Here is a 126,881-nt window from a genome sequence, read left to right as displayed (position 1 = left end):
GGATTCAGAACTATTACTGCCCAGAGGCTAGAATAGATGTCACAAAATCTCCCGCTGAGCAGCTGCAACAAAGACGCTCTGATAATAGGAGGTCTTGATTTTTTTTTAACGATGTCCATTAATCACACATACACTTTGAGTCAGGCTAATAATCTCTTGAGCTCATGAACTAACTTAAATTTTCTGAAGAAATTTCATAAAAAACAATTTTCAGAAAACTGTCCTGTACATACATATCGCCCAGAGCAGTGGTACATAAAAATAATGGTTGTGTCAGGGTTAGAGAAGGACATGGAAATGTCCCCCTGCCTAAAGGGGGAAGGGAGGAGATGAAATTCATATTGTCTAAATAAACAGACATTATATGTCACTTTTTAATTCAAATTCAAACGTGGGAAGAGGAACTCAATGATAGGCATGCTGAGCCTGATTTGGAGTGTGGTTGCCTTTTTGTAGGGCTGTGTGGTTCTGAGCAGCCTCTGAGCAACTGAGCAATGGACTGTGAACAGTCCAAATGGACAGGCGAAATAAATTAGGAATTGTTGTTTAAAAGTAATTGCATTTCTGTTACCAGATGAAAAAGTGGCCTGTTTAATTATTAGGAATGCTTTAGGCAACACTCAGACCTGATTGCTTCAGAGTTCTCTTTTTGTCTTTGTTTTTTCCCTTTAAAAAGCTTTAATTTGCCCTGGCTGGTGTGGTTCAGTGGATTGAGCACCAGACTTCAAAGCAAAGGGTTACTGGTTCGATTCCCAGTCAGGGCACATGCTTGGGTTGTGGGCCAGGTCCTTGGTAGTGGGCACATGAGAGGCAACCCCACACAGATGTTTCTCTCCCTTTCTTTCTTCCTCCCTTCCCTTTCTCTAAAAATAAACAAATAAAATTAAAAAAATAAAAAAGCTTTAACTTTGTTGAGTTAAGTTAAAGCTTTAACTTTGCTGAGGTATAATCAGCATAGAAGACACTGTACATATTTAAAATGTCCAATGTGGTAGGTTTGGGCACAAGTACACAGCTGTGAAACCATCACCACGATCAAGATGGAGAACTATGCACCACCAGCAAAAGTCTCCTTTCATACCCGCACAAAAGTAGCTTTTCGCAATCACAGCCCTCCCTCTCTATCCCTTGGCAACCACTGGTCTCTCTCTGATACTATTGAATAGTTTGCATTTTCTAGAATTTTCTTTTTTTTCCTAACCAATGAGTCATGAATTTAATTTTCAATAAAGTTATTCTTTCAATATTAGCATGCTCGTTTTGCTTAGAATGTTAAGAGTGCTTTTATTCTACTTAACATTTTCCAATAAGGTGAAACAAAAGATTCAAAATGATTTCATAATACATAGAAGATGAAATCTCATTTTTATGGCATAGAGTTTGATTCTTATGTATGCATGATTAATCAAAATTGTGTCTTTAAATGCCAACTTGATATTTTAAAAATTATACTCAGAAACACTATGTGTGTCATGTATTTTCAGATTGATATTTTTAAGAATAGATTTATTAACAATAGGACATGATCATGCATCCCTCAATTTTACACTAGTTTTAATACTCACAGTGTTTAAGTTCAATCAACAAATATTCAAGCCCCCATAGAAACAAATGAAATGAGATAACCTTTTTGTATAATTGGGTCAGCTCTTTTTAAGAGTAAAAAAAGTTAAATTGGGACTTAAAAATCTAAATTTTCAATGTTACTGTTAATTCAACCACATTATTTAGGTCACAGGACTTCCCACTAGCCTTTCTTGTCAGAGCAGTTCATCTTTTGAACCACTTTTTCTCAGCATCAGCTTTATCAATAAATAAATGTGGACGAGCCAGAGAATCGTCACCTTGGTACTCGATAGCAGTAGGGATGCTGCCAGGGTCTATTCCTCTCTCATTACTGGGTGCATCAGCAACTGCTGGTGCTGGTCCTGAGAGTGAGTTGTGTGCTTCTCCTCACTAGGTTCCACTGAGTCTTTGACTTCTTTACTTGATCTGAATGTCTGCTGAACAAAAGAATTACTTTCAATGGCTTCAATTTTTTACTTTTTTCACTTTTTCTACCAGGGTGGTTTGATCTTCCTCCTTTCTTCTCTTTGCTTCTTCTTTATTTATTTCTTTGGCTTTCAATGCTTCATCAGCTTTTGAAGCAGCTTCAAGAACTAGCTGTAGTTTAGCTTTGGCTTGTTCAGCTGGGGGCAGATGTTCTAATCCAGCTTTGCTGTTTCCAGATTCCTCGAGTTCAATGTTGTGTAATTCCTTGCCCTTGCCTTTCTCCTTCTCCCTTTCTCTTTTCTCCTTATCTCTGCCTTTACATTGTTCTCTGTCCCAAGATGAACTTTGTGTTCTTCTGTGATTGGACCTTCCACCTCTTCGACTATGGAAACATGGATGAGGTCTTGACCTGGACCTTCTTGTTCTGCTTTGTGACCTAGATCTCTGAACTCTGTAGGATTTCCCTCAACCCCTTGAATGACTTTGACTTTGTTTCCTTCTAGAGCCATAAAAAGAGTTACTGCTGATTATGCTACATCTTCGATCATAAGAATGTGAGTGAGGTTGAAAATTTCTGGACCAAGACTTGACTTTGACCTTAATGTCCCTCCACCTTTCCTTCAGCTATATGTTCTGCTATCTGAAGAACTACTTGAAGATGACTGTCTATGGTATTTCTTTTTTTTCCTCTTGCATCTGCTTTCTTCTTCAGCATCTGATGAACAGCATCACATTCCTGGCTCCCTGCCTTTGGGCTCTCACCTCTCCTTGACTTGAGAGCACCATAAACCTGCAAATATGTCTTCCAACTGAGGTGCTGCCAGCATCCTCTGAACTTAAGGGTACCACCTTTCTTCTAGAACTTTCTAAAAAATAGAATCCTACAGTAATGTGTGCTTTTTGTCTGGCTTCTTTCACTCAACAAATGTATTTCTTGTTGCTGAGTTGTTTATCCATTCACCTGTTGATGGACTTTTGGGTTGTTTCCAGTTTGGAGCCATTATGAATAAAGCTGCTATGAATACTTGCTTAGAAATATGTGTGTAGATATATGCTTTCATTTATCTTGGGTAAATACTTAAGACAGTAATGGCAGGGTCATATAGTAAATGCATGCTTTTATTTTTCAAGAAACTGTCAACTTTTCTAAAGTGGTTGTACCACTTATATGCTCATCAGCAGTATATGAGAGTTCTGATTCCCCCACACACTTGCCAAACCTGGTACAGCCAGTCTTTTTTAATTTTAGCCCTTCTAATAGAGGTGCAGTGGTATCTCCTTGTGTTTTAATTTGCATTTTTCTAATGACTTATGTTGAATATCTTTTCATGTGCTTATTTGTTCTCCATGCATTTTCTTTGGTGATAGGCTTGTTGAAATTTTTTGCCCACTTTTTAAATAGAGTGTTTTCTCATTTTTTAGTTTTCAGAGCTTTTTTTACATTCTGGATACAAGTTCTTCATCAGTCATGTGATTTGCAAATAGTTTCCCCCATCCATGGCTTTTCTTTTTATTTTCATGGCCTTTGTGAAGCTTATTGACAAGAGGGCTCAAACCCGCCAGTGGCCTGGGTGGCCCACGCCTGTGCTGCAGCACCAGCACGGATGGGCGCTTGTTCTCCAGGGCAAATGCAGAAATCCCAGGGTCTTCCCAAATGATAAAGACCACCCACTTTTTCAAGCCTAATTTAATTTACCGACATTTTTCTACGAAAAAAAATATGGTAGATAAAGTGTGTGAAAGATACCTATCTCAGTATATTTCTTCTACAATGACTGGGTTTTGTCTCTAGGGCGTAACAGTTTTGTGGAATTTCTTAAGCCTGCAGGGCTTATTTAAGACTATTTTTCCTTTATTCTGACTCTGAAGAACATTATGCTCATTAAAAGTCATAGGAAATTAAACACATCTAACCACCAGGTATTACAGTTTAAACAGGAAAAAGAAAGATTTGCAATTGATCCAATTTGAAGTGATTTGAAGGTGCAGACAGTATGGGGTGACTAATTCAAATGTATGATAATTACCTGCTTCTATTGAACAAACTACAGCCAAAGATTATGTGCTTCCAGGAGGCCAGCTTCCCAGTTGCCTTCATGGTGTCTAAAGAGTGTACATAAGACAGAAAAGATTTATTGATCCCTTTAAACAAGGTGCCTTTTCCCAATTACACACAATTTATAACATAATCGAGAAATGTTTATTCCCACTTTGAACTTTTTTCTCCCCGTCTTCTCTTTTGTTCTGAGTAATTTTTTTTTCTGAAAGGATGCTCTTCTTAGACTTCTACTGATCACCTTTGATATTTACTTACAGGTATAAGTGTACCTTGTGAAACAGTCATGTGTGAAAGACAGTCGTTTCACTTGCCCTGGATGTAGAAATTTTGTTCCCTAGGTAGGACAGTTCCTCTGAAGATGCAGCCAGATGTGGCCTACTGGGAAGCAGAGGCAGTCTGTGATAAGCCTGGATTTAGGTCCAGGGAGCTGCTCCCTTGTGGCAGTCAGGTGCTGGGAGAAGAGGCTTTGGTACATGGAGACCCCCAACCCCTTTATCCCTAAGTGTGCTGCTTCCAAGAAAAGCCCAGCATCGGGGGCAATGGGCCATGGCAGCAAATCCTGGCAGAGTCAGACAAAAGCAGGCCTCACTGGGAAGTCCAGGCTAAGGGAGGATATAAAGGAAGTCTGTTGAAAGACAGGGCTCAGGCTCAGGCTGTGAGGCCAGCCCACATGTGGGAAGGGAAAGAAAGCTCTGAACCAGGGCTGCCTGATGGGGCACATGCATGCAAAGGCTCCTTCTTGATTCTCATTTGTCTTATAATATGCACATGGCTAAACCTGACCTTTTGATCAAGAAATCCATTCATTCATCCATTTGCTCATTCATCCATCATTCATTTAGTCAATCATTCAGTTATGCAACAAACATTACTGAGTATGACGGATGTGCTAGCAACTTCGCTAAATGCCAGGGAACAAAACCTATCTATCCATAAACCACAGACTGTGTGCTAACAAATTTAAGATATGAAAATATCACTAAATGACAGTACTCTCTTCTGGAGAAGCCCAGTGAATAATATACATTCAGACTTTCTAAAGAAATAAATAAAGGCTAATTTAAAATGTGAGATAAAAGGAAACGTTCATTTATGATCCAACAGGAATCACATTTAATGTGGAATACAGTCATTGAACAGTTTTGGTCAAATGGGCCCATTGTTCCCCTTTTTGCTAAGTTGGTATTAAAAGTAAAGAAAGGGTAAAAGGAGGTGAAAATATAAGTTTTGACTTCAAATTCTTTTTTTATATTTTATTTTAATCATTGTTCAAATACAGCTTTCTCCCTTTTACTCCCAGTCCAGCCCACCCACCCAACCCTCCCCTCTTCCCTCCCATTACCACCCTCCCCCTTGTTTTTGTCCATGTGTCCTTTAAATTTGTTCCTGTGAACCCTTCCCATTGTCTCCTGAAATTCCTTCTTCTCTCCCCTGTGGTCACTGTCAGCCTGTCCTCTATTTCAGTGTCTTTGGTTATATTTTGCTTGTTTCTTTGTTTTGTTGTTTAGGTTCCTGTTAAAGGTGAGATCATATGGTATTTGTCTTTCACTGCCTGGCTTGTTTCGCTTAGCATAATGCTTTCCAGCTCCAGACTTCAAATTCTTTAAAAAGAAAACAAAAAACTAGAGATACTATTGACCATACATTTAAATGAAAAATCAACATCATCATTTACACAGGTGTTCTTTTATGATAAAGGATACACTAAATTTTGCTTCATTAGCAGAGAACAACTTTTTAATAAACAAGGTAAATATAATAGATAATTTCAGTCAAGGCATCAATTAAATAAATTGCATAAACTAGGGTTTACTTTAGATCAGTGGTTCTCAATATTTTGGTCTCAGGAGTCCTTCAGTTTTTAAAAATTATTGAAAACCCTAAAGAACTTTCTTTGTGTGGATTATATTTATCAATGTTTATCATATTAGAAACTAAAGCCAAGAATTTAAAAACATATATTTATTAATTGATTTAGAAATAACAATAAGCCCATTTCATATTCATATAAATAACATACATATACTCATCAAAAATGTATTTTCTAAAACAAAGAGATTTAGTGACAAGAGTGGCATTGTTCTATATTTTTGCCTTACTGTCTTGCTTAAAGATTCTCATATTCTGCATGTGATCTGCTTCAATATGCGGTTTGGTAGAAAAAAACCAAACTTCACAGAGGTATATAGTTGGAAAACAGAAGAGTATTTTAAGCTTTATTGAGGTATTAATTGACAAAATATTAAGATATTTTAAGTATACATGGTGATGATTTGATAGACATTGTGAAAGGATTCCTCCCACCTAGTTAGTTAACATACCATCACCTTACCTTTCCTCTATCCCTCTCTCCCTCCCTCCCTCCCCCTTCCCCCTTCCTTCCTTCCCTCCTTCCTTCCTTCCTTCCTTCCTTCCTTTCTTTCTTTCTTTCTTTCTTTCTTTCTTTCTTTCTTTCTTTCTTTCTTTCTTTCTTTCTTTCTTCTTTCTTTCTTTCTTCTCTTTCTCTCTCTTTCTTTCCTTTCTTTCTTTCTTTCTTTTCTTTCTTTCTTTCTTTCTTTCTTTCTTTCTTTCTTTCTTTCTTTCTTTCTTCTCTTCTCTTTCTCTCTTTCTTTCTTTTGGTGAGAACATACACATTGTAATCTCTTAGCAAATTTCAATTATACAATATGTCATAATAAACTACAGTCACCATGTTTTACATTAGATTCTTAGACCTTAAACATCTTACGGCTGAAAGTTTGTACCCACTTGCCAACCTCTCCCTATTTCCTTCCACCCCCATCCACTGGCAACTACTCTTCTACTTTCTGCATCTCTAAGTTGACTTTTTATTTAGATCCCACAGATAAATGATACATTGCAGTATTTATCTTTCTCTGTGTGGCTTTTTCTTTCTTACTTAGCATAATGTCCTCAAGGTCCATCCATATTTTCGCAAATGGCAGGATTCCCTTCTTTCTCATGACTGAATAATGACCATATACATATATGTGTATATACATACATAGATATGCACCCCCTTTATTTACATACACATTGGTGGACCCTGGATTGTTTCCATATCTTGGTTACTGTGAATAAAGCTGCAGTAAACACTGAGGAGTGCAGATACCTCTTTGAGCTCCTGTTTTCATTTCCTTTGTACATATACTCAGAAGTGGGTTGCTAGATAATAGGGTAGTTCTATTTTTAATTTTTTGAGAAACACGCTGTTTTCAACAGCAGCTGCACCAATTCACATGCCCACAAATAGGGCACAAGTGTTCCCTTTTCTTCACATGAGAGCAGCATTTACAGAGCCTTTCAGTAACTGTTGACTGCCTTCTTTAACACAATATGCAAATTCAACAGTGTTAGTTTCTTGAATTTGAAGAAATGTCAATGAACTTTTAATACTCCGTAACAGTGAAATCCACTGGTATATCTTGCACTTTAAATGGATCTTTTATTCATGCATGTTTTCACTAGATCACCTACTGGCAAATATTAGTTCACTAAGTTGTGCAGATTTTCCAAAAGGTGATATCAAAAGTTATGCAGTATCAAAAAAATCAAAATGATTAATATCTGCATTGATCTCATTAAAAATATCATTAGGTATTGAGAAGCTGCCAAACTCACAGTAGAAGATACAAGTTTTTCAAGATTTACTTTCTTCAATGTTGAAACTTAGCAAAAATGGTGAATTAAATAACACAAGATTAGCAAAATTAGAAAAAAATGTTAGACCTGGCTGTGACAGGTTACTTTGTTAATTTTCCAGAAAATGTCTGCAAAATAAACCTGTCTGAATAACCATAGTTTGTATGTCACTTGTTATTTGTATGTTGCTTATACGTGGTCTTCCAGAAATTAAGCAGCTAGCCTAGCTTGTAATTTAAAGTGTTTTTTCTTCAAACAACTGTTTTCCTTCAGTACACAATAGAAATGTTTTATGTATACTTACCATTTTCTCACACAAAATGTGTCTGCATTCTTAAGTGAAATTGGCTTTTTTTTTTTCTGGGCACATGTGATGTTGAAGAATACCATCGCTGGTGCAGGGCAGTTCCCTAGATCTGTATTAAGGCACCAGTGGTTCTACCCACTGTTGCTTTTGGATTTTCAGTAAAATGTCAACACACTTGTCACAAGGATAAACCATAAGATTCAAAAAAGCTTCTCTCTTTTTTTTTTTTTTAGAGAGGGAAGGGAGGGGAATAGAGAGAGAGACAGAAACATCAATGTGCGGTTGCTGGGGGTCATGGCCTGCAACCCAGGCATGTTCTCTGACTGGGAATTGAACCTGTGACACTTTGGTTTGCAGCCTGCGCTCAATCCACTGAGTTATGCCAGCCAGGGCTCAAAAAAGCTTTTCAACACTGAATACTTCAGTGCCACTGTGGTTGTTGCTGAACAGTCATGTAGAAGAACCTCTTCTTTGTGTTTATTGGTGCTGGGACCAGATGAATGTAGGCACAGAAGCAAGTCTAGCCACGTCTGCAGATGAATCTATTTGCAAGGCAGAAGTACAATGAGACGTTACCTCCATTTGCACTTCTGCCACTTGCTCGGCACGCACCGAGTTGCCACATTCTGGAAGCTGGTGCTGCCATGGCTTCCTCTGCTTATTTTTCCTCCCACCGGCATTCAGCAGTGCAGTGTCTGCCTGTCAAATTGTTAAAGGTGGTGTTTGTCACCCGGTTACTGTTTGTGCTCCTCTGGTCACAGGACTGAGTCCCAAAGATGCTTCACGTAGTCTTCATTTCTAGTTCCAAAAGTTGTAACACATAATTTTTGGTATATAAAGAGCTCTTGAAGTCAACACTTAAAATATTCAATTAAATTCTTCTTTTTTTAAAATTTATTTTTTAAAAATTACTTTATTGTTGTTCAATTACAGTTTTCTGAATTTCCCCCCACCCCAGTCAAACCCACCTCCCTCCCTTGCTTCCACCTTCCCCCTTGGTTTTGTCCAGTGTCCTTTATAGTAGTTCCTGAAAACCCTTCTCCTGGAGAGCATTATGTTAAGTGAAATAAGCCAGGCAGTGAGGGGCAAATACCACATGATCTCACCTTTAACTGGAACATAATCAACAAAAGAAAAAAGCAAACAAAATATAACCAGAGACATTGAAATTAAGAATAATCCAACAATTAAATTCTTTAAACTCTGAGTTATTGGCCTCAAAATTGGCTTGAAAGTGGTGATAGAGAGTGACAACTGAGTTGATTCTTCGTATTATCTGAAGTTCCTGTTAAGTAGAGCCCACCTGACAAATTACTAACACCTGTGAAGTGAGGGCAGCATAGCTTTGGTCATGTCTGTCTCATTTACAGTTTTGCACAGTCTCTTTGGGGAATCGGAATTCTCCATCATGTCCGTTTTTGTGTTTTCAGCCTTTTTAGACATGAATGGTACAACTCTGGGTTAAGAAGCAAATATTCTAATCTTTTTATGCCAATAATTCTTTTTTAAATATAAGATAAATATAATGTTTTATTTTTTGAGTGGTGGGATTTTAGCCATTTTTCTTTTTGTTTATACTATTCTATATTGCCTAAATTTTATTATGTATTACTTATAGGCTTTGAAAGCAGTTTTCCTTACTTGTTTAGGGGAGGGATCCCCATTCCTAACAGTCACTGTGCAAACCTCAGACGCCGCTTTGTGACGTGCTGAGGAAAGGATGAGTGGGCCTCGTCAGGTGATTTGATAAGTATGCTTGGAAGTGATTTGGGAGGGAAATTGTCCACAATAAACAGGGCCCACAAAGATGGACTTGAATACCCAAACATGACTATTTTAATTTACTAAATAAGCCTCCAAATCCATTGGAATATCATCTCATTATCTTTCAAATCACAGAGCTGAATTGACAAAACAAATTATAGACTCACAGAACACCAGAACTGGAAAAGAATTCAGAGATCACGTGGCCCAACCCTGTCCTGTAACAGACAAGAAAATTGGGCTCCAAGAGGCTGAAGCATGTCTTCCAGGCCACGGAGAAGCCTCACACAGAGTGCTTGTGTGCAAGGACAGTGCCATGTCAGAGGATGGCAGTCAGTCCTCCGTAGGGCCCTGGTTTGTCAGCCTCGGAGGAAATGTCCCATCTCTTCCTCTCCCTCCCTATTGCCATCACCAAAGCTTTCTCTCAGCTTCAAGATCTCTGCTTTTCCTGGTTTAATCACATTGCACTTCCAAACCTTCTGTTTCCTTCTGTGATGCCGCCTCATTCATACACACGTGTGCTATCTAAGTCTCCAGGCAGAACGAGCAGCAGTGTGGGCCACATTGATGCTCATTAGTACCAACTGCAGACCAACCTTATTCCCAGATTCCCGAGGCCAGTGTCTGCCGAACCCACCATTTCTACTCTTTTAATGTATTTGCTTTAGGGATCATCAGACAGGGGCGAAGTGACCTGGGGCAGTAAGCGATAGATAGGGAGTAAATAAGGGAAATAGTAAAAAATCCATGGAAGGTATATTCACTCCTCTAAAAAAATCACTTAAACTTGTAAAATGTAAAGCTAGATTGTATTGAATGTGGGTGCTTAGTCATCTGAAAATACCTTTGGAAACATTTGGGGTACATATTAGGGTTTTTCAGAGAAATAGAGCCAAGAGGAGATGTATAGATAGATAGATAGATAGATAGATAGATAGATAGATAGATAGATAGATAGATAGATAAAAATAGGTAAGTATATATTCATAAACACACACAGTCATACCTCGGTACACGTTGGCTTCAGAACTTGTCAAACCCTGTACTCACTGCATTTGACGAGAAGAAAATGTTTCAGTGCTCTGTGCTTGCTTGCAACTCATCACACTTGCTGAAACTTGTATGAGTCACGACACCTCCCCACAAGAGAAAACACTCCATCACTTGTCCCTTGCTCAGTACTTGTCAGTTTTGGCACTCATCATGAGTTCTGGAATGAATTAACAATGAGTACCAAGGTACCACTGTGTAAATGCATACTTGTTTCTCCATACCTCTACCTATCTATCTGTATTTGTACATGGAGAGAGAGCTTGCCAAGCCAAGCACTGTGTACCAGTTACCAGTCCCACGGGAGGACTCCAGATGCTTCTGTCCACAGCATCTTGGTAGTGGAGTGGCCAAGGAAAACACAACACAGCCCATCACTGGATGGAACAAGTCTTTGCTCACATAGAAAAGAGACAGAGCAAGATTAGCTCCAATAGTCTGCATCAGTTCCTCATGGCTAACAGATCCTCCCCCACCACAATTGATGCAGAACAATTGGCCTATAAGAACCTTCCTCCTGCCTCAGTAGAGGGACCCTGCCCCTCCCCTGTGCAGTCTGAAATACTGAAGGCAGGGCGCATGCCTGAGGGCCACGGACATACATGCTCATGCAGAACAAAGGACCACTCACTGAGCCTGAGACAGGGAAAGGTTTCCACACAAGATGGTAAACCAGGCATAGGCTATGTGGGCTCTTTATCTTATGTGGCCAAATTGGGGTTGAAAGGCTGTGTACACCAGACTGCCTTTGCCAACACTTATTTTAAGGAACTAGCTTACACAATTTGTGGGGCAGGCCAGCAGGCTAGAAATTCAAGCAAGGTTTCTATGTTGCAGTCTTGAGGCAGAATTCCTTCTCCTTTAGGAAACCTCAGTCTTTACTCTTAAGGTCTTCCACTTATTAGATGAGGCCCACCCACACCATGGAGGGCAATCTGCATTGCTACGATTGAAAATGTTAATCACATCTTAAAAATACCTTCACTGCAACATCTCATGTTTGACCAAACAGCTGGGCACTATAGCCTAGCAAAGTTGACACATCAAATTAGCCATTACCTGCTACAAATGATTCCAATGCATTGGTTACCTGCCTTATGTTCTAAATCACTGGATCTTCTCTGAAAGAGTATCACTGATCATGAATTATTTTCTCCTCATACCATTTCCCTTCTGGAAAACATCCAAAGTGCCTCTGCTGTCCTTGTGGTTACATCCAAACTCCTTATCCTGACACATTAAGACCCTCCATGACCTGGCTGCAGGCTTCACCTGCCATCACTCACCTTCACGCAGGCGGCAAACTGTACCCCCAGCCCTTCCTTGCTCTGAACTTGCTCTCAGCCTGTCCCCAGCCCTGCCCATCACATCCTACTGCCTAACAAAGGTCGGCTGAAATACCAGATCCATTCAAAAATCTTCAGTGCTCATCATCTAAGATTATCTCCCTCTTCTGTGTTTTCAAAAACAAAAAACAAGTACCTTAAAAGTTTTGTCAACATTCTGCCTTATACAGAGTCCTTTTAAATCCATTAATTCCCCTCTAAAGTAAGTGCCTTGAGGATAAGGACCATCTCTACCTCCTCACAGAACAGGCACTCACATATCCAGGTAATTTAAGAGCTAGAGATATAATGAAGTAAAATAGTTTTCTCAAGGTCACCAAGCAGCATGAGAATAAATGTTACATTGAGGTACAAAAAACAAAGTTCTGCTGTTACTATCTGCCCTCTCCCTAGTTCTGCATTCTGCCATTTGAGGCCACTTCATCCCCACCTGTGCATCCCACCTGCCCTGACTCTGATCTCAGATGAAGGAATACAAGGGCTACGAGCTCAGCTGATCAGTTTGGCCTTTGGCCTGAGCTCTTCTAACAGCCGATACTGCCCTCTCTCTGGACTCACACTAGGCTTCCCCTGACTTGCGCCCTACTCGGTATGACAGACTTTAAAGGACCAGACTTCCTGCCCCAATTCCATCCTCTCAGCTGAGGTGAAGCGAGGTTTGTGAGTTACCCAAGGCCACACACAGTTTGGGGTAGGGAAAGCAGCATGGGCTCAGGCATGGAAAGACCTGAGTGTGAGTTCTGAATGTCACACACAGGGGAACTTGGTTAGGTATGTAACCTCCCCCAGCATCTACTCCTCAATTGCAAAGTGTTGATGTAATGCAGTTCACAGTGTTTACTGAGCAATCAGTGAATGAGATGCTGTCTGTGAAAGTGCATTGCAGCCTCAGTTGTTCCTGTGATGGGGTTGCCTCAGGCTGCTGGGGGCAGCTTCCCTGCCCCAGAAACACTTTGGATTAGGAACTTGGTCCCCATTTACCAACCTTGCATCTGGGGCCAGATTATGATCTTTACATAAGCTGATTTTTTTAATAACTATTTTTTAAAGATTTTATTTATTTATTTTTAGAGAGAGAAGGGAGGGAGATAGAGAGAGAAACATCAATGTGTGGTTGTTGGGGGTCATGGCCTGCAACCCAGGCATGTACCCTGACTGGGAATTGAACCTGTAACAGTTTGGTTCGCAGCCCGCACTCAATCCACTGAGCTACGCCAGCCAGGGCCACATAAGCTGATGTTAATGTAAGAAATTCTAATACAATGTCCTCATATTTCTTACAGCAATAGCTTTGAAGTTTAGACCCTCTGCTATATCTAAAGCATGTGGTGGGGTCAGCCTGCTGGTAAACCAGTATGGATTTCATCCTCTCTTCATATCCTAAGGCCGGGCTTTTACAGCCCAAACCAGGGGGCCCCCAACCCCAACCATCCCGGTCTCACTTAGCTTATACATTTTTCTGGAAATAACTATGTAGGTCAGCAAATGGCATAGTCCAGAGAAAGAGAGAGAGAGAGAGAGAGAGAGAGAGAGAGAGAGATCTTATCTCTAAATAAAGTCATTTGAATGCTCAAGAAAGTGGCAAGCCAGTCAGGTTACATGGGAGCAGATGACTCTCCTTTGAGTGGCTCTTATGGTATCAGTGGCATTTTTCTCCATTTGGGTGACATCTGGGAGTTGGTCAGCCTCTTCGGTGCTAGAAGGCTCTACCAGTCATTCCAATTAAGAAAGGTATGCTCCACTGCTACCCCTCCCTCTTCTCCTGCCCTTCTCATTTCTGGAGTGCTTTGGTGAGAACAGAAGCTCTTTTGCGGGCCTGGCCTCACTGCCTCTGCACAGCCCACCAATCCCATCACCTGTCTGGAATTAACTCCTTACCCATCCACATCCATTTTGAAAGAGATTCCATCAGCTTGATCACCTAAACTTCAATTCTTCCTCCAGGAATGCTGTTATAACTCCTGAAGGCTGAATGAGGGGTTCTTTTTCTACTTCTAATCTCAGGGCAACCTTTGCCTATTTCTAATGTGGCATTTATTGGAATGCACCATAATTGTTGGTTGACTTGTTTGCACACATTAAACTAGGAACTCCTTGATTTAAAAATAAATTCCATTACATTGAGGGATGCAAGAATCAGCCCAATATCAGCTCAGAGGACATCAGAAATTGAATTACCAAAGGGACCATGTTGGTGAGTGACAATGCAGACATATATGAACCAACTCTTCCCAATACTTCCAGACCACTTGAGCACTTCCAGACCAATTTTGCAGAAAATTGAGGCAGGGAAATCCTGCCATTTGTGTGGGTGATGGGCTATGTGTGGGTAGGAGCTCATCAGCTAGGCAAAATGCTAGATACTAAAAGAGCTCAGCCCATGGATTATGAGTTAAAAATAAATTACATAGTCATTGCTTTCTTATTTTCTTCTTCCTTGACTGCCACGACATAATGCAGCATTATGAGCTCTGCAGTGAATCACACCATAAAATAAAAAAAGAAAATCCTTTTTCTTTGCCTCTAAGTTTCATAGAAATTCTTTATGCAACAAAAACATTAATAGTCTCTGAAGATGTTCTCCTCAACAAAACATACCTTCTAGGGTTTTGCAAAGAGCTCAGACAAAGAGTTTCAAAAGTTTTCCTCTAAAGAACAACTCAAGTCAAGCACTTGTCAAAGGAAGTGCCAGTCCCAATTTTTCTGGGCTTAATTTCATTTAAAAAATAGTACATTTTCTTCTTCCTCCTCTCAACCTTTGGTCCCTAGTCCCAGGAAGAAAAGGAGGCACAGCAAGCCACCACAGTTAGTAGATAATAGATGTAAGAATAAAAATAATGAGATTGGAAACAAAAATACACTGGAAAGGATGAGCAAATTAGAAATTCATTCTTTAAAAAAAACTAATAAAGTAGCTAAAGCTTTGAAAAGATTGATGAGAGAACTAGTAAGTAATAGGAATGAAAAAATGGCCTTACCTACAGATATAGAAGCAATACAAAAAACAAAATACTATGAGCAAATTTTTCCAGTAAATTAGAAAAGTTAAATAAACACAAATCCTATTCTAGTTAAATATATTGGTAAAACTGACTCAAAGGGGGGAAAAATCACAGAATCCCAGCCATAGTCTAAATTATGGGACCCTCATAACCCCCAAATCCATACAGTATATTGAAATCCTAACACTCAGAGGGAATGCTATTAGGTGAGGCTCTCGGGAGATGCTGAAGCAGTGAGAGTGGAGTCCTCACGAGTGGGATTCGTGCCATTACAAAAAAGGCCCAGAGACATCTCTGGCCCCTTCCACATGGAAGAGTCCCTTGACCAGAATGTGACCATGTCAGTGCCTTGATCTTGGACTTCCAGCTTCCAGAACTGGGGGAAATACATTTCTTTTGTTCATAAACTACCCAGATTGTGGTATTCTGGTACAGCAGACCAGACAGGCTAAGACAACCCCAGAAAGACTTAAAAATATTAAAGACAATCAATCAGGAATATAAAACTCTGCCCATGGGATCAGAGGAAGGGTGATAAACAGTTTTACAAATGACATCCACCAACTGTTGAAGGAAAAGATTTCTGCCATATAGGAAATTTAGCCTAAAATAGAAAAAGGTGAAGAATTACCCACTCCAAAATACACGTTATATGACTGGTATTACTCTGATAGCAAAACCAGGTACTACTTTGATTTAAAAATAAGAATAACATGCTAATCTCACTTAATGAATACTGATAAAAGCATCTTAAATATAACCAAAGAAAATTTAATTATTGAAAAACAATAATAATTTTGACCCACTGGGTTTAGTCCAAGAATATAAGTATGAATCAAGTTTAGAAAAATATATTGTTTTTTAACTATGTCTATTTTACCTATTATCACATTAGGTGATTAAAAGAAAAAACCAATAAAGTCATCTCAATATATGCAAAAAATATTTAAAAATTAATGATTTAAACAACATTGCATATTTCTTTGCAAAGTTGAATACATAGACATTTCCTCAACACAATAAGTTTTAACACAACAGTAAAATCACACTTAACACAGAAAATAGAATTAAAAACATTTGATAAAATCAACACCATTAAAAATTGTTTAAAATACTTTTTAAACTAAAAGTAAAAAAAAAAAACCCTCCCCTAACCAATTAAAATTTGTAAAATTAAAGCAAATATCCTATTTAATGGTGAAACATTAGAAGCATTCCTTTAGAATTAAGACTAAGATAATGACTTTCCACTGTTACTCTTTGCGGGGAGTTGAAAGGGGTTAACTTCCAATATAGGAAAAAAGAAAAGAGAAGTTACAGGTATAAGAATTTTAAAGGAAGAAACAAAATCAACATTATTCATAGACAGCATTCATGATTTAAATAGAAAATTCAAGAGAAAAATAGACCAATTATTAGCATTGGTAACTGAGGTCAAAATGTATACTAGACATAAGATAAATATATAAAAATCAGTTGTATTCCTATAAACCAAAATATACATATATGTATAATTTTTAAAGCATATCATATAAAATAGCAACAAAATACAAGGTACTAAAATAGATCTAATGAAAGTACACATTTTTATCAAGGAAATTATAAAACTATTAAAGGATATTAAAGAAATTCTATATAAGTAGAGGCATAATAAGTCCTTACTTAACTTCTTTGACAGGTTCTGGGACTTTAAGCAAAACAATGTATAGTAAAACAAAACCAATTTTACTATAGCTTAATTGAATTTTTAAAATATTTTATTTTATTTATTTTTTTAAAGATTTTCTTTATTTATTTTTAGAGAGGGGAAGGGAGGGAGAAAGAGAGTGAGAAACATCAATGTGCGGTTGCTGGGGGCCGTGGCCTGCAACCCAGGCATGTGCCCTGACTGGGAATCGAACCCAGGACCCTTCAGTTCACAAGCCCTTGCTGAATCCACTGAGCTACATTAGCCAGGGCTAGGGTAATTGATTTAAAAAGGAGTTAAGTTCCTGTGGCATTTCATCAATGTTATAACAAAATGACAACAAACAAAACAACGTAATTTAAAGACGTGCTGTATGTACCATGTTGGAGGATAAGAAGAATGAATATTGTAAAGCTGTTAATTTTCCCCAATAATCCAGTGTAAATCATTGGATTCCCCAAATAAAGCCAATGTAATTCAATCACAGCTTTGTCTTAAAACTTGTATAGAAAAGAACCAACTACAGACATGACAATTTTGAAGAACTTCAGGAGTAAATATCCTCAGCCTAGCAGCTATACAGACTTTCCTGTAGTTACAATTGCCATGTGTAATGCATTCTGGTATTTTCTACCCAGGCTCATTTTATTAAAAAGTAAAACCTACAAAACTGCTGCAGCCTACAAAATTGATTTCATCATCACCACACAGTTATGACCTTCAGTTTGAAAAACTTGAGTGTACAGGAAGGTTCTGGATAAAAGCTCTGTGTGGTGCCCTGCTAAGGTGTTAAACAACCAGTTCCCAGGGTCAGAGAGGGGGTTTGTTTGTAGCATTCACCCATTTCTATGGTGTAAACATTCTCACCATACTGACATAAGCTAGTAACATGTTTAACAACCAGCTAGCAAAATCCCTGAGAATTTAACAGTGGGCTCCCAGGAGCTGGTATGAGGCAGCTCCAGAGCAGCACTGATTCTGGATACCTGGTTTCCCATTTGAAAGAAAGAAACGGCCGTGTCTGTGCATCACACCATACGTGAACATTCATTTCAGGTCAGCTAAATACCTGACATAGAAAAAGCAAAGTTAGACGTGAATGTCAAATGTGAAAAGCAAAAGCTTAAAGAGTGAAAAAACAAAACAGCAGCGTATCTTTTTTATCCCTGGTAGGAAAAGATTCTTGAGTGATATGAAAAACACAAGCCACAGAGGAAAGCTTGATACCTCACCTAATTGCATTTAAATAAGCATGTCTGAGCATTAAAATGCATCAGTTAAAAAGTGAAAAGACAAGCCACTGACCAGGATAAAACATTTGCAACTCATATATATTCAAAAATTTTAAACAATTCCTACAAATCAATGAAAAAAGATAACCCAGTAGAAAAAAAATAGACAAAAACATGCACATTTAATTTACAGCAGAGAAATTCTAAACACAGCGAAAGAAAAAGGAAGGAAGGAGGGAAGGGAGGGAGGAAAGGAAGGAAGGATGGGGGGAAGGAGGGAGGAAGGGAGGGAGGGAGGGGAGGGAGAGAGGGAGGAAGGGGAGAGAGAACAAGAAAAGAAGCTGAATCTCATTTGCATTAAAAGTATCAGCTAGGGTTCAGACTGGAAAGGAATATTCATATCCAGTCTTCAATGCAGGCATTTAATACAGAGGCTTTGGAATCCCCAAAGGTAAGACAATCAAGAGACATAACTGTGAGATCCTCTGAGTTGGCAAGGAAAGAGAGGAGATGGTGCTTTCTTGAATCCAGGGCCTGGGGCCACCCAGCGAGCACTGGTTGGAGAGTTGTGGCCGTGACAGGGGCTCGACAATGGAGCTGAAACATGGAGGAGGGAAGCATTGCTGGAGGCTCCTCCAGAAACAGAGTGGCAGGGGAGAAAGACTCTGGCTTCTTTCCTTCAGCCACATTAGCTGACCGTAGGGTGCCAGTAGACAAGGGACCTGGGTGCTGTCCTTTCTGAGATGGGTTCCCTTCAGGATAGAAGAGGGGAAAGATCTGAGAGCAAACAGGTACATGCCCAACACATCAAGGGAATGCAAACTGAAGTTACATTGAGATCTTTTCATACCCTTTAGATGTGGAATATTTCTAAAGTCAAACAATAAAATGCAGTTTCAGGGTATGAATAAATGAGAACCCTAATTCACTGGCAGTCTAGCAGGTAAATTAACACAACCAATTTTGAAAATAGGTTTAGTTGGGTGCATGTGTGTCTTTTAAATTTCTAGTAATATTGAAGGTATACACATCTATGACTTAGAAATTCTATTCCTAGGTATAAATTCCAGAGAAAATTCTCTTGTGTATGCACAAGGTGACATGTACAAGAATATTAACCATTTAGGGATGGTAAAAATTGGAAACAATTTAAATGTCCATCAATAGAATTGATTTTTAAAAAATATTTATATATTCATATAATAATCCATTGCTATATCACAGTTAAAATGAATCAAAAAGTGCTACATGTATCAGCACGGGTTTATCCCCCAAACCATGCCATTATAACAAAGCAAAGAACAGCCAGACATAAACAGTATCATTCAGGTAAAGTTTAAAGACACGAAAGTCAATGCTGTATTTGCCTGGGGATACTGGAACTTTAGGACTTTATACTAAAGTATAAAGCACAGGAATGATAACACAAGGTTCAGGGTGCTGGTCACTGTGGGACTGATATGGAGGGAAATGGGATCATGGGAAGGGCCCAGGAGCCTTCAGTGACATTTAAATGCTTTGTTTCTCAACCTAGGTAGGCAATACTTGCCTGTTCATTGTATTTTTTCTTTGCCTTTGTGTAGGTTTGATATGCAATACTTGATTTATTTTGTTTTTATTTTTTTATCCTCATGCAAGGGTATTTTGTTTTCATTGCTTTTACAGAGAAAGGAATGGAGAGCAAAAGGGAGAAACATCAACTGGTTGCCTCCCGTACATACCCAGGACCCCACAGCCTAGGTATGTGCCCTGACTGGGCATCAAACCTGCAGCCTTTTGGTTAGGGAATGACACTCCAACCAACTGAACCACACACACCAGCCATGGCTGATATACTTGATTTTTATTAAAAGAATAAGGAAGCCCTGACATCAAATTACTTTATTACTCAACTAAAAATACTAATCCTAGTGTTTGTCAAAACTTTGAAAGGTGCGTATAAGAACCTGTAACACACAGTGGGTGTAGGAGAGGGCCGTGGTTCACAAACTGTCCATTAATTAATCATTCCCTATGTTTCTGGACTTAACAAAGAATGTGTAAGCTTTCCCTGAAAAGCGTAGCTTGTTGGTTTCATCAAATATATAAAAAGCTAGAACATTTTGAAACAGCATTAGTGGCTAACGTTTCTTAGGCACCTATTCTGGGCCAGGCGCCCATTGTCCCCACTGTACAGAGGAGGAAACCACAGCAGCCAGGGAGAAAGTCAGTGTCCCAAAGCCACCCAGCTAGTGAGGGGAGCTCTCTCTTCCGTCCTTCCCAGAGCAGCCAGTATTTTTCTGTCTCACCTGTCAGTAATTTTTTAGACAAGTATGGATAAAGTAAGAGTACTTCTGGACCGCACCATAATGCAGAGCTCTCTGATTTCAGACTGGAAAACAAAATACGAAGGGTTCCCCAGAGCAGTGAGACCCCACTATGCCAACAGAGGGCTCCACAGCCCTGCAATACGCCTTCCAAGTGTGCGGCCTTGGGCAAGTTCATCAGACCAAATCCGTTCTAGTCCTGGCTCTACCACTTTCTGACACTTTGCTTAGCTTCTTCATGCCTTTGCTGCAAAACAGAAACTTCATACTATCTCAATGAGTTTGTTAGTGGCTGGTCCACACTCTCCCTGAGGCTGTTACCCACCGGGCAGAGCCCATAGTTCTGTCTCTTCCCAACTCCACATTCGGCCACCTCACACTGAAATTGCCTATGCCTGCTGAGCTCCATAGTGGAAACTGGTGCTTAAACCTTTACGGCTAACCACTGCAGGATTGTTGGAAGCTGCTTTGGCAATTGAAAAGCACTATATAAATATTAGCTATTATCACTTAAGATTTCATGGCCAAGAGAACAGAAAGGAGAAAACTTTAGGGCTGAAGACACCACCCCACAAGAATGTTGCCCTCCACCCCTCAGGACACCTCCTGCAGGACAGAAGTCTAAGGCCTTCCTCCGCAGCCAAACAAGCCCGGTGGGGCTCCTGGCAACCAGTGTTTTTTCCAGGCTCATCCAGCACAACAGGGCACAGCCCCGGGGCTTTGTTACTGCACGAGCAGACAAGATCTTCTTTGGTCACTTTTCCTTTTTTTAGTTTATTTATTTATTTTTAGAGGGGAAGAGAGGGAGAAATAAAGTGAGAGAAACATTGATGTGGGACAGAAACATGAATTGGTTGCCTCTCATATGCCCCCAACTAGGGACCTGGCCCACAACCTAGACATGCACCCTGACTGGGAACCAAACTGGTGACCTTTCAGTTCACAGGCCAGCACTCGACTTACTGAGCCACACCAGCCAGGGCTTCTCTGGTTACTTTTGAATGTTCTGCTCCTCCTGAATCCCAGCGGGATACAGGGAATCCTGCCTTTGGGTGTTTGGTTCCTTTGCCTCATCCTAACTGGGTAAGGGGGTGTCCCTTCTTCTAATAGTCTATTGTGCAGAAGTCTGACCTCATTATAGGTTTATAATAATAAATTCAAGATTTAAAGATATAAGTATCTACATTAAAAAACACCATACTTAATATACGAATAGTAATGATGAATGATGTATGATGATTTTTGTGAATTTTTTTCCCAAACAGCACAAGAATGTGGCTAGTCTGAGAATTGCCTTGTGACAATTCTTACATAAATAAGACATTAACTTGCCCAGAAAGTGAGATATTTTCCACATAACAAATATTTGAATGTATTTCACTGAAAATGTCAGCAGTCTTTTCCTTCAGACATGTTTAAAGAGCTATTGCAGAGCACAAATAACTGCTTTTCTCAACATGCTCCAACTACAGGGAAATAGAATTGTAATGAAGTCTACGCAGGCTGCAGGCTGCCTCTGCAAACACTCCAATAAAAACACTCCCCTCACTGTTCTAATCACCACCAGCAGAGATGGCTAGTTAGGAAATCCTAAACCAGAACATAAGGCCTTTGAATTCAAAAGAGAAAGTTGCCAGTTCATTTTCAGGTTTACCTCTAAGTCTCCAGTGGCAACACAGCAATGGGCAGACCGCACGCCAACACGGAAATGATCCGATCCCATTTGCCTTCATGGCGACAGAGTCAGGACTTTCATTACCTAATGTGCTTCCCGTCATGGTCCTGCTTGCCATTAGCTGCCTGCCTCTTGGGCTGGCCCCCTCCAGGATGGCCTCTCCACTCTGCCACAAGCACACTTTTCCTGGGGTTTGCCATTCACATTCCAATGCCTCGTGTACTGTTTATTTTACATTTTTATTTTTGCTCAAATCTAAGTTGATTTGTGCCTCTAAGCTTGTTCATGTCCTACACATTAATAGCTATGAAAGCACACATATGATTTACTGTCACACTATAGAAAATATTCATGAAATGTACCTGATAAAGGACTTGCATAGGGAATATGTAAAGGATGCTGATAATTCAATAAGAAGAAAAAACAATCCAGTTTAAAAATAGTAAAAGGTTTAGATAGGCACCCTACAAAAGACAATATACCAATGGCCAATAAGCACATGAAGATGATGATGATATGTTCATTATGAGACATCACACAAATGCAAATTAAAACCCCAATCAGATACCACTACACATTAAAATTTAAAAGATTAATAGTTCAAAGTTGGTGAGGCTATGGAATAATTCAAAGTATTATACAATGTTGGCAGGAATGTAAAATTGTACAACAGTTTATAAAAACAAAACAAAACAAAAAACCCAGCATTTCCTTAAAAGTTTGAAATACGAGGTCTGTCCAAAAAAAGCCCAGCCATTGTTAATACAACAAGAACGATTTGCACAACATGGATGTAGCCTGGCAGCCTAAGAGCATGGACTGGAATGTGCATGTGTGAACAATAATTACTTCACTGTACTAGTCAGTGGGGACAGTAGATGCCACTGAGTGAGCCTATGTACTGTGGCCATCGCATTCAAAATGACTGAGCAAATAGAGCAATGAATCTGCATCAAATTTTGTGTTAAGCTTGAACATTCCCCCATATAAACTATTTGGATGATTCAGAAGGCTGCAGCTATGGGCAACTGGTGATTGGCAGCTTCATCATGACAACATGCCCACTCATGCATCATGACTCGTGCATAGGTTTTTGGCAAAACATCAAATCACCCAGGTGACTTTTTTGTCCTACAGTCCAGATTTGGTACCCTGAGATTTCTGGCTTTTCCCAAAACTAAAATCACCTTTGAAAGGGAGAGATTTCAGACTGAGATTTTTGACGAGATTCAGGAAAATATGGTGGGGCAGCTTATGGCTACTGGGAGAACTGTGTGAAGTCCCAAGGTGCCTACTTTGAAGGGGACTGAGGTGTCATTGTCCTATGTACAGTGTTTCTTGTATCTCATACCTTCTTCAATAAATGTCTCTATTTTTCACAGTACATGGTTGGATAACTTCTAGACAGACCTCATAGTATATTCGAAAGGCCTGATTCTACCTAGTATACATATATGCATTTGACCTAGAAATATACACAGAATAAATAGGGTTCAAAATAAAGTTAAAAATACAGTTACCACAGGACCCAGCAATTTCATTTCTGATTATTCATTCAAGAGAGATGAAAAAATATGTCCTCCCCCAAAGGCTTGGACATAAATGTTCTTAGGGATGCAGACAATAGCAAGCTTCTCTCTAAGTGACACGGCATTCTAAGAGCCAAGCACTTGCTGGAGGGGTGGGGGTGGGCAGCAGCTTCAGGTCTGCTCTCTTGCTTCCCCTGGTATGGAGCCACTGCCTCATTCTACAGCCCAGTACTGGTGTGCTGCACCCAACGCAGGGCTTCTGTTCCATGGTGGGGATCGGGAAGCAGAAGAGAACATTAACCAAGAAAGAAAACATGTTTTTGCATTTACATAGATCACTGGCATTGCTTTTGAGGTCTGCCACACTGCCAACCCCGGGTGAAGATAATTCACAATGAAACCAAAGCAGAAAGCTACCCACAGACTGGGGCAGGTTAAGGTTTTACTTTTCCTTTTTAACCTCTTAGCCCTAATTGTAAAGACTATAGCCCAAACAGAGTCTGCTTCATCTGCCCAAAGGTAGGGGTCTGTGGCTATCAACAGATGAAGCCTCAAACTAGTTTAGGTCAAATTCATGTGACCAGAGGGGGAGTTGCAGCCACATCTTTACCAGCACGATGATGCTGAATACAGGCATGCCTTGTTTTATTGCACTTAGCTTTATGGTGCTTCATGAGTGTTGAAATTTTTTACAAACTGAAGGCAAGACCCTCCACCAACAAAAAGATTGCAACTTGTTTTACTGCAACACTCACTTTATCAATGGTCTGGAAACGACCCCACTCTGTCTCTGAGGTATGCCTGTCTTCTGGAGCCCGAAAGCCCATCTCACGACTCCATTCCACTAAGGTAAACACTGAGGGCCCACAGTAGTATCTAGACAAAGCACAATTCTCACCTTGGACAAGTTTCTCTTGGTTCTTCACACACTGTGGTACACAGAATGGCTGCCCCAAGATGTCAACACCCTGATGTCTGAACCTTTGAAAATATGTTAAATGGCACAAGGGACTCTGCAGCTGCAAGGTTACTAAGACTAAAATCTGGAGATTATCCCGGATGAGTTGGGTGGGCCCAATCTCATCATGTGAGGCCTTAAAAGCAGTGAACTTTCTCCAGCTGGAGCAAGAAAGAAAGGAGCTTCAGAGAGAGTTGAAGCCTGAGAGGGATGCAGGCTGCTCTTACAAGCCAAGACTGGCCCCAGATGACAGCTAGCAAGGAAGTGGGCGACTCAGCCTACAGCTGCAAGGAACCAAGAACCTGAATGAGCCTGGAAATATGAGCATCCCCCCTGAGAAATGCCCAGGCCAGCTGGCAGCCTGATTTTAGCCTTGTGAGGCCCTCAGCAGAGGACCCAGCTGAGCTTGGCTGTGCCCACATTTCTAAGCTGCGTAAATGTTATATAATAAATGTGTGTTGTTTTAAAGCCCTAAGTTTGTGGTGATTTGTCCTGCCAGCAATAGAAAACTAATACTTAACACATTTTTAAACAAAGAACCAAGTACACAGAATTCTAAGCAAAAGTGACTTTGAGTATCATTTTTTCCTCACTGCAATGAGGTGATATAGGAGTCTTTGAGTTCTTTGCTCAAGCCCATAGTTACTTACAATCCATACTCCCCTCTGTGCCCCACTGTATGTGGCTGTGTTCCATAGAGACTACGGCTCTGTTCAGGGGATGTTCTCTTCAAGGCATTCGAGGACACACTGGGATGGAGAATGAGTGTCAGTGAGATCAGGACTGCCACAGGAAGACCAGTGGGGAGGAGGCTACCACTTGCCCAGTGGAGGGGTGAGGGGGCGTGGCTTATCTGGTACAGAGATCGGATTGGAGAGGGAGACGCTGGTACCTAATGGCTCTAGAAAGGCTGATCAGTGGGAAGCAGTCCCAGTAAATTAAAGACAGAACTCAAGAATTGGACTAGACACGGGGAAAGATGATCATAAAAGTTTAGTTTGGGACATGTTGAGTTCGAGGGGCTTGAGGAAGGAACATCCAGGTGGTATCCAGCAGGTAAGTGAATACTAGGAACAAACTCAGTTGATTCTTAATTTAAAAATTATTAACATATAAGTTGATAGAATCATGACTGAATGAGATAACCCAGAAGAGACTTATGCATTTTCTTTTGTTTTAAAATGTAAGAAAAGGGATGAAGAAGAGATATGTATAGAAAGTAACAGAAGATTTTGTTTGAGGTAATTAGAAAAGGATTAGAGGAGAAAGAAGAAAGAAAGAGCTTAGGAAAGATGAGAAAGTGTCCAGAAAGTACAAGATCCCTCTTAGAGGAGAAAAAGGAGGTAGTTGGGAGGCGTGAAGCTAGAGAATGGCCACCAGGGAGCAGTGCCAGCCCAGGACAGCTAGATGCTGCCTGGGTGGATGATGATGTGGCGGAACTGGCCACCCGTAGACACAGACACTACCAGAGGGAAAGGGGGTGAGGCAGGTAGAAGAGGGTAAAGGGTGGATAAGTGACAGTGGATGGAGACTCAACTTTGGGTGATAGATGCACAATACAATATACAGATGATGTATTATAGAAACTGCACACTGAAATCTAACAATTTTATTAACCAGTGTCACCCCAATAAATTCAATGAAAAAAATATATATAAAAGAGGGAGGCACAGGAAAAGATTACAGTGTTCAACCAGCCACTTGTCCACAGGGAGCTTGGTAAGCTGGCATTAGCAATTTGAGCAACCTTAACACTGTGTTCCTCTTGGGTGCATTCATTCAGTGAAGACGTAGCTATTACAAAATCATTTAGAGGGACACTGGAGACTCTCCCTACCCCCCTATTTCTGTGAAAGCACTGCTATCTTAAACAAGACTGAAAAATCCATGAGCTTACGCAGTAGCCACCTCTGCATCAACAGTTTGCTCACGAAAGCTCACACAGACTTTTCCTGATACCCTTTCTGAATCCCAGCCTGGGAAAGCACGCGCAGGCTGCACACTCAACAGGGAGGGAGACTAAGTGTCCCCCCACCCCCGCCCCCCACAGAGCACAGGAGGGCTCCCTGCTGCACTGCCAGCTGTAAGGAAGCATCCAGAGAGGGGAAGGATCACTCCGGACACAGTGTTCCTCATCTTCCCAGCTGTTCTGGACAGGCTCAAAAAGAATTAAAGTTTAACCCACTCCAAAGCATCAAATGATTACTTTGGGCCCTGGGACCAGATGCTACACTTTCATTATCTTTCCCAAAGCCTCTGGTTTTGGCTAAGAATAAACACAGCTTTCAAGGTTCTCTTAAACTCTCTAACACACCTGATTCAAGCTGCACGTGTGAGGCATCTCCAATATCTTTTACTGTTGCCTTTAAAAGTTTCCCTTAGACACAGACCCAGTGTTGTTGCATTCAAACACAGTTCTAGGACAAGGATTAAAAAGTACGTAAGTATATTTTTATCCTACTCTGTATCAATGCCAAACACACACACACACACACACACACACACACACACACACACACAGAAAATGTTTAGATCTCTTAATAAGTTATAACATTCCATGTTTTAATATTAACAAGAACATACATGATCATTTCCTGAGTTGACAGTGCAATGTAAAATTTAATCTGTATTGCTAAGACATTTTACAGCATAGAAACATGATCAAAATGACCATTTACTTCATCAAGTCATAAAACACAGGAGCTCATTGTGGAAGAGTGATACAATTTAAATGGCAAGGAGCTTTATGATTTGTAACAAACCACCTGTACGGGTTTGCTGTCATGACTGACTTTCCTGGCCAAAAATCAGTAGTAAAGTAAGTTATGGTATAAAGTAAAGCCAACAGTTACCTATACTGAAGGAGCATTTGATTTCATTTGAGAAACTGAAGCCTGGAGACCAGTTAACCTTTCAGTATATAAAAAAGTTGTCTTAAAAAACCCTAAGCAACCACAAATTCAGATAAAACAGCTCAGTAAAAGACAATGACGGCTCTTCATCATCCAGTAAAACTATGGATCTCATCTTTGGAAAAGTTAAGATCATGCAGCAACCTGAAAAACAAATACAAAGCAAACATCTCTTAGGGAAAATGTTTATAAATAAAGAAGTAAAATCAAAGTTTATAATCATAAATACAGTACTTAAAAAAACACAATTATTGCTTCTAAAAAGTTAACAATAATTCTTTAATATCATCAAATATCTAGTTAGTGTTCAAATTTTTCAATTGAAAATAAAGGTCATGATTTTTAAAAGTTTGTTTCAGTCAAGATCCAATTAAAGTCTACATCTTATGATTAGCTGATAAATCTTCCAGGTACCCTTTGATAAGATTCCCCTCCATCTCTGTCTTTGTCCTGCAATTCATTTGACCAAGTAAGACTTCTCCATGCCGAGTCACCCCCAGTCCTCATTTTGCCGAGTCCCTGCAGTATGTGTTAATGATATGTACTGTATTCTCTTACTGCCCATAATTTAATACTTGGATCTAGGGCATGGGTCAGACACAGGTTAAATTCTTTTTGACAAGACTGCTTCATAGGTAGTATTCTTTCATCAGGAGGCACGTAATACCTAGTTGTGGCTGCCTCTCTTTTTGAACGCTAACAACTGTCGATGATCTACATATAGATCCATCAACAGTTCATTAGGGACTAAAATTGGTGATATTCTACTTCTGTCACATTCTTTCCTCATTTATATGCTGAGAGACTCTATAAAGAAAAACTTCTCATTTATTATGTGGTTACCCTGTAGTATAGCTCATATAGAAAATGCAAAATAAATGCTAGAGTTCCCCAATCTCTATTCACCAGTTTTCAAAGTGAGTGGACACCCACAGCACTGCATCTTTACTCTCTCCACTGAACCAAAAAACAGAAACACTTGGACAACACTCTAAATGAAGACACATCTTACAAACGGCTCTGTTTAAAATGCTCCTGAACATAAGAAACATTTATCTAGTACTTACTCTATGTAGTCCCTGTACTAAGCACTTCACACATGTAAGTATTATTGATTTCCTTTCACAGGTGAGTGCAATAAAGCTTAGAAAGGTTAAGTAGCTGACCTAGGACACCCAGCTAATGACAATAAGATGATTCTAGGTGGTAGAGATGGAATTCAAACCCAAAATGGCAGCTTCCTGAGCACACATGCGTGTCCCGACCAAAGACCAGGATGTACGGCACGGAAACCTGGGGCAGCAGCATGCCTCTCCCTATCTGGACCCGTCCTGCCTTTCCAGCTGTACCTCCTGCCTCCCCGCGCAAGCGGCTTCACACCAGCTGCACCAGTCTAGTCTTTTGAACACCTGCATCTCTGTCGCATCTGCTGGTTCTCACCCTGCTTGCACCACTCTTCTCCGCCTCCTCTGACTAGCAGCGTTTTAGCCCTCATTCAAAGTACAGGCCTTTCTGACTGTAAGTGGAGTTATCTCCACCACACACACCCCAAGGTGAAAGTAACTAGTCTCTCCCTGCATTTCTGTAACACCTTGTGTTCATCTCTAGTGAGAGTATTTATGATACTCTGGTCACATGTCAGTTATCGGTCTGTGCGTCTGTTTCCATCACAAGGCAGCTGGGCCTTGAGAGCAGAGCCTGTCTCATTCATCTCTGTGATAAACAAGGTGGGCATTTAATGGATGAAAGAAACTTTATTGACCAGATAGTTTTGAGCTTTTATTTACATGAAAGAAATATGTTTCTGAGTTGTCATATCATATAAATTTGACAAATTTTCACCAAATATGGAGAGCATGTTTGGAGTGGTTATGCTTATACTACAACCTGTGCAGCAGACTAAAATTAACTTTGGGGGGCACTTAGGAGTGGGCAGAAAAAACTATGATATCATAAGAGACTCATGTACCTGCCAAGTAAGAAAGATATGTCACATCCATTAAGAGATGAGGACAGGAAATCAAAGAAATAAGAGTCCTGGGTTGAAGTTCAAAAGGGCTATGAACTGCAGGCACTGATTTGAATTAAGCTACATCTCACAGATAACTCTATGCAGCATGTTTAAGGGGGAGTGGCAGCAGGGATCCATGCATGCTGACTGACAACACTCCTGAGCAATCCCAGGCAAGTACAGGATAGAAAGGTTAACTCTGAGGTAAAGCTGAGAGAATAAAGCTGTAGAGATTACAGTCAATTTTAAAAATGCAGAAATACTGGAACCATAGCTACCTTCTACTCAATTACACGTGTACTGAGGCTCCAGTATGCGAGAGAGTGGGCTAAGCTTTGCATGGATCCAAAATGAAGAATCCCGAGAAGCCGATAATTCATGGGGGAAAACAACCCACTCCCACACTGTACAAGGGACTCCTCCTCCGTCAGCAGAAAGTAGACTAAGTGGCCTTAATGTCTGCCTCTTTCTTGAAGAAGAGTTTATGATTCCCATCATTTATAAGAATTATTATACTGCAATCTCTAAAGTAAACATTAAGATACTTCCAAAACAGAAGTGTCAATAAAGTAGAAGAATGTAGCTCTTAGTCTTTTTTCTGAAAAATTCTTTTACTTCAACCATATTAGCCTTCACTATAATTTTAATAGTTTTCTTTGAACTTTAAAAAAGTAAAAGTTTAATAGTAATTAAAATTATTTTTAATTTAAAAGAGCTTAAGTGGAAATACACTTTCCTGAAAGTATTAAAATCCAGAAGTACACTTAAATTTAATCAAAATAGCTTTTAAATTCAACATGGGACGGGAAGATGGCGGCTTTACTCTAGGCAGCATTTTTCTCGGCTTCTGTGAAGAGGAGGGAAACTCGTGGATCAGTGGAGAAACAGAGCAAGTGGACTAGGTTACCGAATCACTTTTGAAAGCAGGACATCAAAAATTATTGTGATCACGGAAAAACCAGACGAGTAGGGGGAAGCTGTGAACACCAGGATACACGAAGGAGATTGCACCACTGAATCTCACAAATATTCTACCACAGAAGTTCACACCATAAGTACAGGGAATCAGAACAGATCAAATTAACAAACAAGAAGAAACACAAGAACAGTGAGAAAACAAAGAAACGACCCCCAACTGAAGGGAAACGAGGAAGCCTCAGGAAAAATGCTAAGTGAAATAGAGGCAACTCAACTATCAGACAGTGAGTTCAAAACAATGATTACCAGGAAGTTCAATGAACTCACATTGAGTTTTCAGAAATTAGAGGAAAACTACGTCAATCTCACTGCAAACTATATAAACATGAAAAAGGAAATAGAAACTCTCAACAAAGGTCAAGAGGAAATGAAGAACACAATTTCTGAACTGAAGAACACAGTAGAAGGAATGAAAAGCAGGATCGATGAAGCAGAAGATCGGATTAGCGAGCTGGAGGACAAAGTAGAAAACAACATCCAGAAAGAGCAAGAAAAGGAAAAGAGGCTCAGAAAGTATGAAGAGGGATTAAGAGAAATGCAAGACAATATGAAACGTAATAATATCCGTATAATAGGGATACCAGAAGGAGAAGAAGAAGAGCAAGGGATCGAAAACCTAGTTGAACAAGTAATGAAGGAGAACTTCCCTAATTTGACGAGAGAAAAAGTCACACAAATCCAGGAAACACAGAGAGTCCCAATCAAGAGGAACCCAAAGAGACCTACCCCAAGGCACATCATAATTAAAATGACAAAATTTCAAGACAAAGAGAGAATCTTAAAGGCAGCAAGGGAGAAGAAGGAAGTAACATACAAGGGAGCCCCAATAAGGCTGACAGCAGACTTCTCAATGGAAACACTTCAAGCCAGAAGAGAATGGCAAGAAATACTCCAGGTGATGAGAACTAGAGGTCTGCAACCAAGGCTACTATATCCAGCAAGGCTCTCAATCAAGATAGAAGGCCAAATAAGAAGCTTCCCAGACAAAAGAAGTCTAAAAGAATACACCTCGACCAAACCAGCCCTGCAAGAGATTCTAAAAGGACTGCTTTAAGGAGGAGAGAAGAAAGAGAGAGAGAGAGAGAGAGAGGAACACACGTACATAAAAGACAATGAATAAGTACCTATCAATAATAACCTTAAATGTAAATGGATTAAATGCTCCAATCAAAAGACACAGAATAGCTGAATGGATAAGAAAAAAATGACCCACATATCTGCTGTCTACAAGAGACCCACCTCAGGATAAAAGACCTACACAGGCTGAAAGTGAAGGGCTGGAAACAAATCTTCCAAGCAAATGGACAGGAAAAAAAAGCTGGGGTAGTAATACTCATATCAGACAAAATAGACTTCCAAAAAAGGTCCATAAAGAGAGACCCAGAAGGTCACTTCATAATACTCAAGGGAAGAATCCATCAAGAAGACATAAATATTGTAAATATATATGCACCCAACATAGGAGCACTCGAAATACATAAAGAAAATCTTAGAGGACTTCAAGAAAGATATGGACAGCAACACAATTATAGTGGGAGATTTTAACACCCCACTATCAAAAATGGACAGATCTTCTAAACAAAATATCAACAAAGATATTGTGGCATTGAACAATACCCTTGAGGAAATGGACTTTACTGATATATACAGAGCCCTCCATCCAAAAGAAGCTAAATATACATTCTTTTCAAATGTACACAGAACATTCTCAAAGATAGGCCACATGATAGGACACAAAACAAGCCTCAAGAATTTCAAGAAAATTGAAATCATACCAAGCATTTTCTCAGACCACAAGGGACTGAAGCTAGAAACCAAACCAAAGGGAAAAAAACAAAAACACTCAAAATCATGGAGATTAAATAGCATGCTATTAAACAATGAATGGGTCAAGAATGACATTAGGGAAGAAATCAAAATGTTTCTGGAAACAAATGAAAACAAACTCACAACAACCCAAAACTTATGAGACACAGCCAAGGCAGTCCTGAGAGGGAAGTTCATAGCGATACAGGCCCACCTAAAAAGGTTAGAAACATTCCAAACAAACAACCTAACCCTACGTCTACAAGAACTTGAGGAACAACAACAAAGGCAGCCCAGAGCAAGCAGAAGGAAGGAAATAACCAAGATCAGAGCAGAATTAAATGACATAGAGACTAAAAGCACAATTCTAAGGATCAATGAATCCAAGAGCTGGTTCTTCGAAAAGATAAACAAAATCGACAAGCCTTTAAGCAGACTCATCAAGAAAAAAAAGAGAAGACCCAAATAAACACAATCAGAAATGAAAGAGGAGAGATTACAACAGATACCACAGAAATACAAAGGATTGTAAGAAATTACTACAAAGAACTGTATGCCAAGAAATTTGAAAACCTAGGTGAAATGGACAAATTTCTAGAAAAATATAATCTTCCAAAACTCAATGAAAAAGAAGCAGAAAGCCTGAACAGACCAATAACAACAAAAGAAATTGAAGCAGTAATCAAAAAACTCCCAACACACAAAGGCCCTGGACCAGATGGTTTCACAGGAGAATTCTACAAAGCATTTAAGGAAGAGCTAACACCTGTCCTTCACAGACTATTCCAAAAAATCCAAAAAGATGGGAGTCTCCCAAACTCTTTTTATGAGGCCAACATCATCCTAATTCCAAAACCAGATAAAGACACAACAAAGAAAGAAAACTTCAGGCCAATATCACTGATGAACAATGACGCTAAAATCCTCAACAAAATACTGGTAAACCGCATTCAACAATACATTAAAAAGATCATACACCATGACCAAGTGGGATTCATTCCAGGGATGCAAGGAGGGTTCAATATTCGCAAGTCAGTAAATGTAATACATCACATAAACAAAAGCAAAGACAAAAACCACATGATTATATCAACTGATGCAGAAAAAGCATTTGATAAGGTACAGCACCCATTCATGATAAAAACACTTGGCAAAGTGGGAATAGAGGGAACAATCCTCAACATAATAAAGGCCATATATGAGAGACCTACAGCCAGCACCATACTCAATGGGCAAAAATTAAAATCTTTTCCACTAAGATCAGGAACAAGGCAAGGCTGTCCACTTTCACCACTTCTATTCAATATAGTACTGGAAGTTTTAGCCACAGCAATCAGACAAGAAAAAGAAATAAAAGGCATCCAAATTGGAAAGGAGGAAACAAAACTGTCACTGTTTGCAGATGACATGATAGTGTACATAGAAAATCCTAGGACTCTACCAAAAAACTGCTTGACCTAATAAATGAATTTGGCAAAAACAGCGGGATACAAAGTCAATATCCAGAAATCAAAGGCATTTCTATACACCAACAATGAAACAGCAGAAGCAGAGATCAAGGAAAAAATCCCATTTGAAATAGCAAAAAGAAAAATAAAATATCTAGGCATAAACCTAACCAAAGAAGTAAAAGACCTGTATTCAGAAAACTATATATCACTCAGGAAAGAAATCAAGGAAGACACAAACAAATGGAAACATATACCGTGTTCATGGATTGGAAGAATTAATATCATCAAAATGTCCATACTACCCAAAGCAATTTACACATTCAATGCAATTCCTATTAAAGTACCAATGGCATATTTCACAGACATAGAACAAACACTTCAAAAAATTTATATGGAATTATAAATGACCCCGAATAGCTGCTGCAATTTTGAGAAAGAAGAGTAAAGTAGGAGGGATCACAATACCTGACACTAAACTATACTACAAGGCCACTGTAATCAAAATAGCCTGGTACTGGCATAAAAACAGGCACATAGACCAATGGAACAGAACAGAGAGCCCAGAAATAAACCCAAGTCTCTATGGTCAATTAATATTTGACAAAGGAGGCAGCAACATAAAATGGAGTAAAAATAGCCTCTTCAACAAATGGTGTTGGGAGAACTGGACAGCCACGTGCAAAAAAATGAAACTTGAGCACCAACTTACACCATATACAAAAATAAATTCAAGGTGGATAAAAGACTTAAATATAAAACATGACACCATTAAAGTCCTAGAGGAGAACATAGGTAGGAAAATCTCAGATTTCACGAAGGAACTTTTTTACTGACGTGTCCCCTAGAGCAAGGGACACAAAGCAAAGAATAAACAAATGGGACCTCATCAAAATTAAAAGCTTCTGCACAGCTAAAGAAAACAGTATCAAAATTAAAAGAGAACCAACTGTATGGGAAAACATATTTGCCAATGATACCTCAGACAAGGGTTTAATCTCCAAAATATATAAAGAACTTACACGACTTCACTCTAAGAAGACAAGGAATCCGATTAAAAAGTGGGCAAAGGACTTGAACAGACACTTCTCCAAGGAGGACATACAGAAAATCCAAAGACACATGAAATGATGTTCAATATCGCTAGCTATCAGAGAGATGCAAATTAAAACCACAATGAGATACCACTTCACACCAGACAGAATGGCCATCATAAACAAAGCAACAAACAACAAGTGTTGGAGAGGTTGTGGAGAAAAGGGGGACCCTAGTGCACTGCTGGTGGGACTGCAGACTGGTACAACCACTATGAAAAGCAGTATGGAACTTCCTCAGAAACCTAAAAATGGATCTGCCTTTTGACCCTGCAATTCCACTGCTGGGACTCTATCCTAAGAATACTAAAACACCAATTCAAAAGAACCTATGCATCCCAATGTTCATAGCAGCACAATTTACAATAGCTAGATGCTGGAAGCAACCAAGATGCCCATCAGTAAATGAATGGATCAAAAAACTATGGTACATTTACACAATGGAATTCTATGCAGCAGAAAGAAAGAAGGAGCTCCTACCCTATGCAACAGCGTGGATGGAGCTGAAAAACATTATGCTAAGCGAAACAAGCCAGGCAGTGAAAGACAAATACCATATGATCTCACCTTTAACAGGAACCCAAATAACAAAACAAAGAAACAAACAAAATGTAACCAAAGACAATGAAATAGAGGACAGGCTGACAGTGACCACAGGGGAGAGTAGAGGGAATTTAAGGGGACAGTGGGAAGGGTTCACAGGAACAAACTTAAAGGACACATGGTCATAGTCTAAGGGGAGGGTGGTAATGGGAGGGAAGTGGGGAGGGGTGGGAGGGGGGAATGGATTGGGAGTAAAAAGGAGAAAACTGCATTTGAACAATGATTAAAAAAAAATTAAAATCTAAGACCTCAAATTACAAAGCTTCTGCATGGCTAAAGAAAACATCAGCAAAATGAAAAGGGAACCAACCATATGAGAAACTATATTTGCCAATGATACTTCAGACAAGGGTTTATTCTCCAGAATACATAAAGAACTCACATAACTACACACTAGGAATATAAACAATCCATTTAAAAAATGGGCAAAGGACCTGAACAGACATTTCTCCAAGGAGGACATACAGAGGGCCCAGAGACATGTGAAAGGATGCTCAGCATCACTGGCCATCAGAGAGATGCAAATTAAAGCCACAATGAGATATCACTTCACACCAGTCAGAGTGGCTATCATAAGCAAATCAACAAACAAGTGCTGGTGAGGTTGTGGAGAAAAGGGAACCCAAGTATGCTGTTGGTGGTAATGCAGACTGGTACAGTCACTGTGGAAAACAGTATGGAATTTCCTAAAAAATCTACAAATGGAACTATCTTTGGACTTGGCAATTCCACTGCTGGGATTATACCGTAAGAATCCTCAAACACCAATTCAAAAGAACCTATGCATCCCAATATTCATAGCAGCACAATTTATAATAGCCAAGTGTTGGAAGCAGCCTATGTGCCCATCAGTAAATGAGCAGATAAAAAAACTGTGGTACATTTACACAATGGAATAGTATGCAGCAAATGGAAAGAAGGAAATCCTACCACTTGTGACAGCATGGATGAAACTGGAGAGTATTTTGCTAAGTGAAATAAGCCAGGTGGTGAAAGACAAATACCATATGGATTCACCTATAAGTAGAACCTAATCAACTAAACCAACAAGCAAGCCAAACAGAGCCAGAGACATAGAAATAAAGAATAAACAGACAGTAATCAGAGGGGAGGGGAGAGGGGGATAATGGGGAAAGAAGGGGAAGAGTTGTCAAGGAGCAGGTATAAAGGACCCATGGACAAAGACAAGGGGGGGAGGATTGAATGTGGGAGGTAGGGGTGGATAGCTGAGGGAGAGAGTAATGAGGGGAAAATGGGGACAACAGTAATTGAAAAATAATAAAAAAGAAAGAAAAGGGAGAAATGAAAAAAAATTTCAACATGGTAAAAAAACACTTTTTAATGTCTATGTAGTTTTGAGGTCAATCTTTTTCATAGTTAAAATTAAAAATAAAATAGTAATAGATGACATTATCTAGAAAATATTAGGTTTAGTCATACACCAAACAAAGAAAAACATGGCATTTAAGGCAGTCATATTTTAAGATCATCTAGAAATACAACAGTGACTATATTTAACCAAATATTTTAAAGTTTCATTTTTTGGCTTATTATGTCCTAGCACTGCCTTTTTGACTTGCTGCCTGGCTTTTAATCACTCACTAATTTTCACCCAGTCGCAAAGCATGTAGAAAGATCGAAAGCTACCATATTAACACTGCTTACTAACTACTGTATGTTATAAAGCTTTGGTGGAAGAAGAGGTTGAATCCAGTGTCCCAGATGAGATTGTGGCACCAACCCTGCGGATGTATCCACACTGCCAGTGATTAGCAGAGACACTGAGAGCTGGCTGCATCTGACTTTTGTGTCCACATCTAACTCTACACATAATCTTAGCTTCCAACCCTTCAACTGCATGAAGAGTAAAAACTGTCATTTTCTTAGGCTGTAACAGACTATTAAAAGTGCAGATTTGGCTCTGGCAGGGTGGCTCAGTTGGGTGGAGCATCATTCTGTCCACCAAAAAGATTGTGGGTTCAATCCCTGGTCAGGATGTGTGTGGGTGGTAACTGATCCTTGCTTCTCTCATTCTCTCTCTGCCACCTCCAATCAATAAAAATATCCTCAGGGGATTTTTTTTTTAAAAGTGCATGTATCTATGAATAGAAGGAACCAAGAGCCAAGTCAACCACTTCTTGCGGAAGATCTACATTTCAGTATCGAGGACTCTCTTTCTATCACATTGGTACTCACCTTATTCCCTGCTCTGTAAATGGCATTGGTCCACAAATGCAGATGAGAACTTTGGATTTGTCTGAACTTCTTTTCAAAAATTCAGAAAGAAGACCTGATGAAATGTATCCCGTTTTGCCATTCCATTCAGAAGTAGGTGCTGAGAGAACAAATTCAACATCAAATCTAGAGAAAAGAAACATATTTAGAAGGTCTATTATTTTAACATAGGATTAACATGTTCTAGTTTACTAAAATATCTTTTTTTGCCCTTGAAAGTGATATAATATGTAAAAATGGATACACTTGTTAGAAAAGCACTGGAATAGGTTATACTTAAAGATTTAATAAAAACATACAGGTAAATCCACATTTACTGAGGATTAGCTTTTGCTACAGATAAGAAGAGTAATTTGGCATTTTTTGAACTCATTAGAAAGAGCTCTAAGGGATCTCAGAGAACTATACTTTTCTATTAATAATCTTCCAGTATAAGTCACAGTAAATAGCAATTACCAGTGACATGCGCTTTTTAATCTCTGACTCAAACTTTTTGAGTTCTAGACCCTTATTTATAACCAACAGCCTATTTGACTTTTTACTATTTCTGTCTCAGCCTCATCTCATAACCTCCCTACCCCACACCTGACCTGCCCTTTGGGAATGGTACCACGGTCCCCTTGGTCGCATAAGCCAGGAACCTGGAATTTATCCTGGGACCTCTTCTGCCTCGCCCCCACATCCACATCCTCAGCAAGACCTTCACCGCCACAACACTTCCATTCTCCTCCTTTTTCCCGTATTGTTTTCGTCATGCCCCATTCTTCAGTTCTTAGCTAAGCACCACTTCCACTGTAGCCATGGGGTTCTTTGTTCTATGTGTTGTAGAAATAGTTTCCCTTTTCTTTTCCTCATAGATCTTACTTCAGGTTTCAAATACATGGTCTTTAAAATCTGAAGTAAACTTCCTAAGAGCAGGTTCCTAAGACCACTTTTGCTTTGGCTATGACTAAGTCCCTAGTGGCCACCACACTAGAGGCACTCAAGAACTATGGAGTGAAACATGTGAAAGAGAAAGAAAGTGTACAGAATAAAAATGAGGAAGAACATCAAACTAAGTTTCACAGTGTAACTATGGACCATTTTCCTTCCATAGTTTTGTAACCTGTTAAGTGAATGGCTGGTGAAGAGTCAAGGAAATGATTCAAAATTCTATGCTGTACCTGCTCCCTTTACTCCATTTTAGCAAAACACAATGAATTCTTACCATTTTCAATAGTATTAGACCAAATGCATTTCTACATTTTCCAGTGAGTAACAGATATTTTCTCATGAGTAGACGGAATGAATTATCCATTAATCTAGTAAGGAAAAGTTGCACGTTTCTCTTGTGAGGGGCCTGCGCAGTCAAACACAAGACCAGAAACAGGGTGCAGCTGGTGCTGCTGCCCTGATCACCGTGCCACCCTCTCACGTGGCTGTGCCACCCTTGGGTCACAACTCCCACTGGCTGATGAGCCCGGTTCAGGCACACAGACTGACTCTGGGATAGAGAAGCAGCCCCAGCTCCCACCTAGACCCCAGTCTCTAGGTCTTATTTGTGCATTTGTGGAACAAGGTGGGAAAACCACATCATCTCTTATAATTGTAATATTCTGGTTTTATGTTTTCTAAAAAACCCTACGGGTTTATGTCTTCTTTTTACCTTCAAGGTTCCCATTTAGTTCTAGCAGGTACACGAATCCACCTTATACAAAACGGCTTCCCCAAATACTTTCTTTCACTGACTTATTTTTCCTTCCTGGCATGTGAAATTAAGATAGTTTTAGGTAAATTTGGAATGTAATATTTGTTTAATGTACCATGAGGGTGAGATCCTTGTTAGTCTTGTTCAATGCTGTACCCCAGCCTGGCTCAAGGTAAGTGCATGAAAACACTTGTTGAATGAATAAAGGAATTTATTTACAAAGAAGCCACACTGACTAAAAATAAAAACTGTGAGTTGAAGAACAAAGCCGTGAGCTGGCATCTGTAACACCACACAGAAGAACGCCCGTGATTCCTATGTGCCTTTTTCTAGGAGGAAGGGCAGCCTTCGTCGGGTCAGCCATGGGGACCCAGAGCAGCTGCAGGGCCACTTCCTTAGGACACTTCCAATTATATACAGACAACTGGGTAAAAGGTAGCAATTGCCTTGTTAAACTTAAAAATTATCCTCTGGCTCTAGTTTCAACACATCTATCACTGGAATAAAACTGCTAAGATATAGAAATCTGTCCTTTGAAAATATTCATAATTTTCCCTTACTGAGATGCTTTAAAAAATAAAGAGCCTAGTCAGGGGTGGCATGCTGTCTGCAGGTGTCTGCTAAGTGCCTGAGACCCTTATAGAAAGGCCGTGACCGTCTCGCACATTTTGTATTTATTCACATAATGGTCCCTTGGCTATAACTTTTGGGCACTCAATAGAAGAAGTTACAAGGGGCATGAATGAACTCTTTAAGATTATTATTATTATTTTTAAATTTGTTATTTATTTTTAGAGAGAGGAGAAGGGAAGGCAAGAGGAAGAGAAACATCAGTGTGTGGTTGCCTCTCACACTCCCTCTACTGGGGACCTGGCCCACAACCCAGGCATGTGCCCTGACTGGGAATCAAACCAGTGACCCTTTGGTTTGCAAGCTGGTGCTCAATCCACTGAGCTGCGCCAGCCAGGGCTCTTTAAGATTATTGTACAGAGCCTGCTATCCTGCTTATCTCCTTCTTCACAGGACCAGGAAAGAGCTTCACTGGAGTAGAAGCAATCCCAAGTTAAGCCTCAAAACTATTTGAATGAAGGATTTCTTATGCCACACCAAGGCACCGATGGGAACCATGGAACCGACCTCTTCTGAAGTGTTCTGTGTGAAAGCCCACTCACTCTCTCAAGCAAGTACAGTGTTGAGGCGTGAGACAGCACAAACGCAGAGCTTGTGGTCATCCTACAAATAACTCTCCTCTAGCCGCTCAGCACCAAAACCAACCTCTGACCTATTTCTCACACACGCCCTCTACCTTCCATTTTCACTGCCACAACTCTAAATAAGGCCCTCACATCTCTTGTCTAAATACTGCTCTAAGAGCCTTGGCCGCAGTCCATCCGACATACCATTGCCAGCAGTTCTCCTAAATACCCAGATCCAATCATACTTTAAATATCGTTGGTTTTTAAGCATCAGTGATTTGTCACTGCCCACAGAGGATTATTTCATAGTATTTGGGGTCCCAGACTTTTCTGGTTTCTCTAGCTAAACAAAAATTACTACAAAAAAGGAGGAAAACTTGGTATTTGCTCACAGGAAAAAATAGCTCACAAAATAAACAGCTACAAGTTAAAATTATACAAAACCTATATACTATAAAAACATTTCTCAAAATGACGCTATGAAACACCAGTGTTCCTTCAGATGTAGTGGTATTCCATGAAAAAAGGCTAACTAACAAATAAATTTGAGACTACTGGGTTTAAAATAAGTTTAAGAGATTTCTTTAGAATTTCTCAAAGCCTTGAATATGCAAGTTAAGGATAAATCTTCAAGAGGGCGATATGGTACACACTGTTTCTCAAAGTTATATTATCACAGAGCCCTTTGACGGGACACACAAATATTGGGGTAACACATCCTACGAAATGCACCAGCTGAGGAGCATCTGGGAGGGACAGAAAGTGGTAGAAGGTGCAGGTTAGGGTCCCATGTATCTGTGGGTATCTCAGGCTGGGGAAGAAGAAAGGGGTTAAGACACACTGTTCAATTTACTTATGCTTCTGCAATCATGGGCTTCTGCCATCTTGAAGGGCATAACACACTGCTTGTCCCAACACTGACACCAGAGCAGGGAGACTAGTGGGCCGTTATCTCCGGAGCCCGTCAGTAGTAAAGGGAGACGAGCTGCCGAGTGTTGCTGGGCCTTCTCGAGTCCATCTAATACACATTTAGTTAGTATATGAATTACATTCAAGGTCTCCTATCACCTGACTTTAGCCTACAGGTTTCTTCAACTGTAAAACAAGAGGCTTAGAAGGGATCGCCAGTAAGATGCCTTCTAATATATGCATAAAAGTTTAATCATTTTATTTTTACAAAGTTATTTTACATTGTTCTCCTTCATGCACTGCATTTACTTCAACAAAACTGGACCCTTGCTCTTTTGCTAAAACACTCAAAACATCCTGGCCCTCATGTTGTTTGCTCATGAAGTCCTATGACCCAAATTTCTTTTCCTGTTCACGAAACTCTAATTGTTTCCCAAAGCCCAGCTCAGAAGCCTGATCTCCCCTCATAAAAATAGAATTACTTTCCCTAGACCTCTCTAACTTGTGATTTGTTACTCTAAAAGCATAGACTTTACAGCTACTGCTGTACCTCAGAACTTCTGCCCCACTAGGGTAGTCTCACCATTTCATGACTGTTTCCAACATTAAACACATTTTGCAAATAGCGAGCACACAAATGCTTTCAGTGAGGCATGGGGTCTGCTGGTGCATGAAACTGGGCACACTCTCCTTTATCGTTCATGCACCCACTCCCTTGCTGTTCGGAATCCTTTTTCTCTTTCCAGTATGTTCCAACCGTTACCCTCATCCTTTCCAGAGGGAAAATGAGGACGCTAACAATATAGTGTGTTGGGTACAATATTCTTTACCTTTCTAGAGGTTATTTGTCAAAATGCTTCAATAGCCTTAGTACACTTTGACTTAGTGACTCTTATGATGAATTTTTATCCTGCATAGTTACAGAGGTACAAAACAACTTCTATGCACTATGTCAAACAGTAGGGTATTGGTTAAATAAATTATTGTATGCTCACATGACTAAATAAAATGCAGCCATTAAAACTCCTAGTGTGGTGCAGGTTTTCCCAGCTGGCACTATGGCATTTCTGGTAAGGTATTTCTCTCTTGCAGGGGGCTGTCCTGTGCACTGCAGGAGGTTAGCGCCACTCCTGGCCTCTCCCAGCTGGGCACCCATAGGATTCCCACCATCAGCTGTTACCATCAAAAATGTCTCCAGACATAAATGTCCCCTGAGCCATAGTGCGGAGGGCAGGGTGAAGGGGCGGAGACAAAGTCATTCCAGGTTGAGAACCACTGATTCAAAGCATTCTATACACAGAATATATAAAATACACTAAGTAGAAAACGCAGTTATAAAAAGTATAGCCAGAATAACCATTTTGTTTTAAAATACAGAACAAAAAAGTATGTGTGTAGGTGTCAGTGTGTGTGTATGTGTGTATCAAGGAGCAAGGGCGCGGGGGGGGGGGCAGAGAACAGGAGAGAATGGAAAGAGACAGAGCACAAATGGTAATAATTGTTCTTTAAATGGTAGGATTATGGGTGATCTTCCTTACATTTTTTCTATATAAATATGTATTAATTTTGTAAACAGAGGGGGAAAATCAGCAAATCAACTTCTACTAATATAAAAGTATATGCTACCAGCTTTACTAAAATTAGGTTATTATCTCCAAAATCACTGCTTTGAAAGAGAGGAAAATGCTTGCTATATTATAAAGGGTGCCCAGAATTCAGCCTCATTGTCAAACTGTCCAGTTCCTTCAAACTAATTTGGAAAGGCCAATATCTCATAGAGTCAGTGTATTTTACTGAGGGGGGTGGACCAGTGCATGACACTGAGTCAACCAGGCTTCACAACACTGCTCAGTAGTTAAGAGATGTGTGTACTTAATTTGGATTTCAGTTTACACAGTAATTAGCTACATCTGCTACCATACATATTTGCTTTCTGTTAAGCAATGTGAAAAATGAAGATGCACATTCCTGGACTGCATAAGAAAATAAGCCAACACTGTATCTTGCTCACTGCTGCACTCCTGCGTATAGGCACACAGCAGATGCTCATATATATTTCATGAACGAACGAATGTTACAAATATGCTAATTCTGGGTTAGGACCTACATGTGCTATCTCATTGTCCCCCATCCAAACAATTCTGTAATGTAGGTATTGCTGTCCCTGTTCTACAGATGGAAAAACAGGCTCAGTCCAATTAAGTACTCGTACAAGGCCACAATTTAATAAGTTTCCATTATACAATGACATTTCTAAGAATTTTATTTGCTAGTAAATGATTTACCTAGATAAGCTCTGAGGACAACCATAGCATGCTTGCTGAAAAGAAAATATTACACCCTATACCACTCTCATTACCCACCCTTCCTATCCTTCCTGCTCCACAAAGCATTGAGCAGAAGCTGAGCCCTAATCCTACAGACAGCAGTAGAGTATTTCACTTGTTTTAGCTACAAATGTAAGAAAAAACAATTTTTATTTTCATAATCCAATAAAAATTTAACCAATGAGATATGTTCAGACATCCCATTTTGTCACTAGAACCTTTAGTACTAAAACTACAAGTGACATAAGCGTCAAGACGTAGAAAAGGATGATTTAATGTATAAAAATATAGATTTAAATGCTAACTAAAATAATAAATGCAACTAACTAAAATTACCTTCTAGTAAATATGAATGTTTACTTTCCTTCTATGTATGAAGCTTCAGTTATGTTTTTGAATAAAGAGTACCAAAAACCCATCAATAAGGCTCAGTTTCTCCTATACATGCACAATGCCTCAGAATATTGTAAAATTCTCTTTTTTTTTAAAGATTTTATTTATTTATTTTTAGAGAGGGAAGGGAGGGAGAAAGAGAGAGAGAGAGAAACATCAATGTGCGGTTGCTGGGGGGCTGGGGGCCGTGGCCTGCAACCCAGGTATGTGCCCTGACTGGGAATCGAACCTGCGATACTTTGGTTCGCAGCCCACACTCAATCCACTGAGCTATGCCAGCCAGGGCTCTCTCTCTCTCTCTTATTTTTTTTAAGAGATAGGATTTCTTTTTTTTTTTTTAAGATTTTATTTATTTATTTTTAGAGAGGGAAGGGAGGGAGATAGAGAGAGAGAGAGAAACATCAATGTGGGGTTGCTGGGGGTCATGGCCTGCAACCCAGGCATGTACCCTGGTTGGGAATCAAACCTGAGATACTTTGGTTTGCAGCCTGCGCTCAATCCCCTGAGCTACGCAAGCCAGGGCTAATATTGTAAAATTCTTGATAAGTGTTCCAAGGCTATGTAAACAGGCAAAGCTTTTTCCTGTCCAGTGAGGGCCTGCCTGAGTCTCCAGGGAGCATAAACTACCCAGTGCTGGGAGTCGGTACTGGTGCCGACAGAGTGCCTCAGCGAGGAGCCCTATCTCCAATAAGAGGACGAAGGTTAGGGAGCAGGCAAGTGAGAGCAAGAAGAGAAAGAGGAGGAGCAGAAAAGGGAGGAGGATGAAAGCAGGCCAGAGGTCAGAACACTATCACTTCTCCTTGCAAGCTGGGAAGTCTCACTCACCTGCTGTTAGAGCCAGCAGTGGGTGCTGTTAGAGCCAGCAGGTGAGTGCTGTTACAGCCAGTCATCCAGAAGTGGGAAAAAGGGGCCTTCCCTCATCCTCAACACTGCAGCCTACACCATTCCAACCCAAATTATGTAGACCAAACAAAACAAAAAACACAGCTGACTTTCTTAAAAGACACTTTATGTTCAGAAGCTCTCAATACGTTACATCTCAAATCAAGTTCAACTCCTACTAAGAGACTGAAAATACAACATCTGCTCATTATAAGGGAACTATCTTAAAGAATATAAAAACACTGCCAAAAATACTTTAAAAAAAACTAGCTAAAAAAGGCTTATCCATGTGTGTTTAAATTCATTTAAATGTTTAGGAAAACAAGAGCTCAAACAGTGAATACAGAAAGGAAACCCATGTATAGGTCCTCTATAACCACAATTCAAGTATCTGAGGTAGGGCTTCAGTTTCCAAGGCATTTATACTTTTCTAAGTAGGAAAATAGGAAAGATATTTTATTTTGAAGCTAACCAAACAGACCATCAGATTTAAATAATTTTCTAATTAAGTTTCAAGCTAGTGAACATAGAATAAAAACTAGAATTTTAGGTCTTTAGGCTTTTCGATAAATGCTACTTCCACTTCAAAAATTAGTGTGAAAGACTTGAAAACCTAGGACTTTGCATTTTGTTATAAATCATGCTCTAGATTGCCATACAACTACCTACACGTAGTAAATATTCTTAGTTTTATGTCTTAACTATGTAAGAAGAGTAAATACTTGAAGGATAAGTAAGTTCAGGTCATCATTAATTTGTGAAAGTCCTTTATTAAAAGAGAAAGAGGAGTATGGGAGACAACAGAAAGAAAAAAAAAAACTAGAAAAGACCACGGCATTACCTTATTAAGAATATTTGGAGAATATTCAGGAGGATCTGGAGCCACTGGAGAAACAGCTGAGTTTGTGGCATCTTTAACTTTTATAAAGCCTAGAACTATCTATACTATGCTATGAGATATTTACTTCAGATACTTATAAAGTCCTGAAATTTTTAGAAATAGCTTTTATTAATTACAGAAAGTACATTAGGTTATCCAATTCATTCTTTTTCTAAAAAATTTATTTGGAATTTCTCACTGCTTTCAAATTTCCTTAGGGGAAATGGGGACTGTACCCACTTAAAGGGTCTTGTTTCAGCTGCCTGTTTGCAAGGGCTTGTTTTTCAAGGAAACACATTTTCACTGTGCTGTCCTCGCTGCCTCCTTCTCTACCAACTGTGTTCAGACTAACTCGAACTTCTCCTGCTACCCACACCAGCATTTCCCGAAGTGTGTCCTGAGGACCACTAGTGATACAGCTTTAGTGCATCTTAATGTACACAAACAAAAATGATGAGAATCCTGCTAAACAATGCAAGAAACTTCCCCCTCTAACCCCCAGCCACTTTTTGGAAAGTCACTATGGACATTAGCATATTAAAGGCTCCAAGAAATCCTACAGTAAAGAAACATGCTTATGTTTGCTTAATCCATCTCACCAAATTTATCCCAGTTATAACAAGAAAATCTTGGCTACACTGAAACCCAACTCAGTATAAACAACATCACATAAACATCAAACCCAGTATGCACTGGCACGTACATAATGTCACACTGATATCATCAAACTATTTCTTCAGAGGAGGGTTTAACATCAATTACATTTAGAAAGTTGTTAATTAGTTCATTTTTCCTTTGAAGAAGCTTCCTGGTCAATTAAGAACTCCACCCAAAGGAAATAATGGCAAGACTGACTACATATGTATAATATTTAAATACAGAGCTAGTACCAGTTTAATACCTTTTATCTTTATATGCTAATTTCTCCAACTGGCTTCTCCAAATTATATCATCTTCTGTTTTATTGAAGAACATCAGCTTTGCTTTCCTTAAAAGAAAAAACAACTACTCAAAAAAAACCCCTATTTCGATTACATTTAAAATATGCATGAATAAAAGTGAACTAGTACAAATGTTTTTTAGTGCCAATAAAGTAACTGAAAAAATCAAAATAAAAGAACAAATTAGTTAAACTGCCAGGACTTGAGGAGGCAGAGTTAAGAAATGAATGCGGGAATGAGAACATGTCTATTAAGGCCCACTGAAATAATTAAATAATTTAAAATACCTTATACTAATCTAGCCACTTCAAAAGATAGTAGTTAAAGGTAAAATTACATACCTGAGGCTGGGTATATTATTCAAAGCATAATTCAATACTTTAACCATTGGTGTGAAGCCTGTTCCAGCTGCCAATAAAAAGAGGTCTTCCAATTCTTGGAACTGGGATATTTTAAAATTGCCCTCAGGATTGCTCATGGAAACAAAATCTCCTAAACAATGAAATATAAACTAAATCAGAAAAAAAAATCAGAGAAACTGAGAAGGCTATACCCACCTGAATGCAGAACACTGGTGAGGATGAAAGTTTAACTTTCAGACTACGTCTCAAAGACTTAGTTTATGTAAGGAGTACTCATTAGACCCCCAAATATATCTTGATCACATCATTATAATCAAAGTAATAATGGGGTTTTATTCACTCATTTCCCAACATTATTTTCCCAAACCATCTGGACTCTCTAATTTATAAACTATTGCTAAGTATTTAAATACAAATTATCAATAAGTAGGTGGCTAACTTAAATTATAAGCACCTCAAAAGCAGAGTTCCTGTCTACCTGTCTTACACAGCACAGAGTAGAGAACAGGTATTTGCTACCTACATACTGATTCTTACCCACAGTAATAAGACTAGTAGGAGAGAAAGTTGAAATAAAAATGTATTGTAAAATCTTATGTTGGTAAATGTGCTTACTTCACCCTCATCAAATCTTTGAACAGACTAATGGATTAAAACAACAAGAGCTATTCTGAATTCAATTCCTATAAAAACAAAGATCAGAAACTGTACTTGGAGCATGCTACTTCCCAATATAGAATCAAGATAGTTGAAAAGGCACTTTCTGAAATGCAGTGGTGTATAACCAATATACACCACTCATATAAGGGAATTGACTTTAGGATATTTCAGAAATTTTCAGTGTAATTAAATAAAAATAAAGCTGTCCATATTTTAAAAGCAATTTAAAAATTTTAAATGCTTGAATGCTCATAATTTTTCCTTTCTTTCCCATAGCAGAATAATTTTGCAGTAAATGATGAATTAAGCACTAGAAAGTAACAAAGCTTCTTGTTATAGTTTGAAAGTAACTGTAAGATCAGAATATCCCCAGGATATAATTGGGTTGGCCAAGAAGTCTGTTCAGTTTTTCCCTTACCGTGACTGTAGTAGTGAGTACTTAGTTGTCTTAACTTCATTTGAAACAATTATGTTAGACTGTATTGTGACAGCTGTCATATCAGTACACATTAAAAAAAAACTTATCAAAATTGAATTTTCAACACAGCCACTTTAATAATGAACATGGAAGAAACTACTCAACATTTTCTATATATTATGCTTTATTATTTCAATAAAGGTAAAAATGCAACTGAAACACAAAACAAGATTTGTGCAGTGTATGGAGAAGGTGCTGTGACTGATAGGACATGTCAAAAGTGGTTTGTGAAGTTTCTTGGTACTATTGACATTTTAGCCAAATAATTCTTTGCTGTGGGGTTGTCTTATGCTTTGAAAGACGTTCAGCAGAACTCCTGGCCTCTACTTAGTAGAAGCCAAAAGCAGGAGATAGCCAATGTACTCAAAATATCCAAATCAATAAAGTTATTGATGAAAATGAAGTGTGTCTTTTACTTTACAGAAAAAACATAATGGACGTTTTGGCCAGCCCAATAATAAAGAAGCTTCACAGAATGATATTAACTTGGCAACTTTTGTCTACAGTCTAGGCCTTCCAATATCATAAAACTGATTGGACAACGGCAAAGTACCTGATGCTAATCAAATTCCCAGGAGATTAAAATACGCATGCCAGGATGGCCACTGATTTACAGCCAGGCTCTCTCCATGTAGTCACCTGTCATCTGAATGTTACACACCCCATCTAGGGGGGTATCTTATTCATTTGACATGCGAAAGGCCAACATAATCATATAAAAGTTGCTTGGTGAACATGGGATTGAGACAGAGACCGCACCACCCAACTAGGTGATGATGAGGCTGCACAGCTCGCACTGCCATGCCAGTACAGCTCACTGTGGTGAGACAGGCATTTGTGCCATGCTTAGGTCCCTGTATAGAGTTGAGAACTATTGTTTTGAGCTTTATGCTTTATGTTTCCCAGTTTTAGGCTAACTCTTCACCTTGCTCTGTTCACTCAGTCTCTATAAATAGGTTATAAATACTGCTGGGTAAGTTTCCACTTGCTATATCACAGTCAGGTGTCAGTCCTTCCCAAGATGACAGTCACCTTCACTGGATTTGTGGGTATTCCAAAATTCTTCAGTTCACATTTATCATCAATATTTTGACTCTGTAACCAAAGATGACTAATTGTATCATTACATATAGATTTCTAAGCTTAACTGTCAGAAAACAACATAATTTTCTTTATTTCAAAATTTTAGTCATCGATTTCACTGTTACTCCAACATACAGCATGCCTTACAAAGGGGATGAACACATTTACTGTTAGGCGAAGGCACTGAAAAGCTGAAGACACAGAAGGGGTGGAATCAGAAAGAAGATTCTCTAAACCTTAGTAAATTTCATTAGAGTACTTTTATTTTTTTAAAGTATTTTCACTGAGAACCTATTATGTGCCAACTGCCATGCTAGGTACAGGAAATACAAAGATAAGTAAGACACTACCTTTAAATTCAAAGTCTTGTAAAGAAGAAATATTATTTATTCTTATCCTAGAGCTATGAACAACGTGTTAGGTATTTCAGGGGTTCAGGGGAAGAGGCAAGATGCATAAAAGAAGTGATATTTTGTTTGGTTCTTAAAAAAAAAGGGCACTTTATAGGTAGAGAAAGGGTCAATGGGCATCCTAGGTGAGGCAACTGTATTTCTCTATAAATAAAGATGACAAGCTTTTGGAACCTTGAGTAGCACAAGGATCTGTACTCAAGAGATGAAGCTGGAGAGATCATGAAAGTCTTTGTACATCATGCAGGGGATGTAATCAGGTGATGGAGACCCAGCAGAGGTTTCAGAGGACATGGTTCAATCCATCCTCAGGGCAGCTTGGAAAAAGAACTGATAAATAAAAAGAGAAAGACCCCAGTTAGAGGGAACTAAGAGAGGCCAGTTAGAGGCCAAGAGAGAAATGATGAAGGCTTGATCTAAGAGGGTGGTGGCAGAGAAAGAAAAATTAGAATGTCACTGGGAGGTTGGCTCAACAGAACACAGTGCCTGACTGGACTGGGAGAGAGAAAATGGGAAGACTCTAAGACGGCTCAAGTCTCTGGACTGGGTCAAGAATGAACAGTGAGTGAGGCTGCAGATTAGTATGATGAGTTGGGTGGGACGAAGGGAGCATGACTCTGTTTGCAGACATGCTAAGCTTCAGATATGTGACAGAGTCCCAGATGGAGATAACTAGAAGGCAGTGTAACATATGTTCCAACTGAGAACACAAATGAGGTAAAAAACAAAACAAAAAATTAACAAACAAAAAAACCACAAAATACTAACCAATCTGAAGATGATCAAGCTGTGGTGTGAAGAGTCCAGCAGGATAGATTTTGATCAGAAAGTAGATGTACTTATTGTTGGGAAGAACTGGGTCCTTGAACTCTGAGAGTAAGGAATCAGATACAGGCGTATATGGCTTCACTATTTCAGTTCCTAGAAAAAGTCATGAAAAAGAAATTCAATTATACAAATCTAAAAAGCTCTGAACAAAGATAAAACCTATACATTTTATAATGCAATCAGTATATATTTAAGCCTATATACCTGATGTTTACATAATTCTAACTATATGTATGTTTCATATGTATATAGTACAGATGTATATATACCCCAAGCCAATATGTGCTGAAATAATTTTAACAGATCAATATTTTATCAGTAATATAAACAATCTGTTTTTATTAAGTGTGGTATAAGACTGGGATTTATGTTCATAAACTCAGACAATCTTATATTCTACCAGCATACAAACTTTGTAATAGGTCACAACAAAAATGGCATAAAAAGTTTAGAGATTTGAGAAGGTAGTTATATAATAATTTTAATTATACATCAACACTTTAACAATGGTTACTGATCATTTATTTGGATGTGCGAAAGGGAAGAATCTCAAATTTTACTTTATCTATTTTAAATTGTTTTAATGTTTACTATAGTATAAATTACTTTGGTAACTGAATGAAAAGAATATAATCCAACTACTTTTGAACAATGGTCTGACATTAGATGATGCAGAGAAAAACCTCATAGTTCCATGATAACAGGCCACACCCACCAGATCCTGGCTGGTGGTCTGTTAGACCGATTACTGGGAACACCATGACGAACAGGAGAATGTTAACTTTGCAGCTTCAGAAGGCCAAGAAAACGTTAGACATTAGTAAGAAGGGTATTTGAAACAAATAAAGTAATTTAGGGTGAAAAGGAGGGAAAAAGAATTCACACAGTAAGGATTACATTTATAGATCTTATACTGGGGAAATGTATAAAGAAATAATTTATAATCATCCACTCATCTTAAAATTTGTAAATTCAGCTCTATACATGACAACAGTAAGTGGCTTCTAAGAGATACCGGTATGTGTTTCTAGGAGCTGTCTTCACAGAGAGGCATTTGTGCACGCCCTCACCTCTTTCCTCTGAGGCTTTGTTGGTAATAAACTACAGTGCCAGTGGGACCATGCCTGACCAGTGGCAAGTCCTTTGTTCCATATGGCACAGCTGTAGTTCCAACGTGTGGGAACACTGCATCCACAGACCTACAATCTGGCCATCCCTAAATCTAGCTGCCCAGAAACATTTCATAACAACTTAAAAGGGTGCTTTCTAAAGAGATCAGGAGTGATTTTGAACTGCTTATAAAAGGAAAAACTCTTCCCCCAAAGCTTCTATTTGCCTTACCTGTAATAGTTAGTTTGAGGTAAACATGTTGTCCAATTGGCACCTGAAGGTGAGTGCTTCGTGGCAGCATCAGACAGAAAAACTTCGTATCATGAGTAACATTTTCCTTGGAAATTAACTGGCACTTTCTGTAGTACAAACCTAAAAAGTGATTCATTTTCTGTTATTCATGAATATACTAAATAAGAATAATACTAGACCCACTACGTGAAAGCACAGACTCAGCTTTGCTCTTTGGTTGAGCTTGAATTTCACTAATAGACATACATGTTTTTTAAAATTCATCAGTATTTTGAAAACCTTATTGTGTTTAATTTATGTGTCAATTTTAAACCTTATGTGTTAATTTTTTCCATTTTATTTCCTGAGTATCTATTTTCTAAAGCCTCAAAAGTATAAAACCTTTTATAATTTAAAAATAAACTTTATAAAATGAGTATTATATTGCTCACGTCTGTTATTACAGCATGTTAAAAACATTACTTTCTAAGAAATTAAAACCTAATTTATTTCTTCCTAAATTCACTTATTTATAATTCCATCTTTTAAAACCTTATATTAACAGGTTATATAATAAATTATGGATGTGAAAAACATTTGACAAGCAACAAATCTACAGTCTAAATTCTTTACTTATAGAAAAGCTCTGTAACTCAAATATTGAAAGTTTAACGATATTAGCACCATTAAATAACTTTAGAAATATTTCTTTCATAAAGGCAGTGAAAATATACATTCTTATGTATATACATTTGTATACCAGGTCTGTCCAGAGGTATCCAGCCATATAATATTAAAAATAGAGACATTTATTGAAGAAGATACAAGATATAAGAAACACTGTACACAGGACAATGACACCTCAGTCCCCTTCAAAGTAGGCACCTTGGGACCTCACACAGTTCTCCCAACTGCCATCAGCTGCCCCATCGTATTTTCCTGAATCTCATCAATGGTATGAAATCTCTTCCCTTTCAAAGGTGATTTTAGTTTGGGAAAAGCCAGAAGTTTCAGGGCACCAAATGTGGGCTGTAAAGGGGCTGAGTCACTGAGTGATTTGATGTTTTGCCAAAAACGTCTGCATGAGACGTGATGCATGAGCAGGAGTGTTGTCCTGATGAAGCTGCCAATCACTAGTTGCCCATAGCTGCGGCCTTCTGAATCTTCCAAATAGTTTTCCATGGAAGAATGAATGATCAAGGTTAATGAAAAATTTGACATGAATCATGTGAGCAGGTTTGTTGCTCTACTGGCTCAGTCATTTTTAATGTGACAGCCACACAGTACACATGTTCACTCAACAATGTCTACTGCCTCCACTGACTAGTACAGTGAAGTCATCACTGTTCATGCATGTGCATTTCAGTCCACTCTCCTTGACTGCTAATTACAGCAATGCTGCTCAAACCGTTCTTGTTCTCATTATATTAACCTTGGCTGGACATTTTCCAGACAGACCTTGTATATGTATTCATATATATATGAAGTATAGAACATTTTAACTGTCAAAAATGATTAAAACAAAAAATATATTTAAGGGTGTAAGTCTTGATTACCTAAAACACTCAATTTAAGTGAAAACCTGAAGATGCCAGGTTTGTGGTACTAAAATACAAATAAACAAAAGAAATGAAGTAGTTCTATAAATACTAGAAATATTTTAAATTAGTATCCCAAGTTCAGAAAATATTATTTGTATACAGAGCAAAATTATACCACTTGGGTTAGAAAAACTTATTATAGACCATCTGAAAGCATTAATATTTTCACTTGTAAATTCTCTTTTGGATGTAAACAGCACACTAGAGTAGACGGATGATAGTGGTTTATTTCATTATTTCCTCTCTTATAAAAAAGATTTACAGAGATGTATCAGAAATCAATATTGAAAAAGCATTTCTTATCTTAATAGTCTTTTTCTATTAACCTAAAAAAATTTTGAGTATGTACCAAAAGATTTATTCAGATCACAGGACAGGAAGGCCTAATATCTAATAATCAATGGTTAGTAGGAGACTAAAATTCACAAACCTAAAACATTATTTAGGCCACAGTTTCATTCAATTTCTCTCTTCCCTTGTCCCTTTTGAGCCCCCAAAACCCCAGTCACTAAATCTTTCTACCTGCTAGCACAAAAGCTTGGTATGCATGTATGTTTAGAGTACATCACTATAGGCAAAAACCTGAGGCATCATTCAAGTCACTTCATTCTAGTGCAAAGGCATAGCTGGGACCAGACAACAGCTAAGGGAACCATCCTAATGTTATCCAGGAGGCCTAATCCAGTACTGGGCTGACAAAAGATCAAAAGATAGGCTCACCTACAAGGAGACATGAAGATTCAAATGCTCTCATCACTTCTTCCAGACCCTCTGGGACTCAGACCCAGAGTGAGAATAAAGAGATTCACATACTACATGCTTAAACATTTCACTTATAAATAATATGAATAACTTAAATAAAATACATTCTGTGCTATATCCTGAAATATACCCTCATAAATATCTTAGGAGGCTAGATTCAAATTCTAGATTCTTGAACCCCTCAGAGTTCCATGCAGGAAGATGGCAGAGAAATGAGAGCTGCACCCCCACTGACTATCTATGGCCTGCCACCTTCACTTCTCAGCCCCATCTCTGTCTGACATGGAATGACTTTTGGGCATGCCCTCCTATAGCTCTCCCTGTAAACAGCCTTGGGCAGTCCTTAGATGGAAGTGGATTTGGGGCCACTTGAGCAGGGAATTCTGGGGTTTCAATATCTGGAGTGTGGTTTTAAAGAAAGAGCGTGAACTCTGGATGAACTTTTGTTGGCCTTGAACACTCCTCATCCTCTGGGAGGGGTGCAGCTGGAGGGGAGCTACTGTGGAGTTCTCCAAGTATGAGTGCAGGGCAGGTGCCCCTCTAGCCCAAGTTTGAAGGCTGTAGTGCTTTCCTCTAATCAAATCTACTGCGTGCCCTTCTGATAGCTTTACTATGGGAGGAAAGCATTCACCTCCTGACTCGACCATTTCATGTCAACTCTAGCATTCGCCAGAAAAGATCTGCTACAGTAATTATGCATCTCTTCAAACATACTTAGAAAACAAGGAAACCGAGGGTGTTAGATCGATTTACTTGTTTCCCTTCTTAGAGATTTAACACAGTAAGAATTCTTGCTATTTAACACCACTGAGAAAATTTAAGAAAATTTTCATATGTCAGTTGGACCGAGGAAAGAGGGAGCTATAGCTGATGTATGAGGGACAAAGAGTATAGATCTGATGCACTGGCTACTGAAGTAGGGACAATGCCATTATTTAAGTTTAAGCATCAGATTTGGCCTTTGTAAGCATAGATAATTATACCACAAAATGAGAAGGTAAATTCTAGATCTGACATAAGAAGGCACTGCATTAAAAGTTTTCAACTTATGTTATTTTCAAACTAAAATTCCTTAGCTAACAAATTTCAGTAAGAGGAAGCCAGTATGCTAATCAGTAATTTTAGTAATCTATACTGAAGACCTACGAACCAGGTGATGGACTACACATTTAAAGATACTGACATCAATTTAATCATAATACTTTATGGTATAAGCATTCCGATTTGCTATGGTGAATAAAATAATTTATGGGTTTTGTCCCAGGTTAAGGAAGAAAAATGACAAATAAATTATTTTTGCTAATTTAGTCAAATAAATAAAAATACCCCCTAAACTCTGAGTCATTTTCCAAAGTAGAAAACCCAACTCACTGAAAAATACACCCGTGGCTCCAGTTTCAGACAAGAGAGCAGAAGCTAACTATGGGGGTTCCTGACTCGAGGAGAAAGGTACAGCTAGAATAAAGAGTTCATGGAAAGCCTCCAGAAATTACAGGGGACAGTGAGCAATGTTCATTCTATTTCCAAATGGAGGTTAGCCTTGGTTCTCAGTACCATTTGTTTCTTGGATTTGGTTTTTATTGGAGTAAGAGGTTTCACTTTAATAATATCTGTTTTCATTTTTATGTCTTTACCTAATCTTTTTGGATATGTTAGATCATTCTGTTATTACTTTATGTTCTCTCTCTCCACTTAATACCACAAAATTCAGACCTACTGCTCTGGTAAAATTAATCTATTTAACCTTTCCCACACATGGCTTACATTTTTCTTTCTCTACAACCTGCAAAATGCCTGGCACAATAAGTACCAGTAACAATTAGAGGCTCTTACCTGCAAAAGCATTCATAGCTTTTTGTAATTTTTTTGGAAAGCTACTTTCAAAACATTGTTTGAAATCCACCTCCTTCAGGGAGTTATTCAAGGTCAAATTCATCTACATCTGTTCAAGTGGGATAACCTCAGAATGTGCTCAATTTGTACAATATAACTTGCCCTTATTAGCCTGTTTCATTAATGTATTCTTCCATCTCATATTTATGTATGGTTTTTCCTCCACCTGGGAAAATAGTATCTAATGCCTGTTTCAGACCACAGTGCCTAAAACAAAATAGCCTTCTGCACACAATGTATACACAAAATATGGCTACCTGATGCTTTTCTGTAAAATGTTATCCACAGACATATTTTTGTAATTTTAAATATTCAAAGATGATAAAATGAATACACACAGTTCCTCTAACAACCCCAACCCTCAAATAAAAGCAAAGATGTTTTGCATATGCATTTGGTTGTTTTTTAAGGCATAAGGCTGCAAGGACAGAAGAACGGAAATGTTAAATAGCAGCAAAACTTTGGGACCTGAGAAGCCACAGAGATAACTGACAACTGACATGGTAGACTCAATGAAGCTGAGTCCGAAGCTAGAAGGACAGAAAGCCAAAAATCAAGGACCTATTTGTAATACAAGATCCATTTAAGGCTCAGAAATTGGCAGAACCAAAAACCTTTGGATCAAAGTGAAGGCAGAGCTAAAACCACCTTTCTGGACAGAAAATTCATTTAAGAAGCCTAGATGCCCTCCCACCCTCAGCTTTCCTGAAGTCCTCCCCCTACTTAGCACAGCCACATGACTGACCCTCTCTTATTCTAGCAAAATATTCAAAATTTGCTCCCCAGAGAGAGTAAAATGTAGGATCTTTGAATTTGGGTATATATTATAGGCTAAACTATCTCTCTCAATTTTAATATGCTAAAAACATAACCCAAGTACCTCAGAATGTCACTATATTTAGAGACAAAAAAAAAAAAAAAGAAAAGTACTTAAGTTTATAGGCACCTTAGCATTTCCCCTAAACATCACTTGTGAATTGCTGGGTGCAAGGTAGAAGAATGTTCACTCTGGAGACTCTGAAAAAATACTGGCATCAGACCTTCCCCCGAAAATGATCCAACTACACAGTGAGTACATTGTCGACAAGCTACAACCACATGCACAGTTTCTAATCAGCTTTTAGAGTTCCACCCTGAAATATGGGTAGATATAGTCAAGGATACACAGATTCAAAGAAAGCATCTACTACACAAGACAGACTGAAACAAACAAGCTTTGAGGATATGGAGGTTACGTACGGAGAAAAAAAACTAAAAAATAATATGGTAATTTTAAAAAACATAAGAAAAGTTAATAAGAATAGGATACTAAAAGAGACAAAAATCAAAGGAGTCCTTAGAAGCTAAAAATATGAAAATAGAAATAAGTAATTCAATAGAATAACTGGAAGACACAGATGAAGAAATCTCCCAAAAGGTAGAACAAAAGAACTACACTGAAAATGAAAGAGAAAGATAGTGGACGGGTTAAGGAGGTTTAAAATAAGAATATTTCTGGAAAGTAGCCCCGGCTGGTGTGGCTCAGTGGATTGAGCACTGACCAGTGAACTGAAGGGTTAACGGTTCGATTCCCAGTCAGGGCACATGCCTGTGTTGTGGGCCAGGTCCCCAACAGGGGCCATGTGAAAGGTAACCACACATTGATGTTTCTCTCCCTTTCTCTTTCCTTTCCCCTCTCTAAAAATAGATATATAAAATCTTAAAAAGAAAAAAGAATACTTCTGGAAAGCAAAAACAAACCATGAGCGGAAGAAAAAAATCAGTATTTCCCAAAACTGAGGGTCATAAATTTACATAATAAGATTAGCACAAAGGATGACCATCCAGCCCAAAGATGAGGAGAGACCCACACTAAGGCATATCAAATTGTGAAATTTCAGAACGTATTCCAAATATAGTGTGTTCACTCTGAAAAGTCAAATAGAACATTTACATTATGTACCCTTTTCTATAAATACGTTATGCTTAGGTAAAACACTTAAAAAATAAAGGAAGAAAGGAAGCAATGAAGAAATGAGATAAAGAAATGAATTACATCCTTTAGGAGTAAATTGAGAAACTATGTAAGGAGAAAAACAATAAACATGTTTTTCTTCTTTTTTTAATAGAAAAATATTAGATGTGCACATAAGACATGAACTGAAACCTGTCCTGGCATCTTTTATAAAATAGAACCTGAAGAAGCAAATGGTCAGACAACAGCCTAAGCACAGTGGGCTTCTGCACTGACGTATCATTACCTAATGACTTTGTTACGCCCTAACATTAGATCGTGGATCTGAAAATTTAATCTGTTAAAAAAAAAAAAGCTGAAACACATTTCAGCTTCTTAGTGGGACATAGGAGGGCTCTTTCACTCCTCCCAAAGTGGCCTTCCACACTCTGGAACAAATGTTTCACCAACAATTTCATAATCATGGAACTTAAAATAACAGCACAGCATACCTTTATCTTTCTTCGGAATAAGTGAATTGTGATTCTCCAGGGGACGGCCAAGACATTCCCATGAAGTACTCTCCTTTTTCTTTAGGACAATCTCTATCTTTCCCACATTCTCAACAACCCGCACTGAAAACAATATAAATTTCATTTATGTTCACTGATACTCAACACAAAATTTTACTTTAAAAACAATCTTTCTCAAATGATCTAAATGTTTTAATCTGTATGAATGACACAAATAATTAGTAAAATTAATAAGATTTTGTACATATATTCATCAAAATTGTTTATAGCTTATATGATGTTAAATCCAGCTTAATTTATTTTAGATTCAGATTAACCTCTTTCAAGCTAATTCATCAAGGACCAAACTAATATATATTATTAGTTTTCATACTAGCTCAAGTATAGCCATGGCATAACTAATTAACACATAGCTAAAAAAGGGGTAGGGGACTACCATATACAAATTAGCCATTGAATGGTCCCATAAAAGCAAATTTAATTTGCAACCTTTTAACATTTCTTAGTTTGGATCTGAGGGGTTCTTATGAATGAATTCAGTAGACCAAAACTGAGTCTAATAAACACAGAAACCGCCTCAGTGGAATGAGTCCCTATAAAACGCATGTGAATCTTTGATGATTAAAAGCCTCATACATTTATTTTTGAATGATTAAAATAGTTTAGACTACATTGGTAAATTAATAAACTATAGACATTTACATAATGATTAAATTTTATGAATTGAATGTGTGTTTAAAGACCTAAAGTATATTTCATTTTGTCCTTAGAAACAATCTTCCTGTTCTTCCTCACCATAAACACAAAATTTCATAGCGATTTAACAACTTACGACAGGCAAATGACTTCAATTCAATGATCACTAACTTGAAGCTTACCAAACATAAAATATAGTTTGTGACTTTAAGGAGCTAAATTTAAGGAATTTATAGAGTTACTATGGTACCCAGAGAAGGAGAACTGTGCAAAGTATTCTGACAGTATTTTAAAACAAGAGAAAAAAAGGAATATTATTCAGTCTTAAAAAAGAAGGAAATCCTGCCATGTAATGGCACAGATGAACCTGGAGGGTTTAAGCAAAAATAAGCCAGACAGAACAAACAAATACTACATGGTACACGTAGAATCTAGCAGGGGGAAAAGGTGACATAAAGAAAGAGAGGGCAGAACAGTGGCTGCTGGGGGCTGGAACTGGGAGGTGTATAAACTTCCAGTTATAAAAGGAATAATCTGAAAATCTAAAGTATAACATTGTGACTACAGGTGCTAATACTTCATTGTATAATTTAGATTGGCTAAGAGAGCAGTAGAACGTGCACTCTCACCAAAAAAAAAGGTAAATATGTGTGATGATGGATATGTTATATAATATTGTGAGAATCCTTTCACAATGTATTCCTGTATCAAATCATCATGTTATATATATTAAGTATACTTATTTTTTAAATTTTTATTTATTTATTTTTTTAGAGAGGGAAGGGAGGGAGATAGAGAGAGAGAGAGAGAGAGAAACATCAATGTGCGGTTGCTGGGGGCTGTGGCCTGTAACCCAGGCATGTACCCTGACTGGGAATCGAACCTGCGACACTTTGGTTTGTAGCCCGCGCTCAATCCACTGAGCTACGCCAGCCAGGGCTTAAATATACTTTTATTATATTTAAAATAAAGTTTAAAAAATCCCAAGAAATCACCATTCTATAATGAGTCTTTTATTGTTAAAAAACTGTGCAAAATCCACATTGTATATTTGTATGCAGCAATATTCATGATTTAATATGCTTTGTCAACATTAAACATTCAACTATATATACCTAAGAAAAATTTGTCTGGCGTAGTGTATTTCTACAAGCTGAATGTCAGGAGTAGGGCAGCAGTACAGAATAAAGGAAGAATAAAAGGGAAACAAATGGTAAAGGGTAAAGAGATGGAAGGAATAAGGGGAAAGAAAAAACTGAGTCAGAGGGAGATGAGTGTATTTAAAAATGTATTAGTTTACTAGAAAACATCACATTTTTGTTTTGCAAGGGGCATACATGTGGAAGATGAAACAAATGATTTCCACCTCCTTCACATGTGTGTACATATGTATGTGTGTATGTATGCATATACACAATTATTTTTTGTAAGGCTTACCAGAAAAATCTTGAATCTCATGGCTTAGTCCTAGCAAAGAAAAATATACATTTAGTTAAATCCAACTTTACTTCATACAGTTCATGAACATCAGAGATTGTTTAAATTGTTCTTTTATGTACTACTTCAAATCTCTCAAGATAAATAAAACATACTGAGAGACCAAAAGAAATTGTATAGAATTGAAATGTAGAGTCAAATTATTTAAACATACCACATACATTTCTTCATTTTTCCATTTCTCTCCCTATTAATTAGAGTTAATACCCAACTGCTCACAGGTGGGTAACCCGCACTATTCCACATAAGGTCCCAGACTGACTATCCTACAAACCAAGAGGAGAGCAGGCAGGGAGAGGCACACATGTTCCAGTGTGTGCGTGTGCACTTGTGAATAAGGCCACCCCAGAATCTAGCTCAGTTTCTCCTTTCCTACTGTTCTCTAAAGTTGAATGCTCATTCAGTTACTGAGAAAAGGTTACTGAGCATCTGTGTGTGCCATGCATTGTCTAGGTGTTACGGGTGCAGCAGTTGGTGAAAGAGAAAAATCCCTGCCCTTATGGAACTTAACATTCCAGAAGGAGAAGACACAAGAAATATTTTTACAGACATTTGCTCTAAATTTCACTATGTTAGTATGGTTATCTGAAACTAAAAGTTTTACATTATTTCTTCTAATCCATATTACCAACCAAGAGTTTCATACTTTTAAATGTTATTTTTGTTCATTTTTAATAATTATGCTCGATATGTCAGCTACATATAGCGTGAACAAATCAGCCATAGTATTTAAGACATAATAGATGCTGGGCACAGAGGTTTTACATAAAGAAAAATTATGACAGTGCTAATAAATAATGTATACTTTCCTAAAAATATGTGTTTTCTAGATATCTCCTATAAAAGGCAATTTATTAGGCTAACAAAAAATAGGATAAGACATATTTCTAGGAGGAAGGCTGTAGGTTTGAGGTTGATTAAATCAATCAAGGAGGAAAATATGAAAGAAAAAGACATTTATCACTCTGACCAAATTCAGAACTACAGGTACTTTACTAATGTAGCAAAGCACCAATCAGAATCCTGTCAGCAGAGACCTACAGAATTTCAGTCTGTTTTGAGACTGTGTTCAGTCTGTGTTGTGTTCAGTCTGTCTTATATAAATAAAGTGTTCTTTATGTAAGAACTCATGCTTAAAACAATAACAAAGATGATTTTCTTTTTCCTGTTGTTTTTATTTGTTTCATTTCTACCTTCTAATTATAATATAACCTTCATAGGAGAAAAGGGTAAAATCCTAGAGTCAAGTTATGGGTCACAACTGGATTCAGAATCTGGTATCTTTTATTCCATATTTCAGTCCTGATTTTCTTTCCTTTTTTAACTTTATTTTTATTGTTGACACTATTATAGATGTCTCCATTCCCTGCCACCCCTTTTGCCCCCTCCAATCAGGCCTTGCCCCCTTTCCCTCTGGCCATCACCACACTGCTGTCTGTGTCTGTGGGTTATGCATGCATGTTCTTTGGCTGATCTCTTTATCATCTTTCATCAAGTTCCTCCCTCCCTCCTCTAGGTCTGTAATCTCTCAAAACAAACTGTATGGTTGCTCTCTGACCATGGAGGTTACAATACAGCCTTGCAGCCCATGCTGCTTTGGTGCAGCCTCTGCCTGTCCTGTGACATAGCTGGCAAGAAACAGGCAATGAAACCAGCGCCTTGTGATGAGTGCTCAGTAGACGATGTAACAGACAAGCTACCAGAACTCTGTGTGTGGGAGTCGAGTGAGAGTCTTACAAAGCTGGGCCAACAAATATTTCATATTATTACTGACTTTTTACATCGAATTGTTTCAATTTTGGAAAGGTGAGATTATACTGCCATTTCCATCAATGTCATTAGTATAAAGAAATAACAAAGAAATTGATAAAAAATGACAAACCAAAATGATAACATATTAAATATTAAACCAAAACAACAGCAGATAAAATATTTAGCACCTAAACTTCAGACCAAGTTATTGCCACAATTAAAGGAAACTAGTTGTTCCCATTAATAAGAAATAAGATACTTACCAATATGTATAAGATATGAATAATCCTTGATAATTGTTTCTGCTCTAAAGGTGTCAAACTGATGATCAACTATTACTGAGTCTAAATTGATATCCTTAAACAGAAAGCAAAAGAAAAAGATTAAAAAGTAATTTTTCCCCAAACTTCAATAACTATACAATGAGGTCTGTCCAGAAAAAGTCAATTGTTAATATAACAAGAACAGTTTGCACTTCGATATAACCTGGCAGCCAAGGAGAGTGGACTGGAATGCACATGCATGAACCATGCTGACTTTACTAGAACAGTCAATATGGGCAGTAAATGCCAAGGAGTGAGCGTGTGTACTGTGTGGCTGTCACATTCAAAATGACTGAGTAAGTAGAGCAACGAATTTGCATCAAATTTTGTGTTAAGCTTGAACATTCTTCCATGGAAACTATCTGAATGATTCAGAAGACTGCAGCTATGGGCAACTAGTGACTGGCAGCTTCATCCGGATGTGCCCGCTCATGCATCATGTCTTGTGCAGAGTTTTTTGGTAAAGCATCCAATCACCCAAGTGACTCAGTCCCCCTATGGACCAGATTTGGCACCCTGAGACTTCTGGCTTTTCCCAAACTAAAATCGCCTTTGAAAGGGAAGAGATTTCATAACATTGATGAGATTCAGGAAAATACAATGGGGCGGCTGACAGCAACTAGGAGAACTGTGTGATGTCCCAAGGTGCCTACTTTGAAGGGGACTGAGTCATCATTGTCCTATGAACAAAGTTACTTATATTTTGTATCTTCTCCCATAAATGTCTCTACTTTTCATATTACATGACTGGATAGCGTCTGGACAGACCTCATACTTCTAAGATGATCAATTAGAACTTCACATGGCACTTCTTTACAGAACCCACAAGATAAACGTTACTCCTGTTTTTTCTGTCCTACAACCCAGTTCTCTTCAGACCACATACTGCAATCTGAATTATATACCTATCTATACTTACTATCTACCTTACTCACTTGTCTCTAAGCTCTAGACATAAGGAACTGTATAGAGAATTTTTTTAATCCTCATGCAAGGAGATGTTTCCATTGATTTTCAGAGAGAGAGGAAGTGGGGGGGCAGAAGAGAGAGAACATCCATGTGAGAGAGAGACATCAATTGGTTGCTTCCTGTATGCACCCCAACTGGGAATGAGACTTGCAACCAAGGTGTTGTGTGCCCTGACCAGGAACCAAACCAGCAACTCTTTGGTACATGGAGTGACACTCCAATTTAGCCACATGGCGAGGGCTGCATATAGAACACTGCTTGGCACCTAGTAGGTGTTTAATAAATATTTGTTGAATAAATAATTTGGCAACAACCATTATAATTAAACAAGGAGCCAAGATATGTGTGCTCATTTTATTCTTGCCATTATTGTGTGATGCCAGCAAATTACACAGCCTCTCAACCTCAGCTTATCACAAAAATAAATTCACTAACAAATTTTTAGTTGTGTCTAATTACCACATAGCCTGGGTGCAAGTTATTTTGGTACCTATCATTTATACCAATCATTTTCAACCAGTGTGCCACAAACAGTTTTAACACATGCAATACCTAACTACTCGGGGACTGTTCTTTTCCCTTAGATCATCAAATAAAAGAATGACAATGGCCAACACAACAATAACCATCTGGTGTGAATGAATCAAAATTATACTATTTTTTGTCAGATTGGCAAAAAATATATTCTTTGGTGTGTCACAGAATTTTAGTAATTAGTTTATGTGTGCCATGAGATGAAGAAGGTTGGAAATCACTGATTTATATCATATACTGAACACATCATAACACATAGAAGACTTCCTCCTTCCCTTAGTCACCCACCCTCTGTGCCTTACCAATACTACTAATGGCAGTAAACCCCAACTCCCCTAGGCCCTGTTCTCTTGGTTTCGGACTGTGCAATGAGGAGACAATAACAAGAGCAAGTAGAAGGCAGGACAAGCAGTGCCTCTGGCCCTCCTGGCTATATCAAGCAGAGGCTGGTCGCTCTTATGAAATGGTCAAATCATGCTGCAAGAGTCAGAGGAACTCACTGGCTCAGACATGGTTCTGCTACTATAGAAGCAGCATGAGTTCTCACAAACTCCTTGCTGCCAGAATTTGTCTTTAAATCCACATGGTCCCATGCTGCTTCTTTATTTATTTGATTTCTCAGCTGGACTACAAGCCCAATAAAAGCCAGATCTCAATGTGTCTAGTGTATTACTGGATTCCTGACATCTAAGAGAGTGCTGCAAATAAAGTAGGTGTTCAAGAAACAGTGAATGAATTATGTCCTGAATTTTAGTTTTAAGACGGCACGTGAACCCCATAAGTGGTTTAGGCACACTAAAGCCACAACAGTGCCATCTCTCCTGTCTCTCAAATCCCAATTTATGGCAAGAAATTAGGTCTCATGATGAAGTTAAATGGGATTCTCACTTTTTTCATCTCTGCTTAAAAAAAAAAAAATAGAAAGGCACATACACTTGCTAGTCTAGTTTTTTCTAAGAGGATACAATGTGGTTGTTAAGAACATACACAGCGGAACTAGCCTGGCTGGGTTCAAAATGCTAGATCTGTCACTGCGTGGCTTTGAGTAAATTACTTAACCTTTCATTGTTTCCTTGTCTGTGAAGCAGAGATAACAAAAGTATTTCCCTCATAGAGTTATTGTGAAGAGTAAGTCAATACAAGAAAAGTGTTTAGAGAAGTACCTGGCACTTAGCTAACATGGATCTTAAAGATGCACTTACCTTCTGTTTAGTATATATGACAATGGTGACTAAAGAGTCTGTTTGGAACCAGTCATAGCTGCAAAACATCAGGAGAAGAATAATTATATCGACGATCATGTACATCAACATATATTAAATCATTAAATATTTAACATCTATAATGAGAACTATATTTCTCTAGGTAAACTTTCCCCCCAAGTAATCAGTAGTTTTATCATCTGGCAGTTATTTCCAAATTTAAAATACCTATACTCCCAAGTGTTCCAACTTGGACACAGAAAAAGTTATCTTTGACAAGGCACTTTTTATAAAAATTACACATCTCCTTATAGAATCTTCTTTTATCAGAGCAATAAGAAAACACAATATATTTTCTTAAGGAACATGACAAAATCAACATGCTTTTATTCCTCCCTGTCACAAATACATTACTATTCAATAAATTAATTCAAGTTTGTTATTGGGTAAACAGTAAAACTTAAGGAAAAAACTAAGTCTTCTGTTTTGTAATAGCTATTAATTAAACTGATGCATTAGTCACACATAGGTAAATACTAAAGGAGGTATCCTTAGGCCCTTAACCTATATAAAATAATTTAATAGATTGTATATGAAATAACTCAACAAATTTAACAAATATAGCAGGGTGCTGCTGATAAAATATAGATTGATGATAGGGAGAAAGGCAAAAAGGAAAAAAAGCTACAAAGAACACACATAACCCTGAGGGCACTTGAAATGGCATTAACAAAAAATACATGAATTACTTAATTTACTAAGACAGCTGGCACGTAATAAATACATTTTGAAAGATTTCCATTAAAAATTATATAATCAATTAGTATACAAAAACAGAAGAGTTAAATTATAGTATGGTTATATAATGTAATACATACAAAAATGCTTTTATAGAATATTTAATGACATAGGAAATTAGTCATAGAGTGTATCATAGTACCAGTAATATATGTCAAAAGGGAATAATTTGGAAATAGGTATTATATGAATCAAACTGGTGGAATAAACCAAATATTAGAGCATGTACCTAGAGTTGATGGAATTACAATGCATTTTTATCACTTTCTTTTGTATTTCTCTGAATTTTCAAAGTTTTCTACCATGAATGTATATTTTATAATGAAAAATTTTTTGAAGTTTTTTTTAAGTTTTGATGTTGAAAACAAATCAAACTTCAGTATATTAAAAACTTATATTTACAGAACAGTTCATTCTCCAATACCGCCTGATAAAGCACTACAGTTCTGTTTTGTTTTGTTTTGTTTTTTTTAATAAGAGGGAAAGGAGGGAGACAGAGAGAGAAAGACACGTTGATGTGTGAAGAAACATCAGTCAGTTGCCTCTCACATGCCCCCAATTGAGGACCCAGCCTGCAACCCAGGCATGTGCCCTGACTGGGAATTGCACCATCAACCTTTCAGTTTGCCAGAGCTCAATCATGGAGCCACACCAGCCAGGGCCGCTCGACAGTTCTTAGGTCAAAGAAGTACAACTAATACAGTAAGCAATTGATAAACCCATGGCTGGTTTCTTTTTTTAATGAGTATGTTTTGATCTAGAACTAATTTAAAAAAGTAAAAGAAGAACACATACCTTGGAGAAATAGGGCTTTCTTTGGCAAATGTACCTGTCACTTGGCTCTTAGGAAGCATGCCTTCATAAAAAAAAAAAAAATAGCCACAGTTCATCAATGTAGCATTTTTCTTTCTTTTTTTTTAAGTATATATATATACATTTTTTAAAATAACTTTTTTAAAGATTTTATTTATTTATTTTTAGAGAGAGAAGGGAGGGAGAAAGAGAGAGAGAGAAACATCAATGTGTGGTTGCTGGGGGTTATGGCCTGCAACCCAGGCATGTGCCCTGACTGGGAATCAAACCTGCAATGCTTTGGTTCGCAGCCCACGCTCAATACACTGAGCTACGCCAGCCAGAACACATTTTTCTTTCTTTTAATCTTTTCAGCAAACTTATTGATATATTATAAAAAGGACACAAATTACAGATGTGCTACGGTAACATTCATAAACATGCATAATAAATGTTTATGAAGTATACATAACATTTGTAGCCAGCACCTTGTCTGTACCCCTCCCCTCCCAATCACCATCCCTGTTGTGACTTTTAACATCATGATTAGTTTATGCCTATAGGCGACCTTTCTAAAAATATAATCATATGATATATTCTCTTTTGGTCTGGCTTTTTTTGGTCCAGCATTATAGACATTACAGTTCTGGTGTCAAATAAGCATAATTGAGTAAGCAACAAATCACACCTGGAGCTTTCACCTGTGCCACTGAATGCATCAGTAGTTTGTCCCTTTTTTATTACTGAGTATAGTATTATGATGTATGACTGCACCAGAATTGATTCATTCTTCTGTTTGAGAGTTCTAGGTGCTCCTCGACCTCACTAACATGTTTTTCCCCCTCTACAGTCATTCTTGTGGGCATATGTCAACAAACATTTTAAAAGTGCGATAAAGCTTGGTTTTCAAATTGTATTAGAAAACTCTGAGACATGGAAGAATTCTGGAGATTATGTAAACATTAAATATTGGGTTGGTCAAAAAGTTCATATGTTTTTTTCCATAAAATAAAAGACATATGTTTCATTTTCACCAATAACTTCATTGATTTGGGTATCTTGAGTATGTCCACTATCTCCTGAGTGATATAATGTTCATTGTTTTCAATTACTGTCTTGATTTAATCACTATCAACTTAAACTGGTCTACCCAACAATGGGGCATCACCCAGAAAGAAATCTCCAGCATGAAACTTCACAAACCACTTTTGCCATGTCTGATCAGCCACAGCACCTTCTCCATACACTGCAAAAATCTTTTTATTTGCATTTCAGTTGCATTTTTACCTTTCTTGAAATAATAAAGCATAATACACCAAAAATATTGCTTATTTTCTTCCATCTTTGCCAATTTTGATTTTTTTAAAAAAATGCAGCCAATATGACAGCTGTCACAATACAATCTAACAAGACTGTTTCAAATGATGTAAAAGATAATTAAGTGCTCCTAGAGCCATCTTATGAAAAAAAAAAACAAAACACTTTTTAGCCAACCCAATATCCCTCCACCCCCCCACAACAGGAGTGCATTGTTGTATCTATAAGATCTGGTGTGGAAAAAGAGTACTGCTGCTGAGTTTTGAAAAGCATTGATTATATTATTATTTTTCAAACTGCATAGAAAAAATAGTTAATTTTTAGCCTCTGGTGAGTCTTGAAATTCTGAATCAGAAGTCACAGCCATTATATAACGTTAGAGTAGGGACGTACCTTTAAGACAAGCTAGTTTAGAGGTTTTCAAGATTCTTTTTAGTCACAGAAGCTTCTACTGAAACATAAGCTTAAGTGAAAGCACAGGTGTCAAACAGTCACTTTTTTTTATAAACCTATCTTTTTTTTAAAGATTTTATTTATTTATTTTTAGAGAGGGAAGGGAGGGAGAAAGAGAGAGAGGGAGACATCAATGTGCGGTTGCTGGGGGCCGTGGCCTGCAACCCAGGCATGTGCCCTGACTGGGAATCGAATCTGCAATGCTTTGATTCGCAGCCCGCCCTCAATCCACTGAGCTACGCCAGCCAGGGCAGATTTTTTTTTAGATGAGGCTGACTGTGAACCTGAGTTCAGGCCTTACTCTTCCCATGTAATTCTGCAGGACACACTTAATTTTCAGATAAACAAAGGAAGTCTTGGAGATAGGCCCAAAGATATGAAGCAATCAGCAGTGAGCCTAAGCAAGAATGCTCCATTACAAAACTATGGTGTAATAAAACAGGTAAGACTATAATATGTAATTAAAATGTATTCTTTCTACAATGACAAAAAAAGAGAAATCTTATTAAAATATTTGAAAAGCCCTAAAAGATATTTTATAAAGAGATATGAGGGGGTACCCCAAAAAACCTCAGAATTATCTTCTGGAAGGCGGGCCCCTTGTAGTACAGGTTTCTCCCACTAGGTGAGTGTTCCAGGAACCCATCTGTATCAGTGAACCAGCTGGTGTTGTTGTGAGAGGCCATGTTCAGCTTCAGTGAATTTTTTTGGAAGATGTTTTCAATGTGTTTGCCCATTTCATGAGGGGTGATTGTCAAGTGCACCTGCCCACACCATGCTCAGTGCTCTTCAGTTTTTGACCAAAAAGGGCATGACCCCCTGCCCCAACCTCCCTATTAACCCAATCTCACCCCAGTGACTCTTTTTTGGTTTCCTTGGATGAAAAAAGTCCTCAAAGGGAAATATCTTGCTGATGTGGAAGAGGTAAAACAAAAAATGGCAGAAGCATTAACAAACATCAAAATCAATGAGTTCAAAAGCTGTTTTGAGCAGTGGAAAAAATGTCTTAAAAGGTGTATTGCATCAAATGGAGGACAGTACTTTGAAGATGACTGCATTTTAAACATGTAAGAGTAAATATACACTTTTTTATAAATAAATCCCGGTGGTTTTGGGTGCCCCCTCATATATCATATATCATCTTTTGGAGGCCTCTTACATAAATAAAAGAAAACAAGCATATCACAATCTAAGAATTTTTATAAGAAAAAGCTATCAACAGAATTCATAAATTGTTACTCAATAATTTTGATCTTACATAATCTTATTAGGACCAGGAATCTGGACACTGTGATTTTATGAAAACCACTGTTGCCTCTTCCTCAAATTCAAACTAGCACAGAAATCTGTCCTACAATCTCATGAGAAAGCACATAAGGCAATGCCCAAACATTCTAAAAACTACACAGTACCATACAAATTTAAATTATTACAAGAGACCATAGGCCAATAATACCATAGGCCAAATAATACACAATACCTTACACATACTATCCTTGAGATAAGTTGAAGGAATCTGAGGTTAATGTGAGGTGGAATAAAATAATTAGGTAAAGTAAGCTAGACTGAATGAACATTCTCCCTCCCAAAAGTGCTGACCTGATGGACGGATAACACTTTAGAGGGATCAGGTATCTAATGGAACACTATAGTAGTCTATCCCACTCAGTATTTTAAACAATTGTATGAATAACAACTGACAGGGCAGACAGATCACATCTGCAAATACACAGACTTACCACATATACTTAAATGAACCAGATACGAGAAGCAACTAATATGGCAAAAGTAAATTTACAGTTGTAAGTATGCAAAAAAGTATACTCTTTTATTATTATTATTATTATTATTATTATTATTATTATTATTATAACCTTCATGTCTTCTCATACAACCTTAAACCTACTTTTGCTCATCCCTGTATGTATACGTGTGTGTGTGTGTGTGTGTGTGTAACAATCTCAGAAGATCTAAGGTCTTAAGAGGTAACAGTGCTGGCCAGACCACTGATATGCTATAGTTCATTTTTAGGGCCACCTTTAATGGAGATATTAGTTAAATGCAGTGCATTCAAAGCAGGGCAGTAAGAAAGTATAGATTCTAGAAGCCATATGTGACGGGAAATAAAATGCCCATTCTATCAATAATTAGTCTTTAAGTGAAGGTTGTTTGCATAGTGTCACAGAACAGCCAATCATCAGATGGAATTTAAAATCAGTGCCCCCTCTATGCAGCATTATACAGTGGACTAGCAACCTCAGTTGTTACATCACAAACTGCATAAATTAGTCTACAATACAGACTATTTTTTTTCTAGTTATAAAATGGTAACTCATCTGACAATGTAGCTTATTAGCTGAATTTCTAAAACTTCCTTTTAAGGAGAAAAACAACCCTATTTCTAAACACACAGGAATATAGTTCAGTTGTAATTCCAAGTCATACTGAGTGGGTTGAAGAAGCTACTGCTGCTGAGCCCAAGGAGGAGATTAACAGGCTACTGAGCATTTGCATGCAAACACGGGAGGTGAGCTTATCTGCCTAGGGAGGGGATTTACTCAGTCCTGCTTCCTAATGACTACAAGTCTTCAAGCTGAGGGCACATGGACGCATTCTCAGGGATGTCACAGAAGAGATTACTATAAGCATAATGGCTGGAATACATGATCTATAAAGTTCTGTCAAATCCTCTAGGTTTGGGAAAGTACAGACATCTTGAGTATAAAAATATATCTATATACCCCAAATAATTCTGTGAAGCAATATTATACATAATCATGTTAGTGATTTTTTTACTATAAATTTATGACTTACCATTTAAGACTTTCTTTTCCTCACGACAGTCTGTACAATGATTCAGAAAAAAATCAGATAAGAATATTATAATGCCAAAGTTAATATTATTAATTTAAAGCTATCAGCCCTTTTTTGTCAAAGGGCTTTCTTCTAAGGCTGGAGAGAGAAATGAGACTAATGAGTAGATGGCCCGTTTTTCAAATAAGTTTAATCTCTGAAGCTTGCCTGGCCATCTCCCCAGGTGTTTGTCTCCCATTTCTCTGGGCTTTTTCCCTTGGACATTTTTTTTCTAACATCTTGGTAAATTATTTTAGAAAGCATATAAAACCCATTTTTCCAAATTATCATATTCTAAATTAGTCAAAATTAACCAGAATTTATTAGATTACATTTTATAACTCATACATATTAAAAACCCCAAACTGATACCTTGTTGTTTAGTTTTATATAGGTCAGTATGTAATGGGGTACAGGGTGAGGGGTACCCAAGAAAATAACAGAACGCCCCCACAGCCCTTGGTTGGGGGATGTGGGGAGTGGAAGATACGGCTTAGAATACTTTCCATAATAAAGCCTAGTTTATAACTGTGCTACTGCCTCAGGGAAAAGTGGGCATGACTCTTAGACTGTATACATAGCCAGGAGAGGTGGAGGCCCCTGGATCACTGAGTCACATTTGCCCTGACAGGGGATGGCAGCTGAATGAATGTAACCATACAGAAAGTGCAGCTCATTGTGGGAAGAGTTGGAGATGAGGTCATGCAGCAGGCTCCGGGTCAGGATTTAAACTAAGGGTGGGCAGCCATGAGGGGATTCGACCATGTACCTTGAAAGGGAGTAGAAGAGCCATGAGAGAGCCATGATGCAGCTGGTACTGCAGGAAGACTCTGGCAGGCTACCAGTAGTGAGATAGGAGCCATGCAGATGAAGGAGTGAGGAGGGAGAGCCATGATGCAGCTGGTACTGCAGGTAGATCCCAGCAGGCTGTCGGTGGTGAGACAGGAGCCATGTGGGCAGTAGGAGCTGGTCTGCCATGGGCTAGTAAGAAAGCAGGCATGCTGCTTCAATCATGCCTGCTCTAGCTGACTCTGAAGCTCTGAAGGATCTCCCCTTGCAAGACACCTGCTGCCTTGCAAACCTGGGCTCTCTCTGTACTTTTGGAACTTTCCTGGACTTCACCATGATCCAGTTTAACATAGCACATGCTTTCCTGGACTATTACACAGAGGCTGATGACAATGTACCCCAAATTCTAAAGGAGAGAGCTGCTGTGCGACTGTGCAACTGGCTTAAGGTAAGGAAACAGGGACCTACTGGGCTTGGTTTTGGCTTATAGCTTCTTGGGGAACAAGGGAAGTGCTGGGTCTCATGGGAAAGAAGGGATCCGAGCATAAGTGGTCTAAGCCACCCCAACCCTGCCCCAAGGTTAGAACATTGTAAAAACAAACAAACAAACAAAAAAACCAAAAAACCCTGTTTCTCCCAATACTGATTGTTGGGTCATTCACCAAGGTGCCCCATGGATGGGCCCCTGTCTGCTAGGTCACAAGTACTTAAAATCACCACGGTTAATCCAAATTTAAATGGACAAAATGCTAAAAATATGAAGACTTTCACATGTATATACAATGCAATCATTAGTGTCACAACTCAGAAAAAATTTTAGCAGGTGTTTTCTTTCAGGATTGTAGCCAGCTCACAAATCTATACCTTCATCACAAGAGTTATACCAAACAGTCAAAATAAACCCTCAGCACACTGTCAGGTTAATAACAAAAATTGAGTGGCAAGCTAGTAAACAGAAAGACATCACTTGTTACTGTAGTAATACCTTGTTTCATAGAAAAAGAAACTTAAAGCTTTCAAATTTTTATGTTTTGATTTTCCATCAACCAGAGATCCCATAATTACCTCCATTTCACTCACCTGTCATAAAATAACCATGATTAAGGGGCCAGATGACCAGTCTTTTTATTTTCCAAAATAATTTCATAGTGAAAGGGATCTTAAGATACAGCAAATTATCAATGATCCCCTCATTTACAACTGAAAATCAGAGGTCAAGGACTTGAATGAAACCCACAGCTTCTGAGCAGCAAAACCAAGATTAGACTTCATCTCTTCCAAAATTAGCACCATACTTCTTACTATGCCATTGCTAGAGTTAATACTTACTGAAAACACAAAAGACCTAAAAATCATTTAAATTATACCTCAAAATGAGCTTTGTTTATCAAATGGCAGATAAAAACCTAGTAATTACAGTATGCAAGGGATTGCTGATGTCCCTGCTTAGCCGCTTCCTCTCATTCAGTCAGTTTCATCTGTCTTTGCAACTGCAGTTGTGATTGTTTTATCTTAGGACAAACAGCAAACTTGCAGCATCACAAGTAAATCTATTTTCAGTGTACTACAGAGCTGGCAGTTTGATGAATTTTATTTATCACACAAAACAATTTGGGTTTATCTAAGAGGTTCACAGATTTTGAAAAATTGCCCCAGGTAATTAGTTTCTAGTGAAAAATATGCATTTACTTCCTGCCTGATATGAATTGATTTGTATCTGTCAGAATTTTCTGGATCCTAATAAATTAGTAATTTTTCCCTGAGTCTTTTTCAATTTTATTTTTATTTTTTAAAGATTTTATTTATTTATTTTTAGAGAGGGAAAGGGAAGGAGAAAGAGAGGAGAGACACATCAATGTGTGGTTGCATCTTGCACGCACCCTACTGGGGACCTGGCCCACAACCCAGGCATGTGCCTTGACTGGCAATTGAACCAGTGACCCTTTTGTTCGCAGGCAGGCACTCAATCCACTGAGCCACACTAGCCAGGGCCCTGGGTCTTTTTTTGATACAAAAATTAACATCAAAAAGAGGACTTCTACTTCAGTGATCTAAATTACCTTTAAAAACTCTGCTAGTCTACTTTTACAGCTCTTTTCAAAAATTGAGCCATAAAAAATAAACGACTTTTTTTTTCACTATTAAGTATATTTATATCTGAATCATTTTAGTCACATGAGACACTTTCCTCTCTAACAAGAAATGTTATTCTGTCTTGACAATTAATATTATCATTTGGTTGGCTCCAAGGTTAAGAGAATTGATTCTTTTCTCATAATGTTGTGTGAACTGCATTACTCTGATTAGAGCCTCTGCTTTCTGGAGAGGTCAGCATCATTAGGATGGCTAGCTCTGTGATCTATTATCACTCTACTCTTCTTTGGTAAGAGGGCTGGGTAAGGAATTTTAATCGTGACCTGGTTCTAGTTACCCTCTGCTGAGTGGAGCCACAGCAGAACCCCAGGATAAAAAAATAAACAAAACTCCTGCTTTACCAGTATGCTCATTCTTAACAAATAATCTGTTAATCATTATTTTAACAGGGATACTGACATATTAAGAATCCATTTGGATAAGAAATTAGGAAAATATAAACAAACATTCAGATTGTTTATACATGCATAAAGAGATTTGGAAGGATTCACAATAATGTGCTGATGTGGTTACCTCTAGGTGTGCATGGCAGGGGAAGAGGATAGATGGGAGACAGGCACGAGAAGGGCACTTCTCAGTCTTGAATCATGTGAATGCATTACTTATTCGAAAATTGAGTAAATTTAATTAAAAGGAAAATGCCGATATGTTCTTTTTAATACCATGTGATAGATGCTGTAAAAGAGGTGTGTAGAAGATGGTATGGAAGCCTACAGAGGGGGGATCTGTGCTTACAAGGAATTTGAAAGGACTCCACTAAGGAACTAATATAATAGTTGTCTTTTAAAATTATAGAGGCATTTGTCAGAGAGACCCTGAAAAAAATATTTTAGGAAGACGAATACATTTACATCTAAATGTTTTACATTTGTCATGTAGCTACATTATCTCATCTTCCCATCTCACTCGAAAAGACTGACATCATGAAACCATCAGATACGACTTCAGTCTTGTTACCAAAACATTCCATTCTGTGTTCCCTTTACTGCTGAGCCTTGCCAGAAGACTCGATGGCTCTGCTCTCTACAATATGTTTAACAACTATTTTTCTCTAGAAAATTCTTCCATATCTCTAAATGGAACTCCTCATAACACAACTTAGGCCTAATTCTTGATTTTGTTTCAAAAGTTATACACTCATTTCTCCCATCTTGTAAAATTTTTGTATTTTTAAACTATCTTTACTCTATGCATCTTTGTAATCATCTTCTGAATCATCTTGAAATCTTAGGCATCTTTCAAACATTAAGGCCCAAACTACTCTTTATCCTAGAAGCAGTTTACCAGTAGAATTAAAATAAAGACTGAAGAGTTCAAATAGGTACTCAGATAAATCCCAGGTTTAAACTCAGATAAGAAACTGTAGCCACAAAAGCAAAGTAAGGCAACCTGGACGAGATAATAACTTGCTCATTCAATAAAGGCCATTTCATCACGACATCCTGCCCCTCTCCCTCCACTAGAAACTGTCTTGCCTCTCCCCTACCATTAACCTCAGAGCTTGTGTTTTGCTCACACACTTGAGCCCTGAATTGTCCTCATCTTCCCAATGAGGAAACTGACACTCCGGGAGAGAGAACTTTGACTCTTACAGAAGGTGAACTTCCAGTCCATCCAAATGCTGTCTTGTCTACATACCAGCTTCAACATGTACACTAACACCATCAATTTTTTTTAAGAAAAAACTAATTCATATATAAAGGTTTCTCTACTTCAGCACTACTAAAATCTGGAGCTAGATAATTCCTTATTGTGGGAGTCTATCCTGTGTGTTACAGGGTAGTGAGCAGAATCCTGGACCTCCCCTCCACTGGCTAGAACGTCAGGAGCATTTAGCTTAGGTACGGCAACCAAAATGTCTCCAAACATTGCCAAATACCCTCCAGGAACAAAATCAACCCCAGTTAAAAAACACTGGCATATGGCAAAGGAAAATTAATGATGCAAAAGTGGATAACTTTGATGAGGTTATTCTCTGCCTTACAAAAGAAAGCATCCATGATTTCTTTAAGTGATGGTATTAAACACCTATAGCTTTTAGTAAGGTACGTATACATGCATGCCTAAGTATCCTCACTTCTAAACTGAGAGAGAACAGCTTTAAATCTCTCTTCTCTCTAAGTATTCGATCGATCCATGGTTCTAAGTTACATATACTCATTAACTGATCAAGAGAGTGGGCATGAAAGCTAAAAACATAAAGTAATAGAAATCTTGATAAAGCAATGAGAAATTAACAAGAAGCATTCCTGAAACTGCACTATGTTATTGGAAAATATGACATTTAAAAAAATGTGACTTATGGTAAATTTGTTTAAAGTACATTTATGGTCTAGAACAGCACCCCCCAAAAGAAATACAATGCAAACCCCAAGTATAATTTCTAATTTTCTAATAACTACATTAGCAAGGTGAAAAATAAACAGGTTAAATTTTAATAATACATCTTTACTTAATACAATATATCCAGAATATTATTTTAACATGTAATCAATATAAAATTTATGAGATATTTTACATTCTTTGTTTCATACTTAGTCTCTAAATGTAGTGTGTATTTGATACTTGCCGCACATAACAATTTAGACTAGGCGCATTTTGAATGTTCAATAGCCACATGCAGCCAGTGGTTACCGTGACAGAAAATGACTAGGATAAGGGCAAAGAGAACATTTTTCATCTTTGTTAGAGAATGAGAATTTTACATAAATAAATTATTAGCAACTAAAACTTAACTTTTTGAAGTTTCTTTTTATTCATTATTGATATCTTTCTAAAGGTATCAATACAAACCATAATATTTCTCAAACAAAGGATTATAAAAATCACCCTGACTGCTTAACAAGGATCCATTAGTATTATTTCATATTCCGACTGTTGGCTTTTCTGTTTGCCTCCTAGATACCCAGGCATTTCACCACTGCCACACTAGAAACCACCAGATAAAGTGAACACTATACTGCCCAACTGTGGAGATGCCCTCAAAATGCCAATTCTGGATCCCCCTGCATTGGTGTCTGGCAGGTCACCCCACCTAAAAGATGGTGTCAGGGGTCTGACATTGAGAGAAGCCCACATATAACATTCCTCTTCAGTACATCCACTGTCCCCCCCACTTCTGCCCCACCTCCACAAATCATCTCAGCACAGTCTCTTTCCACCTACTGCTCCTACTTTCTTTCTGTTTTCATCCTCTGTTCTTATCTCACCCAGGAGCTGTAAATATAGAGTAAACGCATGCCCTGGTTGCCAGAGTCAGTGCACTCCCTCTTATCCCAGCATAATTACTAACAGAATCCTCTTCCATTGTCAAAACTGCCCCAGTTTGGACAATTACACAGTCATCCCATATAATAGTCTCTGACAGTAAGAAACAGGCACCAAAGCTAGCTTATCACTCTGGATTGCTGTTTCTAACTACGCTTTTTTTATGGATGTCTGGGGATTTCCATGTGAATTATGCTCATTTTAAGTGGTGTTTGTTATATCTGGTGAAGCATTTTGAGGATTGTCTTTCATTTCCAGGGAGGAAGGAAAGAAACCAGAAAAGTCTTTTCACTAGTTGGCAGAAGCCTAAAAAGCCTGGCATATGTTCTGATTGCCCTGAATGGGTAAGAACACATGGCTTTTGGTACCAGATTGTGCAAATAAGATACATAACATTCAGAATGAGGTAAAATTATTCATTCAGAAATTTTAGTTATGATCTTATCTCCTACAGGCAGTGAATCAGTAAACTTAGGAACCAATTAAAAGAAGAAAGGGATTGGTTTACAAGAGTAAATTGTTTGGAAGAATTTCTAAACACTCAAGTTCAAACTAGTTTGCTTTTGGTATATACATATATGGCTTATTTGCTTTTGTAGTAATAGGAACAAAAAGAAATAATCCTTTTGTTGAGCATCTGTTTACTCTCACTGTGCAAGGAACTTTACTCATATTAATTCTTAGCCCCATGAATCACTGTGCAGATTTAAAAATTGAGGCTCAGGGTTCAAAACTGGTTCAAAGATTGCATAGCCAATAGGTCTTAGAGCTAGGGTTCAGATCCACGTAAGCCTATGCTATTCCCATACTGCTGGTGCAGGCCTCTAGCAACAAGACCTGGAATTACAAAATTCACTGAACTAAATATAAATAGAAGACTCAGGCCAAACAAGCCAATTTTTTCTTATTTGTGTGTCAAAGTCAGGAGTTACTGAAAAAATAAATAAATAAAATAAACCAGATTCCTTCCACAGTAAAGGATTAAGCAAAGTATTCCTGCTATTCCTATTGCTTGTCCAAATTTTCAAACAGTACTCTTCTGAACAAAGCTTAGGAGAAAAAGAGATAAACTATAAAACCATGCATATTGTACAACCATAGGTTAGAAGGCAAGGGGAAAATGGATTGTAAATGGATTGTTCTGATTTTATAAGTAGCCTAAAATCAGAACATGGGTTTTCTATGGTAATGAATCAAGGACTTGAAAGGTTCAAGGCAAATGGGAGACAAAACCTGGAGGAAAAAAATTCACTGTATAACTCTTTGTATATTTCCTCATTTTTGAGTCATGTGAATATATTACATATTCAAAACATTAATTCTAAAAAACTAGTCAAAAAGTCAACTCTAACCAAGTGCTCTAGCAAATCTAACAGGAGAATAAAAGACTAGTGAAAACTAAATTAAGAGTAAGTTCTTCCACTTCCGTAATACTTAATACTCATACCATGAATGTTCTTTCAAAATGTCAAAAATTTAAGGTTAAAGTCTGTGTTTCATTCTAAAGAACTAAAGTAAAACCTTTACAGTGGCTAGACCAGGAAGCCAGTAAAAATGAGAACATAGTGATTTATTTAAATCCATTCGTTGAAATCCAAGTTCAAATAAAACACATGCATCAAATATCAATGCCAGCTTGGCACTGGAACCGCTTACCTTTAGGAACAGCAGGTTTAACTGCCATTCTGCCAACCAGGCATTCTCTCAGCATGGATTCATAGTTGACCCAACGATGAACCTGGTATGGGACACAAGTGACAGAAAAGCACCATGACTAACTCCATGAGATGCTCTGATTTTATTCTGAGCAAAAATACACATTTTTTATACTGCTCTGAAAAAATGAAGAGTCAGATTCAACTTGTCAACAGGGGAATGACAGGAAGGCAGCATATAGAGGGTAACGATGTTCTCAAAAAGTTATCTACAGACCTCTGGAGGTTCCTGATGCCTTTTCAGATATCCATGAGGTCTCGGTTAGTTTCAAAATACAGAGTCCATCAGAAATCATGCCTGCTTGAGTGTGGTTGGTAGGGTAATAATAGGGGTGTAATAATTTATAGTTTTCATTTGAACATTTCACATAAAATGTCATAGGGTATCCTTCAGTGTGATATTGTTGTTACAGAATTACACACTTATGATTTTGTAATAAAAGATTTTGTAATAAAGAGGGGCGTTATTTGTGCCAGACTCTGTACATTAAAATTTATTTGCCTTTTTCATTGTGTTGACATTTGCATCGATGTCAAAAAAGCAATGGCTGGTAAAACTGCTTTCATCTTAGCACAAATTAAGGCAGTGATTTCAATCATTATATTCTTCACCAGACGCAAGGGAGGTGGGGTGGATTTAGTTTCATTTAAGAACATCCTTCATGAAGTAGAAAATATATTAATTTTCTTTTTTTATTTTTTTAATTGAATTTATTGGGATGATATTGGTTAATAAAATTATATAGGTTTCAGGTGTACAACTCTATAATGCATCATCTGTATATTGTATTGTGGGTTCACCACCCCAAGTCTCCTTCATCACCATTTATTCCCTCCATCCCTTCTTCTACCTCCCCCTCACTGCCTCCATTCTCTGGGAATCACCATACTGCTGTCTGTGTCTGTGAGTTTCCTGTATTTATTGTTTTGCTTGATCTCTTCACCTTTTACACTCAGATCCCCAACTCTCCTCCCCTCTGACAGCTGTCAGTCTGTTTTCTGTATCTATGTTTCTGTTTCTATTTTGTTTGTTAAATTATATTGTTCATTAGATTCCACGTATAATTGAGATCATATGGTATTTATCTTACTTGGTCTCATTGGCTTATTTCACTTAGCCTAATAATCTTGAGATCAATTCATGCTGTCACAAATAAGATTTTTATAGCCCAGTAGTATTCCATTGTGTAAACGTACCATAGCTTTTTATCCACTCTTCTACTGATGTGCACATGGGCTGCTTCCAAAACTCAGCTATTGTTATTAAATCACAACCCTTGATTACAGGTCTTTTTTATATTCTGTGTGACAAAATGGGAAGTTCTCAAAAACACTTCTACTGCAGTGCAAAACAACAGCCCTGAGGAAAAACAGCAAAACAATTGTTGGATTTGCAAATTGATCTGAGTTTTTTCTTAAAAGCCTGTTCATGATTTCAAGGAAAAGAATGACCTATAAAACAAGTGGTTACTCAGACTTGAAGATCTGATAGGACATTTTCTTGAAAAGGAACAAAGTGAGATTGTCATTTCAAAAAAATAATTTAGGGTATTTGTTGCCAGTCTTAGGGTGGGAATTAAATTTAAACAAACTTTCTGAAGGACACCCTCTCAATAGACATTAAAAGCCTAAAAATATGCAGCTCCTTCATTAATTCAGAAATTCGCCTGAGAAAATATCTGCATGTGTGCAAAGATACAAGTACCAGGATACTCATCACAACACTATTTCTATCAACAAAATATTGGAAACAACCTAAATGTCCAATTGTAAAAGACCAGTATAGAAAAATCATAATATACCATAATATACCAATAAAATACTCTATAATCACTAATAATCAGGTCAAATTATTCTGATGTCAGAATTTCTATGCATGTTCTTATGTAAATATACACTAAAATAGAAAATGTATGAAATTATAGATGAACACTCATTTATTAACATTAGTTAAAATTTCACTTATCAAATATTTATGGTACATCCAATAATGTGTGAAGCACCATCTCTGGGGCTATGGGGTGGGGTAGAATTTTAACAGACAGATGAAGGAAAAAAATATTCAAGGAGGCAAAGGGTTGTGGTTTGTCAATCATGGAACCAGGGACTTGCTCAAAGCAAGATGAATGTTGAGAATATTTACCTTCATATAGTCTTTTCAGTGCCTCAAATAATGACTTTAAATTTATTCCACAGTCAGTGGTGAGCTCTCAGAGTCATAGAACAAGGTATTAATATGACTGTCTTTAAGAATGCAGTAGTCCTGCCCTGGCCAGGTGGCTCAGTTAGCTGGAGCATCACCCTGTACACCAAAAAAAGGTTGTGGGATCGGTTTCCAGTCAGGACACACAACTAGGCTGTGGGTTCAATCCCCAGTTGGAATGTGTACGGGAGGCAACTGATCAATGTTTCTGTCTCACATAGATATTTCTCTCCCTTCTCCCCCTTTTTTCTCCCTAAAAATCAATAAACATATCCTCAGGTGAGGATTTTAAAAAGAAAAAACAAAGAATACAGTAGTCCCCGCCCCCTTATCCACAGAGGATAAGTTCCAAGACTACCCCCCAAAGAGGATGCCTGAAACAGTGAAGAGTACTCAACTCTATATATTCTATGTATTGTTATACCTACATACCTCTGATAAAGTTAAACTTATAAATTAGGCACAGTAAGAATTACCAATAATTAAAAGTAAAATAGAAAAATTACAATAATATACTATAATAAAAGTTATGTGAATATGGTTTCTCTCTCAAAATATTTTATTGTGCTGTACTCACCTTTTCACTTCCAGAAAGTACCTGACAGCTTCTCTGTGGCAGGTAAGAACTGCCGGCACCACTACTCTCATGTTTTGGGGTCATTATTAAGTGAAACAAGGGTTACTTTAACACAGCATTGTGATACCAGGACAGCTGATCTGATGAGTCAGACCACTGCTAAGTGACTCACAGACAGGAGTGTATGCTGGGTGGATGTGTTGGATTACTCATGTTCTGGTTAGGAGATTCTTATTACTGATTTAAGGCAAATTCCCATTGTAATTTGTTATTTGTTACTGCCCCGAAATGCAAGCCAAATAGAAAAGTTTGGGAACACTTTTCATTTCCATGAAAACTTGTCTGCCATACCTTTATATCTGTCCTATAACATCTTGTACTCTTCCGCAAGAAGAATTTCCAGTATAATTTAGTTCTCTTTATATTCCTCAGTGTCATGAGGTTACACGGACCTTATTTAAGTAAGCTTGCCACAATGTCACAATGCTAAATCAGAGAGTACTCTTCATTGTAACTCTATGATTACTTTTAGCACCTTACCTGATCAAAAAGGTCCGTGCCATCTGACCCTGCTGCTCTCATTAGTTCATCTTCTCCACCAGGATGATACTCCATATACGGGCTGACATTATAAACAAGCCCTGTGTCAATGCAAGGAGAAATAATATCCTAAATGAACTTCCTGAAAACTGTACAAAAATGTTTCAATAAATCTTTCCAAATTCACCCTATTTATTATGTCAAAGATTTAAGAATATAAAGGGTCTCAGATTTCTTCATACTTGCAAGCTAATAAGTTAGCCTGCCACTTTCATGGGTCCTGTAGGAAAACACAAGACTCCTAAGTCAGAGACATAGGACAGTTTAGTACCCACATCAGTAGCAGCAGCTAGAATAACAGCAGGTGCATCAGTTCTCTGAACCCAAATTCCCACAGAGATATGTAAAGAGGGCTGGTTAATATCTGTATACCAATGTGCTGCATGACACGAGAAATGCTGAGTGAGCTTAGGAAACTCGAATCTTTCATAATGGACAGTTAAGTGTGTCTACCCTTTGTCCCAAAGGGAGACATTAATATACTGAGAAATAAGCAAGTCTGTCAGAGGAAGACACTAGCTCTCCTATCATCGAAAGTTGTTCACTGTGCAAACATCCCTGAAAAGATTGTCCAGAACAAAGACAGTGAGTATCTCTGCTTCCAAGATATCGCCATATCCTCACCTCTCCCTCTCTTTCTCTCGCTCTCGCTTTCTCTCTCATTTCCACTCCATCTTCTTCTACTGCCCTGTCGCAGAATCTGATGAAATAGAACTGAGCTCACATCGTGTGTCTGATCACCTCAGGAAAGGCAGAGCAATGGTGACCAGGCCTCGCAGGCATGCTTTGTGAAAGCAAGCACAATTCTTTTCTGCAGTTGCCCAAGGAACAAAGACTATTGTTTAGATCTTAATAATCACTTTATCTTCCAAAATATTCATTTAATCAGATCATACATTTAACTGTACTTTTATCTCTTCAGAAAAAAGAATAAGGAACAAATAGAGAATAGCCCAGTGCCTAGCCTTACCAAGGAAGTAAGCTGCTTTTTAACCCTTTACTTGTATCTAAATGGACAAATCCAGCCCTAAAGACATTCACAAGTGCAATGAGAACAACTGGCTTTCTCACATCCAGGACTATGCCCTCTTTAGATGATGACGTCCATGAATTCAAATAATCTCAGACGACTTAAAACATCCATCTCATGTAATAATCTTGGAAGGAAAGAAAAAATTAGATTTCAGATCCAGGAAATCTACTGCAGTTTTCCTCCAATTTAATTTTAGAAAATAACCAATCAGTCAGGATTTCTTCATAAAATTTCTGAAAGGCAACTTAGGCAACAAAAAGAATTCACAAAAATCTCTCTTTCAGCAGTCTTCAAAATAAGTATGAAAAAAAAGAAAAAGAATTTCTGGAGTCCTCTTCTTTCTCCTTTCCATACACCCTTCCCCACTAAATTTAGAAAGAACTTGTTGTTTAGTCTTCCAAAATCCACAGACTGCAAATGTCAGAGATAACAATTAGGGTTGAAATTATTCCCAATAGACTTTTTAAAAGAGAACCCCCTTCCAAACAAAAGAATTCCAATTTTTCTCCACCACCAAACTTTGACAAGAGTCCCAGTTTCTCAAGAACATGAAATCCATGACACATGATCACCCCACCTTCTGTGGTAGAGCTGCATGTGGTTGAGCAACCAGCGGGAAGATAAACAGGCAGCTTTAACATCTATCAATAATCAGCACAGAAAGCCTGAAATGTCCCACATGTGTTCTCTGCTTCCTCCAAACTCTTCAGATTGAGACTTATACTCTCATAATCTTCTTATCCTTTCTGATGGGCTGGGATCCAGAGCTAAAGAACTTCCCAGCTTCTTCAAAAGGACAAAACGAGGAATGCCTACAAAATCCCTCACTATAAGGAATTAAACTGTTAGATCCAACCACACTTGGCAGTCTCAGTGATTTGCTGATTATGATACTTAAACCTTGACCCCTACTAATGCAACTGGTGCACTTCCACTGGTCCAGAGGCTCTTTCTTCCCTTTTCTTCCTCCTTCTTACCTCCTTCTTTTTTTCTCTTTCAAAAGCATTTCCTAACAACTAAAATTGGACCCCTGCATGTGACAGCAGAAAACAAATTCAAAGAACTTAATTTTATGTTTTTCCTTCACACTTTATTGCATTCTATTTATACTATACACGGCTTTTAGACAGCAATCTCTCCCGTGCAGGCTTTTTGTTTCCTATGAGTTCTTACTACTTGGTTTATAGAAACTAATTTTGCAACTCTAAATTTTGCAGTAACACAAATTAACTTCTTCCCATAGCTCTCATGGCTCAGGGGTGGCAGATTTGCACAACTGATTGACAATAAATATAAACAAATACTATTCACGGACCCACAGACACAATCTCAATTTGATGCTAAGTTATTAATTCACCAAAACCTAATACTATTAAGAACAAATACAGGCAGAATCGGATTTATGAAACATCATCAATGCTGCTTTTAGATTATTTACATGAGTGACCTTCAGTGGCACAGGGAGAGTTAGGGAGTCTGTCTATCTACCTATCTATAGCTATCCTTTATGCTAATACTTTATTTTGTTTTGCACTTTGCTTTTCAAACTCTAACCAGAAGTAGATACAATAAAAGGAGTGACTGCTGCTAAGAAGAGCAACTTAATTTCATAATATATACATATGCTAAACAATAATGTTGTACACCCTAAATTTATACAATGTTATTTTTTATTATATCTCAATGAAACTGTGGGAAACATATTTTAAAAGGAGGAAGAAGGAAAAGGAGATAAGGAAAGGAGAGGGCAGCAGCAACTTATTAAAATTAAAATACAGCAGTTCTGTTAAAAACTGTATTTAAACATACATGTTATAGGTACATTCTAGATGTGTATGTTTAAGCATCTGTATCTAAACATATACACTAATGTTCAAATACATCATTTTTAAATGCCCCAGCAATACTCAGGGGGTACATTTTATAGCTAACTCATCCTAGCAGAGCTGCACTGCAATTGAAAACGCACATTTAGAACAATTATATTGAGTTCTTTAGGCAATGTACTGGTAATACCTGTTCTAATATTTTCACACTAAGTTGTCTCTTTTGTGTTACATGTCTGGGACATTGAGCTCTCAAGTTCTTAGAATAAGAATTACCCACTTTAAAATTACTAGTCAGTGCTTTGCATTGTCAGAAACTTATACTTCTAATTCAATCAAAGAATGATAATCTTAAGACTGAGAGAACTATAACGGCATTTTTTAAACTGATCTCTCATTCATACAGTATTAACCTCTACAGAATCTAGAGACAGACCACCACCCAGAATCTGCTTGAATAGTACGTACCTGAGTCTAGGAGCTTACTGCTTGTTTAAAAGCTTAAAGAGCTGTGTCTAGTTTAGTTCAGTGGATTGAGCGCGGGCCTTCGAACCAAATGGTTGCCGGTTTGCTTTCCAGTCAGGGCACATGCCTGAGTTGTGGGCCAAGTCCTCAGTGTGGGCCACATGAGAAGCAACCACACACTGGTGTTTCTCTCCCTCTCTTTCTCCTTCCCTTCCCCTCTCTCTAAAGCTAAATAAATAAAATCTTAAAAAAAAACTTAAAGAATCAACATTATTTTTATGCCTGAAAACTAAAATTGCCATTTTATATAGAACTCTTTCCCATCTTTGCAAACGTTGCCTCTAGTTTTTCTCATATACTTTGTATATTTGTTGCAATTTAAATCCTAACTGCTACTGATAGAGACCATGGGCATCTTACAATAAAATATGTAAGTTTGTGTGTAATAGTTTAAAGAACTCACACCGAAACATGTAACAGAAAAGAAAATACACTAGCTGCCTCATCTAGCTAACAATGTGACTACCACTGAGCATTAAACCTAGTCCTGAACTTCCTAGCAGCCAAAGCCAAAAGACACTAGTAACAGTGCTCTCATTATCTGAGCTTAAAAAGCATTACAAGGACACAAGCAAACAAACAACAAAAGAGAGATTTATTAATTAGCCAAAGTGGAGAAACTTCCTGTGAGTGTTTGCTGTTGACATTGTGGAGAATCGTTGAGTCCCCATGTGGGGGCCATTGACCACAGCAGATATTACAACCTAACCATACGCAGAAACATTCTTCAGGTAGCATTCCTCCCACCCTCCCCAGCCCTAGGCCACTGCTAATGTACTTTCTGCCTCTTCAGATTGCATATTTTGGACATTTCATATAAATGGAATCACACAATATATGTTTTTTTGTGTTTGCCTTCTTTCTCTCAGTATTTTCAAAGTCCATCTATGTTGTTGCCCATATCAGTAATTCATTTCTTTTCATGGCTGAGTAACATCCCACGCATGGATATGCCACACTTCGTTTATTCATTTATCAGTTCCTGAACATCTACGTTGTTTCCACTTTTTGGCTATTATAAATAATGCTGCTATGAACAGTCATGTCCAAGTTTTTGTGTGGGCATATATTTTTATTTCTTTTGAGTATGCACTTAGCAATGAATTTGTTAGGTCACATAACAATCAATATTGAACCTTTAGAGCAGGGGTGTCAAACTCATTTTCACCAGGGGCCATATCAGCCTCGCAGTTGCCTTCAAAGGGCCACACCAATTTTAGGACTGTATAAATGTAACTACTCCTCAACTGTTAAGGAGCTGAAATTGCATTCGGTCCTTTGAAGGCAACTTCGAGGCTGATGTGGCCCCCAGTGAAAATGACTTTGACAGCCCTGACGTAGAGGAACCGCCAGACCGTTTTCCATTCTTAGCAGCAATGTGCGAAGGTTCCAGCTTCCAAGGGCTCTTTTTCAGTCACTAGTCCAACTTCCCATAGGCAGGAAACACCTTTTCTCACCGATAGAACCTGAATCACACATTTCTCAGATAGCTGACCTCCGAACGGGACTGCAGCATGCAACAACTTATTCTCAACCACCAGCTCTATATGAGACAGTACAATGCTGGACTTAAGAGACATTTTTTACCTGCCTATTTATCTCCTGGATGGAGATAAATACAATTTTTCAGGTTAGGCAACCATACGTGGAACCCTAATTACCCTCCAGGAAGAAGTGACCTGTATCTCTATGGTTCAGGCCACACACTCACCAACTAGTAATTTTTCATTTTTTCCTTTTCCTATTTGTAAGCCAGAGTCTAGAGCATGGTCCAGGGACTTATGAAGGAGCTCAAGACTTTCTGGGTGGTCCAAGACTAACATTTTTTCTAGTAATACTAAAATGCTATCTGCCTTTTAAAAAACTCTCATTCTTTCATGAGTGTCTAAGATTTAATACAGAAGGTGACATGAGAATATAGCTGTCATCTATTAAGCCATACAATAAAAATATTTGCCAAAAAGTAAAATACCAATTTTCTCACTAATTTTTTGCTTTGTAAATTGTAGCTATTTTTCATGTATTATTTATAATACAGTGAGTTTATTTTTAACTTTTAAATTAATTTTAAAATATTCTTTAAATTTCTTAAGTTTAATTCCTGAAGGGTAAACATCGAGAGAGCCATCATAAACAAAGCCCTTTAGGGTCCTCAATCTTTTTTTAAATTTTATTCATTTATTTTTGGAGAGAGGAGAAAGGAGGGAGAAGGAGGGAAAGAAACATTGATTGATTGCCTTTCTCATGCCCCCACCTGGGGACCTGGCCCACAACCCAGGCATGTGCTCTGACCAGAAATCCAACAGGTAACCTTTCGATCCGCAGGCCAACAGTCAATCCACTGAGCCACATCAGCCAGGGAGGGGTCCTTGATCATTTTAAAAGAGTAAAGAGACCTTAAAACCAAAATGTTTTATTTCAAAAATAAAAGTGGTATTTTTGTAATTTGTTTTAAAAATATTTTTTGTTTTAAAATTTAATCAGATTTAACTTCAAAGTTCCATTTATATTCATTCAACAAAAAATTATTTTATGCCTATTATATATGCGCCAAGTATTATGGCACTATACTGCAGTATTCCTACTAATTTCATTAGTCATCAATGTTCATTTTGTTCGCTCTAAAATGAATGAAGGAAAAAGGTATGTTCACATGATAAAAGAATGGTATGCAGAGCCATTTTTTGCAAGCACTGTGACTACTTCGCCATCTTGTGTCCAGTAGAGAAATTGCAAATTAGTATTATTTTATGTCTGGTGATATTTGTCTAGTTCTACCAACTGCTATGAGAGGGTGTAAAAATATGCAGCAATGATTGTGGATTTTAATTGTCTTTCAATTCTAGTAATGTATGCTTCATACATTCTTTTGGAATGTAGAGCTACCATTTTATTAGTTTCCGTTCCCAGCCCCAAGTTTTCTTCCCCATTCCAACCTTATAATTTTCTGTGTTTCTGTTCCTCTATTTCCCTGACTTCTTTTGGGTTAGCCAAATTTTTTCCTAGAATTTCATTTTTTCCTAGAATTCCAATTTTATTATTTTTTTAACTATACCTTATTTTTGCATTATATTCTAAGTGGCTGTCCTAAAGATTACAATATATATCCTTAACTTGAACGAGTTTACTTGAGTTAATATTGTACATCCCTTCACATTTAATATAAGGACCATTTACCACTCTTCATCCCTTTCCTTTATATAATATCAACACAGTGTTACAATTTTTGCTTTAAATACTCATGTATTTTTTTCAAAGATTTTATTTATTTATTTTTAGAGAGAGGGAAAAGGAGGGAGAAATAGAGGGAGAGAATCATCAATGTGTGGTTGCCTCTTGCACACCCCCTACTGGGGACCTGGCCCACAACCCAGGCATCTGCCCTGACTGGGAATTGAACCAGCAACCTTTTGGTTCACAGGCCGGCACTCAATCCACTGAGCCACACCAGTCAGGACATGTATTTTTTTGAAGGAAAAAAAGTAATTTTATCTCTTTACTCACATATTTACCATTTCCTGAAGATCTGAATTTCCATCTGGTGGCATTACCTTTCAACCTAATGAACTTCCTTTAGAGCTCTTTGTGAAGTGGATCTGCTGGTACTAAATTCTCAGTTTTTGTTATCCAAAAGAGTCTTTATTTCATCTTCACCCTGAAAGCATTCTGTATCTTTAAGGATATAGAACTTGGGATTGATAGTGTTCTATTTTTTTCTCTCTCTCTTCAGCATTTTTATTGTTTTCGGGTGTGCTTTTCTCTGGCTGCTTTCAAGATCTTTATCTTTGGCTTTTGCAGTTTGAATATGATGTGCCTCTATATAATCTTTGTATTGATCATGCTTGGATTTACTAAGATACTGAATTGACAGTTTTATGTCCTTAGCCAAATTTGGAAAATTTTTGGTCAATATTTCTTCAAATATTTGTTCTATTCTCCCATTCTTTTCCTTCTGGAAGTACAACTACACACATACTATGTATTTTTATTTTGTCCTATATGTCCCTGAGCCTCTGTTCATTTTACTTCCAGTCATCTTCTCTCTATTATTCAGATTGGATTATTTCTATGAATCTGCCCTCATGCTCAGTAAGTCCTCCTTCCATTACCTCCAACTTGCTATTAGGCCCATTTGGTAAAAATTTTTACTTCCTATATTATATTTTTCAGTTCTAGATTCCCATTTTTTATGGTTTCTATTTCTTTGCTGAGATTTCCTATTAATGTATTCATTATATACATATATACACACCTTCACTTCCTTGAGTTATAATATGTGCTTTAAATCCCTGTGAACTAAATTCAACACCTGTATCAACTCACTGTCAGTCTCTAATAATTAAATGCCTTTTCCCTCAAGCATGTCTAGAAACTTTACATTATATTCTGGTCATTGCAAATAATATTTTGTAGAAACTCTGGAGTCTACTACATTCCTCCCAAAAAGTATTGACTACTTTAGTAGCAAATTAACTGGACTGGATTCAAACTCTCTTTCCCCTTTGAGAGAGTGAAAACTGAAACCTGTGGTCAACACTTTTAGCCTGAGTTGGGCTGTGTAGTCCATCCTTAAGCAAGAGCTAGACAATTTATCCCCACCGCTGGGTCTCTCTTTTTTTCCAGATTTTCTCCCTCATTTTCCAGTTGGTCCCAAATGCACCAAATCCTGTCATCTGAAAGTCTCCATCTGAGTTTCAGCCACCCTTCATGATACCAACCTGGGCATGATCTCAGGTTAAATACCATAGCAAATGGGAAAACCAGGTAGTGACATTTCCCTCTTCTAAATGTAGATGACCCTTACCCTCTAGTTTCTGCTTGTTTTTGGTTGCTCACCAGTGCCTCTAGGATATATTCTTTAATATCTTGTCCTGAGTTTATATAGTCAGTATTTGCTGGAATGTTATAACCAAAAGTAGAATTCTGCAGGTTATTTTAGAAAACTAGGTAATAATTCCTTGCTAATTTCAAAAGAGACTAATGGAAAAGAAACCAATGAAAGATAAATGGATTTTATAATGATTTAAAGTACTGCATTTTGCCACATATAATATGCTCCCGTGTATAATGCATACCCACGTTTTAATGTGCATTATACCCAGTATTACTATACCCATGGCATGTAATCATTATATCCACGTATAATACACACCCTTATTCTTCCCTCAAAAATGTGGGCAAGCTCACCCTTATTCTTCCCTCAAAAATGTGGGCAAAACAGTGCTCATCATACATGGCAAAATATGGTAATGTGGCCTTGGTAGGAATAGTAACTAGAACATAGGTGTCTGAGGTGTTTGGATAGTAGAGTATCTGAGTGCTTTGGGATTAAAAGCATTCATTTGTCTCTCACACTCCCCAAAAGTTTCTAAAATAACTGTAAAAAATAAATAAGGTGTAAAACCAATAGAGTCACAGAAGTCAAAAGTGAAGATGGCAGCAAGAAAGTTTTGAAGAATGAAAGCCAACTGGATGTGTGAGTAAATACCTAGCAGAATGAAAAAGGTGAAATAAGGCCTACGTGTGAGTCAGAGGAGTACCTATAAGAGAGGCAGTATGTGCAACAGAATCCCCCAAAGATGCAGGAATCAGAGATTCCAGGTAGTTCTGAAAGCCAGGGTGCAGGACAGCCTCAAATTCAATGTAAGCAGCAGTGTGACCCTTAACTCCCTCGTTCATCCCACACTAGCAAGTAACAAGCCCCTTCCCAACCCTGCAGGAATTGTAGGTTTACTCTCTAGAGAGTATGAACCACAGAGATGTTACATGCAGGGAAATAGACACACTCACTGGGTGAGGAGTTTAAACTAAAAACAGGAAGCAAAAGTCTGCATGTCAAAACATTAAGACCCACCTCCTACCACTCATCAGATCATCTCCTGCTCTCCAAATGACCCCCAGAACACTTACCTACTCAACTATTCCAGATGACTAGAAGATTTCAGCCCAAGAGAAAGACTTACATGTAGTATGTTGGAGAGCCCTATCAGTGCAACTAAGCGATTCATTAAAAAAAAGTTCCCACACATGGAACTTCCATTCAGTTTTCTGGGCCATCACTCTCACAATAAAAGGACAAACATTTGAGGAAAGCCTCTAACATTAAAATGAATGTTGAAACAAGTCACAAAATTGTCAAGCTTTAGTACATGATTTTTAAAATGGGAGAAGAAGTAGAAAAAAGAAGAAGAAAGAAGGAAGAAGAAGGAGGAGGAGGAAGGGGAGGAGAAGGGGGGAGGAGGAGGAGGAGAAAATGAGACCATCACTACCTCACAGAAATGAGAAAAAAGACAGGTAGTAACTGTGCTGAATAACTTAAGAGCTTCTAAATTGCACCCAACAACTCAATGATGGCCAGTTCAACTAATAAAAGAGCTAAAAGGATCTGATTCAAATGCCTTAGTTTGCACAGGGAAATTTAAACAGAATGTAGCACAAGCCTTTAAGCACTTCAAAAGGTGAAGTAGGCATAATTATCAAAGATCAACTTATGTGACATTAATAATTGGGGGAAACAGATCTGACAATAAACTAGAAGGAAACTGACCAGTAAAAGCATTAAAAATTACCCAACATTCTCAGTAATCAGTTATACTCTGAATATTTTTTAAAAAATTCAGACTTCTCCCAAGGAGACTAGTGACCAAACATCACTAGCAGCAGTCACATCCACTATCCCTAAACTGAGTGTGTAACTTACATCAACACTAAACAAGGTGCACTTTCTCTAAATGATCAGATTTCCTGCCTTTCCTCCACCTTTTTCCTATTTCATGGGACCATTTTCTATATGCCTGAGGTCTACCAGTGACAGCCACCAGCATTTAACTGCTCTGCTATTAGTTACTTGAGAAAAAAGTCAGATATGTCCTTGTGCTTTGGGTTATTTCCTATTTTCCAAAACAAGTCAGCTGCAAAGATTAATTAAGATGTAATGATCAACTTTAAGAAGTAGAAAAACACAAGAAAAAACTGCCCCAACTCTTAATTTAAAAAAGAAAGCCAGATAATCCACAAAAATCATGTTTTTGAACCCATCAGTGAGGAGAGGTCATAAGGATACCAATTATCTAAATTCCAAACAGTGTTAAGTCCCTCTGAGAAGAGACACATGATTTATTTCACTTATGACAAAGCACAGAAAAACGTGACATCACTAAAATATCTGAAATTTTAACAAACTCTTTAAGGACCAAGAGTACACTAGTGACAGGATAGAGCCCTGAGAGCCTCAGGAACAAGGAGATTCTGCACCTACTCAACAATTCCTTTTTCACAGTCTCCTACCTCTGGAGATGCTCATGGGAAATAGTGTGAGCAGGGCAGGCCTGAGGCTGGCCCACGGGTGGTACAGATGTGTAGTACCTGCTCCAGCATTTAAAGGTAGAGCAGCAGTACCAACAAAAGTCCATCTACACCTTGGTTAGCATGAATACAAGGTGCTTATCAGCTATATTGCTGGGATAGGAGCAAGAAATTCACCCATGCCCCAGATTGAACCATGACATGGCAAAAGGACAATAAAGACTTTTACCCTTGGGTACCTGCACTGATAGCAGGCAAAGATTAGTGGCTGCTGCAAAGGGTAGGAAACGCACCTCCTTCATTCTGTACTGACAACTAAGCAAATGCAATCTAAACACTGGGGGGCGGGGGGGCGTAAATCCACTCATGCCAGGCTCTGCACTGACATAAAACAGCTCTTTTAGCACTGGAAGAGAGGTAGGAAAATTGCTCACATTCGACACCCTCTGCCCTATCCTCTCCCTCCCTTACTGATATAAGACAAAGCTCAGCTGTTATGTGGGAGGACAAGGCAAAAAAGCTGCCTGAATTCTTGATCCTGCCCTGAGCAGAAGGCAGAGAATATCACCACTGGGGAAGTGACATAAGTATTGAGAAAGCTCAGTCCCTGGGGCTCAGGCACACAGGAGCTGCCTAAGACAGAAGCTAGAAGGGAAAAATTGCAAAACCCCATCATCCCTCCCCACAAATATTGTACCAAGTAATGAGCAACAGCAGTCTGCTACTGGGAGAGGAGGAGGAGCACAAAGAGACACCCTACACAGGTATGTAGAACAAGCTGTCAGCTAAGGGTAGGACAGGAACAATGAGAAAAATCCTCCAGTCCTGCTGGACCCACAAGAAAAACAGGCAGTAGTAACCCACTGTCGAGGGAATTTGAAGTCTGTGGGGCACTGATGGTATCAATAAAAACAATAAACAGTAAATTCAGCTCAAAAACTAACTAGACTAAGTCAACCTAATTGTCTGACAGAAAAAGTACACCTATTTCTGAGTATAAATTCTCTTCTTTATCTATATGCAATGTGTGACATTCAATCAAAAAGTATGACATATTTTTTCAAAAGATAAAACAATCCATGTCAAGAGAGAAAAACAGCAATACAAACAGACTTAGAGATGGTGCATGCATGGCAACCCTCAAACAGGAACAGTAAAATAACAATTAGTATCTTAAAATATCTGTCAGGATGGCATTTTACAGATGGGAAATTCCAGCCGAGATGAAAGCTATAAAAAAAGAGTCTAATGAAGATACTAAAAATAAAAAACATGATATCAGAATGCAGAATGCCTTTGATGGGCTTATCAGCAGACTTCACACACAAAAAGGAAAGAATTAGTAAACTTGAAGAAAGTTCAACAGAAATTATCAACTGAAAAACAAAGAGAAAAATGAGTAAAAAAGGAGAATGGTGCATCTAAGAGTTACATACGGATCACTACAGTCTAATGTATATGTGACTGGAATCCCAGAAGAAAAGAAGAAAAAGCAAAAGAAATACTTGAGGAGACAATGGGCAGAAATTTTCCAAAATTAATTTGTAAAACCCAAAGCAAAACAAATACAAGAAAACCAAATTATAGTCAAAGGGTTGAAACCAAAGATAAAATCTTACAAGCAGAGGTTAGAGAAGAAAGAAACGTTACCTACTTTGAGAAAAAAGTTAAGAGTGATAGCAGAGTTCTTAATCTATGCAACTAGAAGATTGAATGACATTTTTAAAGTGCTCAGGAGAGGAAAAAACCTGTCAATCTAGAATTTTATTTTATTTTTAAAAATGTTTTATTTATTTATTTTTAGAAAGAGGGGAAAGGAGAGAAGAAGAGAGGGACAGGAACATCAAAGTGTGAGAGAAACATCAACTGGCTGCCTCTCGCACACCCCCAAGCAGGGACCTGGCCCATAACCCAGGCATGCACCCTGACTGGGAATTGAACCAGTGACCTTTCAGTTCATAGGCCAGCACTCAACCCACTGAGCCACACCAGCCAGGGCTCAACCTAGAATTTTATATCCAACAATATATTTAAAATGAAGGCACAAGAAAGATGTCTTCAGATAAACAGAAGCTGAGGAAATTCACTGGCAGCTAACCTGCATTACAAGAAATGTTAAAACTAAGTTCTTCAAGGGAAATCTGGGCCAACACAAAGGAATACCAAGCACTGAAAATGGTAAAACTGTGGGTAAATATAAAAGATAAAGTTTTTAGTACCTTAATCTCTTTAAAAGACAAGTTGCTGTCTAAAGCAAAAATAGCAACATATTGTGGGATTTATAGCATATGTAGAAGTAAAATGAAAACCAATAATAGTACAAAGCACAGGAGAGTGAAACAGAAGCACATGATAAGGTTCTTACACTACATGTGAAATGGTATAATATTATTTGCAAATAGACTGATAAGTAAAATGTATATCATAAATGTAGAACAACTACTAAAATGAAGACAAAGAAGTATAAAGAATTAATAATGTAGATAAAATGGATTCATTAAAATATTACATCAACAATGAATAAATCCAGGCAGGTAAAGGGTTTATGGAGTTGACTCCATCACTCTTGTAACATTTTTTTAAGTCTGAAGTTTTTTTCAAAAGAAAAAGTTAAGTTAAAAATATGTAGTGACCAATGGCCCTTAAGAAATTTTCAATATTTAAACAACCCCACAGTGCACAATTCCCAAAAAGGAAATGAAGCTATATAAAGGAAAGAGAACAAATTATCCCTTCAGGCTATAGCTCACATTCTAAAATGAGGCTCAAAAATGAAAAAAGATCATTAATATATATTCAAAAATCATCCAGAAATAACAGTTTCTGATTAAGGAACTTCTATATACCCTAACTCCAACAGCCAACAATCTGGAAACAGCAAAAAGTGAAAATCCCTCAACTGTTTACTATTTTGTGAAATCATTAAGATATCTCTACCATAGTGTGGTTTTGAAGTCTTATACATGATTCAAAGAACATTTATTGACACTGTGGGTCATGCCCTGTGATAGGTGCTAGGGCTAGGGAGAGAAGCAGCGTATTAATATCCTAAAACTCAATTTAAATGGAAAGATATCATTGAAGATGGTAGAGGAGATGGTGGAAGCTACACTAACCTCCTCCCAGGACCAATCTGGAATTACAACTGAATTGTAGAGAAATCATTCTGAACAACCAACAGACCACTAGTTGGAGAGAAGGCTCATAAACATGTACAGACAGAAGAAACACTTCACCACACAACACTGGAGGGCAGTGCAGAGGAGATCTGAAATGGCTGGATGGGCTCTCAAGGCAGCAGCTGAAGTTCTGGAGGAATATTTCAGTGGCTAGAAGGTTCCCCCTGAGAAGTGCGGGGTCTGAACCCCAAGCTGTGCTCCCAAGCCTACAGCACCAGAGTGAAAAAGGAACACAGATAACATCCAGCTGCAAAAAGTAGCAGCGTTTTGGTTGGCCAGGGAGAGATGGCTGGAGACACAAAGAGCCTCTTAAAGGGCCAACACACAAAATTTTGTTTGCAGCCACTTACCTTGGGTTCCAACAGAGGAGAGGGCAAAGTGAACTAGAGACACTTAAGGAGAGTCTGGAGCTGGTGGATTTGGGGAGAGAACTGGAGGAGGAGCTACTAGAGTTCCTGTGCTGAGTCATTCCTCATACTGCAGGAATATCTTTCCCAGTCAGAGCACTCCTCTCCAAATGGCATCAGCCTGAAGGAAAACAATAACCCCGCCCACAGGAATTACTCTGCCCCACCTCGCTGTGCTTAAACCAGACTGCTGGTTGCAGCTTGATTACATTCAATGGCTGATTAGTTTAATATATAAAATGGTAAATACAAAGAAGCAGCCAAAATGCAAAGACAAAGAAACAGACCCCAAATGAAAGAATAAGAGAATTCTCCAGAAGAACTAGATGAAATGGCGGCAAGCAATTTATCAGAGAGTTTAGAGTAACGATTATAAGGATACTCAACAGCATGAAAAAAGACATGGAAGCTATTAAAAAAGGACCAATCAGAAATAAAGAATACCATACCTGAAATAAACAATGTACTGGAAGGAATAAACGGTAGGTTAGATGAAGCAAAGAACAGAATCAGTGTTTTGAAAGACAATGTAGAAAAAAAACACCCAGGCAGAGAAACAAAAAGAAAAAAGAATTAAAAAAAAAATGAAGAGAGTTTAAGAAACGTTTTGGACAACATGAAGAATAACAACATCCACATCATGGGAACACCAGAAGGAGAAGACAGTGAGCAAGGGATCAAGAACCTATTTGAGGAAATAATGACCAAAAACTTCCCTAATCTGGTAAAGGAAAAAGTCACACAAGTCCAGGAAGCTCAGAGAGTCCCAAACGAGTTGGACCCAAAAAGGCCTACACCAAGATACATCCTAATTAAAATGACATAGTTTAAAGACAGGGAGAGAATCTGGAAAGCTACAAGAGAAAAGTGGGCAGTTTCCTATGAGGGAACACCAATTAGACTGGCATCTGATTACTCAACAAAAACATTTCAGGCCAGAAGGAAGTGATGTGAAATATTCAAGGCGATGCAAAGCAAGGACATTCAACCAAGGCTATTTTACCCAGCAAGGCCATCATTTGAAATTGAAGGAGAAATAGGGAGCTTCCCACGTAAGAAAAAGCTAAAGGAGTGTGTTAACACCAAACCAGTATTGCAGCAAATGTTAAAGGGCTAACTTTAAGAAGAAGAAAAAGAGAAAGAAAGAAAAAGAAGGAAAACAGTCTAACAATAAAATGGCACTACGTAAGTATCTATCAACAATCACCTTAACTGTAAATGGCTTAAATGTTCCAATGAAAAGACAGAGGGTAGCTGAATAGATAAGGAGACAAGACCCATATATATGCTCCCTTCAAGAGACCTGTCTCAGATCAAAAGATACACAAAGACTAAAAGTAAAGGGTTGGAAAAAGATATTTCATGCAAATGAGAAAGAAAAAATGCTGGGATAGCAGTACTTATATCTCACAAAATAGACTTTAAAACCAAGGCTACAGTAAGAGACAAAGAACACTACATAATGATAAAGGGAACAAACCAACATGAGGTTATAACCCTAGTAAACATTTACACACCCAACATAGGAGCACCTAAATAGGTCAAGCAAATCTTGAGGGATGTAAAAGGAAAGACTGACAGAAATATAGTCATGGTGTGGGGATTTTAACACACCATTGACTTCAATGGATAGATCTTCCAGGCAGAAAATCAACAACCTTATACAGCAAGCAGCCTTATATGACACACTAGATCAAATGAATTTAAATTTGATATCTTCAGAGGATTTCACCCCAAAGCAGCAAACTATGCATACTTTTTAAGTGCACATGGAACATTTTCTAGGATAGACCACCTATTGGAACACAAAACAATTCTCAATAAATTTAAGAAGATTGAAATCGTATCTAGCATCTTCTCTGACCACAATGCTATGAAACAAGAACTTGAGCACAAGAATACTGGAAAAACACTCAAGGACATGGAAGCTAAATAACATGTTATTAAGCAATGAAGGGTCAACAATGAGATCAAGGAAGAAATCAACAGACACTTTGAAACAAATGTAAATGAGGACACAACAATCCAAAACCTGTGGGATACTGGGAAAGCAATCCTAAGAGGGAAATTCATAGCATTACATGCCTATCCCCCCAAAAAACAAGAAAAAAGCTCAAATAAACCATCTAACTTCACACTTAAAAGAACTTGAAAGAACAACAAACAAAGCCCAAAGTGAGTATAAGGAAGGAACTAATGAAGATCAGAATGAAAATAAATGAAATAGAGTCTAAAAAAACCATACAAAAGATCAATGAATCCAAGAGTTTTTTTTTGAAAAGATAAACAAGATTGACAAACCTTTAGCCAGACTCATCAAGAAAAAAAGAGAAAGGATTCAAATAAATAAAATCAGAAGTGAAAGAGGAGAAATAACTGACACCAAAGAAATATAAAGAATTGTAAGAAAATATTATGAATAATTATATGCCAACAAACTGGACAACGTGAAGAAAATGGATATTCCTAGAAACATAAAATCTTCCAAAAATAAACTAGGAAGAATCAGAGAATCTGAATAAACAGATTACAACTAGTGAACCTGAACAAGTAATCAAAAATTCCCAACAAACAAAAGCCCTGGACCAGATGGCTCACAGGTGAAGTTTACCAAACATTCCAGGAAGAACTAATACCTCTACTTCTCAAACTATTTCATAAAATTTAAGAGGATGCAAGGCTCGAAACCTTATTGTATAAGGCTAGCATTATCCTAATTCCAAACCCAGATAAAGACACAACCAAAAAAAAAAAAAAGAATATTACAGGCCAATATCTGTGATGAACATAGATACTAAAATCCTCAACAAAATATTAGCAAAGCAAATACATCAATGCATCAAAAAGATCATACACCATGACCACATAGGATTTATTTGGTGAATGAAAAGTTGGTACAACATTCACAAATCAATAAATGTGATTCACCACATAAACAAAATGAAGGATAAAAAACATGATCATATTCATAGATGCAGAAAAAGCTTTCAATAAAATCCAGCACCCATTTGTGATCAAAACTCTCAGCAAAGTGGGAATACAAGGAACATACCTAAACATAATAAAAGTCATATATGATAAACACATTGCCAGCATCATACTTAATGGACAAAAAATACAAGCATTCCCCTTAAGAGCAGGAACAAGACAGGGATGTCCACTTTCACCTCACTTATTCAACATGGTACTAGAAGTCCTAGCCACAGCAATCAGATACGAAGAACTAAGACATCCAAATTGGAAAGGAAGAAGTAAAACTGTCTTTATTTGTAAAGTAGTAGATGACATACTACTTTACATAGAGAACCCCAAAAATTCTACCAAGAAACTACTAGAACTGATAAATGGATTCAGCAAAGTAACAGGATACAAAATTAATGTCCAGAAATCAGTTACATTTTTATATGCCAGTAATGAACTAACAGAAAGGGAAATTAAGAAAACAATCCCATTCACAATTGCTTCAAAAAGAAGAAAATACCTAGGAATAAACCTAACCAAGGATGTAGAAGACTTGTATGTGGAAAATTACAGGATAATGAAGAAAGACACTGAAGAAAGAATCTGAAGAAGATACAAGTAAGTGGAAACACATACCCTGTTCATGGTTAGGGAGAATTATCACCACTAAAATGTCCACACTACCCAAAGCAATCTACAGATTCAATGTCATTCCTATCAAGATTCCAATGATGTATCTCACAGAACTAAAACAAGTATTTCAAAAATGTATACAGAACCACAAAAAGCCCCTCATGGCAACAGCGATCCTGATAAAGAACAAAGTTGGAGGAATCATGCTACCTAATATCAAACTATACTACAAGACCATAGTTTTCATCAAAACAGCATGGTACTGGCACAAAAATAGACACATACATCAATGGAACAGAATAGAGAGCCCAGAAATAAACATTTATAGTCAAATAATATTTGACAGAGGAAGCAAACACACACAATGGACTAAAGATAGCTTATTCAATACATAGTGTTGGGAAAATTGGACAGTTTCATGCAGAAAAATGAAACCAGACCATCCTCCTACACCACACACAAGAATAAATTCAAAATGGATCAAAGACTTAAATGTTAGACTTGAAACCATAAAAATTCTAGAAAAAAACTTAGGAAGAAAATCTTGGCTATGGCTTGTAGAAATTTTTTATCAGATATATCCCCCCAGGCAAGGGAAATAAAAGAAAAAATAAACAAATGGGACTATATCAAACTAAAAATGTTTTGCACAGCAATAGAAATCATCAACAAAATAAAAAGACAACTCACAGAATAGGAGAGCATATTTGCCAATACATTTGATAAGGGGTTAATATTCAAAATTTACATAGTACTTAAAAAACTCAACACCAAATAAACAACCCAATTAAAAAATGGGCAAAGGTCCTGAATAGGCACTTTTCCTAAGAGAACATACAGATGGTCAATACACATATGAATAGATGTTCAATATCACTAATCATCAGAGAGATGCAAATGAATCCATGAGATACCATCTCACACCTGTCAGAATAGCTATCATCAATAAATCAACCAACAAGTGCTGGCGAGGATGTGGAAAAAGGGGAACTCTTTTGCACTGTTGAGGGGAATGCAGACTGGTGTAGCCACTGTGGAAAGCAGTATGGAGATACCTCAAAAAATTAAAAATGGATCTGCCTTTTGACCTAGCAATCCCACTTCTGGGAATATATCTAAAAGAATCCAAAAGAATATAAGCATCCTTATGTTCATGGCAGTGTTATTTACAATCACCAGGATATGGAGGCAGCCCAAGTGTCCATCAGTAGAGGAGTGGATAAAACAATTATGGGACATTTACACAATGGACTATTACTCAGCCATAAAAAGAAGAAAATTTAACCCTTTGAGACAGTACGGATGGACCTGGAGAATGTTAAGTGAAAGAAGCCAGTCAGAGAAAGACAAATGCAATATGATTTCACTCATATGTGGAGTTTAATGAACAAACTGAACTAACAAGCAAAACAGAGACAGACTCATAGATGGAGAACAGATGACAGCTAGTAGGGGTGCGGGTTAAGGGGTGGAGGGATTGAGCAAAAATGAAAAAGGTCTCATGGATATGGACAATAGTGTGGTGATTGCTCGGGAAAGAGGGTATAAGGGGACTAAATGGTAATGGAAAAAATACAATAAAGATTAAAAAAGAGAAAAAGAAAGAAGAAAGGGAGGGAGGGAGGGAGAGGAGGAGGGAAGAAGGGAGGAAGGCCCAAAAATGTTATAGTTATTCTAACAGAGGTCCTATGCTAAGTGCTGAGGATGAAAGCAAAGTCAGAGAGGGCCAGAGTCAGGTCTTCAAAGATGAGGAGACTGAAAGGAAGAAGCTTTTGGCAGAAATAGAGGAAAGAACTAAAGTTGCCAAACAATGTAGGATGAGCAACTAACTGCCCAACATCACAGAGGAGGCTGGAGAGAATAAGAGCACATAGAGGGACTACCCTTAGAAAAGGGAGTGTCTTAGAAGGAATGGTGTCTTTGAAGGGAGGATGTCCTGATGCAAGAGAAAGGGAAGAATACAGACATCTTTAGCTTTATGTTCCTTATATTCACAATGTGTGTGTGTGTGTGTGTGTGTTGTCTTCCCCTCTCTCTCACACAGTCATGCCACCCAATCTTTGCACAGGCTTTTGCTGGAGCCTGGAATATTGTTTCCATTGCTCTTTGCCTAGTTAATTACCATTTATCCTTCACATCTAGGCTCAATCTTCTGCAGTCTTCACCAGCACAGCATCTCTCCCACCACAATATCCAGCAGACTTGAATAATACTCATGTTCCCCTCCAGATTGGAAATTACATAAGAGCAGGGGCCACCTCTGTTTTAAATTTCCATGTTACCCCCCAGAACCTGGTACAGTACATGACACATAGAAGACCCCTTAGAAATAGATTAAATAAATGAACCAAGATAGAGAAAAAGTTAAAATCTCTTTTCTACTTTTTATAAATGACAACTACACACAAAGTTACAAAAAAGTAAAGCTACATTTCATTAAATTACTAAAATTAAAAACCGTCTCAGAAGGATATCTTGTATGACTGTTAATTAGCAATGTTAATCAGCACAAGGGAAGAACTACAAGTAATAGACATCCCATGCTAATAATCTCTTAATGAATGAGTTTACACATGGAACTCAAAGTAAGTAATACACAAATGCTAAACTAGGATTAAATCTAGAATTGAATATGGCAAAACAGAAGGGTATACAATTTAAGCATAACAGCTGAGACTCAGGCTGCCTAGGTTAAAACAGAGGCTCCATACTCATTAGTTATGTCTTTGGCAAATCACTTTACTCTCATTAATGTTTTCTCTACCAGCACCCATTCCCCTTCCAGCAATAAGGTCAATTTGTTTTTCCAGGAGCCATGCCCTCCCCAGCTCTCAGTCATGTGTGCCCCAGTTTGGCCCCAACGAGGCTATAGGATGAAGCTTGTGACCTCGGTTTAAGGGATTAAGTTCATCATTTCCCCCTAAATAGAACTATTGTCATAGCAATGTGAACATGATCAAAACTGTGGGAAGCAGAGCCTTGACATGGCTCAAATCCAAGACTTGATTTTTAGCTATTAGGTAAATAAAACAGAACCTGACAATAACGAGTGGGAAAGTTGCTGTGATCATCTTTCTGTTGCCATAAAGAGTTCTAAAATGAAGCAATCCCAGAAGAGAAGCAAAGATAGCGTGAGAGCAGGTCCTGGGGACACTATCTGAACTCTGCACCAACCTTCACCTCAAGTCAGTTCCACCTGTGACTCTGTAGTCAGTTTTTGTTTTCTACCAAATCAGGTTAGACTGGAGCGTCTGCCAGTTCTATCCATGAGTTCCCACTGAAATACTTTCTTAGCTTCAATTTCCTCCCTTGGAGAATAAGAATTCTCCTAGCTTCAGGACCCTCATCTGTGAAGTAGAATACCTATCTACTTCATAGATTTGTTATGAAAATCAAACAGTACACAGCACAGGTCTGACACATTATCAATCTGCTAAGATATTTAAAAACAGAGAACATTCCTTATAAAGAGTACTGAGCTATGTATGTGGTTTCAGCTTAAAACAATGAAAATTATATGACCGGGTACTAAGTTCAAGTAAGCAAAGGGATAATGGCAACAGCTATGACCTAAGTTGGGATAAACATCACAACACTGAATTTGCCATTCTCAAGCAATTCACACATTCACTAGGAATATAATGAGAGCTATTCCAAATTATCTCTATAAATATATTGATGCCAAAGCTGAAGGAAGAAACTCTTAAAATAGCCACCTCCCTGATAACAATAAGACTGGTCAATAGACATATGAGAAAATGATCACTGTCACTCCTCAACAGAGAAATGCCAATTAAAACTACAATGGGATATTGCCCCATGCCTGTGAGAATGGCTATCACCAATACATCAACAAACAAATGCTGGAGAGGATGTGGAGAAAAGGGAACCGTTGGTGGGAATGCAGATTGGTATAGCCACTGTAGAAAGCAGTATGGAGTTTCCTCAAAAAATTAAAAATAGAACTGCTTTATGACCCAGCAATTCCATTTCTGGGAATATATCCAAAGAAACCTGAAACACTAATTCAAAAGAATATATGCACCCCTACGTGCACCCTTATATTGAAACATTATTTGCAACAGCCAAGATCTGGAAACAGCCCAAGTGCCCATTAGTAGATGAGTGGATAAAAAAACTGTGGTACATTTACACAATGGAATACTACTTGGCCATAAAAAGAAGGAAATCTTACCTTTTGTGACGGCATGGATGGACCTGGAGGTTATTATTCTCAGTGAAATAAGCCAGTCAGAGAAAGACAAATACCATATGATCTCATTGATCTGTGAAATCTAATGAAAAAAATAAACTAACAAAATAGAAAGAGAAGCATGGACACATGGAACAGACTGACAGCTGTCAGAAGGGAGGAGAATTGGGGGGCTAGATGAAAGAAGGTGAAGGGATTAAGTAAATATATATATATTATATTACTTATATATATAGATATAGATATATAACATATATAACTGTAATATTATATCTATTATATCTATATGTATGTATCATACATATTACATATAATATGCATAACATTATATCTATAATATCTATATATACATAACATATATACATACATGCACAGGCACAGACAACAGTGTGGGGATAACCAGAAGGAAAGGTGGTGGGGGTAAGCGGGGATGGGCAAAGGGGGCATAAATGGGGATGGAGAGAGACTTTGCTTTGTGCAATGGGCACACAGTGTAGTGTACCGATGATGTTTTGTTGAGTTGTACACTTGAAACCTGCACAGTTTTGTGACCCAATGTTACCCCAATAATTTTTTTTTAAAAGACTAGAAATAAATGAAACAGAAAATGGACAAGCAATGGAGAAAATCAAAACCAAAAGTTAGACAAATTTGTAAACTTCTAGTAAGACTGATTAAGGAAAAAAAAGAGAAACCAAAAATTAGCACTATCAAGAATAAAAGTGGGCATACCATAATAGGACCTACATACAATAAAGATATAAATAAGGGAATACTGCAAATAATTTTTTGCCAATATGATCAATAACTGGGATGAAATGAACAAATTCACTAAAAAATAACATAAAAACTGACATAAGAACAGCAGAAAATTTGAATAATCCTATATCTTTGTTTAAAATTGAATTTGTAATCCAAAATTGTCCCATGAAGAACATTTCAAAATGTTGGCTGAAGTCTGTTCAAACACCTGAGGGTCAGATGAGGCACTGAGACCACAATATTTTTCCTCTATTCAGTTTTTAGTGACTGAAAGGGAGGTAGGGAGAGAGGAAGAGTTATAAAGAAAAAAAAAGGAAGGGACTGAATGACAGTTAAGCAGATCAAGAGAAAGTAAAATAAAGCAAAGAGTTTTGGATGTTAGTAGGACAGAACTAACAAAATCAGCAAAGACTGGATTATCTGCATTAATGGGCAATCTGAAAAATCTATGGATTGGATTAGAAATGGATGAAATGAATAAAGGGAATGGTGCCTGTAGAAATGTTGATTTGTATCCTAAACAAGCAAGTGATAGTGGAACAGAGTTGTTCACATTTCCGCTGTCAAAAAAAGAAGTAATGAGAATACACGAAGCAGACGAACCACAGAATAACTGAGCTGTGAGAGTCATGCGTTATTGTTTCCATATGCTCTCTATTACTATGATAATACATCCTACTAGAAATTAGAACATTAGTTCCAAATTTGAAAAGCTGTTCCTAGAAGAAAATTTTCAGATAGAAAAAGTTTCTCTGCTAGAAAAAAATAATAATGCAGATTCTCAAAACAGAATTAAAGCAGGGAGCTAAGGAAAACTATAAAAAGGAACTTGTTTGAAAAAGCAGCTCTATTCTTGGTGGGTTTGGATCTAACCTAAAAGGTATAAACTTACTTTACTTTATTATTACTGCAGTATAAATGCAAAAGCCTAAAGACATAGTCAATTCTCTTTATGCACAACAGTTAAGTTCTACAGACGCATTGTGAATACTGAGCTAGTGAATACTGAACTGTTGCTCTTTGGGGAAAATACAAGGTTAGGTTACTGAGAGCATCTGGTCACAACATTTTTTTGTGAAAAAATTAATACTTAACCTTGTCTAATGTATGTTTCTGTTTAAAGAAACCTTATTTGATATGTAATGTTGATTCCCGAACACTGAACTCACAGCCAACAGCACTGCATTTCATGCCTGAACAAGGCTTGCCTAACAGGTGTTTTCTCCATAAGGCATATTACAGCCTTCTTAGACAGCACTTCAGTATTATCCTCGGGCTACTTTAAACAGCAAAGTTACCAATAAAAAGCACAAAATGTGAAAACCATGGCAGCAGACTGCAAAAGAGACCTGTGCTTACAGTATGAACACGGAAACAAGAAGTCAGAGCATCGCCTTGTTTGTCCTCAGACACAGAAAACGTGTATTTTTGTTGCACTGTGCAGGACTGTGAATGACTGAAAGCACTGTGAGTTATGGATCTGGGGTTACACACAGATTTTAGCGAGTAGGCAAGATTGGAATCCACAAGTAATGAGCATCAACTGTATTCACAACTTACACTAACACTGAGTCAATCTTAAAAAGGTTTCCTATCAGTGAACCTAGAAATCTAGGAAGCTATGATAAAAATAATAGGGCTATACACTACTTCTTAGAATAAATTTTCTATCATTTTAAAATATGAAACAAGAAAAACACCAACTCATTAAAAGTCAGTTTTTCAGGGGTGACAAGCAGACCTCTTTAATATACTAGTATATGCCAATCAGCTTTAGAAGAAATCAAAGCTAGTTCATTTCTAAGTTATAAATTAAATCCCATTTAGAAAACTTGACCCACTAAATTTTTTAAAACAGGGCCACCAGTCTATTGACTGTATTAACTATTTCTCAATACCATTTATTCAAATGGCTGGTCAGGCCACACTTGCCCTCACCCTCATGAAGATCAAAGGCTGCACCACGCTGCCAAATGATGATTTCAAAACTCAACACATCATTACCCACACTGACTACATACTATAGCAAAATACATCACAGAAAAACAAAGTCTGAACTCTCACTGATGAGCAATTTAGACGTTTGCTCAAAGCTTTACATGTTTGTAAATCACCATTAGTTCTTAGAGAGGGAGAAATAGCAGTAGGCAGAAAATCACAAAAGCATGATGAATTAATGGTAAATTCAACAAAGCTTTTGAAAAAGCATTATTTCCCCCATCCATTCCCTCAATGTTCCAATGAACTGTCATTGCGCTAAAGGTTAAGTATATAAAGACTATTATATACTTTAGAGAGAATGGTGAGAATTAAGTGAACAAATTAGGAGCTCCATTATTACCTGCCTTACAGAATGCCCACCTTTCATAGTTCACACATTTCAGTCTGCTGCCAGCCCAGCCCTCTTTTTACAACATCATTTCTAGGAACATGACCTGACTCAGTACATGTGAACATCAAGAAGAAACACTCCTATATCCACCACTGCCCCCGCCAAAGAAAACAGTCTCCAAAATATTACTGATAAAAACCCAAACCAAAGTGTGTGTTTTCTAAGATTTCTTGAAGAGAAAAATGTGTCTCCCACAGCCACCCAATCAGCTGAATTTTGACCTGATCTAAAAAAGGGGCAATAGTTAAATGTTAATTTATTAAAGTAAATGAAGAATTTAATACTTAAAAGAATGATACCATGATACTATGCTTCTCTGTGCTACAGCTTTGACTCAAATGTAGGTTCAAACATTATCTCTGACCTGCAAAGCTAATTCTGGCATGCATTCCCCCCTTTAAGAAGGTATTGTCAGTATTTTAAATTAGAACAGCTAAGAAGAAAAAGTCAATTACATTTACTCATATGCTTTCTTTTACTTTCATTTAGGAGCACGTTAGAAATTAACAGTAATCTGTTTGACTCATATTCATCCTAACTTTCCAGTGCCTTTGTCAACATCCTGGTTGACCTATTGCCACTTGAACTTCTGCAGTGAGCTAAATGCCTTCCTAGACCTGTCTCAATTCACTACACCCACCTCCAGACTAATCATTCCAAGGCACACTCGAATCACTGCCCTCACATTCAAATACCTCCCATAACTCACACTGTCATCTAAATTAAGAACATGAAGTCCTTCTCAGCCTGGCTTTCAAGGCCCTCTACAATCTGATCTAACATACCTTCCTCCAACAGTTAACCCAAGCTCCAGAACATACCTCAAACTTTTCTGGGTCTCTACACTTGTTTAGACCTTTCCCTCTACTGGATGTACCTACTCCTCATTTCTGTTGAAATCCTGTCCACTTCACAGCTTATCTCTACCACAAAGCATCTCCGATTTTCCTAACCCACATATCTCCCTCTTTTCAATCTGCTACTACTTTCTGTATAGCCCTCTATGGTACTTCACTCAGACTTGCCTAACAGTCACTTATCCTCTTCTATGAGAGTTGAAACTCCAAGGTCAGGGCCTGTACTGAATGTGTTTCTGGATAAAATACAAAAACAAACTCATCAAAAAGGTAAAAAAAGAAAAAGAGAAAAAGATATCTTACTTTGACAAAGCGGAAAAAGGCCTTATTATTAATAGAGTTGGAAAAACTCTCCAACAGACACTTGTAAAAAATGTATCTTTAAATCAACACTTTACCAGAAGACGTGCAATGCATTCACATCAGTACAGGAGATATGTAACTGGGATCACTGTGTATTTCAAACACAGCAAACCAGTCCCTTATCCCATTAATACACTAAGTGAATAATAAAGTATGACTATATTATAATAGTGCCTCATTTATCTCATATCACTAGGATATGAGGAGCTTACATAAGTGAGTTTTCTGGAGAAGAGGCTTCCTACTGAAGAAACAGATCAGACACGCCTGTAGCCTGGGCCAGCTGAGAGATGCTCCTGGGAAACCGACCCCCCAGTGCACCCAGTCAAGCAGAAAACACACAAGCAGAATGGGAAGGTCATTTTGTGCCAGTTACTTGTACCTGGTAAACAGATAGGCAGCAGGGAGGAAGGGCAGGGAGGGTATTAAAACCCTATCAAATGACAAAAGGAATGTTTGCATGGCAGAATCCTCATTCCAAGGTGTTGGTCCTATCCATGGTTGCACCTCCCTGAGAAATCAAGGGGAGTTAAGCAGCTGTTCTTCTGTCTGGGAACAAGTTACATCACCACCAACTGAAAGATTCCATGCTTTTTGCCACTGAAAAAAATTCACACTCTGATTATTTCTGTTATGGGTTGAATTGTGCACCCCAAAATTCGTATGTTGAAGTCCTAACCACCAGCACTACTCAACATGACATTATTTGGATATAGGGTCAGTGCAGATGTAACTAGATGAGGTCAAACTGGAATAGGGTAATGAAATAAGACTGGACTTCTTATAAAAACAGAAAATCTGGGCACAACTACACAAGGAGAATGCCACGTGAAGATGAAGGCAGAAATTGGGCTGGTGCTTCTACAAGCCAAGAAACTCCAAAGATTGGCAGCAGACCACCAGAAGCTAGGCAACAGGCATGAACAGATTCTCCTCCACAGCCCTCAAAAGGAACCAACCCTGCCAGCACCTGAACTCAGACTTTTAGCCTCCAGAGTGGTGAGACAAAAAATTGCTGTTGTTTAAGCCACCCAGTCTATGGCACTTTGTTTGGGCATCCCTACCAAACAAATTGGGATCTACTGGTGTTTTCCATTATCATATCACACTGTGATAATCACACACCTCTTTAAGAAACCAAAGTTCTTAAATGTGAACAGTGTTGCATTCAATCAACAAACAAACATGGATGACTTGTACGTGCCAGGCACCAAGGACAGAGCAGTAAACTACATGGTCTCTGCCTTCATATATGTTACTGCAATTAGGAAAACTGACAACAAGGCTAAGATATGTGATGAAAAGTTACAATTGTGGTAACAGCAATAATTGGCACACTTCCAACAGAGCACAGTGGGCATGTAAACCACATCTGAAGGACTCAAGGAAATCACAATGTAAAATTATTCTGTAACACCCAGTTTATGTAGAATAATGTTCTACTTTAGTGCCTTAAAACAGAATATAACATCACAATGGAGGCACACTGTACCGTTCTGTACCCTTTGAATGGTTTGCTCCCAGGTAGATGCTGGGTTGTTGGATACTGTTAGGTCTGCTTTTATTAGCTAACCTCTTATTTCTCTGCTCACTTTCTCCAATCAGCCCATTTCTACTCTGGAGCTTTTAATTTTCCATGGGACAGAAAAATCAGGTAACTAATACAGCTAATAAATATACATTAAATAGTAAAGGTGGCTATAAGTAAGAACTGAAGATTTAGCTTTAATGTGGGTTTTCTAATTAACTTTAGATTCTGAGAGACATTTTTTCTGACAAAATTCTGTTATAAGGCACTAAAGTAGAACAGTATTCTATATAAACTGGGTCTTACAGAATAATTTTACTACTTCCATATAAATTGCTTGGCAAACACTGGTTTTCTTTCAAAGGGAAGAAAACAGTTACGGAAGAAATAATGTAAAAAGTTATGAAGGGAAGAAATACTGTCCAAAGTCGGAATTATATAACTTATTGCCCAGCATAAGGCACATTTCTATTATCTAACTGTGAATCATACCACCAAATAACAGGAAGCATTACGACAGAAAGCATTACAACTTATCACCAAATAACAGGAAGCATGACAATAGGAAGACACAGCCCAAACTTTTTGCAGTACTTCATAAACACCACCTACCTCTTATGCATATCCAACAATCATCTTTTGTGTTGTGTTTTTTAAGCTCTTCTTCAGTTACTTCAATTAACCTGCCTTTTAATCCTGTTAGATCCTTCCCACTTTTGGTCAGTCGAATCCAATCCATAAGACTTCTGCCCTGTTTTAGAGGTACCTAAGAAAGGAAAAGGGAAGAATTAAATGTGGCTTCTTCAAGTTAATTGATTTTCCTTTCTCTCCTGCTGCTTGTCTTCAGGCTACTTCATTACAATTAAAAAAAAAAGATTTTATTTATTTATTTTTGGAGGGAGAAGGGAAGAAGAAAGAAGCAGAGAGAAATGTCGACATGTGAGAGAGACATCAACTGGCTGGCTTTTGCACATGCCCCGATTTTGGACAGGCCAAGAACCCAGTCATGTGACCTGACCAGAATCGAACCAGTGACCTTTCTCTTCGAATCGAACCAGTGACTCAACCAACTGAGCCACACTGGTCAGGGCTACTTCATTACTCTTATTCCCATTGAAAAGAATAAAAAAAAAGGCAAATCTAACAATTTCACAAATACTCTTTATAGCTTGAGGAGGTCATACAAAATCATTTTTTTACAACAGAACAGAAATGTCCACCTTAATGGTAACAAGAATAGTATTAAACTTGGAATCAGAAAACAACTTTTGGTCCTGGCACTATCACTAATACATGATAGTTGCTTACCAATTTGGGCCAACATTTCTTTGCCTTAAATATCGAGAGATTTGATAGAAGAAATTATAAACAACTGGCTAAAGTTGACTTTCTGGATTGTTAATATACACAGGACACTGGAAATCATGAGGCAGCAATTAATTTTCTAAGAATCCACTGAGAAACCAAGGTTATCAAATAACAGAAAATAATAAAACTAACACTCTAGGCAAGGGGGTAAACTGGCTCATACCTGTTTCTTCATAGCCCTTCAGCTAAGAATGGCTTTCACATGTAATAGTGGTGGTGGTGGTAAAATGACTAAATGTTTACGTGACCTTTGAAGTCTAACATATTTATTATCTGGCCCTTTGCAGAAAAGTTTGCCTATCCTTGTCTAGCAGATTTAATAACAAAATGTTTGGTTTCTTGTGTCTTTTTTCCCCAAAATACCTATTCAGGACATTTAGGTACTTATTAATGCTTTAACCAGTTAAAACAATCTGGTAGAAATTTTCAAGACATCCCTGTAAGATAGGACTACTGTCTAAACTTGTATAACTAGTTTGTAACACAGGGCAAGAGGAATGTTTAATGTAAATGCAGGCACATTCAAGGAAGTTTACTGCTACAGATTGAAATCCTAAACCCTAATGTGACATTAATTAGGAATTGGGGCGTTTGGTAGGTGAGTCAGTCATAAGGGCAGTCTTCATGAATGGTTTCCATATCTAGATAAAAGTGGCCTGAGAGAGATCCCTCACCCCTTCCTGTCCTTTGAGGACCCGGAAAAAGTCGGTAATCGTCGAAATCACCAGCGGTGACCGCGGAACACTGTGGATGGCTCATCAACACACGAGAAAAACACACACAGAGACAACCAGGTCCTGTGGGGAAGTAGGAACGAAATGGCCACTCTCTCTGGTGGGGAGAGCACCCGTTCCCCCTCCAGAGAGGCTTTTTATTGGTTTCATTTGCGTAAGAATTCAGGTAAAGCTCATTACTCATTGCTAGGAAGTAAGGATCAAACAATAGATAACAAGGAAGTCTGAGGGCCTATTTTGAGTCAGGATCAAAGAGCTGTAAAACTTTAAGAAACAAACTTACTTTTTTCTTGGACCCTTATCACTCAACTGAGAGCACTGTAAACAAAGCAAGTTTCACAGGATTTTACATATTCTTTCTTAGGCCTGATCACCCAGGGAACCCGCCCTTTTCAGCACAGAGCTGTGCCACCCTATCATTGTTCCAGGCTTAGGTGGAGCAAGGGAAGTAAGGCAGCCTAGGGATAAGGAGATCTTCTCCCAGACAATGAGGACTCAGGCTATATCACAGCTGAGGAGCGAGGGTCTATCACCCCCTTTTGCTGTAGCCTCCAAAGTCCTTCCTTGGGGGCCTCCCACGTGATCGTGCCTGTCTTAAGTTGTTCCCCCCTTGGGGAATCTTACCCGTCATTGGCTAACCGACCAAGCATTGGGGTTTAGTTACGAATGAAGCAGCAGAAGCAGTGCTCCTGCCAGGGAGATAAGCTTTTGTCTTCTGGGTGCCTTAAGGTCCAAGGCCACTCCCTCAGCCTTAGCCTTGGCGGGGGTTACAGCTTCTGATACCAGGCAGGGCGCCCAACGGGCAATGAACAAGGAATCAGGCCTTTACAACACACAGAATTGGTCATTGGCTAATGCACTGATCTTGAACTTCCAACCTGCAGAACTGTGAGAAATAAATTCTTGTTGTTTATCAGCCACCTGGCCTGCAGTGTTCTGTTATAGCAGCCTGAACCAACTAAGACCTTTATATACCTCACTTACCTGAATCATACCAATTTTAGGCATTTGTTTACCCTCCAAATAATCAAGTGAACAGGTCTATTGTGCCTTTCCTATTTTACATTTCTTCCTACCAATCTACATCATCTCATTCTCATCATCACTGAAACTTTCTAGGTCTCTTGGTCCCAATAAAGTTCTGATACACTAAATGTGAGAATATGATCTTTCCCATTCCAAACCAAAATCACTTGTCTCTCTTGTCTATGTGGATTCCACAATCCACACAGTAGTTAAAAGTAATCTTTTGAAAATGCAAATCTAATCATAGACCCTCCCTCTTTCAGTGGCTCCTCACACTACCTTATAATAACATCTCTATATTCCCTACAGTGGTCTAGTATGCCCTTCAGAACTGGTCATAGTTTACCTCACCATGTTTTAACTTGCTCCTTCCCATTTTATATGCCTCAGCTAAATGGGAACAGGTTCCTGATTGCTATGAAATACTTGCTCCATGCCTGAATCTAGCCCACTCCCTACTCCAGCCCTCCAGACATCATTTACTCCAGAAGCCTTCTCTGACCCCAACTCCTTCATAGGCATATTACAGTATTATGGCATTTATAATTGCCTGTTTACTAGTCCATGCAGCCTATTAGACTCAACTCCTTGAAACCAGAGACCGTATCTCTAGAATAAGGTAGGTTCTCAAAAAATATTTATTGACTAGTAGAAATAACAATGGCTATCATATATTGTGTGCACACTTTAGCCAGGCACTGTGCCAGGGGGTTTACAAAACAAACATGATATTTAAGTAAAAGACGAGAGGTATTTAGTTACATTTAGTGAGTACTTCCCAAATATAAAGACTGTGCTAAGAGAAACATGATCGCATTTAATCCTATAAACAATCCTATAAAATGGGTACTGTTATTCCCATTTACACCTGAGGAAACTGACAGTCAAAAAGGTTAAGTGATAGAGTTGGGAAAAGAATCTGGGTCTTTCTCATTCAAAACTCTGAGCTTTTTAACAATTATGATATACAACCTCCCCAACTATTCTATTTCTCAATCCACCCATATCATACAAACCAGACTCAGCTTCTAACATGATCAAGAGAAGCTTGTTTCACAAAGGGGGAAAAAAACAGTCTTAGCTTCCCTTCAAACTGCACAATAATTTTATTGTGTTCCCTTTTTGGACTCAAGACTCACCTTTGCTATCACCACCTCAATCTTTTGTCTTTGCCTCAAAATTTTTCCTTTAAATGGGTGCTGAGAATATGATTGGTCATTTTAATGGAGAAGGGTAGAAACATATTCTAACTCATAGCTTCTTTCTCTGGAAAGAAAATACTATTCAGCCAAATATTTAGCTGAACAAACAGGTCAAATATCAAGGAGGAGGGGACAAATGATTAGATGGCTGGACAATGTATAGAGCAATAAGTAAAATGTCACAGCCAGAGTCCCATCACATCAAGCCTGTAAGATCTAGGGCAATATTCCTTCCCAGTTTCCTTGTCTGTGAAACAGAGATAACAAATGCATTCACTTCACAGGATCATTATAAAGACTGAATCAGTGAATACATCTAAAGTAATAAAAAAAAATCTCTCTTAGAACATACCCGGCCATCAGTAAGCACTGAATACAGCACAGAGATTTATTTCTCAGCTGTATTATTCTTATAGGTGAGGTACAGACTTACAAAAAGCTAATGAAAGCTACAGATCTCTGAACCCCTAATTATAACTGAGAGTTAAAATCCAGATCTAAGTGGAGGAAAACAAAAAAGAAATTCAGTGAAGGTCCCAAATGATGCTAAGACCCAAGAGTCCAGAAGTGAAAACAGTAGTCCAAGCAGGTGGTAAACATGATGCAGTTACAGAATGAGGAACCAACAAATAACAGGGGCAAGCAATTCACGCTGCAATGAACAAAGGAGACATTTTTATTAAATTTTGCAAATGTAAAATACATTTGTATTCCACTTGTTGCACCGTAACCGTAACTATGTTCAACAAAAAGAGTAAAGTGCACATGAGCTTCAAAGTCATCGAGTGATATCAGAAAAGGCCGTGACAAAACACTGAAGTACCAGAGGAACAAAGGCAGTATGATTTGGAGAAGTCTCCCTAATCCGAACGAGAGGTTGCAGACATTTGTTCTCCCTCCTCCGATCTCCCCTAAATCAAGGAGTCCCCATCCATGCCAAATGTCAAATGTCACTGTCACCACTGCCCAACCTTTCCCTCCTGCTAAGGAATCCACATTACTCAGAACTCCTTCGGAAAGTGAGGAACAAAAGACCTTAGAGGAGGATAGTTTGAGGGAAGGAAGCTAATACTCAGTAGCTATAATCCAGCAAGCACAGTACCTGGCTCTGTCATTTACATCTGACTTCAGTTCGCGGGGAAAGCATTAGAGGGAGGTAATAGACAGGGATCAAGGGCTGCGAAAGAAAAGCCACTAGTAGGTGTGAGGGAGGTTAGGAGAGTTCGAGGACTGGAGAGTGCACGGGATCAGAAAGACGTCACCAGCTAGGGCAGGAGATACCGAAGGTTAGAGAGGGTAACTGGAGGTGGGAGAGTACGTGCGGGAACACGAAACGCTGGCGGGAGGCAAGTGCTGAACCAGACCATCCGTGTCATCCGCTTACCTTGCTACGCCCCCCGGAGGCCGCGCGCTGCTGGGAGCTGGGGGCCGGAAAAGACTGGGAAGGGACGTTCAGCATCCTGGACCTCTGGCTCGGGCTCTGCCCGGGGTCCGCCACCGGAGGGCGACGTTCGGCAGGACCACTCTTCAGTTACACCTCCCGCTCCGGCTTGGAGGCCGGGGAGAGGCCAAGCCCCCGGCTCACTTCCGGGGTCGCCCGGGATGAGGCGCGCCTTGACGCAGCACGTCAAGCCGGCGGAGGGCGGGGCCTGGGGGGGAGAAGAGGCGGAACCAGGGGGAAGTACGCATGCTCCGTAAATTCTGCTCCAAGAACTTCAGCACTGCAAGGAGGTGACAGCTATTCCGCGGAGAGATTAAAGAGAGAGTGAAGCTGTTCCTTAGCCTTGGTGCTGACCTAATCTGAGAATAAACTCTTGTACAGTCCTGTTAACCCACAAGTGTCTGTACTACCATTACACAACTAAAAATATGGAATAAAAAATACTATTAGGGAAGTTTGATTTCTCTGAAACTCTCTCAAGACACCAGGCTGTACGAGAAAGAGAAACTTGAAAAGCCATAGTGTCGAATGCAAACAGCCACTTGCGTGGGGTAAAGAGAAAACTTCATCATTAAGAACCCTCACTAATGACTGACATTATGAGTCAAAGTCTTTTTCTGCTCCATTCATCTGCTCAAGTTCCTCCTCACCTAACTTTCTATTTTCCCTGAAAGATACAGGATATTGTATACTGATGCAGCCCACCATCAACTGCGGTAATTAAGAGTACTTTAGTATCACAAAGCCCCATTTTTTTCATCTAAATAGTTAATTTAGGTTTTAGAAAGAATTATATGTCATATATAAACTACATAGTCCACTGCCTAGTTAATGGCAGGCATGCAATAAATGGCAGTGGTTCTTCGGACTATTCCAACATATCAATGAGAAGCACAAATACTGTGCAGGTAAACAACAGTCTCTAATGCTCAAGGTTCAGACTGGGGACCTGGCGAGTTTTTCCATGGGGAATGCACACATCCTGAGAATAGAAGGCAGTGAAAGAAGAAAGGTTTCAGCAGAAATATAGTTCTAAATAACTCTTCCCCAGCCTCATTCCATTACTAATTTTTCCTGAGTCTGAAACATGGTTTGAACTTGCCCTATTTCAATTGCCTTTTCCTTAAAGTGTCTGTAAATTAATGTCTGTTGTATCTTTTCAATTAGAAGGAAAAGTGTGGGAATACAAATAGACATTCAAATACGAGGCATTTCTTAGATAGGTAACCATCAATGACTTTCACCTATGCCCATTATCATTCTAGAATATTATAGGAACATTCTTTATTTGCAATTGAAATTCTTACTGTGAAAAAATGTATTTCAGCTGAACGAATTTCACTACCATAATTTACTATGTTACCTTTACCTTGCAAAGTGCTCTTATTTTCTCTCCCATTAAAAGATGTAGTTTTCTATAAATCTACTTTAAAAAACTAATCGCTGAGAATTTGTTATTCCACTTCCCATAAGAAAATGTTTACATTAGAATATCAGGAGCAGGGAACCAGAGCAAAGGAGGGTGATGTTGTTGAATGTTTTATATCTGGAAAATTTCTTAGCTCCCCCTTGGACAGAAAGTGGAAAAAATTCTGGCCTTTTGGCTGCCCCTTTTTACACTCAGTTTAAATCATATCCATTTAAACATTTTGTTTTAATTTTAGAGATTCCTTAATGTACTTCCACAAATATTGAACACTCATGTTATTTTACTACTGGACTTACAGACAGCAAAAGAGTATTAAAGAGAGAATTACTTGACTCATCATTCATTAAAAATGCCTAAAATTTAATAGCCCTAATAATGATTCCCATCCTCAATTATAGACAATGATTTAAAGTGCTTTTCACCATCTGCTAGCAAAGACATAACAAGGTGTGATAGTTACATAATGTAATTTTCTTCCTTATCTAATAATATTCATCTGTAACTATACTATCCAATGGAAATCTATAGGAAATAGTAGATGTTGCAAGACTCAGTTTGAAAATATTGTCATTCTGTGCAAAGTTATAACTAAATATTTGCAAAATTGTACCTAAAGATAAACTTGTAATTTGATTAAGGGATTAAAATTATTTTTTGTAAGCTCCAAATGCTTATGGTACAATCAAGACATTTGTAAATATTACCTACTTTTAAATTCCAACATTGACTAATAGTGGAGGGATAAAAAAGGCCCAACTACCATAATAATGACAAAATATTCATTTTATTAATAATTTATATACAAATAAATAAGTTTAAAGAATTATGATATATTTGCACACTAAATTCAAATCCTACAAGCTTTTAACGTCATTGAAAACAACTAATCAGATTAATTTTCACAGATCAGTTCCTCAATTTCATCTTCACTATCAGAATCTTCATAAAACGAAATTGTGGCTTGAATTGGAAAATTTTTCAGAAGAGCTTCTGCTTCCTGATACAAGTAATCATAGCACTTTGATTTTGGCCAAAATAGTCTGAAAAAAGCAGACAAAATAATACACTTTATCTTTTTCATATTTAGAATACTTATACTCATTAAATGTGCAAATTCCAAGAGCTCTATGTATCCAACAATTGATTTATGCATTTAGACATAGCCTTAAGGTATAGTTTTAAAATGGTACTATTACAGCTTTCAAGGAATCTACTTGCCAAAGTATCAATAATTGGTCAATTATTTTAAATCTTTATCCAAGCTGTAAGCCTAAGATAAATATTTAGCTTACTTGGGTTGTTATACAATAAATACATTTATTCTTTAAAAAAATAGCCCTGGCTGGCGTAGCTCAGTGGATTGAGCATGGGCTGCGAACCAAAGTGTCACAGGTTCGATTCCCAGTCAGGCCACATACCTGGGTTGCAGGCCTTGACCCCCAGCAACCGCACATTGATCTCTCTCTCTCTCTCTCTCTCTCTCATCTCCCTCCCTTCTCTCTCTAAAAATAAAAATAAAATAAAATCTTTAAAAAAAATCAATAAACATTACTTATAAATAAATAAATAAATAAACAGAAGGCTTGTCTTCCAATTTCCAAATTTCATAGGGAGAAAATGAGTCCTACCACTACATTAAAAATTCTGATGATAGCCAACTTCATTAAAACATCAAAATATCATGCCCTTACATGAAGGCAGAAATCACCTAGTATCCTACTTAAAATTCACACATTTAACTCTTAGTTGCAGATGTAGCCAGTATAGGTTTAGGAAAGTACAAAAAGCAACATTTTAAAAAGTTTGTCTGTGCACTCACAGCCTGAGGTTCAGAAAGGCACCTCTGAGCCCAACCTCGACCCCATCTCCCTCTCCTCTCCCCACCCAGCTTCATTTGGGGACACCATATTGAGATATGGAGAATGACACTGGTTTCATAAAAATAATTCACATGTAAACATGTTTACCTCAGAATTTCAAATTTCTGAAAAATATTGAACTTGCCATCTGGTCTTCTATTATTTTTCATCCGAGGAGAAGAAAAAGGATAAGGCCGAATCCCCAACTACAGTGTAGTCATTTCCGTGTAAATAGCCCCATGTACAAAGAGATGGGGCATTATCTTCAGCAGGCTTCATTTTAAAAGGCAATGTAATTTATAATATTTTAGCAAAGTGGTAAAAATAGTTTATAATTTTGGTGTGAAAATGTTAAACATCAATAACTCAGTCAATCAATAAATACCTTAGTGCTTTATTGTGCTAGGCATAATTCATAATTCAAAGATGAATAAACCATGGTCCCTACCCTCAAGAAGTTGAAAGTTGAGTAAAAAATATCAGAAACACATAATACTACTCAAGACAGAAATTAAGAAAAGTAACTTAAGAGAAGTAAAAACAAAATGCTACAGTAGTTCAGAAAAGGAAAAAATTGCTGATATGTAAAACAATTGACTTTTTAATGTGTTACTGGAACTGCCAAATCCAAAGAATGTTGTTTAATTGCTAGCATATTCTCCCCGGAATTTCTCACTATTTTTCTTCCAGGGACTCGGTCTGTTCCTGAATTTGGCCTGTTCTGAGTGATTCTGCTGTCTCCTTTGGGGACCTTCTTTCTCTGAATACTGGTTAGAGGTTGGCCTTCCCCCATGGTTTTATCACAAGCGGTCATCTCTCCTCTCTGACTCCACAGGATGACCTGCCCCATTGCCATGATTTCCCCAAGTGTTCATTTATCAAAAGCCCCCAAGTCTGTATTTCTGCTTTATAACCTGATGACGAGCCCCTGGTTCATATGTGCAGTTCTCTGATGATCATTGCTACTTGGATGCCTCACAAGCACATCAAATACCATAGATGGAAAATTGGACTCATTATCTTGCTCCCACATCTGTTTTAGCCCTAATTTCCAACCTGTTAGTACAGCACTCAACCTGCAACAGTCATAAACTTGGAAACCATTCTGTCTTTTTACCTCTACTTCACCTATCCTATCCAATATGTTAATAAACCTAATCTATTTTGTCACCTACATATTTTCCAAATTCACCCAATCCCATCCCCACGCCCAGTGACTTAGAATGGCTCTTTATCATTCTGGCCTGAACAATTGCAATAACTTCCAATTTCACTTTTGGTGTTTTAACTATAATTATATACCATTTCCTTAGTGATTTTTCTGAAACATAAATCTGACCATAGCACTCTCTGGTTGAAATCCTTTGAGTAATCCCCAATACTACCTACAGGATCAGGACAAAACTCTGTACCGAGGTATACAAAATCTGGGCTCTGGCTTCTCTGCTGGAATGATGTCCACAGCTTCACACACTCTAATTCCAGCAACTTGATGCTCCCAGAGGATCCATGTCGTTCCATGACCCTGTTCATTCTTTCCCTGTGCTATTTCTTTTGCCCCTGCCTCCCCATCTACCATCCATTCAGCTAACTTCAAGACCACAGCCTATAATACACAATTTCCTTAGACCTCACTCCCTCTGACAGTTAGGTACTTCATGCCCTGGAGTCTAAAACTGACCAAATTAAACTCTATTACAACACTTCCCACAGGGCTGGGATTACTTCTTTTTTCCTGTGTCCTTCACTAGTGCTAGCTCATGTAGGAAATTAAACAAAATGCTATTTGGAAACACACACACATTTTACAAACATCAGCTCTTCACCTAACAGCTCTCTCAAGCAGGCAAACTACAACGTTATCCTTTTGCCTAAATGAAAGCTACCAAGAATCCTACAAGAAAGGCGAACTTCCTTGACTAGAACTGGAAACTAGCTCCTCATTGATATGCCAAACAACTTGTGTTCATTTTTATAATCCTTAGTAACTTTAGAATTTTCATGGCCTTTCCATTTTCTCTTACATGGCAAGCTCAATTTGCTCTAAAATTGCAACTGTGAACACCAATCTTCCTTCTGGTTTGCAAAGGAGCAATGTGTGAAGTCAATTTCATCCAGACTTTCTAGCATTTAAAAAAATTGTTTTGCAGGCACAAGATGTCAACGTTCAACTTTTACTGTATCATCCACTTTCCTTCTTTTTACTGTATTCCTTAAACTTTTGCTGAGTATACACTAATTAACAATTTTTCTAGGTAAGAGCTTGAGCTCCTACATTTATCAATTCGATGAATAAAGGACCTCTGGGACTGGGAAGATATAGTAACCTTGAAGATAGATTTTCCAATGCAAAAACTGGAGGACCTGCTGCTGAACTGGGCTGTGCTAAGTCCCCAGCTCTTCCCAGGGACTGAAGAAGCAAGAGACCTTCGGTTTGGCCTGTCACTCACCTGACTGGGTGCCTGTATCCGGAAGGCTTTCCGGAGGCTTCGGTCATTCCGGGACCATTGGGCATCTGAGGATGTAAGGAAATGAATTACAGTTAATACGCACCTTTTCCTAGAAACTGGAAACCCGCGAGACCCAGCGTTCCTCGCGCCCGCAGGGAATGTGACCCTAGTGTTCGCAGCCTCGCTCTGGGTCCGATCCTTGTGTCGCAATTGTTCAAGAGAGCACCCTCGCCTCTTCAGCACCCGACAGGACGACCGGCAGGCGTGATCGTAAGAAAGGGGCAGGCCGGGCGCGAGTCTCCCTCCGGCCGGGTGTTCCCAGTTCTGGTGAACCACCTGCATCCCTCGGAGGCGCGGCCAGCCGCACGCCGCTCACTCACCCCTTTTTCTGCTTGGTGAGGGGCCTCCTCCTGCTCGCCTCGGGCATCAACCCAAGGTCTCCAGAAGCCTGCGGATCTGCGGGGTGGGAAGCAAAAGTGTCCAGAAGAGACGTGAGCCCAGACTCGGCAGAACCGATTGCAGCAGAGTGTGGGCCCGAGGGAGTTTGGGGCGGGGGTGGAGGGTGGAGAGCTGCGAGGAGGAGCTGGGGAAACGCGGGCGAGAGGGATGGGGTAGGAGAGGTGCAGGGCGGTGCTGGGACGCAGTACCGGGAGTCTGCGCCTGCGAGCTGCGTCGGGCAGTCGGGGGCCCCGGGCAGCTGGCGGCCGCGGCGCGCGCACTCGCCCACTCTGGGATCTGGACGCTCTGCAGTCTCCATGGCGCCCGGGACTCCGCAGACGGCCGCTGACAGCTCGCCCGCAAACCTACCCGTTTCACAAACTAGGCCCGAGCCCTGAGTTTATATAGCCTCAGCAGCCTGCCGCACTTAGAGAGGTTGGCTAGCTCTCCGCCCCTCTCTGCCCTGCTAGCCGCATAAACAAAAAGGCTGCGCGTGAAGGCGCAGTGGACCGAACCCAGTGTGAACGCGTGCAGCTCCCAAATGGCCCTGGAAGGGGTTTGTCAAGCAAGTGTTAATCGATCTTCACACTTGGCTGCGGGGGGAAAAAACAACATTCGCCCGAGCAACCAATTTCCAAGTGAAGAGGTTAGGAGGGGACAAAATTAAGCGATTCTACACGTTTTGTGTATTTCTGCAAAAAGACCAAGTAGCTGGTAATTGCTTGACTCCCCCCAAGTCTCACAGCTTTTTGGCCTATGGGAAATGAAACTGGTTCTGCTCCCCATATTCTAAAAGATGGGATGCTGAATAAATTAAAAGGAGTGGCCTTAATTCCTCTTTCTGGCACAGTACAAGATGGGTGAATGAATGGATTCCTTATGAAAGGAACATGGGTTATTCTTTTAAATGCATTAACAGGCTAGGTTCATATATTTGCCTATTATTATTTGAAGGTAATAAAAGAATTCAGAAGACATCAACTGTAAAACCTTGAATGTTCCAGCCCAGAGGGCCAGAGACTAGAGTCATGTGATTTATTATCTTTTCATAATATAATGTGATTTCCCTCAGCATCTTATTAGTCCCCTGAAGATAAGTCTTGAGTTTCATCTATACAATTCTGTCACTAGCTGGCATTTTGTCACTCAATGATAATTAGAGAATTGTCTTTGGGGGGTGTAGTATGTGTAGAATGATAATGAAACCTTGGAAAGTTATGCTATGGGACATGTTAGTCAGCTTCTCTGCCCAGTTTCTCTTGTTTAAATTAATCCTCACTACGTATTCACGTCTTCCATTTGAATATTGCACGTGCCCACTTCTCATATAGTTCTAGTAATTGTGCTCTATGTATTTTGAGGTTTTATAAATTTAAAAGTGTATTTTACATTTGTATTGAGTTCTGAAAATTTTGAATTACTAAAACTTCCTGCTGAAATAAACTTGTTATCATTAAAAAAAGAAAACTACCCCTCACTTATTACAGAGGTCCATTAAACATGATAAAAAAGTGTTATGCTTCAAAAGAAAGATGATGTATAAATGCCATATTTTTCAAAATGTTTTAAATAATAGTGCTGAATTCCTCTGAAAAGTTGTAGATTAAAAAAACTTGAATGTAAGCTATAATGTTTCTGCTACTCATTCAGTTACTGCATAGGAAAATATTTCATTGAATTAATACCTAAGGGTCTATAAGAACAGCCCATCAGGAAAGTGAGACAGGTTTGCTTCATATAATGTAATCAGTAACAATGGGTACTTAATGTGTGGCTCAGTGCCCTAGAACAGTGATTTTCAACCCTTTTCATCTCATGGCACATATCAGTAGTTACTAAAACTCTGCAGCACACCAAAAAATATATTTTTTGCTGATTTGACAAAAATAGGTATAACTTTGATTCATTCACACAGGACAGCTATTGGTGTGTTGACTGTTGTCATTTTTTAATTTGACAGTCCAAAGGGAAAGAGGTCAGTGTCCCTGACTGCAGGTACTGCAGGTTTTAAAAATTCTGGTACATCAATGTGCCTCTTGCAGCCAACAGTGTGCCATGGCACACTGTCCTAGAATTATTGTTAGGCAAAATAAAATAACACTTATAGAATGCTTGCTACAGTGCCTAACTTATAGTAAGTCCTCAACAAATTTTAAACTAGGGGGAGCAGTGCCTGGGAGTACGAGGGAGAAGGGGGTGGATTGGAGATATCTTCAATGGTGCCACATACACACTCACGCACACACATGCCTTTAACAGATGTTGAGCTATCTGATCAAATGGCCTATCACTTCAGTCTGTAAACATCTTTTGAGGTACCTGTAATATACTAAGTACTGTGCTTTCTAGATAAAATGGAAAGCACATTTTACTCAGAGAAGTGGTGTGAGGGAAGAAATAGATATGTCTGTCTGGGACAACTATGAAAGCCTTCTTAGAGTAAATGAGACCTAAGTTAGAATTTCTAGAAGAATCAGTCAAGAAATAGTACAGTGTATGTGAGGGGTGGGGGATGGAAATGAGGGGAGAAAGAACAATGCTTCTAGGGTTAGGTATTGCTAAAGCAGAGTTGTGGCTGAAGAGGTAGAAAGGACAGGCTATTAAGAGCCTAGTATTCCACAACAAAGCATTTCAGCTTTATTCTGTAAGTGATGATAAAAAATTGGAAGCAGGAGAGTGTAATGGTCAACATTTGCATTTGAAAATTACTCTGGAAGCCATATGGAAGATGGATTTAGGGAATACTGGTAATAGAGACAAGAACATTCACAAAATCACTGCAATAGCTGAGGCAACAGATAATGAGATGTATATTAAGGGCATACATGAAAGAATGTATTTGAGGGATATTTAGGGAATACAATCTACAGAACTAGACAAATCATAAAATGCAGATGGACATGAAAGTGGAGGCCAGACATGCTCCTAGGTTTTCTAGCCTGGTTAAGTGGGTAGAGATGGTGATGGCTCAAAGACAAACAAAACTGGGATACAGGAGGAAAGGCAGGTCAGATGCTTTAATGCTGTTTTATCTGTTAATAAAGTACAGGGGAAAATTGATGAATTTGTTTTTGGATCCTGAATCAGGTCGGGCTGGGCTCTATGGCAACTCCAAAATCTCATAAGCTTGACTAACTTAATAGAGGTTTATTTCTCATTCATGTTGTACGTCCATTTTTGGTTGGTGGGAGATCTGCTTCCCATCACCTTCACATAAAGATAGAAGCTGATGGAGCCTCTTTCCTCTGCAGTGTTGCCACTTGTCATAACAGGAGGAAGGGAATAAAATTATGTGTGTGCCAGTTTTGAAGGTTTCTGCCTAAAAGTGACACACATCACCTCCAATGTGTTTCACTGGCCACATAAAGTCATATGGTGCACCTAATTTCAAAGAAGCAAGTATACAATTCCACCATGGATCCAGAAAGAGGAGAGAGAGAAATAAGCAGCATTATAAGAATACCATAATCTGCCCTTCTGACTACCAAATATTCAGTTAACTTTCCACTTGCATGTAAAATGCAGTCACTGCAAAGAAAGGAACCCAGAAGTGATCTAATAGATTTTAGAAGGCTTAGTAACACATAGGTGGAGAAGCTACCCAGGGGACAGGCATAGAAATAAGATCTAGAGTTCAGCAGATAGTTTATGGCTAAGGGTTTACATGTGGGCATCATCATAGAAGGGGTAGTGACCAAAACCATAGGAATTGATTGGTGTTCCT

At 38.3% G+C, this 126,881-nt stretch overlaps 2 protein-coding genes and 1 pseudogene across 3 annotated transcripts; all 3 read right to left on the bottom strand.

The window, feature by feature from the left end:
* Window positions 1-1,727: 1,727 nt before the first annotated feature.
* Window positions 1,728-2,726, bottom strand: LOC123821813 (annotated as a pseudogene).
* Window positions 2,727-27,090: 24,364 nt separating this feature from the next.
* On the bottom strand, window positions 27,091-117,153 carry LOC123821595 (cytochrome b5 reductase 4). 2 transcript variants are annotated; one of them, XM_045843137.1, is made up of 16 exons: window positions 116,925-117,153; window positions 111,823-111,976; window positions 83,167-83,267; window positions 79,788-79,869; window positions 71,883-71,912; window positions 67,302-67,362; window positions 65,709-65,766; window positions 62,944-63,037; window positions 60,869-60,898; window positions 58,715-58,837; window positions 52,014-52,154; window positions 50,613-50,765; window positions 47,193-47,343; window positions 46,812-46,898; window positions 37,598-37,762; window positions 27,091-27,605 (listed from the first exon to the last, which is right to left on the bottom strand). In XM_045843137.1, exons 1-16 carry the CDS (start codon window positions 116,997-116,999, stop codon window positions 27,551-27,553), a joined length of 1,560 nt encoding a protein of 519 aa, XP_045699093.1. In that variant the 5' UTR covers window positions 117,000-117,153; the 3' UTR covers window positions 27,091-27,550. The 2 variants fall into 2 exon arrangements, with proteins under 2 accessions (XP_045699093.1, XP_045699094.1); XM_045843138.1 differs by lacking the exon at window positions 71,883-71,912.
* A 2,095-nt stretch (window positions 117,154-119,248) lies between these two features.
* Window positions 119,249-123,554, bottom strand: RIPPLY2 (ripply transcriptional repressor 2). The gene is made up of 4 exons (XM_045842913.1): window positions 123,367-123,554; window positions 123,100-123,175; window positions 122,720-122,784; window positions 119,249-119,450 (listed from the first exon to the last, which is right to left on the bottom strand). The coding sequence occupies exons 1-4, from the start codon at window positions 123,474-123,476 to the stop codon at window positions 119,303-119,305; spliced, it is 399 nt and encodes a 132-aa protein (XP_045698869.1). The 5' UTR covers window positions 123,477-123,554; the 3' UTR covers window positions 119,249-119,302.
* Between the last annotated feature and the right edge of the window lie 3,327 nt (window positions 123,555-126,881).

Source organism: Phyllostomus hastatus, unplaced genomic scaffold, assembly GCF_019186645.2.
Source record: "Phyllostomus hastatus isolate PE091 unplaced genomic scaffold, TTU_PhHast_1.1 phas_contig_40, whole genome shotgun sequence".
NCBI lineage: Eukaryota > Metazoa > Chordata > Mammalia > Chiroptera > Phyllostomidae > Phyllostomus > Phyllostomus hastatus.
Note: the sequence above shows the minus strand (reverse complement) of the source record. Positions and strands in the feature narration are given on the sequence as shown.

Excerpts from the sequence above, each read along its gene's own strand:
- RIPPLY2 (XM_045842913.1), bottom strand. The coding sequence starts at position 123,476 with ATGGAGACTGCAGAGCGTCCAGATCCCAGAGTGGGCGAGTGCGCGCGC. Across the intron at positions 123,176-123,366 it reads CTCGCAGGCGCAGACTCCCG|ATCCGCAGGCTTCTGGAGAC; the intron begins GTACTGCGTCCC and ends CCCACCCCGCAG. Across the intron at positions 119,451-122,719 it reads GGATACAGGCACCCAGTCAG|ACTATTTTGGCCAAAATCAA; the intron begins GTGAGTGACAGG and ends TGCTTTTTTCAG.
- LOC123821595 (XM_045843137.1), bottom strand. The coding sequence starts at position 116,999 with ATGCTGAACGTCCCTTCCCAGTCTTTTCCGGCCCCCAGCTCCCAGCAG. Across the intron at positions 83,268-111,822 it reads TTGTTGGATATGCATAAGAG|GGCTTGTTTATAATGTCAGC; the intron begins GTAGGTGGTGTT and ends GCATTGACACAG. Across the intron at positions 63,038-65,708 it reads TCATATATACTAAACAGAAG|GATATCAATTTAGACTCAGT; the intron begins GTAAGTGCATCT and ends TTTCTGTTTAAG.